Here is a 116,397-nt window from a genome sequence, read left to right as displayed (position 1 = left end):
ATTCCATGGGACATACGATAGTTATTCTGGAGAGCTGAAAAAGATGAGGGAAGAGATTTATGAGGCAGTGACCATTATTACAAAGGACAGGGCAGCAGGGTGGCGCAGTGGGTTAGCACTGCTGCCTCACGGCGCTGAGGTCCCAGGTTCGATCCCGGCTCTGGGTCACCGTCCGTGTGGAGTTTGCGCATTCTCCCCGTGTCTGCGTGGGTTTCGCCCCCACAACCCAACGATGTGCAGGGTAGGTGGATTGGCCACGTTAAATTGCCCCTTAATTGGAAAAAAATGAATCGGGTACTCTAAATCTATATTTTAAAAAAATTATTACAAAGGAGGCCGGTGGAATGTGACTCCAGAGAGCCCGAGCGTGTTGGAAACAGGCTAGTGGGGTGCCCAGGTTCTAGGGTGTCGAAACGGCCCCCAGCAATGCAGTATCCTGTTGGGTAATGAGGAATGTGCTGAAGAATGTGATTTTTCATTAGCAAATGTATTATAACTAGACCAATTAGTTTTACTTGAATGTAGAATGGAATTCATTAATACAGCCTCACACGGGTAGTGATCCTGCCTCATCAACATTACTTGGACATACTCTCGCTTTCTTTAAGGGTATACTGCAGGAATGAGGCAAGGTGATTGGTCAACCCATGGCATTTGGAAGTCGAAAAGGCACAAAAGAGGACCAGTAAAGCTCAAAGCTATGGGTATTCAGGGTATGGGTAACCCAGAAAGAAAATATTTGAGAGGAGATCTGATGGAGGTACATGAAGGTAACTAATGATCTGGCGAGACTAATCCCGAATGATACTGTGGGAGTAGGAAGGGTTCAAACTATTAAATGGTAAAAGAATTGACCAGGAACTCTTCACGCAAGAGAATGATCAACATGTGGAATGAACTTTCCAGTAGAGCGGTGGAGAAGATGCTCTGTATCATGGATGAATTATAATGGGGTGGACTGCTTTTTTCTAATAAGCGTTCTTTCCCTTTCATCAAGCCGCCATGTATTTCCAGCATTTTAAAAAATTCTGACAGTCAAGTCAGTACCAAAGGTAGAGCTGGCTCTTATTTCCCACAAGTGAACATTTGTTTGAGCTCTTCTAAGGATGGCTTGCATGAGTTCCCTGTCGATGGGAATCATTTGTTAGTGAGCTGTTTGTCCAAACTGGTTGTCATCCACATAACAGAGAGGACACGCACACTCCTTTAGCGACTGTTTTGCTTATTCACGACTTGAGTTTATTAAAACTCTCCTGGTATCTTGCCCTGATCAACTTTATTCCTCAGCCCCATATTACCAAAACCGATTTGGTAAGCATTGTTATGTCCTTCCTGATAGTGGGACCTTGAGATGTGCAATTTGGTTGCTATTGACTTAAATAACAACAGTCACATCACTTTAGAAGTCTTTTATTGGTTGTGAAATGCATTGATAAATCCAAAAGTGTGCAAGACGCTTCGTCAATGCAATTATTTTGTGAGGCAAACGCCAATATTCCATTGGCCTTATTGGGTTTGTTTAGTGCTTGTGCATCAGGTTTTGGGCACCGTGGACGTGGGCACACTAATCTCTCTGCTCCTTCACTGTTCCCAGCCCTCTAGCATTAAGAAGGTATTCCAGTTTGTTATTCTCTGAGCCAAAGTGGGTAAACCTCACGCTTCTCTACATTGAATTCCATCTGGCGTAATGTTTTCCACTCCTTTTACAGACCGTCTGTGCCCCATCTGCCCAACCTGCTGTGCCTCCCAACTTACCACCTCCTGCAAATTTGGACGTAGAACTCTTCTTTATCCGAATTAGGAAGATGGATGATAAAACGCTGCAGCTCCCAACACAGATCCCATGGGCAGCACCACCTTTCACCTCCTGTCAATCGGAGAACATTCCTTTTCTCCTCACTGTCCGTCTCCTGCCTCCCAACCAGTTACCAATCTGTTTTGCTTCCAATTCCATGAAGTTTCATATCTTGTGTGTGGAAATTGGTGCATGGAGCACTACTTGGGGAACTGTCCACTCTTCCCGTATGACCTCATGGTCTTTTTTTTCACTCACTGTTTTTTGTCTTTGTCTATCTGTTTTTCTTTTTTCACTCTCCCAACTAGATTAAAATTTTCCCCAGATCCCTATTCATGCTTCCTCCAAGGACACTGATTCCCCTCCATTTAATGAGGGCAATCCTTCCAGCCATGTGTTAACTTCATTCCCTGTGTGTCACAAAGAATTGCAGGAAGTTCTGAGTTTTGTTAAGGTGTATGGTAGAATCGTTTTTAAGTTGACTGGACTAATTATTCAGCGGCCTGAATTAATGATGCATGGAAGTTGAGTACCACCCAGGCAGCTGGGGAAATTGAAGTCCAGTCATAGAATTCATAGAATTTACAGTGCAGAAGGAGGCTATTCAGCCATCAAGTCTGCACCGTCCCTTGGAAAGAGCACCCTACTTAAGCCCCACACCTCCACCGTATCTCCCTTTATCCCTGTAACCCAGTAACCCCACCCAACCTTTTTGGACACTTAATAAGGGCAATTTAGAATAGCCATCCACCTAACCTGCACATCTTTGGACTGTGGGAAGAAACCGGAGCACCTGGAGGAAACCCACGCACACAGGGTGGAGCGTGCAGACTCTGCACCGACAGTGACCCAAGTCGCGTGAAGCACCTAAATTGTAAAAAAACCCATCGGGTTCATTAATATGCCTTGGGGATGGTCCTTACCCGTCTGTATGAGGCTCTGGGTGCTTTGTGACACTTTACTGCCCTCTGAAATGGCCTTGTAAGCATCTTGGTTGTCTAGGGATGAGCAATAAATGCTGGGCAATGTGGGCATTGCTGGCATTTATTGCCCATCCCTCTTTGCCCTTGAGAAGTTGGTGTATTTTTTAAAAGTTGTTTGTTTCAAATTTTGACTTCGCGAGGTGACTATTTTGGCCTTAGTATCACAAGTCCATTGCATAAGTATTTAATTTAGAGTATCCAATTTATTTTTACCAAAGAAGAACCAATTTAGCATGGCCAATCCACCTAGCCTGCACAGCTTTGGGTTGTGGGGGCGAAACCACGCAGTCACGAGGAGAATGTGCAAACTCCACACGGACAGTGACCCAGAGCCGGGATCGAATCTGGGACCTCGGCGCCGTGAGGCTATCCACTGCGCCACCGTGCTACCCCTATTGCATATGTATAGTCCAACCACTTTATAATCTGGGATTTGCCTTTTACTGCCTACTGGCTGGATAGTGATAGCCTGACTCGAGGATCGTGATAAGGCAATAAAAAAATTCTTACATGTTGAAATCTCTCGCCTCTTCCTACCTCTAACCTGCAGCCTTACATTGCTGCAAAATTGCTGCTCTTCTCCAACGCTGGCCTCTTGGGCATCCCTGACCTCCTTCGCTGTACCATTGGTGGCCCTGTCATCAACTGGGAATTCCGTCCCTAATTCCGCTACACCTCTTCGCTCGCTGTCCCCTTCCAACTGCACTTCTCCTTTACCGTCCTGCTTTATTGAGTGTCACGTGTATTTTGTGGATCTCATTGGATGATGATCAGGAAGACTGATGATGTCTTTCAAAATCACCCCCCTCCAACTTCCTCTTACCATTTTGTCGCTCAAGCCATAGAGTCCCAGTATGCCTGAAGTCGCATGACTGAGCCCAGATCTGCGGGGCTTCCGATGTGTGTATATAAGTCTGCCAGCTCCTATTGGATGTACTCCTGAAGTTTTCATCCTGTCCTCCATTGGTCTAGCTACAAAGTCCACCCTTGGAAAGCTCTACCTCTCTGCACCCAAGTGTCAGGTGAAAAAGACTGTCACTCCATTGGCTGATTCATGACTGACGGTCAACGACTAACGAATGAAAGTGATCCAAGCAAATGAGAGCAGCGCACAATTTTATTTTTCATTCCACCTATTATCTTTGTTCTGAGTGTTGTTTGCAGCGGTGTCCCAGGGATGGAATTCCTTATCTTGGAGAGTTGGCAACCCTTTGTGCATAGCTCAGCATCAGCCCCCATTAACGGGTTCATCTGTGGGGATGTCAAGTACGACGGTCACATTCTCTTTAACTGAAGTTTGCTTTAATACATCAGCCTTTGATGTGCTTGTCCTGTTTAGATAACCTTCTGGGTGCGAATGTTGAACAAGTACAGTAAATGTTTAACCAGAGCAGTCTCAACTTGAATGTTGTGGCCAACAACAGAACTTAATTTTGTCACTGACGAGGGGTGAAGGGTTTTACCTCTGCCAAAGTGTAACTCCCCACTGCCAATTCCACACGCTGTGCGGCGCTGCCGTTCCTCCATCTAGCCCCACGCTGTGCCCTCATGTTCAACAGAATTAATTGCAGCACAATTTTGAGGGTTGGCTCATTCGCATAAGCATTGGAGGAGCTGTCGCCACAAAGCAAGAGGGCTGTGGTTGGTTGGGGAGGGTGGAATTTGGAAATTCGCACGGTGACCCAACGTGATTAGCACCACTGCCTCACAGCGCTAGGGACCTGGGTTCGATTCCGGCCTTGGGTGACTGGGTGGAGTTTGTACGTTCTCCCCGTGTTAGGTTTTCTCCTGGTGCTCCAGTTTCTTCCCACAGTCGAAAGATGTGCAGGTTAGGTAGATGGGCCATGATAAAATTTCCCCTTAGTGTCCAAAGGTTAGGTGTGGTTGTGGGGATCGGGTGGGGGAGTGGGCCTGGGGGGGGGGGGGGGGGTGCTCTTTTGGAGGGTCGGTGAAGATTAGATAGGCTGTGGCCTCCTACACTTCAGGGTATTCTACGAAAAGTCACTTCGCTAAATGGAGCAAGCAGGCCAGGGAATTAGGAAAGTGGAGCACTCTACATTGCCAATGAGCCTCATTGGCCACTGTTTTGCCCTGCATTTCAAGAATACTTTGTGTTGTGACATCTGGCACCGTCCACAGTGACCTCAACTTGCATTTCTGTAGCACGATGCAAAATGTCCCAAGTCACTTCACTGAGTGTTATCGGACACCGAACCACATCAAGAGATATTAGCTGAAAGCTTGCTAAAAATGGTAGGTTTTAAGGAACGACATAGTTGGAGAGGTTTAAGGAGGGAAGGCAGAGTTTTAAAGGTTAGGCAAAGGTACTTCCGTCAAAAGTGAATCAACGGTGCACAAGAGACCAAATTTGCAACGGCTGGAAGAGCTTACGGAGATGGGATTTGAGCGCAAGGGTGAGAATTTTGAAATAGAGTTTCAGCCAAGCAGAAATCGGCGAGCGCGAGTTACAAGAGTTTTGGATGAGCTGAAGTTGTGAAAATCCAATGAGTCTTGTGCAGTTCCTCAGCACCTTGCTGCCTCTCTAGACTTAACTCAATGGTGTGTTGGCTTTTATATCCTTGAAGCAGTCACGGTTTCCCCATCAGGGCATACCTGGTCAGCAACGGATTTGTGGGCCATGAGAGGCCCAACCGGTTGGTTGGTTTCTCGTTTGGCTTTTTACATAGGGTTGCCGCAATGCTGGTTGATCACCTTTATATCACCCATTCCATCTTTTGGATTTGACGGATGGTTTTGCAGCCAAAATGCCCTTCCTGTTGCTAACCCACTGTTTATCTGGGCTGGGGATGGGCACCGATGTATTCTGGAAACCTTTGAGGTCAAGACTGAAGTCGAGCAGAGATGTGTCATCGCCCTTTTCTCCATCTTCATCGCCACCATCCTTCACCTTGTCAAGACCAAGCTTCCCAGTAAAAAAGCATTGTCTACAGGGTGGATGGAAAACTTCTCGACCTCAACTGGTTGAAATCCAAGAAGAAAACCACACTGACATCGCTTGTGGAACTTCAGTATGTGGATGACATCACCATCTCCATTCAGAAGAGGATCTCCAGGACATGCTTGACACCTTCACGGAAGCATACCAAAGAATTGGTCTCAAGAAGACTCGAGTCCTTTACCAACCTTTACCAATCGTCTTTGCCCAGTTCAGGGAAAGCTTCCGAGCAAAAGGAAGTGCTTCAAAGACACCCTGAAGGGTTAGCTCAAGAAATGCAACATCGACGTCAATGCTTGAGAAAGGAGACCTTTCTGAGAAGAGACCTACTTCGAGGAACTTCCTGATGGGAGGGACACAATTCTTCGGGGACACCCAACGGCAAGAGGTCTGGAAAAGGAGCACGAGCAAGGGAATACCAAGGACCTAGAATCCAAGAACCGATCCCACCTCCTGGAAACATCCGCCAAGCATGTGGTCGAAGATGCAGCTCTACGATCGGGCTCACCAGCCATGCAAGAACTCGCAGAACCCCTGGCCAATAACACGGAGTTTCTTAGGTGGACATTCAGCCTTGTTAGCAAGTGATCGCTGAAGATGGTGCTGGTTTGCCTGCACCAGTGGTTGGGTTCTTTTGTAGCCAACAGATTCTGGAGTGAGGCTTGAACCTGGGGCATTCTGAATCAGAGGCAGGAGATCTACCCACTGAGCCATTCCAGCTAATTTGAAGTTTAACTATGGGGGAAAAAGAGAAACGGTGCTCCTCTGAGCTTAACAAGGAATCCCTGGTCCTCCCTTTCCCTGGATTCCCTTCGCCATCTCCCGGATCCCCTTGAGTCCCTAGCCCTTGTTGATGGTCAGACTTCCACTGCTGCCCATTGGTCTAGTAGTGAACCGAGTCAGGTTCTGGGGCATTGGAGAAATGTTTCTTTGAAAAAGTTCCAGCTGTTGTATGAACTGATTCTCTAGGTCCCTGGATCTTGTCCTCCGTTGTGTTCCTGCTTCAGGAATCGTGCTTCCCATACCCACTTCCCGATTAAAATTGGGGAAATTTAAAAAGTAATTGCAAGATCTTTCCACTGCTTCAACCTGAAATATTGAATCGTAAAACGCCCCTTCAACTCCCCCGCTATTCAACAAGTACATCACAATCCTCGTCACAATAAAAAGACTGAAACCCAAAAATACTATAATTTGTTTTATACAAAATATACAGCAGCAGGTGCTTCCAAGTATTTGCAAGTATCACTAAATGCAACAGCTTCAGAATAACATCAATATTGTGTAAATCATCGGAAGAGCTTTGAAAGTTTCAATGAGCAAAATAATTCAGTTTTGGCAGTTCCTAAAGTTTGATGGGCCATCTAGAAATGCGCTGGGCATATCTCTTTCAATTTATTCCAGGGAAAGGACTATGCTCAACATCAATGTCAGATGACCCCAGGTTAGATGCAGCACAGTTTAGATTCAGAGGGGAGTTCACTCCCTTTGCTCCCCTTCAACACCGTGCTTGAACTCAAATCTCAAAAGAGCCACTCTTGACCCTAACTGCGCCAACCTTTTCCGCTTGCCCCCAAGGCAGCTTGGTGGTTTAGTGCCAAACAGCACATTGGAACCCAAACCCTCAATCCCAGATAACTGACAACCTGGAAAGAAGAAGCTCGGACCGCACCGTAGCTTTGATGGAAGATGGGTGCATATTCCAGGGAATGCACCAAAAGCTACGGTTGGAAGTTAGGAGAATTTCCACGCGGAAATCTTACTCTCCTGTCACCAACATTTCCTAAAATCTATAATTTCGGAGTGAGGCGACTGTTTCGGCTAGCAACTACAGTCCCTGGCGCAGACTTGATTCCTGTCTATCTACCTGTCAACCCAGGTTCTGGTGGTGCTCATCCACTTCTACCAACCAGACCAGGGGGGAAAATGAGAGATCACGTTATTTCATCTTTCTAGCGTCACGACTGTGGGAACCGGAGAGCATTGTGAAAAGAGCGCTAAACACCGGGTCAGTGGTTCTTTGTGATTTTCTTTTGTATTACACCAAGTAAGTGAACTATGGAATTGGCCCATTGAAATGATGGGCTTAATTTTCAAAAGCTTGACAAAAAAATGAAATGATTAAATAAATTGAATGAACCAACGTTGAATTCAATGTAGGCTCAGCAAGGTTCTTGGTTAGCAGACCTCAACTGAACTATTTCAACAGTTCGTCTCCATATCCCCGAGTTAGAACATAGAACATTACAGCGCAGTACAGACCCTTCGGCCCTCGATGTTGCGCCGACCCATGAAACCATCTGAAGCCTATCTGACCCACACTATTCCATTTTCATCCATATGTCTATCCAGTGACCACTTAAATGCCTGAGTTGGGGGAGGGGAGAAGGCCAACCAAGATTTCCAGACCAGCTCATCCCCCATTGGCCTGTGCTGATGTATTTTTACTCTGGGGAATCGAGGAGAAAAGGCAGGAAAATGGAGTTGAGGATGATCATATCAGATCAGTCATGATCTCACTGAATGGCGTAGCAGACCTGATGGGCTGAATGGCCAACTTCTACGTCTTTTGTTGATTTGTGTGCATTGCAGGTGTAATGCTCCTATAAATACACAGCAAACAATCACTGTGTTGATGGGATTAAGTTGGAGAGTTTACCAAACATTGGGTACATCATTGACGTCCAAAGGCTTCAGGAAACATCAGCAAAACAACCGATTTATTGCCAAAATCAATTTTTTGGAACATAGGAATGGAACCTGATAATACAACTGTGAGTTATCTGCCTCGTAATAATTACCAGAATATATCTCGTAACCACAATCACTTTCCAGGTTCCCTCTGAATTTATTTATTTATTTTTTAAATTTTAGAGTACCCAATTATTATTTTTTTCCAATTAAGGGGCAATTTAGCATGGCCAATCCACCTAACCTGCACATCTTTTTGGATTGTGGGGGTGAAACCCACGCAGACACTGGGAGAATGTGCAAACTCCACAAGGACATTGACCCAGGGCCAGGATTCGAACCCGGGTCTTCAGCGCTGTAGTCCCAGTGCTAACCACTGCGCCGCCCTCCCCTTGAATTTATTAACAAACTTTCCCCTTATGATCTTCTGTACTCTCACCACCTCCGCAAAGTGTAGAAGGTTCACTCTACGTATTCCTGGGATGAAGGGCTTACCTTGTGAAGGAAGAGTCAGCACATCGGCGATGTGTCCATTGACATTTCGAGGTGATTTTAAAAATATATAAATGTAGAGTACCCAATTTCTTTTTCCCAATTAAGGGGAAATTTAGCATAGCCAATTTACCTACCCAGCACATCTTTGGGTTGTGGGGGTGAGACCCACGCAGACCTGGGGAGAATGTGCAAACTCCACACGGACAGTGACCGGGGGCCGGGGTTGAACCTGGGTCTCGGCACCCTGAGGCAGCAGTGCTAACCACTGTGTTCAGAGGTGACCTTATTACAACTTGGGATCCTGAGGGGACTTGACGGATATGGGGAGAATATTTCCTCGTGTGGGGGAGACTAGAGCTCGGGGACACAGATTAAAAATAAAATTTATGAGGAGAATTTATTTTTCCTTTTGAGCAGTGGAGGCTGGGTCATTGGACTTATTCAAAGTTGAGTTGGCTAGATCTTTGATAGACAAGGGAATGAAAGGTTCTGGGGGATGGGGGTTGGGCAGACATCAAAGTGGAGTTGAGACTACTTTGAGATCAGCCATGATCTTAGCAGGCTTGAAGGGGCCGTATGGCTTAATCCTGCTAAATCATTTAACATACATTGGGCATTTAGCTGTTCCAAGCTGGACCTTGGACCTCTGGTTTGACGTTGCGGTAGTGCTAAATAATAATTTCATAAGAATTCCTTGCTAGGCATCAATAGGTTGGAGCGTTATATAATTTAATTTAAGTCCCTCCAATTCAAATTGACACAGGACATGGACTGTTCCAAACATGTTACAAAACACAATCATTTGAGATCCCAAACCAGGGGCTGGTTTAGCACAGTGGGCTAAACAGATGGCTTTTAATGCAAAACTGCCAGCAGCGCTGGTTCAATTCCCGTAGCGGCCTCCCCGATCAGGCGCCGGAATGTGGCGACTAGGGGCTTTTCACAGTAACTTCATTGAAGCCTACTCTCTTTTATTCTTTGATAACAAAAGGCACCTGTGATGAGCAAATGTCAGATGATGTGGCGAGACTGGAGACGCTGGGATTGTTCTCCTTGCCAACCGAGAAAGTTAAGGAGAGGTGCGTTAGAGTTTCAAAATTATGAAAGTTTCTGATGGAATAAATAAGCTATTTCCAGTAGCAGGAAGGTTGGTGACCTGAGGTTACAGATTGAAGGTGATTTTTCAGAGGGGAGCCAAGGAGAATAATTTTTCTGATAAACGTTGACTTGTTCACTACAACGCACGGTTGGGAGCAGATTCAGTCGTAACTTTCAAAAGTGAATTGGATAAATTTGTGAATCGGAATAATTTTCAGGGTATGATCAGAAGGCTAGGGCGTGAGATTAACTGGATAGCTCTTTCAAAGAGCTCAGGGGACAATGGGCTGAATGCACACCTGTGTGGTTACCACAATTCGGGAAATTAACTAGAATTGAAATAAAAGAGGGCCAGTAGCAGAATGTCTTGGAACATCAATGTATGGCACCAGCGGGTTCAATAACCCACATTAACGGAGACAAAATAATTAAAAACAGGAGTGGGAGCTGGCAAAACCTGGGACCTCGATGCCGTGAAGCAGCAGTGCTAACCACTGCACCACCGTGCTGCCCTATGATACAGGTGAGGCATGATGTTATTCCTCTACTACTGACTGCCTTGGAACCTCCTTCCCCAGCCCCCCCCCCCCCCCCCCCCCCCCCACCTTTCGTCAGACCATCACCGCACTTACCCCAGAAAGGTGGGCGGTCTAAATGTTGCTTGAGTTTTCCTATCGGCTTCCAGAATGTTTCAGCCCAGGTTTTGGCTGTTGGGCCAATAACTAGGCCAGGCCTTTATCTTTTGCTGAGTTTTGTGTACCACGCACCCACTTCCCAATTCGGCTATTAAAATCCTCACTTGGCTATCCGATACAGAAATAGTTTCTCAATATTCTTTGCCCCGAATAGGAAAAACATTTCAAAAATACAGCAAAGCATTGCTAAATTCCCCACCCTCAATGCTTTTAAATGCCCACCCAGTCAGCTTGGTTGGCTCATTGGTTGCATAGCTTATTTACAGAGGAGACCGCATTGAGATCTCAATGGTTGACTGCTAGGCTGACATCGTCAAAAGGTGCTGAAGATGCAGGTTACTATTGGTGGTTCTTTGTGAGCAGGGTCACTACCACTGGCAGTCTTTCACATCCAAACCACTTGGCGGATGTGGGGATTCCCTTAGGTTATGAAACATGGGTGTTAATCCAATCGATGAACCTAGTCACCCGTGTGTAGACGCCGTATAATTCTGGCCGAGCACAGCCGTAACCGAAGCTCACGACTCCGGCTAGGAACCACCGCCCATTGGGCTGCTGACAGACGAGCGGCCCTCCCGAGTCACCCTGTAAATAAAGAGGGAAAGTTGGAAATATTATTGCGTTCATATTGTAAACAGAAATATATGTTGATGGGATCAGATGGTGGGAGAAGGCTCAAATGGAACAATGGCACCCATTGGGCAAACTGGCCTGATTTTGTATTGTATGTTCTACAACACATTTTCTTGCCTTTATCCTTTTATTCTTCTAGGCATCTCATCAGAGTCTCTTCAAGGATGAGATATAAGGCCACCCAAATCTGTACCCTGCACCTCATCGCTGTTGAGTCTACATCTGCCATACCTGATCGCCTCGCCTGCATGCTTTCCACTGTGACCCTTCGACAGAGCTGAATTAGTTCCACTCCTCTGTCCTTTCCCCATAGCACTGAAACAAGCACAATTTATCCAATACCCTTTTGGCAGTAATGATGAATCTGCTTCTGTGATTTTTTTTTGCAGACGGTATATTCCAGATTACAACAACCCGCTGCTTCAACAAAATCTCTATTGTTCCTCTGGTTCTTATATCCGTTGTCCTCTAGTTACTGACTGGAAACTGCTTCCCCCTCTACTTGTAGCATAATACACCTTTATTAACTCTCCGTGTAATCTGCTTGAAGGAAAACAATCCTTGCTCCTCTAATCTTTCCACACCAGACCCTGAACTCTGGTACTATTCTAGTGAATCTCCACATCCACTCCAAGGCCTTGACATCCTTCCTATAATCTGGTTAGAATACTCCAACTGAGGCTTAACCAGTGACTTGCACAAAGGTTTACCATTCAGCCTAAACTCTATTGGCTATGCGAGTCCTGCATGTGGAGGGAAATCTCAGACCAGTGGAGGGGAGCCCATACCATAAATCTTCCCTTTGTTCAGGGTAAATCGACAATCTCACTTAGAAGACATAGGACAGCCTGTATGTGGGACAATGTCACATTGCTGGTGTATGTACTGTACTTGTGAGGTCAGGGCACATTGTTGTCATAAAGGAGCTTTTCACTCAATTGGGACGAGCTACCTGAAATGGAAAGGGTTCCACTAACATCCCTCAGCTTGACGAACACAAAGTCCACAAAGGTCAAAATTAACCAGACAAAAGCAAAAAGAGGGAGAGATTTGAAAGAAGTGACAGACCAGGTCACGTACATTATTGATATTTAACAAGTGTCGGTAAGTATTTCTGAGACGCTTTCTCTTCCCTGCCAACCTGACTGATTCTGGGATATTGTATCGCAGTGCTTAATTCACACCAAGTTCCATTCACCTATCCATTTGGTAGCAAAAGTGAGAAGACAGATTATTATCTGGGGGTAGATTGGTTCCTCAAGTACCAGATGGCCTCCAGTCCTTTCTCGAAGTGGTCACCTTTCTTGTATGAGCTTAGGTGGTGAATGTCAGGCAGCCCAATACTAGTCTTGCCTAATGTCCATATTTCCCAGCAGCGATTAGTGCATGGTGGTTAGTAACAAGAAACCTGTCTGGTTATCTTCTCCCTAACCTGTTAGATTGAGACCCAGTGTCATGCTATAATGCTGAGAGTTCACACTGCTGCCTCAGCACCAGGGATCCGATTTCCATTTCAAACTTGGGTGACTGACATGTTCTCCCGTGTCTACGTGGGTCTCCTCCGGGTGCTCCGGTTTCCTCCCACATCCCAAAGATGTGCAGGTTAGATGGATTGGCCATGACCAATGCACAGGGTTGCGGGGATAGCACAGGGGAGTGGGCCTAGTGTAGGGTGACCTTTTGGCGGTTCGGTGCAGACCTGATGGAACAAATGGCCTCTTTCTGCACTGTAGTGATTCTATGGACCAGTGAATTTGGTGCAGTTAGATTCATACAGAACAAAAGGTGGCTATTTTCCCTATTGTGAAAGGGCTATCCATATAGTCCTACCGTCTTACTCTTTGTGCCTAGCCCTGCAAATTGTTCCTATCTACACATTCATCTGATTCAATTTTGGGAGTTACAATTGAATCTGCCTCCACTGCCCAATTCAGGCAGCACATTCCAGATCACAACAACTCACTCTGAACAATCTCCCCATTTAAATCTATGTCCACCCCCCGGTTGTTGATTCTTATTGAATCTGTCCCCCTATGCACGCCCCTCCACAGCCAACAGGCCAAGAAAATTAAACCCAATAACTTCAACAACTCGGTCTTCATTGAAGCCAGAAAGCTGCCATGTCAACATTTTGATTCCGTGGAAAGACAGAAACAAGGCACAGTACCTGACAGGAATCCTTCTTTCCCTCCGGGTAACCGGCACAGATCATCCTAGGAGTAATGCTGTAGGAATATGCTTTATTGCAAGTATCCTGATCAACCAGTTTAACATCTACTTTCTGGAGAACATTTGCAACGGAACCTAAAGGAAATGGAGAAATGGTCATTGATTCCTTCTGCATCTATTGTTCAGTGCAGAATCCTGTCTTTCCCAAGTTTATAATGATCCTGCATTGTGGCCAATACTATAATAATTTAAAAGAAAGTTTGAATAAGGGATCTGGGATCATAAGGATATTTAATCCATTGAGCTTGGTCCACCATTCAATGAGATCATGTCTGGAGCGTATTTGACTTAATCTACCTACCTGTTTTATAAATTATTTCATGGGATGCTGGTGTCACTAGCAAGGCCGGCAGGATGTTTCCCATCCCTAATTACCCTTGAGAAGGTGGCAGGGAGCCGCCTTGAACTGCTGCACTCCATGTGGTGTAGGTACACCCACAGTGCTGTTAGGAAGAGAGTTCCAGGATTTTGACCCAGCGACAGTGGAGGAACAGCGATACCGTTGCATGTCAGGTTGGTGTGTTGCTTGGAAGGGAACCTGCAGGTGGTGGTGTTCCCCTGCATCTTCTACCCTTGTCCTTCAAGGTGGTAGAGGTCACAGGTTTGGAAGGTGTCTCAAAGGAGGCTTGGTGTACTGTTATAGATGGTACACACTGTTGCCACTGTGCGTCGATGTGGACGGAGTGAATGTTTAAGATTGGATTAGATTTTGATTGTCACGCGTACTGAGGTACAGTGAAAAGTATTGTTCTGCGTACAATCTAGACAGATCGTTCCATACATGAAAAAAACCATAGGGCATACATAAATACACAATGTAAATACATAGACACCGGCATCGGGTGAAGTATACAGGAGTGTAGTACTAAGTAGAGAAGATGTGTGAAGAGATCAGTTCAGTCCATAAGAGGGTGGTTTAGGAGTCTGTTAACAGCAGGGAAGAAGCTGTTTTTTGAATCTGTTTGTCCGTGTTCTCAGACTCCTGTATCTCCTGCCCAATGGAAGAAGTTGGAAGAGTGAATAACCAGGGTGGGAAGGGTCTTTGATTATGCTGCCCGCTTTCCCAAGGCAGCGGGAGGTGTAGACAGGGTCAAATCGGGTTTGCGTGATGGACTGGACGGTGCTCACGACTCTGTAATTTCTTACAGTCTTGGGCCGAGCAATTGCCATACCAGGCTGTGATGCAGCCAGATAGGATGCTTTCTGTGGTGCATCTGTAAAAATTGGGAAGAGTCAATGTGGACATGCTGAACTTCCTTAGTTTTCTGAGAAAGTATAGACGATACTTTGCTTCCTGAAGTCAGTGACCAGCTCTTTAGTTTCGCTGACATTGAGGGAGAGATAGTTGTCGTTACACCATCCACTAGGTTCTCTACCTCCTTACTCTGAAAGATGCTGGATGGAATACTAATGAAGTGAGCTGCTATGTCCTGGATGATGTCAAGCTTCTTGGGCACTGTCGGTTCCATAACCTCTTAAAACTCTTGTCAAATTAACATATTCTAATTTAAATTTGCAATTGACTCTCACTTCATCAGCCTTTTGTGGAGAGTGAGTTCCAGATTTACATTAACCTTTGGTGAAGGAATGATTTCTGACATTAACACTCAATGGCCCAACTCTGATATTTAGGTTCTGCTGACAAGCGTGCGCCTCGTGGGTTTTTGATGGAGCAGGGAGAGAAAGTTGCAACAACTGATAGTTTAGTAGTCACCATTCCCAAATTTGCTTTCAATTCCAGATTTAATTAATTGAAATCAATCTCCACCAGCCATCGAGTCCTCAGAGCATTGGCTTGGATCTCCAGATTAGTAGCTCAGTGACGTTACCACTACACCACCGTCTCCCCAAAAGAGTTAAACTATGAGAACATCTGTACAGAGTCTGCACGCTCTGCGTGTGTTTCCTCCGGGTGCTCCTGTTTCCTCCCACAAGTCTCGAAAGACGTGTTTGCTGGGTGAATTGGATATTCTGAATTCTCCTTCAGTGTACCTGAACAGGTGCCGGAATGTGGCAACTAGGGGATTTTCACAGTGACTTCATTGCAGTTGTTAATGTAAGCCTACTTGTGACAATAAATATTATTACAGTATATTATTATTATAGAATGGGTTGCAGAGACTGGGCTTGTATTAATTTGAGTATAATGGACTAACGGGTTACCCAATTAATACAATCAAAGTTCCTATAATTGGGAGATTCCAGAATGAAGAGGCATAATCTTACAACCTGTAATATGGTGTAAATGGTTATACTGACAGAGATGCAACCCGTGCTCTTCCTATGGGGCAGGAAAGCCCACACACATCTGTAAGGCTGTGGAGAAAGTCCAGTCTCCCTAACCAGCCTATTTGGGTCACTTACCATCCTCTTCCGTCGTCCCCCAGCCTGTGACCCAACATGTTGTGTCCGTCTCAAACACTTGCGTCTTGGCGGGCAGGCAGACGGGATACGTGAATGGCACAATGGGCACAGGCTTGTCCAGTAGGAGCAGAGCGATGTCATGGTCAGAGGTGTCATCGTCATAGTACCGGTGAGAGATGATTTTCTGCACCTTGAAGCTGAGCTCGTGGTAGCCGATTAAATTAAGCTTGAACTTGCCGAGGATGACTGTCCATCGGTCTGGCGGGGTATATCTGAAAGGGAAGACAAAGGGATTTTACATTAAGAAATTCTTTGCCCCCAGTGTGTATTCCAGGGCCCTATCAAATAATTTCTGCCTCATGTCTATAAACTGGGGATTAACGCCAGCCATAAAAACAATCTCGAATAATAATTTGATTTTCTACCTGCTAGTGAAGCAATGAGCAGCAGAGAGAATCCAATTCTGATTGATGAGAATTCCCCCGCAAACGTGCTGACCGCTAATTTGTATACTGGTCTGCCATGGCCACTCTCCCTCTGTGGAATTGGTTCCCCCGACAATTCGGCTCATGGAGGTCTGTAGGCCACACTCTGAGGGAGAAAAGGGTAAATTGTTAGTCCGAAGTGTCTTATTTGCAGCGAGTGAGAAACTAGAGTAGGTCAAAACTCACACGTTGGGGGTGTAGATTTTAGCTGTCCCAGATGGTGGAGGTATGCTTCACTCATTTTTGTTCTGATCGACGTAAAGATCTAGTTCAAAATGAGTTCTGGAGCAACCTTGATCCTGGTCCCTGGGCATCAATCAAACTACAGCACCCTGCTCACAATTTGGCACAAACTGGTAATCTCACTCCGAGGTGCCTCATGTAAGAGATAAAACTTCACGCACCTCTGCCCTCTTCCCTCCCTCCCAGAGCCATAACAGAGTCCACACTTGTCCTCAAGTTTGCACCTCACCAGCCTCTACATTCAGAGGATCTTCCTTTGCCATTTCTGCCAACTCCAGCATGATGCTATCATGAAACACACATCTTCCCCCTCAACCCCGGCCCCATCAGCATTCCCTCTGCGACACACTAGTCTACTCCTCCATTACGCCTAACTCCCCAGCCGTTTCTCACGACTCCTTTCCTAACAATCGCAGAAGGTGCAACACCTGCCCCTTTATCCCATCCCCTCTCACTACTCAAGGCCCCAAACACTCCTTTTTGGTTAAGCAGTGTTTTGCTTGCACCTCCTTCAATTTGCCCAATTTTATTCGCTGCTCCCAACGTGGTCCCCACTCCACTGTGGAGACTAAATGCAGAAATTCTATGATCTATGACTGGGCGACTGTTTTGTGGAACACCTTCACTCAGTTTGCGAGCAGACTCCCAACCTCCTGTCGCTTTTAACTCAATTTTAACTCAACACGTTGCTCCCATACTCGCATGTCCATCCATGGCCTGCTGCAAGGCTCCAGTGAAGCCCGGCGCAAGCTGGGGGACCAGAAACTCATCTTCCAATTAGGCGCACAACAGCCCTTTTTAAAAAAAAAATATCCCTGACACATATTTTCTTTAAAAATTCACTCATGGGACGTGGGCGCTGCTGGTTAGGCCAGCATTTATTGCCCATCCCTAGTAGCCCTTCAGAATGTGGTGCGTTGCCTCCATGCAAACACCACCTCTCCCTGTCACACCAGACCATCTATCTTTTGTTCTTAAAGTTGCTACATTTTGTTGCAGTTTCTACAGCTCTGACACCATCTCCCTCCTTTCAGTTCTGATGAAGAGCCAAAGGACTCAAAACCTTTACTCTACTTTCTCTCCTTACAGATGTTGCCAGACCCGCTGAGTTTTTTCCAGCATCCTCTGTTCTTGTTTCAGATCCCAGCGTACGCAGTATTTTGCTTATTTTATTATAAACATCACACTTGGAGAGCTTGAGCTTGTTGGGTTCAGACACCTTTTTGAGCCAGTATAGAGGGAGCAATGTTTGGCTGAGGGTGTTTGACCACAACATGGATAATCGATAATTACCAACAGTGGTGCCAACTTAAGTTGGGAGACTATTCTCCCGCCGGAACTGAATTGTCTCTGGTTTGCTCTCGCCCTGGGAGCAGTGCCCAAATGCAAAATTATGCATTGCGGGATCACGAGGGATTCCATTATGAATTCCGCTATTGTTTCAGCACGGTAGCACAGTGGTTAGCATTGTGGCTTCACAGCGCCAAGGTCCCAGGTTCGATTCCTCGCTGGGTCACTGTCTGTGCGGAGTTTGCACGTTCTTCCCGTGTCTGCATGGGTTTCCTCCGAGTGCTCCGGTTTCCTCCCACACTCCAAAGATGTGCAGGTTAGGTGGATTGGCCGTGCTAAATTACCAATAGTGTCCAAAAAGGTTAGGAGGGGTGATTGGGTTATGGGGATAGGGTGAAAGTGAGGTCGGTGCAGACTCGATGGGCCGTATAACCTCCATCTGCACTGTATATTCTATGGTCTATGGGCCGCCATTTTGAATGGGCGGCCTGATAGCGAGATCTGGCGGCTTCCCGCTCCCCACCCTCCCCACCCCACCCCACCCACCATGAAAATTACTGGCACCATGAGTGACCTGACCCAACCCCATCGGAGACACTCCCATAACAGAAACAACCCTATTAGGGACCGCCCCGTAACAGCGACTCCCCCCAGCCCCCTTACCCTCCTTTTCAGAGACCCCGCTCAGTCGCCCTTTTTTGGAAGCTAATGAACAATCCAGACAGAAACAGTGAAAAAAGAACGGCTTTAAAACTCACCTTTTCCCTTGCTGCCTCAGGCAGAGAAAGCAGCCGCTTTAACTAGATAGAAAGTTAAAACCATATCACCAGGATTTACACCCCCTCAGATCCTTTGATCTGCAAGGCTTCGACTCATAGCATCCCTATAGTGGGGCGCCATTCGGCCCATCCAGACCTTCGAATGAACATTCTACCCATGTCCAGTCACCCACCCACCCAGGCCTACCTCCGTAACCCCATACCCTAATCTGGACAATATAGCACGGCCAATCCATCTAACCCGTACATCTTTGCACTGTGGGAGGAAATCAGAGGAAACCCACACAGACACGGGGAGAATGTACAAACTCCACCCAGACAGTGACCCAAGGCCGGAATCGAACCCGAGACCCCGGTGCTGTGAGGCAGCAGTGCTAGCCACTGTGCCACCCACTTCAAAGAGAAATGGGTTTTACTGGGCTTTAATTAACTGCTTTCAGACAGCTCCATGATGTCCCCATGATCAGTGCCTGCTGCCTTGGTTGAATTTCCCCCCCACCAAATCTTTGGTCGTGACCCAACTGGCATATTGCCAGCAATTGGTTTGCTCTGCAGAGAGGTGTGGTAGTGTGCAGTGGTTACATGAAAATGAAAAATGAAAATCGCTTATTGTCACGAGTAGGCTTCAAATGAAGTTACTGTGAAAAGCCCCTAGTCGCCACATTCCGGCACCTGTTCGGGGAGGCTGTTACGGGAATCAAACCGTGCTGCAGGCTTGCCATGGTCTGCTTTCAAAGCCAGCGATTTAGCCCAGTGAGCTAAACCAGCCCCTAGGACTCCAGGACTCTTGATCCAGAGAATATAAATTCATCACCCTCAACAAGGCAGTCTGAGAATTGGAATTAAGAAGCTGGAATCATAGAACTGGGAATGTCGGAAGATTGACTAGTTCACTAATACCCATTTTAGGGCACTTGGACATTCCTATGCGTGACTCCAGACCCACATTGTCAACTGCCTGTGAAGTAGCCATGTGGCCCCTTAGTCGTATTTAAAATAACTGCAGTGTTCAAGAGAAAGATTGTAAGGGCCCTTCCTGTCAATTCCCTGAGCTCCTATTTTGTGTTTATCAGTTTTGGGCCATGGGTCATTAATAGAGACATACCTTTAAGTCGAGCAGAGGAAGTAAGGAATTCATAAAGTGCCAAAATAGTTCACCGTATTATGAGGATTTGGGTGGATGAACCCAGACTTTATGGCACCCAAGTGATTGGAGGGATTTGTTTTGATTGATTGGCTGGTGGTCAATGGATTCTGTATTCTGCCCGACAACAAAAAATGATTGGTTCCTGTCAGGTGGGGTCTTTTGGAGAACCCAGGAGGAGCCACTGGAGCCTCACGGTGGAAGCAGCTCTCCCTCTCTGCTCTGCCGCCTCCTGTCTGTAGGGAGAAGCTTCTAGACCTTGAAAGAAGAAGCTGTTTCTCTCTCAAATGCTGGCTGCCTGCTTTTCTTGTTGCCTATTTAATTATAGTTCCCGTTAATAATAAAAAGTTAATTGTGCTTAAATTTACAAACCTGGTGACTGTAGTTATGGGGCAGCTGACTACCTCGGGCATTCTAAAATTTCAACTCAGTTGCGATTCCAGGTCGAGTGGGGCTGGAATTGACCACGCACTGGCCCAGAATGTCGTAGCAAGACACCTTCAAAGCAACACGGGGCGGATAATACATCAAGAGAACAAGGCCAAGAATCAAACCTCGGCCCTCCGTATACATCAGGCATTTCCTTCACCCACTAGGCCCGTGCTTGACACTCCGCAGCTAATACATTCAGGCCTTCACTGTTGGATGTCTAACATCTGCAATCTTTTCTGATTCCACAACACCTTAGGAATGCCCCCTCCGTTCCGAACACCTTAACATCTGACCTTTATTCTAGGGCCACTATTGTTTATTTAATCTTTTGGGCTTCGGTTGCCAGCGGAAATTGCTCCATCAGTTCAGCGTCTTACCACAATTTTTCTCATCGGTTCCATCTGCACAGTCTGTCACATAGTCACACAGAGGGTTTGCTTTCTTCACACAAGAACCATCAGCGCACATGTAGGTGAAAAGGTCACAAGGCACAGCTATGGAAGGCAGAATAACACAGAATAATGTTAAACCAGAGCTGACAACGCATCCTTGCACATGCACACTGTTTAGCACACTGGGCTAAATCGCTGGCTTTGAAAGCAGACCAAGGCAGGCCAGCAGCACGGTTCAATTCCCGTAACAGCCTCCCTGAACAGGCGCCGGAATGTAGTGACTAGGGGCTTTTCACAGTAACTTCATTTGAAGCCTACTCGTGACAATAAGCAATTTTCAGGGGCTGTTTAGCACAGGGCTAAATCGCTGGCTTTGAAAGCAGACCACGCAGGCCAGCAGCACGTTTGATTCCCGTAACAGCCTCCCCGGACAGGCGCCGGAATCTGGCGACTAGGGGCTTTTCACAGTAACTTCATTTGAAGCCTACTCGTGACAATAAGCCATTTACATTTACATTACAGTGAACATTGGACACACTGAACACACACAGGGTACTCACGTATGAAATGTACACAGAAACACGGGATACACACAAACACAGGGAGAACAGAAGACCTATCGAACACATGCAAGGTACATACACAGTCTTCCAGTCTCGCCCGGAAATCGTCAGATGTGGGATGGAATTTTCTTTGTCTAAATTTAGAGTACCCAATTATTTTTTTCCCCAATTAAGGGGCAATTTTAGCAGGGCCAATCCACCTACCTTTTGGGTTGTGGGGGTGAGACTCACTCAGACACGGGGAGAGTATGCAAACTCCACACGGCCGGTGACCTGGGGCCAGGTCCTCGGCGCCGTGAGGCAGCAGTGCTAACCATTGCGCCGCCCAAGGCAGGTTGGAAAATTTGACGACCATTTAAAGGTCTGTTGACCTCGGGTGGGAATTTCCGGTCTCGCGGGTTTGTCACAACTGGAATATCCCGCCCATGGAATCTACAGACACAAAGATACATTAAACATGAATATAGGGGGCTGGATTCTCCGGTCGGTGATGCCGAAATTGCATTCAGGAATCGGCTGGAGTTCCCGACCAAATCGGGGGCGACGCCGCTTTCGCGATACTCTGCTTCCTCCAAAGCGGCGTACTCTGAGAGTACAGCGCGCAATGTATTGATGGCCTCAGGACATTGCCTGAGGCCCGTCCCACGATGCTCCGCTGCCTATGACCGGCTGAGTTCCTGACGGCGTCGCTCGTGTGTGGTCTCATCTGTCAGCAACTCAATGTGGCGGCTGTGGACTCTGTCCAGCGCCATCACAGTCAGGGGAGGGCTGATCCGGGGACTTTATCAGGCGCTGGGGGCACCATGGGGGGGAGGGGGGGGGGCGCGTGGTTGGTCCGGGGTGCGCGAGCCAGCCAAAGGAGGGACACTTTCGTGGGTCGGGTCTGCAAGCGGCCTCCGTCCTGTAGCACGGCGAGGCCGCTGCTGGCCGTCGCCGTGCGTAAGCGCGGCCACGGACCCGGCAATTCTCCGGCTGCATCAGCAGCTAGAGCCGGGTGCTCTACCCGTGCCGCTGTGCTAGCCCCCAGCCAAACGGAAGATCGGTTGCCATTTTACGTCATTTTCTGTCATCAAACACCACCGTTCACATGCCGGTGTGGGGCCATAGCCTCAGAAACGGACAATCCAGCCCAGGGTATTCACATATACGGAATCCACACATACACGGGGCACATACACACACACACACAATGAAGGAAAAACACGCCACATTCGCACATGTATAGATCAGATGCAAAAGACACACTGAACACAAACATAACAAAACACAAACTGAGAAAACAGTTTGGATCTAGATTCGTCAATTATCTTAAGTGAATTTTTGAAGCAATGATGCCAAAGAAAACCAGGTTCTTCAGAAAACGGATGGTTCAATCGCGCTAATGTTGGGAGCTGAAGTTTGTTCTTCACATACCTTCATCACAGTTCTGTTCATCGTCCCCGGTTTCGCAGTCTCTGTTCTGATCACAGACGTCGAGCAAGGAAAGGCAGGTGTTCCCCTCAGCGCAGTGAAACTGTACAGGGCAAACTGGGGAAGGAGAGAGAGAGGATGAAAGGAGAAACAAGTACGAGGGAGAAAGACAGATCATGAGGGGTAGAGAGAGGGAGAGAAAAGAAGCTCAGGAACGAGACCCCAACTACGGGTGCAGCAGAAAAAGGGACCAAAGAAAGATGAATAGAAAAAGGTGAAAGCAACCAATGAAGAAGATGTTGAAAAAGGTGGGGGGGGGGGGGGGGGGGGGTGGGGGAGGAAGTGTGAGAAAGAATGGAATCCAGAAGGCAGGGTTGGAGAGTGAGAAGATAACATCACATAAAGGTACAAACCAGCAATACTTGTAAATAATAATTTATCAACACAGGTTGGGGGAAATACACAATAATCTTTTATTTGAAATAGTTGCCTTAGTTCTTTTTGAGAGAACAGATCTGCTAAACACGTTGGTTTGTGGTAATTTATAGAGAATGATACGCCGACCTAATCAAGTGAGACAGGACGACACAAATCTGTGGAATGCTTTTGTGTACCTTCCCCCCCATCAGCACATCAGGCGAGGCCGGGGCCTGGTTATGGTTTCCTTGACAACCTGAAGTGACCCCGGGCCCACCGACCTCGTGAGTACAATTAATCATTCTGAATCACTGTAGTTGAGTTGAACTGAAACGTTCTTTCGCCAAGTTGAGCTCCAGGACTCTGCGATCGGGGTCACCCTGGGAGTTGGATGAGGCCTTGAACTATTTGACGGCGAGGTGCAGCAGTACCGTGGCCCTGAGAGCCAGAGGCAATGGTTCAGAATCAATTCCAACACTGCTCAATACATGATTTGAATTGTGACAAGTGGGAACTGTAATGATATGTAGAATATCATTTGTGTATGATTTGATAACCGAACTGTAAGTTAGGATAGGTGCCATATGCATCCGCTGAGATTCTAGCATCCGACCACAGATGGCGTAGTGGCAGGAGTAGGTTACTAGAAGACAGGCCTCATGGAGATACAAGGTAATCTCCCGGACAGCACAGGGACAAAGAATCTGGACAACAAGCACAGAACACAGCTCCTGAGTCAATAGTTATTAATAAGAGTTAACCATTGTTGTTTGTATTAAGCCATAATATCCAACTGCAATCTTACATCATGTGCTTCATGTTCTCTACTTTCTAAACCACAAGGCCCGAATCCAAGCCCAACTTGATAATATATCAGCCGTTCCTCCAATGTTGTCCACCCAAAATGTTGGAACTCCCTCCCTAACAGCACTGTGGGTGTACCTGCACCACCTACACCTCAAGGCTCAGGGACTGCAGCGGTTCAAGAAGGCGGCTCACCACCACCTTCTCAAGGGGCAATTAGGGATGGGCAACAAATGCTGGTCTAGCCAGCCACACCCACAACACCCACATCCCGTGAAAGAATCAACAAATGTCACTATACTGCGCACAAAAGGCACGGCACAGACAACAGCCACTGGCCTCTGGCTTTTAGTCTCCCCTTACTCTCGTTACATGTCCTTTGTAACGTCCCAATATTTACAGACAACTAAATAAATATAAGATAATCATCAATATCCTGCAGCGTGGAACCAAAGTTCAGAGTACCTCACTGGTTTTGCTGGAATGGTAGCTGAGCTCCAATGCTACATTACAAGGATGATTATACAAATTATCGTTGTATTCCCTGAAATTGGGAAGGTTAAGGGGTGACTTGATCAAAGTGTTCAAGATACTGAAAGACAACCGATTGGCAGAAACAAAATGCTACGGGGCTGGGGTACATATAGAGAAACGATTCTCATTGATTGTAGAGTCTAGAACTCGGGGGGGGGGGGGGCATAGTCTAAAAAATTAGAATCCGTCCTTTCAGGAGCGAAATTTGGAAACAATCCATAGAATCCCTCCAGCGCAGGAGGCCATTCGGCCCATCAAGTCTGCACCGACCCTCCGAAAGAGCACCTTACCTAGGCCCACAGCCCCACTCCATCCCTGTAATCCTATCTAACCTTTTGGACACGAAGGGGCAATTTAGCACGGCCAATCCACCTAACCTGCACATTTTTGGACTGTGGGAGGAAAGCGGAGCACCCGGAGGAAACGCACGCAGACACGGGGGAGGACGTGCAGACTCCGCACAGACAGTGACCCGAGGCCGGAATTGAACCCGGGTCCCTGGCACTCTAAGGCACTGTGCCGCCCTTGCCGCCAATTTACACACTAGGTGACAGAAGTTTGGAAATCTCTTCAGAAAATGCCAATTGAAGCTGGGTCAGTCGTTCACCTTAAACCTGAAATTGATAATTTCTTGTCAACCAATAACCATTCATTCTTCTCTTGCTAACACATCTGATAGCAAAGTTCCCATGACTGTGGCTAAGTCACGAGATAAACACACGTTTGATATTTCTCTATTAAACATTTGCTGTTTTGGAATAGATGAGAGAGCTAATCATCACCTTGAACAAGCAAATGGGGATGAAACCAGTTTGTAAAAGAGCAGTGACCCAGTATTGCTCTGGCTGCCAATGAGACTATAAACCATCCACATTAAAGGGCCATTCATCTCACTGTCTGTGTGACAATCTCAGGACAGGACCCCCCCCCCCACCAATATTATACTAAACAGGAGCCTCCACTAGTCAAGAAAAAATTGATTGTGCAAAGATATTTTGAGGTTAAATGATTTGGAAGAAAATGTAGCTGGTAATAGTAAGTTCTCAGACGACACAATTGGTGGAGTTGCGGATAGTGAAGAGGATTGTCAGAATATACAATAGGATATAAACTGTTTGGAGTCTTAGGCAGAGAAATGGCAGATGGAGTTTAATCCGGACAAGTGTGAGGTAATGCACTTTGGAAGGCCCAATGCATGTAGGAATTACACAGTAAATGGTAGAACTCTTGCGAGTACTGACAGGCAGAGAGATCTGGGCGTGCATGTCCGCCGATCACTGAAAGTGGCAACGCATGTGGCTAAGGTGAGACTATAAACCTGTACCAGCCTTCCCGAACAGGCGACCAGGGCTTTTCACAGTAACTTCACTTGAAGCCGACTTGTGACAATAAGCGATTTTCATTTCATTTTTTTCATTTTCAAGGTGGTCAAGAGGGCATACGGCATGCTGACCTTCATCGGTCGGGGCATTGAATATAAAAATTGGCAAGTCATGTTGCAGCTGTACAGAACCTTAGTTAGGCCTTGTTTGGAATATTGTGTACAATTCTGGTCGCCATACTACCAGAAGGATGTGGAGGCTTTGGAGAGGGTACAGAAGCGGTTTACTGGGATGTTGCCTGGTATGGAGGGCATTAGCTATGAGGAGAGGTGAGATAAACTCGGTCTTTTCTCACTGGAACGATGGAGGTTGAGCGGCGACCTGATAGAGGTCTACAGGATTATGAGTGGCATGGACAGAGTGGATAGACAGATGCTCTTTCCTCAGCTAGGAGAGTCAAGTACTGGGTTTAAAGTGCCTGGGGAAAAGTTTAGAACAGATGTGCGAGGCAGGTTATTTTATACCGAGTGTTAAATATTTGGAATGCACTGCCTGGGGAGGTGACGGGAGCAGGTACGTGTGGTGATATGATTTGCATAGCTGTCTGCCATTGGGGCAGAACACCGGCTTACCATTGGCCCTGGTCGGTCATGTGCCTCTCGACCGATTGGTTGAGGCCAGTCATGTGACAGCTCTCCGATTGGTCGAGAGGCTGAGTTAACCATGCCTCCTTGCCGAGGTATAAATAGTCAAACGCCCGGCGGTCGTCCATTTTATTGTAGGCCACCGCAGGGCTAAGTTCTAGTTTATTAAAGCCTAACTTTTGTAAAGCAACTCGTCTCTCGTGCAATTGATGGCTCATCAGTACGATAGCGGCATTGAAGGGGCATTTAGACAAATATATGAATAGGGTGGGAATGGAAGGATACGGACTCCGTAAGTGCAGACGGTTTTAGTTTAGGCGGCGCAGCCTTGGATGACCGAAGGGCCTGTTCCTGTGCTGTATTGTTCTTTGTTAAAAATAAAAACAGAGCAAAGAAGCATTACTGTAAGCTGTGTTGCCTACATTAATGGAAATCCAAGCTAATCTTTTACTGAACAACTTTATGCCGCATCTTTTCAGTCGTAAAATATTACAAGATGCTTGACAGGAACATTAGCAGACAACATCTGAGACAGTGACACTTTGGGGCAGGTGACGAAAGAGGTAGGTTTTCAAAGAGCCTTCGCAAGGAGGAGCAAGAGAGGGAGAGAGAGAGATTGATGGAGAGGTTTAGGGAGAGAATTTTGGAGTCAAAGGCCAAGTGAGATGACGTTGAGGCACCGATGGTGGGGCATTAAAATCAGGTATGTGCAAGAGGCCAGAATTGGAGGCTGAGGTGATGGGGACAGCCAAAACGATGGAGGGGAGGGGGGAGGGGGCGGCGATACTTTATCTGAGAGTGTTGCCGATTGATTCAATGGTGACTTCGCATACTTAACAACAGAAAGTAAATTGTTTTTTTTTACCGCAATTATTCTCGTCCACTCCATTGCTGCAGTCCTTCAAACCATCACACTCTGTGACGCACAGGCCAGATACAGAACACAAGACCTCCTCGGGGCAGGCTGCAACAGAGGGAATAAAGCAGACAGTGGGATGATACTGTGTATGTATACAATGTCAACTGGCTGATATCTCAGGATTATCACTCCCGCCAAAACTGCACACAATACTCAAGGTGTGGCCTCACCAAGGCCCTGTATAAGTGCAGCGAGACATCCCTACTCCTATACTCCAATCCTCTGGCTATGAAGGCCGGCATGCCATTAGCTTTCCTCACCGCCTGCTGTACCTGCATGTCAACCTTCAGCGACTGTTCCACCGTGACACCCAGGTCTCGTTGCACTACCCCTTTTCCTAAACTGCCATCATTCAGATAATAATCGGCCTTCCTGCTTTTGCCACCAAAGTGGATAACCTCACATTTACCAACATTATATTGCATTTGCCAAGTATTTGCCCACTCAGCCAGCCTGTCCAAATCACCCTGCAGCCTCTTCGCATTCTCCTCACAGCACGCACTGCATCCCAGCTTAATGTCGTCTGCAAATTTGGCGATATTGCGGCAATTCCTTCATCCAAATCATTCATGTACATTGTGAACAACTGGGGTCCCAGCACTGAACCCTGCGGTACCCCACTAGTCACTGCCTGCCACTCTGAAAAGGACTTGTTTATTCCCACTCACTACTTCCTTCCTGCCATCCAGTTCTCTATCCACGTCAATACATTACCCCCAATACCATGAGCTTTAATTTTGCTCACTAACCTCCTGTGTGGGACCTTGTCAAAGGCCTTTTGAAAGTCCAGATACACAACATCCACTGGTTCACCCTTGTCCACTCTATGGGTCACATCCTCAAAAAATTCCAGAAGATTTGTCAAGCATGATTTCCCTTTAGTGAATCCATGCTGACCTGGACTGATCCTGTCCCCGCTTTCCAAATGCTCAGTTATTTCATCCTTAATAATTGACTCCAGCATTTTCCCTCCCACCGATGTCAGGCTAATCGGTCTATAATTCCCTTTGCCAATTGTCGTAATAACCCATCTGGTCTGCTAGTGTCCTTCAAGAACAGAAGGAAATCTGCCATCCTTACCGGGTCTGGCCTAAATGTGACTCCAGACCCACACAGCGATGCGGTTGACTCTGAACTGCCCCCCAAGTGAAATGGCCCAGCGAGCCACTCAGTTCAAGGGCAATTGGGGATGGGCAACAGATGCTAGCCCAGCCAACAATGCCCACATCTCAAGAACGAGTTAAATAAATTGTGTTTTTAAAAATAAATTTAGAGTACCCAATTATTTTTTCCGATGAAGGGGCAATTTAGAGTCTCCAATCTACCTATCCTGCACATCTTTGGGTTGTGGGGGTGAAACCCACGCAGACACGGGGAGAATGTGCAAACTCCACATGGACAGTGACCCAGGGCCGGGATTCGAACCCGGGTCCTCGGCGCCGTAGGCAGCAATGCTAACCACTGAGCCACCATGCTGCCCCGTTAAATAAATTGAGTTTTTTTTTAAAATCGCCCCTACAACCCAACCCAATCCACTTGCCTCATCCAGGATCACCTGGTATTTAGCTGGAAGCGAGTTACCAACTCTGTTTCGAGATACCCCCAGAGTTGTCACCACATGACAATCTTCCTCCCACTGCCCCCATCCCCTTCCCCCATGCTCCCACCATTGGCTGCCTGACATGTCCATCCTCTCGATGCCCCGCCTTCACCACCGGATTGGTTCATGCTTTTTTCTTTCCTCATGTCCAATGTTTTTCTAACGAATAACGAAAAGTGGAGCAAAACACCATTTTTGTACTGGCCTTATGTTTTCACTCGCAGGTTTTGTTCGCAGTGAGCGTCCAGGAGATTTCTTTTCAATTCCTGGTGACTCCCCGGAGAGCTGGGAATTCTTTGGTCGGATCGTCAATCAGCGACACGTTGGTGTGGGCGTCACTGGGCCAGCATTTATTACCCACCCGTCCCTGGGTTCCCTTGGAGTGAGTGGCTAACTAGGCCTAGGACAGTGCACCACATTACGGTGGTCCTGGAGTTACATGTCGGCATCAGTGAAGCAGATGGGTTTTTAATGACAATTGTTTCCCGCTCATCGTTAGACTTTTAATTCCAGATCTTTATTGAATTCAAATCTCACCCTTTGAACCTGGAGCCCCAGAACATTACCCTGGGTCTCCAGTGACAACACAACTATGCCAACATCTCCCTCATCATAGAATCCTTACGGTGCAGAAGGAGGCCATTCAGCCCATCGAGACTGCACCGGCCCTCTGAAAGAGCGCCTGACCAAGGCCCACTCCTCTGCCCCATCCCCGTAACCCCACCCAATCTTTGGACACTAAGGGGCAACTGATCGTGGCCTATCCACCTAACCCGCACATCTTTGGACTGTGGGAGGAAACCGGAGCACCCGGAGGAAACCCACGCAGACACGGGGAGAAAGTGCAGTCTCCTCACAGACAGTGACCTGAAGTCGGAATCGAACCCGGGTCCTTGGTGCTGTGGGACAGCAGTGCTAACCACTGTGCCACCGTGCCACCCTCATGCGACTTAAAATCTGCCAGGACTTCCCTACTCCCACTCCTGGGAGGGATCTGGATACTTGCTGAGCCTTGCCCCCATCCAGGAGTAAGAATCAATCCTATGGTTTCACAAAAAACCTGTTATGGGCTTGTGGGTGGCACGGTGGCACAGTAATTAGCACTACTGCTTCACAGCTCCAGGGTCCCAGGTTCGATTCCCGGCTTGGGTCACTGTGTGGCGTCTGCAAGTTCTCCCTGTGTCTGCGTGAGTTTCCTCCGGGTGCTCCGGTTTCCTCCCACAGTCCAAAAATGTGCAGGTTAGGTGTATTGGCCGTGATAAATTGCCCCTTAGTGTCAAAAAAAAAGGTTAGGTGGGGTTACTGGGTTACGGGGATAGAGTGGAGGTGTGGGCTTGAGTAGGGTGCTCTTTCCAAGGGCTGGTGCGGAATCGATGGGCCAAATGGCCTCCTTCTGCACTGTAAATCCTCTGATTCTATACCCTCCTCAGGTCAGCCCAAGAAACCTGGCTCCTGAGGCTATTCCACCATGAAGGGTACCCATTTTCGCAGTTGGACAACTTATTTTTATTCTTGGGATGATTGAACCAGAAGAGATTGACTGGAACGGAACAGGGATGAGGGAGTTCATGTGGAGAGACTGGGGAAGCTAGATAGTTCTCCTTCGAGCAGAGAATGTGAAGGGGCGATTTAATCGAGGCATTTGAAATCATGAGCAGCTTTCATCAGGAGAAACTATTTAAAATAGCAGAGGATCGGGAACCAGAGGACGCAGATTTCTGGTGATTAGTTGACGGGGGGGAGGGGGAGGATGATGGTCAGAAGATTTGCCAGAAATGTTTTCGGTATTCTTCCCCTATTTATCAGGAATGCTTTCCAAAGGGCAGCACGGTGGCACAGTGGTTAGCATTGCTGCCTACGGTGCTGAGGTCCCAGGTTCGATCCCAGCTCTGGATCACTGTCCGTGTGGAGTTTGCACATTCTCCCCGTGTCTGCGTGGGTTTCACCCCCCACAACCCAAAAGATGTGCAGGGTAGGCGGATTGGCCGTGCTAAATTGCCCCTTAATTGGAAAAAATAATTGGGTACTCTAAATTTATAAAAAAAAAAGAAAAAAGGAATGCTTTCCAAGGTGTATCATAGCGAAATCAGGCACCCGCTCCCCTACCCCCGAAACAGGGAAGGTTCAGACGTACGGTCCGATTGGTTGAAGAGGCTGTAGGAGAACTGGATTCCAGGCCCTGTGAGGGTCACTTCGGAGGTAAAGGTCACCGTTGTGGTCAGCGACACGACAAAGATCCTCTCCGCGTACGGCTGCAGCACTCTCTTCCCACACAGCCTGAGAAGAGAGGAGATGCAGTGAGGAAGGTGGATTTGCAGCACAGCCTGAAGTATAGGCCTCACATAGGCCAGCAATTGTGGGCCTCCCTTGTTTGAAGGCAGTGGCATATGGAACACTCCATGTGCACTGGCATTATCCTCCACCCTAACCAAAAAGTGTCCATCCTACATGCGAATATGAGCAGATGGTTCAACCAAGGGAGTACATGAGCTCGATTCTCTTCCAACATGGCCCAAGGCTGACCAATAGCTGTTGCGAGCTAACTTTCTCCATTTTGTTCAATTCAGGATATCGTGCACCAATAACCAAAGCTGACACTTGTCATGTGGATGTACCTTTAAGAAATGGGTGTTTATCTAATAGCTGCAAATTATGTCAGAGTGTGGGTGGAGCTGGGCTGTCTGTCTGTTTTTACTTTCGTTTTGAGCTGAAAAGCTGCTTTGTGGCTCTGCTTTTGGTTTTGTTTTCAGAGTTGGAGAGCTGTATTCAAAGCAAGCAGATGCGTAAAATGATCGTTCTCTCTACAAGCTAAAGATTGTCTTCAGCTCATTGATGATTACAAAGTAATACCTGTTTCTGTAGAGAATTTAAACCTGCTATCTTTGTTAAAAAAGTGTTTAACTTATGGATGTTGCTAAGGTATTAAGGGTTACCTATAGTATTGTATCTGTGCGGTTATGTGTGTTGTTAGATAAGGTGTTTACTGTGTGTTTATAAAATGTTAACTGGATTCATAGAATAAACATTGTTTTGTTTCAAAAAAAACCTTAACACCTGGAGAGTGTAGCCTTGTGCTCCCCATAACCAAAATCTATTAAAAGTCGTGAGTCAGGTGAACTCCATGATATACTTTGGTGTTCTCTAAACCCTGGTCCGTAACACACTCCGCTGTAATGCTATGGGAATGTTTGCTGCCTTCTGAATGAATAGTTAAACCAACTTCCTGTTTGCCCTCTCAGGTAGATATTAAAGATTCCATGAGAGGGGGCGGTGGAGTTACCCCTAATGTCCCAACCAATATTTGCCCCTCAATCAACATCGCTGAAACAGATTCTCTAGCCACTATTACATTGCTTGCTGCCGGGAGCTGGCTGCGTGTAAATTGGCTCCTGCATTTTCTATCTTCCGACAGTTACTACAATTCAAAAAGTATTTCATTCGCTGTGAAGCACTTCGGGTATCCTGAGGACCAGCAGCTCCAGGCTATCACCTGCCCAAAGGCAAGCACCTGGGGGCCTCTGATCCCTTGGGGGACCCCCAGGAGTGCGGTTTCTTCTGGTCCCTGTTTGTGGAGGCCAGAGCTGAATGGCTCTCACTCGAGGTCTCCGAGACGAAGGGGTCCATGGGAATCTACACATTAAAGTGAGCGCAGCTGTCTTGTTTTAATATGCAGTCTTGCTTAAAAGTTATCCCGCCCACAATGGGTGGAATGTACATTAAAACGTCTCGTGAGACCGCGTTAGATCTCACGAGGCGTCGCGAGCCGGGTAGATCCAGGGAGCAGGTTCTCCTGGCTTCTATCGGTCATGCTACACCACAGCGAGCTGCTTTTCGTGCTCACTGTGGCTGTTCGATCGCGCCCTATGACTTTGGTGTTTTTGATTCCTCCATTACAGCAATTGCATGTCATATAATCGGCTGTAAGGCACCTTTAGACTTCCTGACAAGTGCTGTAAAAACACAGATTTCTCTGATGCCCATAGTTTGAAATTGTAACTTATTCAGAGCTTAGAAGTGATTAAGGAAGGAGGAGGTAGAGGAAGGAGAACTTACAAGGAAAAAGCAAAACAAAAAAGGCAATTGGAAAAGATGCTGAACTTACTTCCTGTTCTGTATCCTCCACTGACCTTGCCAGCAGGGTTTTGTGAAGGTTGGTGTGTCTAGCTCATAACCATCAAACCACAGAGTGATACCATAGTCCAGGGATGGTACCTGTGTGTGAGATCGGAAACATTGCAGACAAGGTAAATCGGAGCACTTTAAAAAAAGAGTGTATGCCACAACTATTCAAAGGCTTGGTTAGACCACACCTGGGAAACTGCTGTCTTGACGATCGAGAAAACCCCAAATAACATACGGACATGCTGAGCTCTTAAATAAGACCTGTGGTTTAAAAAATGGACATACAAGCCAAAGGTGGCTAAGGACGCAAATTCCACCACTGCTTGAATGCTGGTGGGTGATAGGAAGATGGAGGCAATGAAACCGGACTCTGTCTCCAGACACGGATTCCTGAGAAGTGTAAAAGCCATACAGAAAATAACTGCCATCTCCTGTGGAGATAATGGGAGCTGCTGATCATCTCAGCAGGAATAATATCTTGTGAGAAATGTCCCAGATGTGTTTATGGATTTCTGATTTCTATGTACGAAGACTGGTATAAAAGCCAGCTGACAACCTTGGTCATGGCCGAATAGTTCTGGGTTCACCAGTGTGCCGTAGAGGAGGAAGGACACATCAGACCCCTGCAAAGTTTTTGCAGGTGACCCTCGCTCTGATTTCTGAAGCAAACCGAGTCAGCAAAGGCACAGCTGGAAAGGAAACAGGGCAGCTCCTCGGCTAAACTGCAGAACGCAGGAATCTCAAAACTGACTATTCGCCTGCAGAGGTTGGCACGTCTGGAATCAGAAATCATAACGGCAACAGCATTTCACCATCCACTCTTCACGGACAAGCCCAAGATTGTCCTTCGAGCCTACTCCGCCATTCATTAGGATCATGGCTGAACTGTTTGGAACCTCAATCCCACATTCCCGCATCTGGGTCAGATCCTAAACTACAGAGTATAAGAAAGTAGACCAATCTCATGGCTATCAGATTGAGTATTAAACCATTTGGCCCAATAAGTCTATTCTGTTTTGGTATAACCCCACTTTCTCATCTTATCATTCAACCCTTCTTTACAAAAGGTGCCCTTTGAAATCATAGTGATTCCTCCATGGACCTTTTGACTAAAGTACTCCTTATGTCTGTTGACTGTTGTCTGAGCCAGAATTACCTTTGATCCTATCCTTTTTTAAAAGGCGTGTCCTGGTTTATGAAACCTTTGAACTATTCATTCGGATCAGCAAATCCCATCTCCTTCTTAATTCTGAAAACTTCAATTACGCTCCCAGTCCTGGTTAATGAAAAATGAAATTAAAATCGCTTATTGTCACAAGTAGGCTTCAAATGAAGTTACTGTGAAAAGTCCCTAGTCGCCACATTCCGGCGCCTGTTCAGGGAGGCTGGTACGGGAATTGAACCGTGCTACTGGCCTGCCTTGGTCTGCTTTAACAGCCAGCGATTTAGCCCAGTGTGCTACGAGGCAATTGCGGTGGCGAATCTTGAGAGGACGCCTCCGAGAGATGATCTTCTCGGGTTGGGTAAGATTGAGAATGGCACGGAAAATTTGGAACATAACTTTTTCATTTGAGTATACGCCCGGATAGAGCAGGAAAGGGAGTCATTAAAAAAACAACAGTCGGATGCAGTAATGGATGGACTTGAGGCTATTCGATGGCAACCGAGATGGGTCAAAAGATATTCCTCATTAATAGTAATAATAATCTTTATTGTCACAGTAGGCTTACATTAACACTGCAATGAAGTTACTGTGAAAATCCCCGAGTCCCCACACTCTGGTGCCTGTTCGGGTACACAGAGGGAGAATTCAGAATGTCCAATTCACTGAACTGCACGTCTTTCGGGACTTGTGGGAGGAAACTGGAGCACCCGGAGGAAACCCACGCAGACACGGGGAGAACGTGCAGACTCCGCACAGATGGTAACCCAAGCCGGGAATCGAACCCAGGTCCCTGGCGCTGTGGAGCAACAGTGCTAACCACTGTGCCACCATGCCGCCCACGAATGACCTTGTGAATTGGGTCATTTTTGAGTCTTGTTTCATCCAGCAACCACACATCCATAGAATGCCCACCGTGCAGAAGGCCATTTGGTCCATCGAGTCTGCACCGACCCTCTGAAAGAGAACCCTACCTAGGCCCATTCCCCCGTCCTATCACCATAACCCCCACCTAACAGCAAACGGGATTATTATTTAAATGATAAAATATTAAAGCATGCTGCTGTGTAGAAAGATCTGGGTGTGCTAGGGCATGAGTCGCAAAAAGTTGGTTTACAGGTGCAACAGGTGTTTAAGAAGGCAAATGGAATTTTGTCCTTCATTGCTAGAGGGATGGAGTTAAGACTAGGGAGGTTATGTTGCAACTGTATACGGTGTTAGTGAGGCCACACCTGGAGTATTGTGTTCAGTTTTGGTCTCCTTACTTGAGAAAGGACGTACTGGCACTGGAGGGTGTGCAGAGGAGATTCACTGGGTTAATCCCAGAGCTGAAGGGGTTGGATTACGAGGAGAGGTTGAGTAGATTGGGACTGTACTCGTTGGAATTTAGAAGAATGAGGGGGGATCTTATAGAAACATATAAAATTATGAAGGGAATAGATAGGATAGATGCAGGCAGGTTGTTTCCACTGGCGGGTGAAAGCAGAACTAGGGAGCATAGCCTCAAAATAAGGGGAAGTAGATTTAGGACTGACTTTAGGAGGAACTTCTTCACCCAAAGGGTTGTGAATCTATGGAATTCCTTGCCCAGTAAAGCAGTTGAGGCTCCTTCATTAAATGTTTTTAAGATAAAGATGGATAGTTTTATGAAGAATAAAGGGATTAAGGGTTATGGTGTTCAGGCCGGAAAGTGGAGCTGAGTCCACAAAAGATCAGCCATGATCTCATTGAATGGTGGAGCAGGCTCGAGGGGCCAGATGGCCTACTCCTGCTCCTAGTTCTTATGTTCTGACCTGCACATATTTGGACTGTGGGAGGAAACCGGAGCACCCGGAGGAAACCCACGCAGACACGGGGAGAACGTGCAGACTCCGCACAGACAATCACCCGAGGATGGAATCGAACCTGGGTCCGTGGCGCTGTGAGGCAGCAGTGCTAACCACTGTGCCGCCCTGCCGCCCCAGATCAACTCTCCTTCCTCACAGAAGTTGGCCTTTGCTACACTCTCTGAAGCGTAATAGATCCTTGCAATAACATGTTACCAATGCTTCAAGTATCATTCCAGATGGGGTCTAACCAATGTTTCAGATAGCAATAACATCACCTGTTTTGATTTCTATCCTCACTCTTTTGTTACAACAACCTCACGCATTTTTCAATGCTTCCACTGGAAAATCCCTTTCCAGTTTAATACATAATGTAATTGTAGATTTCTAAAATAAGCTGATCTCCTACTGGGACACTGTGGCAGTAACAGCGCTTTGGGAAACCCTGAGATCATGAAAGGTGCACAAATAAAAGTCAAAATCTATGTGTAGAAAATATTACTTATAAAAGATATATTTTTATTCAAAATAATTCTATTTTATACATCACACCAAAACAACACATCTTACCCAGGTGAGGTGAGAGTGACTGCCCTTGATATCAAGGCAGCATTTGACTGAGTGTGGCTTCAAGGAGCCCTAGCTATACTGGAGTCAATGGGAATCAGGGGGAATACTCTCCGCTGGTTGGAGTCATACCTGGCACAAAGGTGGATGGTTGTGGTGGTTGGAAGTCATCTCAGCTCCAGGACATCACTGCAGGAGTTCCTCAGGCTCAGGTCCTAGGCCCAACCGTCTTCAGCTTCTTCATCAATGACCTCCCTTCATCATAAGGTCAGAAGTGGGATTGTTTGTGGATGACTGCACAATGTTCAGCACCATTTGTGACTCCTCAGGTACTGAAGCAGTCCATCTCCAAATGCAGGAAGGCCTGGGCAATATCCAGACTTGGGCTGACAAGTGGCAAGTTATATTCTCGCCACACAAGCGCCAGGCAATGACCATCTCCTACATGACCAATGACCACCTTGGGCAGCACGGTAGCATTGTGGATAACACAATTTTTTCACAGCTCCAGGGTCCCAGGTTTGATTCCCGGCTTGGGTCACTGTCTGTGCACATTCTCCCCGTGTGTGTGTGGGTTTCTTCCGGGTGCTCCGGGTTCCTCCCACAGTCCAAAGATGTGCAGGTTAGGTGGATTGGCCATGCTAAATTGCCCCAGTGTCCAAAACTTCCCTTAGTGTTGGGTGGGGTTACTGGGTTATGGGGATAGGGTGAAGGTGTGGACCTTGGGTAGGGTGCTCTTTCCAAGAGCTGGTGCAGACTCGATGGGCCGAATGGCCTCCTTCTGCACTGTAAATTCTATGAAGAGAGGATCTAACCATTGCCCTTTGATATTAAATAGCTGAAACCCCACAATCAACATCCTGCGGATTACCATTGATCAGAAACTGAACTTGACGAGCCATATTAGTACTGTGGCTTCCAGGATAGGTCAAAGGCAAGGAATCCTACGGCAAATAACCCACCTCCTGACCCCTCAAAGCCTGTCCACCATCCACAAGGCACAAGTCAGGAGTGTGATGGAATATTCCCCACTTGCCTGGATGAGTGCAACTCCAAGAACACTCAAGAAGCTCGACACCATCCAGGACAAAGCAGCCCCGCTTGATTGCTCCCCCTTCCGCAAACATTCAAACCCTCCCCCACTGAAGAACAGTGGCAGCCGTGTGTACCATCTACAGGAGGCGCTGCAGCAACTCACCAAGTTCCTTAGGCAGCACCTTCCACATTCATGACCACTACCATCTAGAAGGACAAGAGCAGCAGATACCTGGGCACCCCACCACCTGGAGGTTCCCCTCCAAGTCACTCACCACCCTGACTTGGAAATATATCGGCCATTCCTTCACTGTCGCTGGGGCAAAATCCTGGAACTTCCTCCTGAACAGCACAGTGGGTGTACCTACACCTCACTGCAGTGGGTCAAGAAGGCAGCTCACCACGACCTTCTGAAGGGCAACTAGGGATGGTCAATAAATGCTGGCCTAACCAGCGATGCCCACATCCTACAAATGAATTAAAAAAACCCCAAACAACACGCGAACCACAACCCTCCGCCTAACTGAATAAACAATCCCCCGAGACCCCCTCTCCACTGCTCCCCTCCCACTCTGCGCATCGGTAACTAACGGTGACCAGCTCCCCTCATGCTGTGCTTGACTTTTCGAGGCATAGGAACTCCATCAGATTTCTCATCCACACTGAGGTGGAGAAGGTGACCTCCGTCGGCACTCGCCTACGAGTAACCAGTGAGGCGAAGGCCTGGACATTTGCCCCCCATTCCCCTCTGCAGCTCTGGCAAGTCTGACACCCCCAACATGCCCACCAAGGGACAGGGCTCCTGTTCAATTTTCAGAATCGCCAAAATGGCGCCAAATAAGGAGACCGGGACCCCCGCGAGCTTAGTAAACACGACCAGAACATGCGCACAGGGCTGGCCGGACCCTTCCACAGCGCCCGCACTTGTACCCCACACCCGCAAAAAGCCGACTCATCCTGGACCTGGTCAGATGAGCCCTATACACAACTTTAAGCTGCATTAAGCCAAGCCTTGCACAGAGCCTCACTCCACACCCCATCCTCCAACACCGGCCCCAACCTCTCCTCTCACTTGGCCTCAACCCCTCCCTGTGTAGAGAACTATTTTTCACTCCATTTCTAATCTTAGTGCCTTCTGCGCAATCAGAAAGATAGAAAGACCTGCAGTGCATTGTGGATAGCACAAATGCTTCACGGCTCCAGGGTCCCAGGTTCGATTCTGGCTTGGGTCACTGTCTGTGCGGAGTCTGCACGTCCTCCCCGTGTGTGCGTGGGTTTCCTCCGGGTGCTCCGGTTTCCTCCCACAGTCCAAAGATGTGCAGGTTAGGTGGATTGGCCATGATAAATTGCCCTTAGTGTCCAAAATTGCCCTTAGTGTTGGGTGGGGTTACTGGGTTATGGGGATAGGGTGGAAGTGTTGACCTTGGGCGGGGTGCTCTTTCCAAGAGCCGGTGTAGACTCGATGGGCCGAATGGCCTCCTTCTGCACTGTGAATTCTATGAAATAACCTAAAGTTTCCCGAAAGCCCTTTAAAGCTAACTGAGGGATAAATGTTGTCCAGGTCACTGGGGAGAAATATTGCCATGAGGCTTTGCATGTCCGACGGAGGGCAGGCAATTAAGGCCTTGGCTTAATATCTTATTGGGAAGAAGGCACCTCTGACCGAGCAGCTCGCCCTCAGTACTGCGCTCGGCTTCTCAGCCTTGATTCTGCGCTCGTGTTTCTGGAGTAACACTTAAACCCAGTAGAATTCAAAGGCGAGACTGCTACTCAGTGACCAAGGTTGATACGTTCTCTTATCTGTAATGGTCTTGTCGGATGGCCTGATTTCTATTACAAGAACACTTGTAGCTAAAGCTATAAACATTAACGTTAACTGTGGGTAAATTATATACAAACAACAGACGAATAACAGTATGATCATGCACAAGCAACCTCTCTCTCCAGCTCCCTTCCAGCCAGTCTGCTGTCACCTGACTCTAACATTCACTTATATACTAGTGAGACTCCTAGTGGTCAGTCAGTTAATTACAACACAACCATGATGTCACGACATCATCATCAAACTTGTCTAGGATGTCATGCAAACCAAAATTAGGTTTTAAAATTAGGAGTTCCTGCCGTTCTTTACCACCTTCTGTACTCACAGTAAAATGCCAGGTGCACTCTGTGTTGGGTGGGTAGTAGCTGGGAAAGAATGGAGTGCTCGCATTTCCTTGGATTTCCAATCCTTCCATCAATGTAATATTAGCGGAACAATCTGGAATGAACGTAACAAGAATTTAAATTGCACATCGCTTTTCCTAATTGGGTAAGGACTAAACGTTTAGGGCACCTCTAGATTCAACCTGGTCTTCAAGTCCTTTCATGCCCTCTGCCCTCTCTATAATCTTCTCCAGCCCAGCAATCCTTTTAAATATCTGAGCTACTCCTATCCTGTCTTCTTATAGTCTCATGATAATATTGCTACTCAATGTCTTGGACCACACTCATTCCTCACTTAGCATCGCTGGAACAGATGATCTACATGTGGGAGCTTTGTGGGATATATAAATGCACATTTTTGTTGACTCTTCACTTCATTCCCTTTCCAATTCTCTTCCTGCATCGTGTGCCACAATAAGGCAGAATTTCATCACTTTCCATAGCTCATTATTTCTGGAACAGGTCGCTAGTCCGTCTCCTGGGACTTACAGCTTGAGGGGCTATACACTCCACATCAAATGTGTTTGATGCACTTTCACCCCAAAATGGCAGGTATGAGGCAAACTGAAAGAGTGACGGCCGCCATGTTCAGAATATAAGACATAAGAGCAGGGGAATTGGCCCATCGAGCCAGCGCCGCCATTCAATACAATCATGGCTGATTTTGGGCTTTAACTCCATTTTCCCGCCCGCTCCCCCCATCCCTTCATTTCCCGAGAGACCAAACATCTGCCTATCTTAACCATAAATGAATTCAACGATGGATCGTCCATTATCCTCTGGGGTAGAGAATTCCAAAACTACACAACACTCCGAGTGAAGAAATTTCTCCTCATATTCATCCTAAATGACCGGCCCCCCCTTACCCCGAGACTGCCCCCCCCCCAACCCCGAGACTGCCCCCCCCAACCCCGAGACTGCCCCCCCCAACCCCGAGACTGCCCCCCCCCTCTCTCCCCCCCCCCCAGTGTTTTAGGTTCCGCGGTCAATTGAAATAATGGGTAGGAATCTCTGACCCCCCCCTACAACGGGTTTCCAGTGGCCTATGCAGCTTCCCATTGGCCGTCAGTGGGATTTTCCGGTCCTGTCGATGGCTACGGTGTTTTGCGTGACTCGCCCGTCCTGTCAATGGGTAAACCCACTGTGGGGGATGAGGTGGGGGGGGGGGTTACCCCTGGTGGGACTGAAAGATCCCACTGGGATGGGAAGGGTTGGAAGATCTCACCCAATCTCTTGGTGTCTGCCCTATCAAACCCCTTCAGAATGTTGGAAGGTTTCAATGAGACAGCCTCTCATTCTTCCAAACTATAACTAATATAAGCCCGATTTACGCAGGACAACTCCCTCATCCCAGGGACCAATGTAGTGAACCTTTGCTGTACTCCAATGCAAGTGTATCCTTCCTTAAATGTAGGGACAAATCTGCACCCACTATTCTAGATGTGGTGTCACCAAAACCCTGCACAACTCCACCAAGACTTCCTGATCCGAGTGCTCCATTCCCCTCGTAATAAAGGCCAACATGTCGCTTTCCTTCCCATTTGCTTGCTGCACCTGCATGCTAACTTTCCAGATTCCTTACATAAAGAACACCCAAGTCTCTCTCAACATCAATATTTACCTTTTAAAGGTATTTAGCTTTTTTATTTTTATGGCCAAAGTAAATAACTTCATACTTCCCTAAATTATACCCCATCCACCATCTTGTTGCCCACTCACCTAACCTGTCTTTATCTTTTGCTGTTCCCCTGTGTCCTCCCCACAGCTTACCTTTCTATCAAGTTTGGTCCGATGATTTTATTGGGTAACGTTACACAAGAAGAATCCCTTTCAAAGGCCTGAATCAGCATTTTTTGCATATTCGAGGCCTGTTTCAGTTATCATCCCTTCCATCGATTAATTAATCCTGAGGCAAGGGAGTGCCATTGAACTCTAGCTGTCCTCAAAGAACTGCCTCTCTCTTTCCACCTCGCAAATTCCCCCCTTCCCGTAACCCTCCTTCCGTCCAGCAGGGCGGAAGGATCAGAATGTGAATGCTTGGCTGAGTGTCAATTGGACACCCACAGACTCTCTTACCGGGCATTGGCACGGCCTGTGCGGAGAGCCTGAATGGATCGTAGTAACTGTACTGGCCCTGCTTCCAAATGACCGCCATCAGGTTGGCCGATGAGAATAATTCCACCACTGGTTCTCGCCAGCTGCATTTGTAGATCCTGATCCGAGAGAGAGAGAGAGAGAATAGAGATAAGGCTGGGCAGACGGAAAACTATTAGGGCAGGAAAAGACATGGCATGACTAGTCTGCTCAATCATATGAATTACATAAGGGGCTGGATTCGCGCCCCCCCCCCCCCCTCACCCCCCCCCCCCACCCCGCTGCGTCACATTTCTGTTTCACCTCGCCAGCGGGATGCTCCGTTACGTCGGCTGGTCAATGGGGTTTCCCATTGTGGGGCAGTCCCATGCCGTCGGGAAACCCCCGGGCTGCTGGCAAAATGGAGCATCCCGCCGGCGGAGAATCCAGCCCAAGATGTATGACACAGAAACAGGCCATTCGGTCCATCCATGCCATGCTGGCATTTATGCTCCACTTGAGCCTCCTCCCACCTCTCCCCTTCTAAATCCAACATCGGAACTCCCTATTCCCTTCCCCCTCATACGGTTCTCTAGCTTTCCTTTAAATACATCTATATTATTCACTTCATCCACTCCCTGTGCTAGCGAGTTCCACATTCACCCCACTCTCGGGGCAAAGAAGTTTTGAATGAATTCCCGATTGGATTTCTTTGGGACTATCTTATATTGATGGCCTCCAGTCGTGCTCTTCCGACCCCGCCACTAAAGGGAACGTTGGGCGGGATTCTCCGGTCCCCCAGCCGCGTGTTTCTCGGCACGCGCCGTCCGCTGGAGGCGGGTCTCTCTCTTCCCAGCATTTGCCAATAGGATTTCCCATTGAAGCCACTCCATGTCTCCGGCAAACCAGCGGGTAGGGGGCTGCGCTGCCGGAGGGAACAGAGAATTCCGAAGGCCGGAGAATTCCGGCCACTCTCTCTGTATCCACTCCAACAAAACCTTTCAGAATTTCAAACACCTCTATTCCCCTTAGCCTTCGTTTACAAGAGAGCAGGGACCCAGCCTGTCAATCATTTCCTGATACATGGGGCAGCACGGTAGCATGGTGGTTAGCATAAATGCTTCACAGCGCCAGGGTCCCAGGTTCGATTCCCGGCTGGGTCACTGTCTGTGGGGAGTCTGCACGTTCTCCCCGTGTGTGCGTGGGTTTCCTCCGGGTGCTCCGGTTTCCTCTCACAATCCAAAGATGTGCGGGTTAGGTGGATTGGCCGTGCTAAATTGCCCGTAGTGTCCTAAAAAGTAAGGTTGGGGGGGGGGGGTTGTTGGGTTACGGGTACAGGGTGGATATGTGGGTTTGAGTAGGGTGATCATTGCTCGGCACAACATCGAGGGCCGAAGGGCCTGTTCTGTGCTGTACTGTTCTATAATAATAATATGCCCATGTATTTCTGGTCTGATTCTTTCATAAGGTGCCACATCAAAGGTCATCACACAAGGGGCGCGATTCTCTCAGCCCGGGGCCGGGCCGGAGAAACCCGTGACCAGCGCGAATCGCGCCACGCCACCCTGACGCCGGCATGCGAATTTCTGCAGAGCGGAGAATCGGCGGCATTGGCGCTGGCGTGGTTGGTGCGGCGCTGGTCGGGGGCCACTTTCTCGGCCCAGGATGGGCTGAGCGGCCTTCGTAAAAATGCCAAGTCCCACCGCCGCCATCTATACCTGCTCTCAGCCGTTGGTAACACGCTGTGGAAGGGTCATGGAGGAGGGGTGGGGGGGTGGGTTGGCTGTGCGAAGGGGGGGGGGGGGGGGCTCCGTTGTGGCCTGGCCCGCGATCGGGGCCCACCGATTGGCGGGCCGGCCTCTCTGGCTGGCGGCCTCCTTTCTTCCGCGCCGGCCCCTGTTGTCCTGCGCCATGTTGCGTAGGGGCAGGTGCGTTGAAGGAAGCCACTGGGCATGCACGCGTTGGCGCCGGTGCCACTCTGCATGTTGATCCCGCAGCGCCCAGTTCTCGCCGGGATCAGCAGCTGGAGCGGCGTTAACCGCTCCAGGGCCGTGCTGGCCCCCTGTAGGGGCCAGAATTGCTGATCCTGAGGCCGTGTTGATGCCATCGAGAAACGCGACGGCATGTCCGACGGCGTCAACACTTAGCCTCAGGATCACAGAAGATTCGAGCATCTGGTGCTGGGTTTGATGTATCGGCATCGATGGATGATTGGCTCACCAGTTGAAAACTGAGAGCTGGGATAGATGGGTCATTTTCACATTGCCAAACATTAACAGGAATAGGGCGGCAACAATTTACGATCCGTATGAATGGCTCGGAGAAGGGACCAACCGTATTGTAGTCAAATTTGGTTCGAATAGGAAGATAGGTTGGAAAGTAAATAATGAGGAGGATATAAAGAATTTGCTAAGGGATACAGATAGGTTAAGTCAGAGGGTAAATATTTGGCAGATGGAGCATAACGTGGGAAAATATAAAGTTATCCACTTGGACCGAAAAAATAAAAAAAGCAGAGTATTATTTAAATGAAGTGAGATTATAGAACGTTGCGGTACAGAGGAATCTAGGTGTCATTGTACATGAATCAGACAAAAAGAGCATGCGGGGCAGCGAATAATTAGGGAGGCAAATATAATGTTAATTTTTATTTTAAAGAGGTGGAGTATAAAGGTAGTGAAGTTTTTTCTACAACTGCACAAGGCGTTGGTGAGATCAGACCTGGATTACAGGCACAGTTTTGGCCACCTTACTTCAGGGGGGATATACTTGCAATGGAAGCAGTTCAGAGAAAGTTCTTTTGCTTGATTCCTGGGATGAAGGAGTTTGTCGGACGAGGAAAGGTTGAGCAAGTTGGGCCTATACTCATTGGAGTTGCGAAGGTTGAGAGGTGATCTTGTTGAAACATTACAAGATTCTAAGGGATACATACTGAGGCAATGTTTCCCCTTGTGGGGGAACCTACAACTAGGGGGCACAATCTGAGGGTGGTCGTTGGTGTTTGCAATCCTCTCCGCCAGTGAGCAGGAGAGGCTAGGTAAATGGAGAGATTCATGGCTGAGTGCTACAGCCATTTTTGGAGCAAAAGATTATGGGGAATGGGCAGGAAAATGGAGTTAAGGACAACCATTATCTTATAAGCCAGAGCAAGCTTGAGGGACCAAATCGCCTACTCCTCCTATTTCTTAAGTTCTTGTAAGTCCTCTCTGCACCCACTAGTGCCTCTATATCCCTTTTATAATGTGGTGACCAGAGCTGCTACACCACTGTGGACAGCACGGTGGCACAGTGGTCAGCACTCCTGCCTCACAGTGCCAGGGCCCCTGGTTCAATTCCGGCCTTGGGTGACTGTCTGCGGAGTCTGCACGCTCTCCCAGTGTCTGCGTGGGGTTCCTCCGGGTGCTCCGGTTTCCTCCCACAGTCCAAAGGTTAGGTTGATTGGGCATGCTAAATTGCCCCTTAGTGTCTAAGGATGCACATGTTAGGTGGGATCGGGTGGGGGGAGTGAGCCTAGGTAGAGTGCTCATTCAGAGGGTCAGTGCAGACTCAATGGGCCGAATAGCCTCCTTCTGCGCTGGAGGGATTCTATGATACCTTTGTGGTCTCACCAAGATTTGATACAGGCACAGCATAAGTCCACTAATTCAATAAGATCCAAACCAATCTCTCAACCTGTCTTGGTTCCTTAACCCTTAATAACTTTAGCTCCCAATAAACAATTTTAGATTTGAAAATTCATTTGACCTCTCCAGCCTTTGAGGAGGAGAATGTTCCAGATTGAATTTCTTCCCTGACTTCAATTTTAATTCTAATTTTACAGATCGCCCCTTAATCTTCTCTAAGCCTAGACTTGTGCAATCCTTGTCCTCATAACTGAATCCTTTTATCCCTGGTATATCAGAAGGGAGTAATTTATAAAGAGCTGGGTTTGCTTTTGCTCCCATGACAACAGGAAGGTAAATGTGTAAACAAAGCTGGACGACTCACAAAGTTAACAGTGTGCTGAAAGCGGTTGCAATGTCATTATAGATTAGAATCCGGTCACTACAGCCAACGAGCAACCATTCCACCCGCAGTTTGATTAACAGGCCGCTGGGTCCCTGGAGGTGCCAGAAGCAACTCTTGGAGTCCGAATCCGGTCCATTCAGTATGATGCTTTGGTCAGACTGGACGGAGTGATAACTGTGGCAGTCTACAGGAAAGAAAGCAGAAAGGAACCATGAGAACCAAAAGAGCAATGATGTCCCAGTGGGTGTAGGAAACTGAGGGAGTAGCTAGGCCTCAGGCTTATTTCGGGCCTGATTTCTCCCGCGATTCCCCAATACTAAGCAGTTAATGCCCATCTCTCTCTGGAATTTATTTGCGCGATGTGAGTCCGCAACCTTCTCACAGGTGATTAGGGACGGGCATTAAATCGTGGCTTAGTCAGCGACACGCACATTCCACGAAGAACAACAAACAAATGTTGAGTAAGCCTTGACACAGCTTGTCAGCTTTTTGATGCCAGCATTGTACATTTGCACTTTAATTGGATTTCAAATGAGCATAGATCGTAGAATCATAGAATTTACAGTGTAGAAGGAGGCCATTCAGCCCATCGAGTCTGCACCGGCTCTTGGAAAGAGCACCCTAGCCAAGTTCAACACCTCCACCCTATCCCAATAACCCAGTAACCCCACCCAACACTAAGGGAAATTTTGGACACTAAGGGCAATTTATCATGTCCAATCCACCTAACCTGCACATCTTTGGACTGTGGGAGGAAACCGGAGCACCCGGAGGAAACCCACGCACACACGGGGGGGGATGTGCAGATTCCGCACACACAGTGACCCAAGCCGGAATCGAACCTGGGACCCTGGAGCTGTGAAGCCATTGTGCTATTCACAATGCTACCGTGCTGCCAACAGAAGTCTTGAGTGTCATAAGGGTTCTTTGATGCTGCACTCCTCAAGTTTTCCCTGGGCTTCTTTACCTGCCCTAGTGCTGGTTGTCAATGAGAAGGGGTATGCGGTGCTGTGCTGCCTGGACTTTCTTTGGGGAACACATCGCGCCCGCAGGCTGTACTTCGACAAAAGGGAAAGATGCCACAACAATAAGGAGAAACAGGGGTTACTCTGCGAGACACTGCTCACGATATTTGTTCCTCTGGGCGTGAGTCAGTGGTAAAACAACAAGACTGGTCCTTCTGCTTTGTGCACCCATAATTTCTTCATGCTCTTTGATGCCAAGATGCCTTTTGTGATAGTTTTCCAAAAAACAAACGTTAACGTGTTTCTAGATTCCTGGGCCTTAGTCCAGTTTGGGTCGCGTCGTGTTAAGCACACTGAGATGACACGGGCTGCAACTGGATGCAGCTATAACTTAAAGATGCCCCAGACCTTGAAGTTAGTTCAATTTGATTTTTTGAACCTGTCACACAGTTAGCACAGTTCTCTGCGAGTCCGACTCTCTGCTAACCTAAGCGTGATTACTCTGTCTGACTGAACCAGACTAGCTCTTAGCCACGTGCTGGAGGTGTTATGTGATATATGCACCCTGACTCACTCTGGAGATGTCCCCAGTGGAAAGAGGCGGAGTGTGAGTGCCTCATGCCTTTTATAGTGGGAAACCACCCCCAAGTGTTCTGCCTGCTGATTGGTTATGTCCTGTTCTCTGTGTTCATTAGCTGCCTGTCTGTATCTCATTATGTGCATGTCTGCATATCACGACAGGCCTATTCTTCTATGTGTCATTTAAGTAGAGAATACTTACGGCTGCAGAAGTACATCCAGAGCGAGACCTGACTGCAGATACATGTTAGGTCAGGTAATCAGATGTAAACTGTCCAGCTCTGCAAAGTAGCAACTGCTGACACAGGGAGCTCAGCAAATATTCAACCTCTCTGCTCAGATCAGAAAATCTACCCTGCCACTCAAAATATTTGCCAAGCCTCTAAATTGGTAGCGATCCGACTACTTTACCCTGTGCATGTTCCCCCAGCCACTGCTTAAAATAAACCCAATGTGAATGTGATGACTGACATAGAACGCACAGAAATAGACCATTCAGCCCAACAGGTTTACGTTGGGATTCTTTACCACACAAACCACCTCTCACCCTCTTTACCTCATCCCATCAACGTTACCTCCTACTCCTTTCCGGCGCATCTATCTTCTATGCATCTATTTTAAATTTTTAAATGCACCATATTTTGAATGCACTTATTCTTTTCACCTCAAATACTCCTCGTGACCTCCCCACCTCAGATATTCCTCGTGAGCTCCACACTTCAAATACTCCTCGTGAGCTCCACGACCCAAATACACGTCGTGAGCTCCACACTTCAAATACTCCTCGTGAGCTCCACGACCCAAATACACGTCGTGAGCTCCACACTTCAAATAATCCTCGTGAGCTCCACACCTCAAATATTCCTCGTGAGCTCCACACCTCAAATATTCCTCGTGAGCTCCACACCACTAATACTCCTCGTGATCTCCACACCTCAAATATTCCTCGTGAGCTTCACACTTCAAATACTCCTCGTGAGCTCCACACCTCAAATATTCCTCGTGAGCTCCACACCACTAATACTCCTTGTGAGCTTCACACTTCAAATGCTCCTCGTGATCTCCACACCTCAAATATTCCTCGTGAGCTCCACACCACTAATACTCCTTGTGAGCTTCACACTTCAAATGCTCCTCGTGATCTCCACACCTCAAATACTCCTCGTGATCTCCATGACCCAAATACATGTCGTGATCTCCACACCTCAAGTACTCCTCGTGATCTCCACACCTCAAATATTCCTCGTGATCTCCGCACCTCAAATACTCCTCGTGATCTCCGCACCTCAAATATTCATTGTGACCTCCACACCTCAAATACTCCTCGTGATCGCCGCACCTCAAATATTCCTCGTGAGCTCCACATTTTCACCACTTGCTGTCCCTTCTTGTCTATTGGATTGTCCATGAATGTCTTATATTTATGACCCCCGAGCGTCACGGTGGCACAGTGGTTAGCATTGCTGCATACGGCGCTGAAGACCTGGGTTCGAATCCCGGCCCTGGGTCACTGTCTGTGAGGAGTTTGCACATTCTCCCCGTGTCTGCGTGGGTTTCAGCCCCACAACCCAAAAGATGTGCAGGGTAGGTGGATTGGCCACGTTAAATTGCCCCTTAATTGGAAAAAATAATTGGGTACTCTAAATTTTTTTTTTAAAATAAAATATTTATATCCCCCTCCTTCCCCACAACCAAGTGGAAATAGCTTCACATCTACGCTGTCAACCCCCTTTCATAATCTTTAATACCGCCAACAGGTCACCCTTCTGGGAAATGAACCAGTTCAATTGCGCCTGGCGGGTACGCTCTCAGTAAGTTAGTCTGGGTTTAGTCAGGGCCCAGTAACAGATCAAGGAAACGGGCCCGTTTTGGAATCCAGCCCAATGTTTCCTCTAAGCTGCGTCGGAGCGCAGTCCTGCAGCATTCCGGAAAGTACGATGCTGGGCCCAGAGTTGGAGAGCAGGGTCTCGGGTTAACATGTCACCTGATAGACAGCACCCCCAACACTGGAGCACTCCCTTCAGTACGGCACCGGAGTTGGGTTTTGTGGGGGGGTTTGCGACCTGAACCCTCAGCCGTCTGACTCAAAGGTGAGGGTACAGCCTGCTGTGCCAAAGCTAACTCAACCCCCAGGTAATAGTATCGCCACCCAGGAAGTTACTACGAAGCAACTCGAACCTTAGCTCAGCCTGACCCACCTTTTGGGGGGGGGGGGGGGGGAAAGAGGACATAACTGTTGCAAAGAACTTTCTAGAAGTTGATTCGCTGCATTGCAGCTCAGCACCAGCTTTCAAACGGACACAAAATGGACTCTTGAATCCATTACCTTTTGCTGCTATCAAGGTTTTCAAATCGTTTAGCGATAGCTCTGTAAAGTAAAATAAAGACATAAGTAATTAAACTCAGTGATATTTAGTTACAGAGGATAATTCGTGAGAGAAGAGCTGTGAGTGATTTTGTTTCAGTTTTAAAAGAGACATCTAAATAGGAACAAATTACACTTATGTAGCGCCTCTAAGGTATTGCTGATAATGTCGCTGAAAGCGCGTTTGGCGATCGGCCGGAGAATCCACGTTTACGCTGGAATCGGGGGCGCGCCGTGTTTGCTCTGCTCCAGCTCCTCAAAAATGGCGTACGCCATCAGGACGGCTCAGGGCATCACCTAATGCCCTCCCCGATGCTCCGCCCCCGATGGGCCGAGTCCCAGACGCCGTCGCTCGCCTGTGCTCGCAACGTTCGGGGACCTCGCCTTGCGGGCTGCAAACTGTGTCCAGCGGCGCCACAGTCAGGGAGGAGCCCTTCTGCTCACACGGGGGGAGCTTTAGCGGGGGCTGGGGGAACTGGTGGGGGAATGATCTGGGGGTGGCGAGGCTGGTTACAGGGGGCCAGTTTTTGGCAGGCCGGGTCCACGCGCAGCTGAAGCCATGTCGTACGCCGTGGCCACCGCCATGCTCGTGCGGGCCACTGACCCGGTCATTCTGCGGCCCTATCCATAGGTAAAGCTGGGGTCTTTACGCGGCGTGGCTGCTCGCCTCCCACCGGGTGGAGGATCGGTGCGGGGGTGGCGTCGACTTTCTGGTCGTAAGACCAGACGATCCTGTGGATACAGCCGCAGAATCGGAGAATCCAGCCCATAATGTCTAACAGCAATGTCTCAGCCAATCAGAATTGACTATGCAACCAATCAGCATCCTTTCCTCTTGTAGGATTAATTTTGTTTTTAAATTTGGTCTTGTTGCATTTGTCCTGATGAATCCAAGACGGAAAGCTTTGACAACATGTCTCTCAAGTCCTTTACTCCCTTTAACATTGTTGTAAACATGTCAAGGAGCCTCATCAAACAAAAATGAGTTGACAGTGAGCCACATGAGGTGATATTGGGAAATGGGACTTGATCGACAACATAGGTTTGTAAAAGTGTCTTAATTACGAGAGGAAATAGAGGGATGGAGAGGTTTAGGGAGGGAATTTCAGAGCTTGGGACTCAGGCAGTTAAACGCTATGGCCGCTAATGATGAAGAAGAAAGATTTAGATACATAACGGTTCAGAGAAAGCAGTACAAACAGTACTTTCTGATACACACAAGAAAGAGGGTCTGTGTTCTCAGAGTTAGGCACTTTGGGGATGAAGTGTATTCATATTTCTACCCCAAGGATGATGAATAGCTGCAGCCGCTATACTGGGGAGGGAAAAAAATGAAAATGGCTTATTGTCACGAGTAGGCTTCAATGAAGTTACTGTGAAAAGCCCCTAGTCGCCACATTCCGGCGCCTGTCCGGGGAGGCTGGTACGGGAATGGTTGAAGGCAGGAGATTGAACTCAATTCGCCAACAACAGAATGCTGTAACAAGTAGGGGCGATGTTTTGGAAGGATAAAGAAAGACTTGCATCTATCCAGCACCTCTCATGGCCTGCAGGATGTCTGGAAGTGCTCTGCAACCAATAATATATATATTTTTTATTTTAATTTTAGAGTTTTTTTTAAACATTTTTTTTTAAGAGTACCCAACAATTTTTTCAAATTAAGGGGCAATTTAGCATGGCCAATCTACCTATCCTGCACATCTTTGGGTTGTGGGGGTGAAACCCACGCAGACACGGGGAGAATGTGCAAACTCCACACGGACAGTGACCCAGGGCCGGGATTTGAACCCAGGTCCTCAGCGCCGTAGGCAGCAATGCTAACCACTGTGCCACCGTGCTGCCCTCTCTGCAACCAATAATAAAAACCAGCAAACCAATTTGAACACAGTGAGCTCCATAACTAGAAATGCAATTATGACCAGATAATCTGTTTTTGACTTATTGATTGAGGCTTAAATGTTGTCTAGAACACTGGGGATTATTCCTCCACTGTTCTTCAAAGTAATGCTATGGGATCTCTTATCCCTTATGCAGTTGCATTTTTAAAATATGGTTGCAGCCTTTTTTTTTTACAAATTCGGGGGGGCCAAAGGGACAAGGGGACGATTGGGGCCAAAGAGACCCAAAACCATTTCCTCCATTTTTGTCAGCAACAAACAAGGAAAGAGAAAATGGTGGGCCGTGAAGGTCGGCCGGCGTGAGTAGCGAAGATGGGTCGGCGTGGGTCGCGAAGGTTGGCCAGCATGGGTCGCGAAGGTTGGCCAGCATGGGTCGTGTGAAGGTCGGCCGGCGTGGGTCGTGTGAAGGTTGGCTGGCGTGGGTCGTGTGAAGGTCGGCCGGCGTGGGTCGTGTGAAGGTCGGCCGGTGTGGGTCGTGTGAAGGTTGGCCGGTGTGGGTCGCGAAGGTCGGCCGGCGTGGGTCGTGTGAAGGTCGGCCGGCGTGGGTCGTGTGAAGGTCGGCCGGTGTGGGTCGCGAAGGTTGGCCAGCATGGGTCGTGTAAAGGTCGGCCGGCGTGGGTCGTGTGAAGGTCGGCCGGCGTGGGTCGCGAAGGTCGGCCGGCGTGGGTCGTGTAAAGGTCGGCCGGCGTGGGTCGTGTGAAGGTCGGCCGGTGTGGGTCGCGAAGGTCGGCCGGCATGGGTCGCGAAGGTCGGCCGGCGTGGGTCGTGTAAAGGTCGGCCGGCGTGGGTCGCGAAGGTCGGCGGGCGTGGGTCGTGAAGGTTGGCCGGTGTGGATCGCGAAGGTCGGCCGGCGTGGGTCGCGAAGGTTGGCCGGCGTGGGTCGCGAAGGTCGGCCGGCGTGGGTCGTGTAAAGGTCGGCCGCCGTGGGTCATGTGAAGGTCGGCCGGCGTGGGTCGTGTGAAGGTCGGCCGGCGTGGGTCGCGAAGGCCGGCCGGCGTGGGTCGCGAACGTCGGCAGGCGTGGGTCGCGAACGTCGGCAGGCGTGGGTCGCGAAGGTCGGCTGGCGTGGGTCGGGAAGGTTGGCCGGCGTGGGTCGCGAAGGTCGGCCGGCGTGGGTCGTGAAGGTCGGCCGGTTGGTAAAAATGGGTCTCGGGAAAAAATGTTTGAAAAACACTGACCTATATGACCCATGGCCTGAAGTTCACAGTGGGCTGTTAGCGGTGTGAGCAGCTGCAAGGCTGCGTTGCAGGCTGCGGCAATGGTGCTCTGCGCCTGTCCCCCTCGGCCTCACAGCCCACCGCCTGGCAACCATCCTGCTACCCCACCCCCATCCCCCAGCCCCACCCCCCCCAGCCCGGGCAGTAGCCCCCCCCCCCCCCCCGGCCAGCGGCACAACTGTCAGCAAACTATGGCGGTTGGATACTTTCCGTACGCCCCTCTCTCTCCCTCAGCAGCCACGATGCCCATTTCACGATTTTTAAACGCGCCGTCGGGAAATCGGCCCATCGGAGGTGGAGAATCGCGGAGGCCCTGGATAATACCATGTAGCGCCCGCTAATGGCATGCAAATGGTGTTTACTGTACATGCATTCCGCACCGCATTGACGCCGCTGTCTAGGTGATGAAGAATTGCGATTTGGCCTCAAACCAACCGCGATTTTGCTGTCGGAACTGATTCTCCGCCCAATTGCGTTTCGCGAGTTTGGTTCAGCCAAGGGAGAATCCCGCCCCATATTTTCAGACAATAATACTGACCTGTTACGGAGGTTGATGCTGGCTGGATCTGGAAGTCAGACGATTCAGCCTGAAAATGTTTGTTGAGAGTTGACTTCACTAAATCCGTGGTCAGGTTTTTCATTTGTTTTTCCGTTACTCGAAAATCCATCCAGAAATATGGCACCAGGCTGCCTTCACTGTTGGAACAGAAGCTCATTTACGAGAGACTTGACTTCCGGGCAACATTTAATAGTAAATATCTAATCCTGTGGATTCCCTGCTCTGGGTGCAATGCCACTGAGGCATGAACATTTGAGGAAGATTTAATACCAACAACAACTTGGTATTCCGCTGTGCCATTCCGCTGACCTTTCCCTGTAACCCTGCACATTGTTTCAATTCAAATAATTATTGTGGTGAATGTAATATATATATATATATATGATAATTCACACTGTCTTTGTAAGCACAGTAGCGCTATCCTGCCACTAGGGGGAGTAGCTCTGGGAGTACTCAGGAACTTGTACTGGGCTCCACCCTTGGCTCCGCCCACGACTCCTCCCCCTAGTGCAGCTGTATAAATACCCTTGTCCAGAGTCAGCCTGAGTTCACTAAGAGTTCATCAACGGGTAACAGGCTGGCTCTGAAGTAAGTCGATTAAAGCCTAGATTCATATCGGAAACACGTGTCTGGTGAATTGATGGTTCCATCAATCATCTAACGCCCTCTTGAACTACTAGATTGAACCTGCCTCCCTCACACTTCCAGGCCGCACATTCCAGATCCCAACCAGTTGCTGTGTGTGTGGAAAGGTTTTTTCTCACATCACATTTGCTCCTCTTGGAAATCTCTTTAAATCTGTGTTCTCTCAGTTCTCGATCCTTTTGCGAGCGGGAACAGTTTCTCCCCCATCTCTTTCAAACCTCCTCTTAGCCTTCTTCTCTCCAAGGGGAAAAGTCTCAAACTCTCCAATCTATCCTCACAACTGAAGTTTCTCGTGCCTGGAACCATTCTTCAACTGAAGATATCCTCCCTCATTCTTGTGAACCTCTTCCGCCCCCTCTCTCCAATGCGTTCACGTCCTTCCTATAGTGCGGCGCTCAGAACTGTGCGCAATACTCCAGCTGAAGTCTAACTCGTGTCTCGTATATTTAACGGTTGGAAGATTAAAAAAATGTAAGAAACAAACATTTTCTTACCCAAAAGTGAAGACCTTCGATTTATTGTACTCCGAACTGATGTCTGAAGAGGTGAAAGCTTCTTTGACCTAAAAGAGAAACATTTCCGCCCAATTTAGCCAACTTCGTGTTGCAAGCCATCCCGATGTCAGCACTGACAGACCGGTCGGCAGTCACTCTCGACTAACTGACATGTGCCGGATAGATTGATAGCTAAGAGATTAAAATTGAAGCCTGTGATGAATGGTATCAGTAGCTGCTGTAACTGTACCTTACCTTTAATACATTGGCCCTTTAAGACCATTGGAACCCTGGGGGACCCCGCCTCTGGCTCCGCCCCCAGGAAACGGTATATAAGATGAGGCTCACTCGGCAGCATGTGGTGAGCACACTTCTCGGCTGCCGTTCAGTTCTCTGATGATTAAAGCCTTTGAATTACCAATCTTCTCTTCTGTGTCGTAATTGAGGGTATCTCAATTTAATCATCAGACGCATCAAGATGGACAGCGCTCTAAAGCCGGAGAAACTCAACCTGGACGCTCGGTCGCCGGAAGCCCCAGAAATTTTAAAATATTGCCTCCGGTGCTTTGAGGACTATCTTGACTCCTCAGTGACTGATGTCGATGGCGCTCGCAAGCTGAGATTACTACATGCCCGGGTGGGCCACCGACTCTTCTCTGTGATCGAGAACGCTACGACCTACGAAACTGCGGTCGAGATACTGAAGAAACGCTTCGTAAAGCCGATTAACGAGGTACACGCCAGACATTTGCTCTCAAACTGCAGCCAGCATTCCGGGGAAACTCTGGACGAATACGTGGAGAGACTCACTGCGCTCGCGAGGAACTGCAACCATAAAGCAGTGACGGCAGAAGCACACATGAACTTGCATATTCGCGATGCCTTTGTGTCCGGTATCAGGTCCTCGTACATCCGGCAGCGGCTCCTAGAAGACGGGGCAAAGGATCTCCAGGGCACGGTAACGCTCGCCTCTTCTCTAGAAACGGCCCACCGTAACCTCCGTACGTACTCCGCGGACCTTGCAAACCCCTCTTGATCCCCTCCAGACTCGGCCATGCTACAGGCCTGTGCCGCGCGGCGATCCGTTCACTCCGGGGGTTCCCCATGCTATTTCTGTGGGCAAGGCCAGCACCCACGTCAACGTTGCCCGGCCCGCTCCGCGATCTGCAACGACTGCGGGAAGAAAGGGCACTTCGCTAAAGTCTGCCTGGCTGGGCCCAAAGGCCACAAACAAAATCCTCACCGGGCCTAGAAATCAAGCTCCCGGCCTCACAGGCCCCACAACGCAGCCGCGCGGTAGCCAGACACGCCCACTTCTGACGCGTCATCGACCTCGTGCGAGTCATGGGAGCGGCCATCTTGGCGGCGGCCATCTACGAACCCCGACACGTGCGACCGACGGCGGCGGCCATTTTGTGACTCCAGGCGGCCATTTTGTGAGTTCGACTTAACCGAGGACTCTGACTACCTGCAACTAGGAGCGATCACGCTCGATCAATTGCGGCCAAAGCACCTGCGGAACTCAATGATGCGGGTTCAAGTCAACGGCCACGACACTCCCTGCCTATTCGACTCCGGGAGCACGGAGAGCTTTATCAATCCAGACACGGTAAGGCGCTGCTCTCTGCGCACCCACCCAGCCTCCCAAACTATCGCCCTTGCCTCTGGGTCCCATTTGGTACAAATCACGGGGTATTGTGTCGCTGACCTCGCAATTCAAGGCGCTGAATACACCCGTTTTAAACTCTACATCCTCCCTCACCTCTGCGCCCCCCCCTGCTGCTCGGTCTGGACTTTCAGTGCAGCCACCGGAGCCTGACACTGAAGTTCGGCGGACCCCTGCCCCCACTCACGGTATGCAGCCTGGCGACACTCGAAGTTGAGCAACCCCCCCTCTTCGCGAACCTCACTCCCGTAAGCCTGTCGCCACCAGGGGTCGCCGTACAGTACCCAAGACATGACTTTTATCAAGTCAGAGGTTCAGCGGCTACTAAAAGAGGGGGTCATAGAGGCCAGCAACAGCCCTTGGAGGGCTCAAGTATTGGTGGTCCGCTCCGGGGAAAAGCAACGAATGGTAGTGGATTATAGCCAGACCATAAACCGCTTTACGCAACTCGATGCTTATCCACTTCCCCGCATAGCGGAAATGGTGATTCAAATCGCCCAGTATCGGGTATTCTCCACGGTCGACCTAAAATCGGCCTATCATCAACTCCCTATCCGCTCAGAGGACCGCCCCTACACGGCTTTCGAAGCAGCCGGTCGGCTGTTTCACTTCCTCAGGGTCCCTTTTGGTGTCACAAACGGAGTCTCCGTTTTCCAGAGGGCGATGGATCAAATGGTGGACCAGTACGGCTTACGGGCTACCTTCCCGTACTTGGACAACGTCACCATCTGCAGCCATGACCAGCAGGACCACGACGCAAACCTGAGGAAGTTCCTCCAGACTGCCCGGGCCCTCAACCTCACTACAACAAAGAGAAATGCGTGTTCCACAGAACCCGGCTAGCCATCCTCGGCTACGTCGTGGAAAACGGGGTCTTAGGCCCAGACCCCGACCACATGCGTCCCCTTAAGGAACTCCCCCTCCCCCGTAGCCTCAAGACACTCAAACGGTGCTTGGGGCTTTTCTCCTATTACGCCCAGTGGGTCCCCAGATATGCGGACAAAGCCCGGCCACTCATTAAGACTACGGTTTTTCCCCTGATGGCTGAGGCCCAGTCGGCTTTCAACCGTATCAAGGCCGACATCATCAAGCAGTGGACGAAGCCATTCCCTTCCAAGTAGAAAGCGACGCGTCAGACGTCGCCCTGGCTGCTACCCTCAACCAGGCGGGCAGGCCAGTAGCGTTCTTCTCCCGAACCCTCACCGCCTCGGAAATTCGGCACTCTGCAGTCGAGAAGGAGGCACAAGCCATAGTGGAGGCCTTGCGGCACTGGAGGCACTACCTAGCCGGTAGGAGGTTCACCCTCATCACCGACCAACGGTCGGTCGCCTTTATGTTCGATAACGCACAACGGGGCAAAATAAAGAATGACAAAATTCTGAGGTGGAGGATAGAGCTCTCCACCTATACGTACGATATTAAACATCGCCCGGGGAAGCTGAACGAGCCCCCGGATGCCCTGTCCCGCGGCACGTGCGCCAACGCGCAAAAAGACCGCCTGAGAGCCATCCACGATGACCTCTGCCACCCGGGGGTCACCCGGCCTGCCCACTTCACCAAGTCCCGCAACCTACCCTACTCCACAGGGGAGGTCAAGGCCATGACTAAGGCATGCCAGATTTGTGCGGAATGCAAACCGCAATTCTATCGACCAGACAGGGCCCGCCTGATAAAGGCCTCTGGGCCCTTTGAGCGACTAAGTGTGGACTTCAAAGGGCCCCTCCCATCCACCAACCACAACATCTATTTCCTCACTGTGATCGATGAGTTCTCCCGCTTCCCTTTTGCTGTCCCCTGCCCCGATATGACCTCGGCCTCCGTGATCAAGGCACTGCACAGCATCTTCACACTATTTGGTTTCCCCGCTTATATCCACAGCGACCGGGGTACATCGTTCATGAGCGATGAGCTGCGTCGGTATCTGCTCAGCAAGGGCATCGCCTCGAGCAGAACGATGAGCTATAACCCGCGGGGAAACGGGCAAGTGGAGAGGGAGAACGCGACAGTTTGGAAGGCTGTCCTTCTAGCCCTACGGTCAAGGAGTCTCCCAATCGCCCGCTGGCAGGAGGTCCTACCCGATGCCCTGAACTCCATTAGGTCGCTCCTCTGTACGGCCACGAACGAGACCCCTCACAATCGTTTGTTTGCCTTCCCCAGGAAGTCCACCTCTGGGGTCTTGCTTCCACGTTGGCTGACGACTCCGGGACCAGTCCTGCTCCGGAGACAGATGAGGAGCCATAAAACAGATCCAATAGTCGAGAGGGTCCAACTGCTACATGCGAACCCTCAATACGCCAACGTCGAGCACCCCGACGGCAGGCAGGATACCGCCTCCCTGCGAGATCTGGCACCCGCTGGCTCTCCCACCAACCCCGCCAGCTTCCCCACTGACCCCGACAGCGCCCCCCTCCCATAGCGCCCCCTGCCCCCCAGCCGGCGCCGGCACCGATCACCCTAGTCACCCCGGATAACCCCCCCCCCGCTCCAAGGTGGGCAAAGGCTCAGTCAACCGTGCTCCCGGATATACCACCATCGAAACCGACCGTATCCACGGCACCACCACCGGAGCGGAGAAGGTCAGCACGGACGGTCAGACCACCCACAAGACTGAACTTATAACTCCACTTCACCCCCGACGGACAACGTGTTTTTTTTTAAACAGGGGGTGAATGTGATGAATGGTATCAGTAGCTGAACTGTACCTTACCTTTAATACATTGGCCCTTTAAGACCGGGCTTGGAACCCTGGGGGACTCCGCCTCTGCCTCCGCCCACAGGAAACGGTATATAAGATGAGGCTCACTCGGCAGCATGCGGTGAGCACACTTCTCGGCTGCTGTTCAGTTCTCTGATGATTAAAGCCTTTGAATTACCAATCTTCTCTCCTGTGTCGTAATTGAGGGTATCTCAAGACCAATGAGCTCCTGATAAATAATGGGATGTTTGGCAGGCCCTTGAGGGCCCAGGCATCATTTTATGTGGGCAGGAGGAGTGTTACACTGTCCGAAGATCCCAGGAAATTACGCAGACGATGTGCGTGAGTTCTTATTTTAATATCATTAACTGACTTGTACTCCTGGGAGACCAACTAGCCTAAACTCTGATTTATCAGATCAACGGACATTTTCCTTTTTAAAAAAAACTTAGAGCACCCAATTATTTTTTTCCCCTTTTAATGGGTGATTAGGTGTGGCCAATTCACCTACCCTGCACACATATGTTGGTTGTGGGGGTGAAACCCACGTAGAATGTGCATACTTCACCCGGAGAGTGAACCGGGGCCGGGATCGAACCCCGGTCCCCGGTCCCGTGAGGCAGCAGTGCTAACCACTGTGCCTGATACGGAACTCTTTGCATGTTCTTGCGATCTCATAATCTACCCCACCCCAACCCCATTCAGCCGACTTTGGCAGAAACAACAAAGTAACATTTCCCTTCAGCAGGTGGGTTTCGTCCAAGGCATAGAAAATAAAATGAAATGAAAATCGCTTATGGTCATGAGCAGGCTTCAATGAAGTTACTGTGAAAAGCCCCTAGTCGCCACATTCCGGCGCCTGTTCGGGGGAGGCTGGTACGGGAATAACCAAAGCAACAAATTTAAAAAATAATCTCACCTGTGCTCCGATATCCGTCATCCCAGATTCAAACGCATCAGATGCTTTGTCGCCGTAATCGCTGTTAAAATCTTTGTTCAATATGTGCAGGTTACCTACGAAACTCATCGGATATTTAGGCGCGTCGATTTTAGGCTTTTCAACTGAGAGGGAGATTAAAGAGAAAGCTTTTGTTAGGATTGCGTCGTTCGTGGCCAGATGTCCTAGTGAATCAACATGCCCACCATGTTGATGACTTCAATGTTTTGCCAAGTGTGATGCCACACCCGGTCAAATGGTGCCTCGATGTCACCTCACCTCTTTTGTCCAAATTTCTGTTGACGCCAGGAGCCCAGTGACTCTGGTGAAAACCAGACTGCGAACTGGTGAGCAGGTTATTGCTAAGTGCCAGCTGATGGTGCTCACAATGACACCTTCCATCACTTTGCTGATGGTCGTGAGTAGACTGATAGGGTCGGGCAGTTATTGGCCAGTTAGAATTTTGTGGGCAGGACATACTTAGTCAATTGTCCACATTGCCAGGGAGATAGACTCATAGAATCCCTACAGTGCAGAAGGAGGCCATTTGGCCCATTGAGTCTGTACCGCCCCTCCGAAAGAACACCCTATCCAGGACCAAAGCCCCACCCTATCTCCGTAACCCCACCTAACCTTTTGGACACTGAGGGGCAATTTAGCATGGCCGATCCTCCTAACCTGCACATCTTTGGACTGTGGGAGGAAACCGGAGCACCCGGAGGAATCTATAATCTTTTATTATTGTGACAAGTAGGCTTACATTAACAGTGCAATGAAGTCACTGTGAAAAAGCCCTGGTCGCCACACTTCAGCGCCTGTTCGGGTACACTGAGGGAGAATTCAGAATGTCCAATTCACCTCACAAGCCCGTATTTCGGGACTTGTGGGAGGAAACCGGAGCACCCGGAGGAAACCCACGCAGACACGGGGAGAACGTGCAGACTCCACACAGACAGTGACCCCAGCCGGGAATTGAACCTGGAACGCTGGCACTGTGAGGAAACAGTGCTAACCACTGTGCAATCATACCGCCTGATGCCAGTTGTTATGAGAGCAGCGTTTTCAGAACCCCAAAATGTATCATGGAATTCAACCAACCTCTCCCTTTAATGTATTGTTGCTTTTGAAGCACATGGCATGTTCTCCAGGTGTGGTATTACAATTATGGACACGTGTGTTTTTAAACACAAAACAATGTTTATTCCATGAATTCAACTTAACCTTCTTAAATAAACATTGGATCCCTTAACACCCCTTACTTAAAATAATACAACACTAAATAATTCCTCAAAATGTTCCTTCAAACCTCCAAAAGACTTAACACCTTTAAACAGAAATACATCAGGTTAAAGACATTACTATTATGAGTTTAAATCACCCAAATGATTCAGAGATAGTCTTTCCTGGCAGAGATCACAGCAGATCCAGCTCACTGCAAACACAGACACACCCCAGCTCTTTTCTCAAAACTGGCTTTCTCCTTTCAAAACAGCTCACAGCAAACCAGCCAGGCACTTTTCAGCTGCTCTCTCTCAAACTGAAACTAAAAACAGAAAAGGCAGAAGTGATCTCAGCTCAGCTCCCCCCTCTGACATCACTTCAGTCAAATGAGCTGCCTCATTTCTTAAAGGTACTCTCACATGACACAGTGTTGCAGCTATACTGGAACAGTTTGGCTAGGGACAGGCCAGCTCTCGAGCCTTGCCACAGGCCAATGTCCCCACATGCATTCTCTTGCGATATAAATTCTCAACGGGCTTAGGGTGGAATTTTCTCAAAAATAGGCTGTGGGTGGGAAAAACGGCGAGAATGCCGGCAGTCACAGATACAGTTTTCTCTGCCATATTACTTGGTTCACAGGGGAAAAAATATGAAGGGGCTGGTACCACGATCGGCAACATATTTTAATCGTAACGGAAAACTCCGCCAGCAACAATCGCATTTTAGGACTCTGGTGGGATTTCCCGCTCATGCCGCAGATCCTGATCCTGAAAACGGAAGCACAAAATCCCCCCTTTAAAATGATGACATATTTGAGGGGAAATTTGATGGAAGACTTTAACAATTTGACGGGGGTGGGTGGGGGTGGGGTTTGATGGAGTAGATGGGGAGGAAATGTTTCTAGTCGCAGGAGCACTCAGAACTGGAGGACACAAATCTACTTCCAATCACTTATTTCTTTTTATCCTTCTCCAATATTCTCTAACTAATGTTAGGGGCTATGTATAATTTTTAAGTTCAATATATATTTGCGTGTCAAGTATGGTTAAAAAGGGTTTCAGTTTCATGTAGCCCTTGGTGCCTGGAAGTCTGGGTGGACCAATGGCTGAAAGGTCATTCCTTTGGGTTTGTTTATTGTCATGTGAGTGTTCCTTTAAGAAAGGTTTTGTTTTACCACATGGCTTGTAGCAGGGTTTCAGTGATGTCATTTATGGGTGGAGCTGGGCTGTGGCTGCCAGGTGAGACGGGGCTTAGTTCTTTTGGTTTCAGCTTCAGTTGGTTGGTTTGGACTGCAGGAGAAGAAGCAGTGTTGGAAAGCACCGTGTTAAGCTGCAGGAAGTTTCCCCTGTTTTATTTTAAAGCTGTTCCAGTGAACTGAAAGCACATTGGACGTGGCAAACTGCCTTGGTAACCTTAAAGCTAGAGTGGCTTTCCTGAGGGACTTTTGAATCTGCTGGTTGGAACCTGGATCAGAATCACAGGGGAAGGACCAGTCCCATTCAAGTGAGAATACAGTGTGCTGGGCCACGCCCTTGAAAAGGGTTTTTGGTTTAATTGGATTTTGTTATTGAATTGGAACAGCTAAGGGGAATTCATTAAGAGTTATATTCATAGAGTACTGTAGCTGTTGTACTTTTTTCATGTTTGTAATTGATAACAAGTTCTTGCTAAGTGGTTTATATATGTTAACTACATTCTCATTATAAACTTTGTTTTGATAAAAGTGCCCAGGAAGTTTGATGAATCACAGCAGAAGTGAAGGCTCTTGTGCCCATCCTAGCCAAATTCCACATAAAGGTTATAGGTCAGGTGAGCTACATAATACATTTTGAAGTTTCTAAGCCCTGGCCCATAAGATTATGCATATATAAATATACATTTTAATGAGGTTTTGCAACCCCTGAAGTTAAAGAGTTAAAGGGTGGATAGAAGTTTAGTGATTTTGGGAAAGAAAAACACAAAGGAGAAGAAACTGGGCAGTTAATAATAATCGCTTATTGTCACAAGTAGGCTTCAGTGAAGTTACTGTGAAAAGCCCCTAGTCGCCACATTCCAGCGCCTGTTCGGGGAGGCCGGTACGGTAATTGAACCCGCGCTGCTGGCCTTGTTCTGCATTACAAGTCAGCTGTTTAGCCCACTGTCGCTCTCTGACATAAATAATACTACATGGCTGCTGGGAGAATGAGTTTAGGGTACTCATATTAGCTCTGTAGTTGAAGCAATGGCGAGTTTAATGTGCCGTTTTAGGTGCATTTGGGAGAGAAACAAGTTGGGTGAGTAGCACCAAAAATCCACCAGCAGAAAATCATTTGCACATGTTCCAGTCCCAAGCAAGGAGCAATTGTGTCAAGCTAGTGGTAACTCTTCACTGCTTTATGCATCTGCAAAGGAATTGCTGGGTAAAGGAAACTTGGGAGATTCAATCATCCTCTTGTGTTTCTTTTGAGATCTTTCCAACCTTCTGCCCTGTATAATATAATTTATTATTCTTGTTTAATAAATATTTTATTATTTATGCTAAAAGTTCATCAGCAGACTCCTGTGAATTTGTTCAGTAACTTTCCTCCACGGTTCCTAAAAACAATATAGGATCTATCAAGCCAGTTTTCTCTCTGGGATCTGACTTGTCCAATGGTAACATCAGGTGGAATCATGGTACTAATAACTAAAATGGAGAATACTTACAATTGTTTAAATGCTCCCATGATTTTTGAAGGAATAATCAAGCAATAGTCTATTGGTGTACTGCACATTAATCTTCAATTCCTGGAGACTCAAGAGCAATCCTGGAGTGATTCAGGAGTCACCAGTTTCAGGATAGGAGAGGGAGGAAGGGTTGAAACAAAAGGGGGGATAAATGGGAATAAAGGCTCAGAATATCCTAATGGTCAAGGATCTTCAGTGTTGAGTAGTTTATCCACATGAACTCTACTAGACCATTCAGTATATATTCCCATTCAGCTCAACTTGTCTATGTTGGTGTTTACACTTGATATGAACATCCTCCTCCACTTATTCAGCAAGCCCCATCACTATATCGTTCCATTCATAGAATATATGAGTGCCGAAGGAGGCCATTCAACCCATCTGGTCTGCACCGGCTCTTGGAACGAGCACCCCACCTAAGCCCACACCTCCACCCCATCCCCATAACCCAGTAACCCCACCCAACCTTTTTGGACACTAAGGGAAATTTAGCACGGCCAATCCACCTAACCTGCACGTCTTTGGACTGTGGGAGGAAACCGGAGCATCCGGAGGAAACCCATGCAGACACGGGGAGAACGTGCAGGCTCCGCACAGACAGTGACCCAAGCCGGGAACCGAACCGGGGACCCAAGAGCTGTGAAGCAACTGTGCTAGCCACTGTGTGACTGTGCCTCCTTTCTCCTCATCTATTTATCTGGTATCTCCTTAAATACATCAATACTATTTGCCTCAACTCAATTCAAAACAGATTCCTGAACGATAAGGAATGGGAAATGGACAGGAACATGGCGTTGAGGCCAAGATCAGATCATGATCCTACTGAATGGCGCAGCAGACTTGAGGGGCAGAATGGCCCATTGATACTTCTAGTTCATATTAACTAGGCCCTGTGGTAGGCGACACGGAGGCACAGCGGTTAGCACTGCTGCCACATGGCGGTGAGGACCCAGTTTCAATCCCGGCTCTGACTCACTGTCCGTGTGGAGTTTGCACATTCTCCCCGTGTCTGCGTGGGTTTCACCCCCACAACACAAAGATGTGCAGGGTAGGTGGATTGGCCAGGCTAAACTGCTCCTTAATTGGATAAAAATAATTGGGTATTTTAAATTTATTAAAAAAACTAGGTCCTGTGGTAACTAGTTCCGGAAGTTTCTCCTGAAATACCCAGTGGATTTATTAGTGATCATCATATTTATGTCTTTTAACTCTGGACTCGGCCACAAATGGAAGCGTTCCCATATCTACCCTATTAAAATCTTTCATGACCCTGAAGATCTCTAAGAGGTCACTCCCCAATCTTCTCTTCTCCAGACAATTTAGTCCCAGTCTGTTCAATCTTTCCTGATAGATATAACCTCTGCTTTCCGCTGTCACTACATTATTTTTATAAATAATAAGCTTGTATACCTTTATATTATGGAGACCAGAACTGTTTGAAGAACCTGGGGTGGGATTCTCCAATAATGGGGCTATGTCCCCTCTGCAGCGTCAAAATGCGGGCGTTTCACTCTGCACTTCCAGTCGGGGGTCCGCACAAGCGCATGGTGGCGGCCTTTGGCGGCCGCCCTGTGCGACATGGCGGACTCGCACCGCGGGCCCCCGATCGCTAGCCTGGCTGTCCGCTGAGGATTCTCCCCCCCCCCCCCCCCCCCGCCCCCCACCAGGGCAACCGCAGACTGGCTCCGCAGCCGCCACTGGCCGTTCCCGACAGGCAAAACGTGGTCAGAACCACACAGTCGGGAACTCGGCTAGTTTTTGGCGGAGAATTGCCACGGGGGCCTGTGTCAATGGCCTCCTACTCGCGGCGCGTAGTCCGCGCGGGCGTGATTCACGGCGATTCTCCAGGGACTGGTGCCACCTGGTGGACCAATTCAGCGACTTTGGAGGGGCTCGCACCGAGGCCACGTGGAACACAATCGATTCCAATGACAAACGGTGCGGGATTCGCAGGGTCCGTGATTGACACTCGGGAGGCTGACAAGCTGCAGCCGCACATACACAATACACTCCCCACACATACTCATCCCAGCCAACAAGATGGAGCTCTGATGGGTCGGCCAGAGGGCACCTAGGGGGGTGGCCTTTGGTGAGACCCATACGACCTGTGGCACCAAGTTCACAGCGGGCTGTCAGCGGTGTGCGCAGCTGAATGGCTGCCTTTCCGGCCGTGGCAATAGTATTCCGTGCCCATCCACCCCAACCCCACAGCCCACCTCCTGGCCACCCCCTGCTACCTCCCCCCGGCCCTGGCAGAAGCCCCCCGGCCAGCGGCACAACTGTCATCAAACGATGGTGATGTTGGGCACTTTCCGTACCCCCTCTCTCTCCCTCAGGAGCCACGGCACCAGTTTCACGATTTTCAAAAGCACAAGTGAACCTCGCTGTCGGGAGTTCGCCCCTGGTGGAGGCGGAGAATCACGGAGGTCCCGGAAAATACCGGGTCAGGCCCGCTAATGATATGCGGAGTGGATTGCATTGACGCTGTTGTCGAGGCACCGGAGAATCACAATTCAGCGTGAAACACGCCCGCCATGATTTCAACGTCAAAACCGATTCTCTGCCCAATCGCGTTTCCCGATTCTGGGGTCAGCCGACGGGGAATCCCAACCCTGGAGATTCTACCATACGGCCCTTTCGAAGGGTCGGTGCAGACTCAATGGGCCGAATGGCCTCCTTCTGCACACAGAACATACAGTGCAGAAGGAGGCCATTCGGTCCATCGAGTCTGCACCGACCCACTTGAGCCCTCACCTCCACCCTATCCCCGTAACCCAATAACCCCTCCTAACCTTTTTGGACACTAAGGGGCAGTTTAGCCTGGCCAATCCACCTAACCTGCACGTCTTTAGACTGTGGGAGGAAACCGGAGCAGCCGGAGGAAACCCACGCAGATGGGTTTCACAAACCCTATGCACTGTAGAGATTCTCTGGCTTCCCCCCCCTTGTCTAATGGACAACGATCGAGCAGCTGGGAGTAATTACGACAAGCCACTTTGTTATCTTGCTGCCGATTGGTTGCATAGTCTCTTTTGCTTGTTGGTTACCAGAGCGATGCAAGTCCGAATGGGCTCTTTTGATTTACTTAAGGTGAGTGTAATCTGTGCTCAGTCACTCACACCTGCTCTCTACACCCAAAGGGATAACAGTGGCTGTTTACTGCACCGCTGTCTACCCTAACAGCATTACAAACAAAGCGCATTGACATCAAAAACAAGTAACACAACATCAGCATCTCTAGCATTTATCGAGAGTCAGAGTGAAAATATTTATTGACCGTAACTGAAATAAACTTATCTAGTATCTTAGGGGAACTAAGCATGTTATAATTTCATCTCTCTAATGTTGCCTCTACCCCAGTTCACTGCAGATTCGACGATCCAAACGCACTCCTGGTCGACTTCCTGCATTGTGCCCTTGGCTGGAATCATAGAATCCCTACAGTGCCGAAAGAGGCCATTCAGCCCATCGAGTCGGCACCGTCCCTTCGAAAGATCACACCCCCTACGGCCAATCAATCCCCCACCCTATCCCTGTAAACCCCCCCCCCCCCCCCCCCCCCCCCCACCTTTTGGACACTAAGGGGCACTTTTAGCGTGGTCAATCCACTTAGACTCACATCTTTGGACATGAGGAGGGGCAGCACGGTGGCACAGTGGTTAGCATTGCTGCCTACGGCGCTGAGGACCCAGGTTCGAATCCCGGCCCTGGGTCACTGTCCGTGTGGAGTTTGCACATTCTCCCCGTGTCTGCGTGGGTTTCGCCCCCACAACCCAGAAGATGTGCAGGGTAGGTGGATTGGCCACGCTAAATTGCCCCTTAATTGGAAAAAATAATTGGGTACTCTAAATTTATAAAAAAATGAATAAAAATCTTTGGACATGAGGGAGGAAACCGGAGCACCCGGAGGAAACCCACACAGACACGGGGAGAATGTGCAAACTCCCCACTGACAGGAACCCGAGGTCGAAGTGAACCGTAAATGGTCTGTATGATCGAAGTTTGATGAGGCAGCAGTGCTAACCACTGTGCCACCGTGCTGGCTAACTTGAGATCATCCGACCTCTGCTGCCCACGTCCGAACCTGTGCATCAAGCCACGTGCAGGCATCTCCCCAGTCTTCGCAGGCTGACATTGGCTCAAGGTCCGGCATATGCCTTGATTTTAAAGCTCTCATCCTTGTGATCACATCCCTCCCCTCCCTATCTCTGTCATCTCCTCCAGCACCACAACCTGCTGAGATATGGGTGCCCCTTCAATTCTGGCCTCCTCAGCATCCCCCATTTTAATCGCCTGACTATTGTAGGCTCTGCCTTTGGCCCAAGACCCAGAGCACTGGAATTCCCTTCCTAAACCTCTCAGCCTCTCTTCCACACTTTTCTCCTGTAAAATAATCCATCAAATGAGGATTTCGGCCGGCTCTTGAGGGGTGTTTGTGGGGGGAGGTGGGGGGAGAACAGGTGGGAGGGAACATTGATGCACGTGGTTAGCACTGTGGTTCACACTGCCAGGGTCCCCTTGGCGGAGTCTGCACGTTCTCCCCGTGTCTGCGTGGGTTTCCTCCGGGTGCTCGGTTTCCTCCCACAAATCCCGAAATCCTGTTAGGTAATTTAGCCATCCTGAATTCTCCCTCTGTGTACCCGAACAGGCCCCGGAGTGTGGCGACTCGGGGATTTTCACAGTAACTTCATTGCAGTTTTCATGTAAGCCTACTTGTAACAATAAAGATTATTATGTGACTTTTGTCCTGGTTTAAACTTAACTCTGGCTGCTCTGAAGAAGTCATACTGACTCAAAACATTAACTCTGTTTCTCTCTCCTCAGATGCTGCCAGACCAGGTGAGTTTATCCAGCATTTTCTGTTTTTAGAAAGAGAGAGAGAGAGAGGGTGTGCGTCCGTGTGCGTCTGAGTACAAGGTATGTATCTGTCACACTATCTCAAATGATAATGATGCCCTTCCTAATCCCTGTTTGTTTACACGAGCGGTGAAACCTCGGCAGCTGCACCACAAGGAGGAGGAGGAAACCTCAAGGGAAAATAGAAAGCACCTCCCAGTGGAAGGAGTCACACGTTCTGGGGAGTGGGTGATTGCATCACCACAGCACCTAGTTCCAGTGTGGGTATCCACGGAGGCTGGGAGAGATCCACTCGCTGGTCGGAGCACATCACGCTCGCCAGGGCAGCTGTCAGAGACGGAAGACCTCCAACGCTCGGAGGTCTCCTGGAGGCGACCTAGAAACTGAGCCCCAGGCTGGAGATGGGCCTGTGGAGCTGTCCGTCAGGTGGCTGGAGGTAGAGTGTGAGGCACATAGAGATGTGGCAGAGCTTCTGGGGACTGGAGGGGGGTGGGGGTGGGGGTGGGAAGGGGGGGGGGGTGGTGTAGGGGGTTATGTGCATTGACACAGACAGCAGGGCAGTCCAACCAGGTCATGACCGCTGCAATTACCCACTCCTCGGAACATGTGACTCCTTCCATTGGGCGGCTACGGAGCTCACAGCTGGATTATGGGATACGCGCTCGGACTTATACCCCGTCACCTTGTTTCGGGCCTCATGACCAGTGCCCAGGTGAGAGGGGACGAGGCGCGACATTCACCCAAGATCATGTAACATCCAGGTCAAGGGTCCCCTGAGGAAAGCAGGGATTACTTTACGCCTGTCATCCCATTCTTGTAGTCAATGTGATAGTTTTCAGAGGTCCGGCTCACAATACAAAGGTCTCGGCCCAGGAATATCGGGAACTGGCGATCTGGGTGTGGGAGCTTTATTTTAAGGTCCCGCTAATGAGCCGTGGCTCACTGCAGGAACTCGCATTCCCCGAAGACCAAGCGGAGATCAATCAGTGGGTCCTCGTGAGGGTTATCACAACCACAATCGGATCAGCCATTGACAGACAGAGTAGGCCCGAGGCCTACTCCTGCAGTCATACCCGCGCCCAGGAGAGCGGCACAGATATGTACGATACTCCGCCACTGGTCACAGACAAGTTGGACTTTAGTTGAATGGAATCCTTTACGACTGAGAAAGGCCCCAGGCTATCCCAATGGTGTATTGATGGCGACATGGGTGCAGATACCGATCCCTTCCCCATCTGGAAATGCCTGAAAATATATAAGATTCTTCGGTGGTTCGAAAAGGTCAATGTTGGGAAGACGCTTCCACTCATGGGACCAGAGGGGAAAGTGGCAGAATAAGGGGGTGTGGTAGTCGGTATTAGGGTTATTACGGTAACTAGGTTGACGCTGAAAGACCATTGGTGTGGGAGGTACCTTGAGACAGCAAGTTCATTGGTGAAGCCTGCCTGCTGGTTCCGCCCAGTAAGGAGGAGTATCAGAGCCTTCCCAGAGATCTACACCTTCATCGAGGATGCTGACCATTTCGAGGCCGCAATGGCCCTGTTGAGAGGACACTACATTCGCCCAGTAAACCAGGTCTACGCCCGACATCTGCCCAGCGATGAGGCGACAAATCCCCGGGAATCGCTGGATGAATTCTACCATGCGCTCCTGGTGTTGGGTAGGGACTGTGACTGCCCGCAAGATTCAGCCAGCGACCACACAGACCTTTTGCATTCGTTGCAGGTATGCCGTCCTCCCAAATCCTCCAGCGGCTGCTAGAGAAAGAGACACTAGGCCTCAAGGAGATACGGGCCCTTGCTAGCTCCCTGGATGTGGCCTCCCGAAACGCCCGCGTGTACGCCCCCGACCGCGCGGCAGCCCCTTGGGCAGTGTGGAATCCTCCGCCGTGGCTGACCCCGATGCATCCCCCATCCCCCCACAAGCTTGTGCTGTGCGACTACCAGGCAACCCCGGGGGGCCCCGCTGCTATTTTTGCGGGCAAGCCAAGCACCCCCGGCAGCGCTGCCCAGCCCGGCCCGCTCCTCCACCTGCAAAGGGTGCGGCAAAAAGGGCCATTTCGTGGCGGTATGCCAGGCCCGGGCGGTCGCCGCGGTCGCCGCGGTCTGCGGGGGCGAACCGGGACCGCCACCCCGACTCTCTCCACGAGCCACGTGCGGCCAGCGGGCGCCGCCATCTTCCTTTTCCAGAGCCACGTGCGGGCCCCGGGAGCCGCCATCTTGTTCCCCAGGGACCACGTGCGACGGATGGGCGCCGCCATCTTGCACACCCCCAGCCATGTGCGACAAGTGGGCGCTGCCATCTTGGCTGGAGTCTCAGGACCCCGATTCGGATGACCACACACCGCCCGAGGAAAATCTCCAACTTTTACCACGACTTGCCTCGGTGACCCTGGACCAGTCTCGGCCCCGAATGCTCTCGACCGCGACGACGACCGTGCTCATCAACGGGCGCAAAACATCCTGCCTCATCGACTCCGAGAGCACAGAGAGCGTCAAACACCCCAACACGGTAAGGCGCCGTTCTCTTTCCATCCACCCAGTTAACCAAAGAATCTCCCTGGCATCCGGGTCTCACTCTGTAGAGATCAAAGGGTTCTGCGTAGCGAACCTCACTGTCCAGAGAAAGGAATTAAAAAATTTCCGGCTCTACATCCTCCCTCACCTCTGCGATGCCACGTTCCTAGGGTTAGATTTCCAATGTAACCTCCAGAGTTTAACTTTTAAATTCGGCGGCCCTATACCCCCCTCACTGTCTGCAGCCTCACGACTCTCAAGGTCGATCTGCCTTCCCTTTTTGCGAACCTCATCCCGGATTGCAAGCCCGTCGCCACCAGGAGCAGATGGTACAGTGCCCAGGACCGGACCTTCATTAGGTCGGAGGTCCAGCGGTTACTGAAGAAAGGTGTTATCGAGGCTAGCAATAGCCCCTGGGGAACTCAAGTAGTGGTTGTAAAGACCGGGGAGAAGCACAGGATGGTCATCGATTATAGTCAGACCATCAACAGGTATACGCAGCTCAACGTGTATCCTCTCCCCCGCATATCTGATTTGGTCAATCAGATTGCACAATATAAGGTCTTTTCCACGGTGGATCTATAGTCCGCCTACCACCAGCTCCCCATCCGCCTTAGCGACCTCAAAATCACTGCATTCGAAGCAGAAGGGCGGATCTACCACTTCCTAAGGGTTCCCTTCGGTGTCACAAATGGGGTCTCGGTCTTCCAACGGGGGATGGACCAAATGGCTGACCGGTACGGTTTGCGGGCCACGTTTCTGTACCTCGATGATGTCACCACCTGCGGCCACGACCAGCAGGACCACGACACCAACCTCCGTAAATTCCTCCATACCGCAAAAATCCTTAATCTAACCTACAACAAGGACAAATGCGTGTTCAGCACCGACCATCTAGCCATCCTCGGCTAAGTAGTGCATGATGGAGTTATAGGCCCAGATCCCGAATGCATGCGCCCCCTCATGGAATTTCCCCTCCCCACTGCTCCAAGGCCCTGAAACGCTGCCTGATTTTTTTCATATTATGCCCAGTGGGTCCCCAATTATGCGGACAAGGCCCGCCCACTAATTCAATCCAGGAATTATCCCCTGTCGGCAGAGGCCCGACAGGCCTTCGGCCGCATCAAAGCGGACATTGCAAAGGCTACGATGCACGCAATCAATGAATCCCTTCCCTTCCAAGTTGAGAGCGACACGTCCGACGTAGCTCTGGTGGCCACCCTCAACCAAGCGGGCAGACCCGTGGCCTTCTTCTCCCGTACCCTCCACGCTTCAGAAATCCGCCATTCCTCCGTTGAAAAGGAGGCCCAGGCCATAGTAGAAGCTGTGCGGCACTGGAGGCATTACCTGGCCGGCAGGAGATTCACTCTCCTCACTGACCAATGGTCAGTAGCTTTCATGTTCGATAATGCACAGCGGGGCAAGATAACGAACGATAAGATCTTATGGTGGAGGATCGAGCTCTCCACCTACAACTATGAGATCTTGTTTCGTCCCGGGAAGCTAAACAAGCCTCCTGATGCCCTATCCCGCGGCACATGTGCCAACGCAAAAGTGGACCGACTCCGCACCCTCCACGAGGACCTCTGCCACCCGAGGGTCACTCGATTCTTCCATTTCATCAAGACCCGCAACTTGCCCTACTCCATCGAGGAGGTCAGGACCGCCACCAGGAACTGCCAAATCTGCGCAGAGTGCTTGCCGCACTTCTACAGGCCAGAGAAAGCGCACCTGATAAAGGCTTCCCGTCCCTTTGAACGCCTCAGTATGGACTTCAAAGGGCCCCTCCCGTCCACCGACTGCAACACGTATTTCCTGAACGTGATTATGAGTACTCCCGGTTCCCATTCGCCATCCCCTGCCCCGACATGACCGCAGCCACCGTCATAAAAGCCCTCCACAGTATCTTTACACTGTTCGGTTTCCCCGCCTACATACACAGCGATAGAGGGTCCTCCTTTATGAGTAACGAACTGCGTCAATCCTGCTCAGCAAGGGCATTGCCTCGAGCAGGACGACCAGTTACAACCCCCGGGGAAACGGACAGGTAGAGAGGGAGAACGGAATGGTCTGGAAGACCGTCCTACTGGCCCTACGGTCCAGGAATCTCCCAGTCTCCCGCTGGCAGGAGGTCCTTCCGGATGCTCTCCACTCCATCCAATCACTGCTGTGTATCACGACCAACCAAACACCTCACGAACGTCTCCTTGTCTTCCCTAGGAAGTCCTCCTCCGGGACCTCACTCCCAACCTGGCTGGCAGCTCCTGGGCCCATCCTGCTCCGCAAACATGTGCGGGCGCACAAGTCGGACCCATTGGTCGAGAGCGTCCACCTCCTTCACGCTAACCCTCAGTACGCCTACATGGCATACTCCGACGGCCGGCAGGATACAGTCTCCCTACGGGACCTGGCGCCCGCTGGATCCCCACCCACACCCCCACCACCAACCCCACCCTCCCTCCCACCGGCGCACCCCACAGCCGCCCCCTTCCCAGGTGGATTGGTCCTCCCACCGGTCCCATCTAGGGGTGATGAAGCTGCCGAAGAATCTGAAGCCATGCTCCCGGAGCCACGGATGCCCGAGCCGGCGCCTGCATCACCGCCGAAGCTGCGACGATCGCAGAGGACGACCAGGGCCCCCGATCGACTAATTGCTTCATTTTGAATGTAAATAAATACTGTAAATAGTTGCAACATGTAACGAGGCAAAATACTGTGCTAATGTATACCGGATACCACCATAACCTCAACTCTACCACTGTATAACGCGTGACCACCACCTCCACTGGACTTTTTTAACAGGGGGTGAATGTGGTAGTCGGTATTAGGGGTATCACGGTACTCAGGTTGATGTTGTAAGACCATTGGTGTGGGAGGTACCTTGAGACAGCAAGATCATTGGTGAAGCCTGCCTGCTGGTTCCCCCCAGTAAGGCGGAGTATAAGAGCCTGTGTCTCCCTAGCAGCTGCATTCTGTACCTGCGCTGCTGGGGGAAACATCTAGTCCAATAAAGCCTTCAATTGTCATCCAATCTCGCTTCTGAAGTCATTGATTGAGCATCAGGGGGAGCTCATTTCAGATGGATTTGAGGAAGAATTTCCTCCCTCAAAGAGAGGTGAATCTTTGGAATTCTATACCCCAGGAAACTGGAGAGGTTGGGTCCTCGGACATTTTCAAAGCTGAGATCGATGGGTTTTTAATCAGTGGGAGAATTAAGGGTTATGGAGAGAAGGCAATGAAGTGGACTTAATAATAATAATAATCCTTATCATTGTCACAAGTGGGCTTACATTAACACTACAATTAAGTTATTGCGAAAATCCCCTCGTCGCCACATTCTGGCACCTATTCAAGTACACTGAGGGAGAATTCAGAACGTCCAATTCACCTAACGAGCACGTCTTTTGGCACTTGTAGTTGGAAACCGGAGCGCCCGGAGGAAACCCACGCAGACACGGGGAGAACGTGCAGACTCCGCACAGACAGTGACCCAAGCCAGGGATCGAACTCGGGACCCTGGCGCTGTGAAGCGACAGTGCTGCCCTCTGTGCTAGTGTGCCGCCCCTTGTGTGTTCGATCAGCCACGATCTTATTAAATGGCGGAGCAGGCTCGAGGGGCTGAATGGCCTCCTCCTGTTCTTATTCCTTACGGTCCGTCCCTTTTGGATCGACATGCTAGATCAATGCTGAATGGGATGAAATCGGTGGCCCAATCTGAAGATTGCATCTGTGCCAATCTTGATGGGTTGCTGTTGTGAGATACCACAAATGTCACCAGCTGATGCTTGGAAGGATTTAGGCGTAAAATATAGCAAGGGGCACCGTTACCTTCCAAACGACAATGGCCACCAACACCATAGGAAGCTATCTGTCCAGTCAACACCTCACACAGTAATGTCACTGTCTCCCTGGAGAGACACAGCCTACCCAGGCACTTGCACTCTGATCTGCATCTTTGTCACACTTGCCCTGAATGTGCTGTGGGCAGGATAGTTCCTTTGGGTGCCTGATCCTCTTGCCTCTCTTGTGCAGGTCTCTGTGCAGTGGGAAGTCCTCCCACTGCCTGTGCCGCACCGCCCGCCTTTCTCTGCACAGCTGCCTCCCTCGGGCTCCCTCTACTTCTCTCCTCCTTGGAGGAGGAGCCTCCTCCAGTGCACACTAAGCCCACAGGAAGGCAGTCAGCTCCAGGTGCCGCACTGAAGTCCTCAAAGTTCCCTGTCGCTGTGAAATCAAAATCGCTTATTGTCACGAGTAGGCTTCAATGAAGTTACTGTGAAAAGCCCCTAGTCGCCACATTCCGGCGCCTGTTCGGGGAGGCTGGTACGGGAATCGAACCGCGCTGCTGGCCTGCCTGGGTCTGCTTTAAAAGCCAGCGATTTAGCCCAGTGTGCTAAACCAGCCTGAAGGCTGAGTAAGAAACAAACGCGTGAAGGAGGAACATGTCCCACTCACCTGAATTTACTCCTCCTACACTCAGCCACAGAGTCTATTTTATTCGCCCTTGCGATGCCTTCTCCGATTTGGCATGGTGGACACTGTGTGAGTTCATTTTCCTTCAGCCCTTAGCTAGGAAAATCTATCAATCTCATATTAAAAGTTTAAAACTGAGCTCACACCCAGTGCTTTTTCTTCACCGTTGCATGAACAAGTGTTTCTGAGTGTGTGTGTCCCAGTGTGTGACCTCCACCAGTGTATATGTCCAAGTATGTGTACTCCACCAGTGTGTGTATGTCGCAGTGTGTGTCCTTCATTATTGTGAACATGACTCGGTGTGTGTACCCTACCAGTGTGAGTATGTCCCAGCGTGTGTACCCTACCAGTGTGAGTATATCCCAATGTCTGTACTCCACCAGTGCGAGTATATCCCAGTGTGTGTACTCCACCAGTGCGAGTATATCCCAGTGTGTGTACTCCACCAGTGAGAGTATACCCCAGTGTGTGTACCCTACCAGTGCGAGTATATCCCAATGTGTGTACTCCACCAGTGCGAGTATATTCCAGTGTGTGTACTCCACCAGTGTGAGTATATCCCAGTGTGTGTACTCCACCAGTGCGAGTATATCCCAGTGTGTGTACTCCACCAGTGCAGGTATATCGCAGTGTGTGTACTCCACCAGCGCGAGTATATCCTAGTGTGTGTACTCCACCAGTGTGAGTATATCCCAGTGTGTGTACTCCACCAGTGCGAGTATATCGCAGTGTGTGTACTCCGCCAGTGTGAGTATATCCCAATGTGTGTACTCCACCAGTGCGAGTATGTCCCAGTGTGTGTACTCCACCAGTGCGCGTATATCCCAGTGTGTTTACTCTATCAGTATGTGCATGTCCCAGTGTGCGAACTCCGCCAGTGTGAGTATATCCCAGTGTGCGAACTCCGCTAGTGTGAGTATATCCCAGTGTGTGTACTCCACCACTGTGAATATGCTCCAATGTGTGTACTCTACCATTGTGTGTATGTCCCAGTGTGTTTACTCCACCAGTGCAGGTATATCCCAGTGTGTATACTCCACGAGTGTGAGTTTGTCCCAGTGTGTGTACTCTACCAGTGTGAGTATATCCCAGTGTGTGTACTCCACCAGTGTGAGTATATCCCAGTGTGTGTACTCCACCAGTATGTATATCCCAGTGTGTGTATTCCACCAGTATGTATATCCCAGTGTGTGTACTCCACCAGTATGTGTATATCCCAGTGTGTGTACTCCACCAGTGCAGGTATATCGCAGTGTGTGTACTCCACCAGTGTGAGTATATCCCAGTGTGTGTACTCCACCAGCGCGAGTATATCCTAGTGTGTGTACTCCACCAGTGTGAGTATATCCCAGTGTGTGTACTCCACCAGTGCGAGTATATCGCAGTGTGTGTACTCCGCCAGTGTGAGTATATCCCAATGTGTGTACTCCACCAGTGCGAGTATGTCCCAGTGTGTGTACTCCACCAGTGCGAGTATATCCCAGTGTGTTTACTCTATCAGTATGTGCATGTCCCAGTGTGCGAACTCCGCCAGTGTGAGTATATCCCAGTGTGCGAACTCCGCTAGTGTGAGTATATCCCAGTGTGTGTACTCCACCACTGTGAATATGCCCCAATGTGTGTACTCTACCATTGTGTGTATGTCCCAGTGTGTTTACTCCACCAGTGCAGGTATATCCCAGTGTGTGTACTCCACGAGTGTGAGTTTGTCCCAGTGTGTGTACTCTACCAGTGTGAGTATATCCCAGTGTGTGTACTCCACCAGTGTGAGTATATCCCAGTGTGTGTACTCCACCAGTATGTATATCCCAGTGTGTGTATTCCACCAGTATGTATATCCCAGTGTGTGTACTCCACCAGTATGTGTATATCCCAGTGTGTGTACTCCACCAGTGTGAGTATATCCCAGTGTGTGTACTCCACCAGTATGTGTATATCCCAGTGTGTGTACTCCACCAGTGTGAGTATATCCCAGTATGTGTACTCCACCAGTATGTGTATATCCCAGTGTGTGTACTCCACCAGTGCGAGTATATCCCAGTGTGTGTACTCCACCAGTGCAGGTATATCCCAGTGTGTGTACTCCACCAGTATATGTATATCCCAGTGTGTGTGCTCCACCAGTGCGAGTATATCCCAGTGTGTGTACTCCACCAGTAGGAGTATATCCCAGTGTGTGTACTCCACCAGTGCGAGTATGTCCCAGTGTGTGTACTCCTCCAGTGCGAGTGTATCCCAGTGTGTGTACTCCACTAGTACGAGTATATCCCAGTGTGTGTACTCCACCAGTGCGAGTATATCCCAGTGTGTGTACTCCACCAGTATGTGTATATCCCAGTGTGTGTACTCCACCAGTACGAGTATATCCCAGTGTGTGTACTCCACCAGTGCGAGTATATCCCAGTGTGTGTACTCCACCAGTGTGAGTATATCCCAGTGTGTGTACTCCACCAGTGTGAGTATATCCCAATGTGTGCTCTTCACCAATGTGAGTTTGTCCCCGTGTGTGTACTCCACCAGTGCAGGTATATCCCAGTGTGTGTACTCCACCAGTGCGAGTATATCCCAGTGTGTGTACTCCAACAGTGTGAGTATATCCCAGTGTGTGTACTCCACCAGTGCGAGTATGTCCCAGTGTGTGTACTCCAACAGTGTGAGTATATCCCAGTGTGTGTACTCCACCAGTGTGAGTATATCCCAATGTGTGCTCTTCACCAATGTGAGTTTGTCCCCGTGTGTGTACTCCACCAGTGCAGGTATATCCCAGTGTGTGTACTCCACCAGTGCGAGTATATCCCAGTGTGTGTACTCCACCAGTATGTGTATATCCCAGTGTGTGTACTCCACCAGTACGAGTATATCCCAGTGTGTGTACTCCACCAGTGCGAGTATATCCCAGTGTGTGTACTCCACCAGTGCGAGTATATCCCAGTGTGTGTGCTCCACCAGTGCGAGTATATCCCAGTGTGTGTACTCCACCAGTATGTGCATATCCCAGTGTGTGAACTCCATCAGTGCGAGTATATCCCAGTGTGTGTGCTCCACCAGTGCGAGTATGTCTCAGTGTGGGGTACGCTTCCTAGTGTGTGCCATTACCTTTGGGGAGGGAGAGGCAAAGAATTGAGGGGTGAGTGTTCCAAATTGTGCATAAGTTGTGAATATTTCACACATGACAGCTTTGAAGAGGTTAATTGGAAGTTAACTCTTTTCTGCAGACAGACACACTCAGGAGGATCACTTACTCAGAAAGTACCAGAGGGCAACCCCAACAATGACCAGCAGAACAGCGGCGAGTATAATGGAGACAATTGTCATTGCCCTCTTCTTCTTTGCAGGTTGAAAGGGCAGAGCCACCTGGAGGAAAAGAAAAGAGCCATCACCATCGGAGCAACGTTTACATTTCTTCACTTCCTTTGGGTTTGCCCTACGGTCGGTTGCCGAGCAACCATGAAGTCTCCAGTACCTGAACATTAACACGAGGACACTCGCGTCACCAACACCCAGGAGAAAACTCGAGGAAGGAAGATCAAACGACATTTTGTTTGCCGATTTATTTTCTCCCGCTCCCCTTGGGTTGTTGGAACATTTTGGAGACCGGGGGGGGGAGGGGGGGGGGGGGGGGGGGGGGGGGTGATGAGGCTAACTGGTAGTCAAGAAACGTCCAACTTCCTAACAGCACTGTGGTGTACCTACACCACACGGGCTACAGCGGTTGAAGAAGGCGGCTCAAAACCACCTTGAGGGCAATTAGGGATGGGCAATAAAAGGCGGCCTAGCCAGTGATGCCCACATCCTGGGAACGGTGAAATCATTAAAAATCTGAGTGATGAAGAGGGTGTTTATTTTACATTCAAGCACCTTGGAGTGATTTACCATGGCAAAGATGCCACACAAATGCACGCTGTTGTTGTTACCTGTTGGTCTGGGAACTCATGACCCCTCCCCCCCACCCGAACATACGCCCTCTGGATTGTCGGTCCCGCCGGGGCACCTTGAGGATGGACCATGTCAGACGGTCAATGGCGAGAGTGGTGTGCTGGGTAGCAAGATGACACGTCATGGATCCTCCAGGAATACATCCAGCCAGGCATTGGCAGATGTCAACTGACCACCTACCACATGGCAAGGGGTCAACGCACACTATCCAGCTGGGGTGGGGGGAACAGGGTGGGGTGGGGTGTGTGCGCTAATTCAGCTGGCCCAAATGATGGACAAATACCCAACGGCCTTAGACAAATTCAAGGAGTCGTTCTAGTCATAAGTTTTGTTCCTGATGCATTTCTCCTGTGAGTTGCTGCAGTGCGTCCCGTAGATGTCACCCACGTCTGCCACTGCGCGCCGGTGGCAGAGGGAGTGAATGTTTGAGGTGGTGGGCATGGTGCCAATCAAGCGGGGCTGCTTTGTCCTGGATGGGCGTCGAGCTTCTTGAGAGTCGGAGCCGCGTTCACCCAGGCAAGTGGAGGGTATCCCATCACACTCCTGACTTGTGCCTTGTAGATAGCGAGCAGACCATGGACTCTCCAATGTTTCATGGCATCAAGTGAAACTTGGGCAAGGAAACGTCTTGCTGATTTCCACCTTCCACCCTCCCTCAGCTGGTGAATCAGTACTCCTCCATGTTGAACACCACTGGGGAGAAGCATTGATGGTGGCAAAGGCATGGAATGTACATCAATGGTCAATAAGAATGGTTTGGTAGCAGCACTACTGAACTGGCCAAGTCCTGAGGGGCATATCCATGTGACCAGGCCTGCAGCATGTGATGAGGAAGTCAACAAGGGGGTATAATAATAATCTTTATTATTGTCACAAGTAGGCTTACATTTAACACTGCAATGAAGTTACTGTGAAAATCCCCTAGTCCCCACACTCCGGCGCCTGTTCGGGTACACTGAGGGAGAATTCAGAATGTCCAATTCACCAAACAAGCAAGTCTTTCAGGACTTGTGGGAGGAAACCGGAGCACCCGGAGGAAATGCAGACACGGGGAGAACGTGCAGACTCCGCACAGACAGTGACCCAAGCCGAGAATCGAACCCCGGTCCCTGGCGCTGTGAAGCAACGGTGCTAACCACTGTGCTGCTAAGCCGCCCCTGACCTACGCAACCCGACCTCGCCCTCACCAATCAACCAGCCGCTGCTGTATCCGATACTGACGGTATTGGTAGGAGTGAGGATTGTACGGTCTTTGTGGAGACAAAGTCCCGCTTTCACATTGAGGATATCCTCCATCACATGGTGCAGCTAATTCAGCTGCTAAACGGGATAGATTCATAACCAATCTAGCAACTGCGAACCATCAGCAGTAGCAGAATTGTGTTCCACCGTAATCTGTAACTTCACAGTCTGGCATGTCCCCCCCCATTGCCACCAAGCCAGGGAATCAGCCCTTTTCAATGATGGGTGCAGGCGGGCATAGAACATAGAACATAGAACAGTACAGCACAGAACAGGCCCTTCGGCCCTCAATGTTGTGCCGAGCCATGATCACCCTACTCAAACCCACGTATCCACCCTATACCCGTAACCCAACAACATGCCAGGAGCAATACCAGGCATACCTAATAAAAAGAGGAGTCAACTTGGTGAGGGTACAACACGAACATGTCAAACAGCAAACGCAGCCCGAGTTAGACAGAGCTAAGCAATTCCGCAACCAATGGATCAAATCTAAGTTCTGCAGTCCTGTCGCACCCAGTGGTGAATGGTGGATAATTAAACAACCCACTGGAGGAGGAGGCCCCACAGTGACGGTGGAGCACAGCACATCTGGGCAAAAGACGATGCTGAGGCATTTTCAACCATCTTCAGAGAGAGGCGCCGAGTGGATGATCCATCTCGGCCTCATATATAGAAACATATATAGGAAATAGAAGCAGGAAGAGGCCATTCGGCCCTTCAATCCTGCTCCGCCATTCGGCGATCCCCAGCATCACAGGTGCCAGTCGTCAGCCAATTCCATTCGCACCTCATGATACAAAGAAATGGCTAAAGGTACTGGATATTGCAAAGGCCCTAACAATATTCCATCAATAGTAATGAAGACTTCAATCAGAACTTAGAACATAGAACAGTACAGCACAGAACAGGCCCTTCTGCCTTCAATGTTGTGCCGAGCCATGATCACCCTACTCAAACCCACGTATCCACCCTATACCCGTAACCCAACAACCCCCCCCTTAACCTTACTTTTATTAGGACACTACGGGCAATTTAGCATGGCCAATCCACCTAACCCGCACATCTTTGGACTGTGGGAGGAAACCGGAGCACCCGGAGGAAACCCACGCACACACGGGGAGGACGTGCAGACTCCACACAGACAGTGACCCAGCCGGAAATCGAACCTGGGACCCTGGAGCTGTGAAGCATTTATGCTAACCACCATGCTACCCTGCTGCCCCTTGCTGTGCCCCTCACAGCACTTGCTGTGCTCCTAGCCAAGACAACAATGGCATTTATCTGACAATGTAGAAAATTTCCCAGCTATGTCCTTTGCACAAAAAGCAGGACAAATCCAGCCCGGCCAATCACCGTCCTATCAGTCGACTCTCAGTCATCCATAAAGTGAGGAAAGAGGTCAAAACAATGCTATCAAGCGGCACTTACTCAGCAATAAGCTGCTGACGGACACTCAGTTTGGGTTCCGCTGGGGTCACTCAGCTCCTGACCTCATTACAGCCTTGGTTCAAACATGGATGAAAGAGCTGACGGAGGTGAGGTGAGAGTGGCTGCCCCTGACATCAAGGCAGCATTTGATCGAGTGCGGCATCAAGGGGCCCTCGCAAAATTGGAGTCAATGGCAATCAGCTGGGGGAGAGCTCTCCGCTGGTTGGAGTCATTCCTGGCACAAAGGAAGATGGGGCAGCACGGTAGCATGGTGGTTAGCATAAATGCTTCACAGCTCCAGGGTCCCAGGTTCGATTCCCGGCTGGGTCACTGTCTGTGTGGAGTCTGCACGTCCTCCCCGTGTGTGCGTGGGTTTCCTCCGGGTGCTCCGGTTTCCTCCCACAGTCCAAAGATGTGCAGGTTAGGTGGATTGGCCATGCTAAATTGCCCGTAGTGTCCTAAAAAGTAAGGTTAAGGGGGGGTTGTTGGGTTACGGGTATAGGGTGGATACGTGGGTTTGAGTAGGGTGATCATTGCTCGGCACAACATGAAGGGCCTGTTCTGTGCTGTACTGTTCTATGTTCTATGTTCTATGGCACATGCCAAGGATCTGAAGGGATATTCTCCACTCAGTCCGGATGAGTGCAACTCCAGCGACGCTCAATAATCTCAACATCATCCAGGACAAGCAACCATTTAAAATTTTTTTAGAGTACCCAATTATATATTTTTATCCAATTAAGGGTCAATTTAGTGTGGTTGTGGGGGTGAAACCCACGCAGACACGGGGAGAATGTGCAAACTTCACACGGACAGTGACCCAGGGCTGGGATTCGAACCCTGGTCCACAACAACCTGGTCTTAGTGTTAACCACTAAGCCGCATGCCACCCTGTCAAAACAACCTTCTTGATCAACATCCCATTTGCCACCTTAAATTCCCTGCACCATCTACACAAAGCAGCAGACGAGCTTCACTTCTGTAGCTGGCCGAGGCTCCTTGGTCATTAGCTGTCATTAGCTCAGTGCAGCCGAAGAGGTATCTGCTCCATGCAGCCAGGACAAAGAAAAGCCGATGGGCAGTGGTGTTGTACACAGAGGAGCCCAAGAGCTTGGATCATGCCAGTGATTAGACACTGGGGCACAGCCTCGTGAATCCCATGGGGCACAATCTCAGGAGAAGAGATTGAACAGCCGGGCGATGGGGCAATCTGAGTTCCAGCAGCCGCTGGAGGGGAATCAGAGGCTAAACCTTCAAAGGAGAGGAGCTGGAATCCCTCAGAAGGAACATAGAACATAGAACAGTACAGCACAGAACAGGCCCTTCGTCCCTCAATGTTGTGCCGAGCCATGATCACCCCACTCAAACCCACGTATCCACCCTATACCCGTAACCCAACCTTACTTTTATTAGGACACTACGGGCAATTTAGCATAGCCAATCCACCTAACCCGCACATCCTTGGACTGTGGGAGGAAACCGGAGCACCCGGAGGAAACCCACGCACACGGGGAGGACGTGCAGACTCCACACAGACAGTGACCCAGCCGGGAATCGAACCTGGGACCCTGGAGCTGTGAAGCATTTATGCTAACCACCATGCTACCCTGCTGCCCCCTACTACCCTGCTGCCCCCAAGGAAGGCAGAGTTTGAAGGATTTTTTTGTGTGCGACTCATAGTGATCACTGATGTCTGGGTGGGTTGCTGAGGAAATGTGGCTCTGTCTCGGTTGTGTCTGCTGTTTAATGTGCAGTACGTGGTGTGTCTGACCATAGTTTGCCTGTTAATTGATGTTTACCTCATGTTAATTTTGGATGTTGGAATAAAAGCGTTGCTAGTTTGCTTTATTCACTCTTGTGCAGGCAACATTCATCTGCTGGTTTAAAACTGGCGTCTTGTGGCTTTAGTCTTTAGTCACTGAGATTTCAAATTTTGTACACTTTATGAAAAATGTTACAGGTCCAAAGCAGATTGTAAACAAATAAATGCAAATCTTTCTGGAGTCGTGTGCGATATTAGAGTGCAGAATCAGTTCACTCAGCGGACAGAGTCTGAACTGGCGTTTATCTTCACATGACCGTTATAATCTAATTACACATTCCTGCTCTGAATGGACTGACCTTTAAAGTGAGCACTGTTGTTTTAGCGTTATCAGTAAACTGCTTGAGTAATGATTTACGGCAGGGCTGAGGAATGGGGGTGGGGTGGATGAAATCCCTCACGTTGATCGATTTGTCGGACGACTCCTCTTTTGATTCACGGATATACCTGCTGGTGGTCAGGGCGACGTGACCACAGGATTTGCTTAGCTGTACGTGCAGATAGCAGGCAACATTCCTCCCCCCTCTTCCCCACCCCTGCTTGATCCCTCGAGTCAGTTCTGCTATTCAGTTCGATCATGGGTGAACTGTATTGGGCGGTAGAGGGAACAGGGGTTAGCACCGCTGCCTCACGGCACCGAGGTCCCGGGTTCCATCCCGGCTCTGGCTCACTGTCCGTGGGGAGTTTGCACATTCTCCCCGTGTCTGCGCGGGTCTCACCTCCCACAACCCAATAGATGTGCAGGGTGGGTGGATTGGCCACGCTAAATTGCCCCTTCATTGGAAAAAAAAGAATTGGATACTCTAAATTAAAAAATAAAATGGCCGATCTTAACTTCGTCTATGTGCCTTGGTTCCTTGACCCTCAATACCCCTGCCGAATGACAAGCTATCAATCTCAGTTTTGCCATTTTCAATTGACCGCCCTGCCCTGACAGCTTTTTTGGCGGGAGAAAGTACTAAAATTCCACTATCCTCTGTGTGAAGAAATGTTTCCTGCCATCAACCATAAACAGTCTAGTTCGAAGTTGAAGGCAACTTCCCCTTGTTTAGAGTATCCCATCGAATGGCACAGTTTCTCCCAATGCCTCCCCATCAACCCCTTTGATCATCCTCAGCACTTTAATTAGTTTACCCCGTAATTTTTTTCTTCTTAATTCTGGGGGTGGGGAGGGGCAGCATTTACTGCCCCTCCCCCCCCAAAATTGCCCTTGAACTGAATGGTTTGCCAGGCCATTTCCGAGGGGCGGTTAAGAAACAATAACATTGCTGTGGGCCTGGAGTCACATGTAGGGCCAGACCAGGTAAGGATGGCCGATTTCCTTCCCTAAAGGACATTAGTGACCCAGATGGGTTCCCCCCCCCACCCTATAATCGATGATAGTTGCCATGATTTGATTTGATTTATTATTGTCACATGTATTAGTATACAGTGAAAAGTATTGTTTATTGCATGCTGTACAAACAATGCATACCGTACATAGGGAAGGAAGGAGAGACTGCAGAATATAATGTTACAGTTATAGCAAGGTGTAGAGAAAAGATCAACTTAATACGAGGTAGGTGCATTCAAAAGTCTGATGGCAGTAGGGAAGAAGCTGTTCTTGAGTCGGTTGCTACGTGACCTCAAACTTTGGTATCTTATTCCTGATGGAAGATGGTGGAAATGAGTATGTCTGGGGTGCGTGTGGTCCTTAATTATGCTGGCTGCCTTTCTGAGGCAGCGGGAATTATAGATAGAGTCAATGGATGGGAGGCTGGTTTGCGTGATGGACTGGGCTACATTCACGACCTTTTGTAGTTTCCTGTGGTCTTGGGCAGAACAGGCTCCATACCAAGCTGTGATACAACCAGAAAGAATGCTTTCTATGGTTCATCTGTAGAAGTTGGTGAGGGTCGTAGCTGACATGCCAAATTTCCTTAGTCTTCTGAGAAAGTAGAGTCGTTGATGGACTTTCTTAACTATAGTGTCAGCATGGGGGGACCAGGACAGGCTGTTGGTGATCTGTACACCTAAAAACACGAAGCTCTCGACCCTTTCTACTTCATTCCCATTGATGTAGACAGGGGCATGTTCTCCACTACGCTTCCTGAAGTCATGACAATCTCCTTAGTTTTGTTGACATTGAGGGAGAGATTATTGTCGTCGCCCCAGTTCACCAGATTCTCTATCTCATTCTTATACTCTGTCTCGTCATTGTTTGAAATCCAACCCACTACGGTGGTGTCATCAGCAAATTTGAAAATTGAGTAGATGGGGAATTTGGCCACACAGTCATAGGCGTATAAGGAGTATAGTAGGGAGCTGGGGACACAGCCTTATGGGGCACCAGTGTTGAGGATGATCATGGAGGAGGTGTTGTTGCCTATCCTTACTGATTGTGGCCTGTGGGTTAGAAAGTTCAGGATCCAGTCGCAGAGGGAGGAGCCGAGGCCAAGGCCACGGAGTTTGGAGATGAGTTTTATAGGAATGATGGTGTTGAAGGCTGAGTTGTTGTCGATAAATAGGAGTCTGACATGTATTTGTTATTTAGGTGTTCCAGGGTAGAGTACAGGGCCATGGAGATGGCGTCTGCTGTGGACCTGTTGCAGCGGTAGGTGAACTGTAGTGGATCAAGGCAATCCGGGAGGCTGGAGTTGATTCATGCCATGGCTAACCTTTTGAAGCACTTCATAATGATGGATGGTAACCATGGGAACCTTTACTGAGACCGTGGGCTGGATTCTCCACTCCGCCATGTCATTTCTGTTTGACCCCGCCGGCGGAACGCTCCGTTTCGCCGGCTGGTCAATGGGGTTTCCCATTGTGGGGCAGCCCCACCCCATCGGGAAACCCCCGGGCTGCCGGCAAAATGGAGCATCCCGCCGGCGGAGAATCCAGCCTCAGGTTTATTGAGCGAGCTCAATTCCACCAGCTGCCGTGGTAGGATTTGAACCCTGCTTACCATTGGCTGGGGTCTAATGGCAATCCCACAATCCTTTGGGAGTATGAGCTTCCCCAATGAGAGGGGGGGGGGGAGAAATCATTAGCAGACTCCCTGCATAAATAGAGCTGGTCAGTTTGGAACCGGCTAGAGGAGAGTGAGCAGCAAGGGAGTTGCTGCTGCTGTTGTATACGTTATTGTAAATAAATATTATTTCTTTCTATCCTTCAATTCGTGCTGGATTCTTCGTAGCCCTCACAAAACTCTGGTTTACAGGTGTATTGACAATACCAGCACATCACCGTCACCCCATCTTAATCGTCCATGCTCGAGGGGATAAAGGTTGCATCTATGCAACCTGTCCTGGTAACTGAACTCTTTTACCCTCAGTACATCCAGGTGAATCTTAACTGCTTCCTATTCCAAGGCCAGTATATCCTTCCTGAGGTGCGGGGCCCAGAACTGACTCCTGATACAGACTAACCCAGAGATTTACCCAACTCCAGTATCTCTTCATCCTTTTGTGTTTCAGACCTCTGGAGATTAAGGCCAATACTCTAAACTTTCGAAACATTGATATTGTCCAGATGAAAGACTACGGGCTGGATTCTCCGATTTCGAGTCTATGTCCGGAGAAAGTGTCTAGTTTTATGATGGAAAAGTCGGCGGTGCCCCAGCACCGGTTCTGGCCCCGGGTCACTGTCCGTGTGGAGTTTCTCCCCGTGTCTGCGTGGGCCTCATCCCCCACAACCCAAAAATATGTGCAGGGTAGGTGGATTGGCCACGCTAAATTGCCCCTTAATTGGGAAACAAAAGAATTGGATACTCTTTAAAAAAAAAGCATTGCGAACTGCGAAGAGGACAGTGTAGAACTTCAAAGTGACATAGACAAGTTGGCAGAGTGGGCGGACGAAGTTTAATGCGGAGAACATAGAATTTACAGTGCAGAGGAGGCCATTCGGCCCATCGCATCTGCACCGGCCCTTGGAAAGAGCACCCCACCTAAGCCCACACCTCCACCCCATCCCCGCAACCCAGCAACCTCACCCAACCCCTTTGAACACTAAGGGGCAATTTAGCACGTAACAATTTAGGTAAATACACCTAACCTGCACGTCTCTGGACTGTGGGAGGAAACCGGAGCACCCGGAGGAAACCCACGCAGACACGGGGGGGGGGGGTGGGGGGGGGAACGTGCAGACTCCGCACAGAGAGCGACCCAAGCCGGGAATCGAACCTGGGACCCTGGAGCTGTGAAGCGACAGTGTTGACCACTGTGCTACCGTACTGTCCGAAATGTGAGGTTTGCTTGGAGGAACATGGAAAGACAATATAAAATAGAGAATACATCTCTTAAAGGGGCGCAGGAGCAGAGGGACCTGGGTGTATATATGCATAAATCAGTGAAGGTGACTGGACAGGTTGAGAGAGTGCTTAATAAAGCAGATAGTATCCTGGGCTTTAGTAATAGGGATGCGGAGAGCAAAGACGTTATGCTGAATCTGTGTAAGTGACGACTTCGCCCTCAGCTGGAATATTGCATTCTGCTCTGCCGGTCGCACTTTAGGGAGGATGTGAAGGAATTTGAGAGGGTGCGGGAAAGATTCCCGGGAACGGTTCCAGGCATGAGGAGCTTCAGGTATTGGAGAGGTTGTGACTGTTCTCCTTGGAGAGAAGGAGGCTGAGAGGAGATTTAATAGAGAAGATCAAAATCAAGAGGGGGCTGGACAGAGTGGACAGAGAGAAACAGTTCCCGCTGATAAAAGAGTGGAGAATGAGAGGGCGCAGATTTAAAGTGGTTCACAAAAGAAGCAAATGTGATGTGAGTGGCTCAGGAATGAACTGCCTGGAAGTGTTGGGGGGGGGGGGGGGGGGGGGGGGGGGGGGGGGGGGGGGGGGGCGGGGGGGGCAGGTTAAATCGAGGTGTTTGATGGGGAGTTGGATGATTATTTGAATGGAAGCAATGAGCAGGAGTTACGGGGCAAAGGCAGGGGAAACGGCACTAAGTCACGATGCCCGTTTGGAGAGCCGGGGCCAGCACGATGGGCCGAATGGCCTCGTCCTGCGCCACAGCAACACTGTAATTTGTGAAAGGGTTGAGAACGAGAGGGCACAAATTTAAAGTAATTAGTAACAGAAGCAAAAGCGATATGAGGAAAAGGTCTTTCACGCAGTGAGTGGTTCGGGTCTGGAGCACACTGTCCGAGCGTGTGGTGGGGGCCGGTTCAATCCCGACTTTCAGACGGGCGGTAGATCGTTATCCGAAGAGGAAGAATGCGCAGGATTGCGGGAGCGGGGGAATAGCAATTGATGAATTGCTCATTCGGAGAGTTGGTGCAGACACGATGGGCCGAATGGCCTGCTTGCGCACCGCAACAATTCCGTGATTCTTCAAAACTCTCCCAGCCTCACGGTAGCATGGTGGTTAGCATCAATGCTTCACAGCTCCAGGGTCCCAGGTTCGATTCCCGGCTGGGTCACTGTCTGTGTGGAGTCTGCACGTCCTCCCCGTGTGTGCGTGGGTTTCCTCCGGGTGCTCCGCTTTCCTCCCACAGTCCAAAGATGTGCGGGTTAGGTGGATTGGCCATGCTAAATTGCCCGTAGTGTAAGGTTAATGGGGGGATTGTTGGGTTACGGGTATACGGGTTACGTGGGTTTAAGTAGGGTGATCATTGCTCGGCACAACATCGAGGGCCGAAGGGCCTGTTCTGTGCTGTACTGTTCTATGTTCTATGTACATTTGCCAACTCTGGTTGGATGCGTTCCTGGAGTTTTTGATTGCAAGAATGCCTGCCTCACCCAGTCAAACAGACTTTTTTGACTCCCCAAGCTAATAAATAGAAGTGTTCAAAAATATGAACATGAAAATCGCTTATTGTCACAAGTAGGCTTCAATGAAGTTACCATGAAAAGCCCCTGTGCACAGGAAACAAAAGGAAAAAAATATTGGGTGTTCAGTTTAATTTTCTTGATCTCCCGGAGACACCAGTGCAGTCCTGGAGGGTTGGCAACCCAATGCCCCACGGAAATCCATTTTGCATGTTGATCGCTCTTTATGTTCAAAAGAAAAATTTCAGTCCCGAAATTGGCGGTTATTGAATCTGAAGTTCCTCCTGCAAAGCCACAATTCAACTGGAAGGGACATTTTGGGTATGTTCTGCTCAGACCGAAAGGGGTTTAGTAAAGGCGGGAATTAGTGCCTAATTAATCCCGAAGGTTGAAGGGGGGGGTGGGCCACGACAATTAAGGTTGAGAGCTCCGAGGGGAGCAGCAGAGGTAGGGCTGCACCTGCCGCGTTGGGAGACGGGAGGAACACCTTCCGGGCTTCAGACTTGTACGGGTACCCCGCGCCCAAGGCCGGGATTCGGGGGAGGCGGACGTTTATGCCCACTCCTTTCCCCGCAGTCTTCAGGACAACAACCCCGCAATCTGTCGTTTCTGAGACATTAGCTCAGCAACACAGCAAATTCACCAGAGCTTTGAACCCCCCGGGAGGGGGATAGAGCCGCACAGGCCCAGTATTGTGTTTAAACTGAAATATGTTGGAATAAATCGCATTTCTCAAAGCAGAATCGATGGCGCCTCACTTCTAGGGATTGAGATACCCACACTCAGTGGGTGAGCAGGCGGCAGCAAAAGAAAGCGTTGCATTTACGTAGCACCCTCCCTGACCCGAAAGGACTTTACAGTCGATAGAAACAAAAACCTTTTTTAAAGAATTGTAGCCACTGCTGTCGGAGCAAGCAGTAGTTAATCTGCCCACAGTAAACTACCACGGCTGGAATGCGATAATGATCAGACAATCTGTTTTTAGTGATTGATGTTGGGCGAGGGATAAATACTGTCGCGGAATGCCAGGGAGCACTCGCATGCTGTTCTTTCTACAGAGCCGTGAGATCTTGTACGGCCAAAAGACAATGGCCAGGATGTTCGACCCCCCCCCCCCCCCCACCCCATTTCCCGCCAACCCCACGGCAGATTTTCTAGCGGTGGACGTGGCACTCATTGGCTGCGGGTGGTATTTTCCAGTCCCACCCAAGTTATTTGCATCGCTTGTCGGCCGCATTGTCGGGGAACCTGCCCCATGGGGAGTGGGGCGGGGGGGGGGGGGTGCTTTAGGGGTGACGTGGAAGGTGGGTGTGTGTCGCTTTTGGCGGGTAGTGTCGGAAATTCCCAGCCCTGCACCTCCGACAGTGCAGCACCCGTCCAGTACTGGCGCCAGAACGCCAGCCCCGAATCTGTGCGCGAACCTCTGCGGAGGGGGTCCTGGGACCACCGCTTTCTGACACAGAGGTGGGACCGAGGTACAGACACCTGACTGGGTGGCACGGTGGCAAGCATTGTAGCTTCACAGCACCAGGGACTCGGGTTCGATTCCGGCCTCGGGCTGTCTGTGTGGAGTTTGCACGTTCTCCCCTTATCTGCGTGGGTTTCCTCCGGGTGCTCCGGATTCCTCCCACAGTCCAATAATGTTAGGCAGATTGTCCGTGCTAAGCTGACCTTGTGGTATCCAGGGATTAGGTTACAGGGTTACGGGGATAGGGTGGTGGAGTTGACCCGGGTAGAGGGCTCTTTCGGAGGGTTGGCACAGTCTCAATGGGCCGAATGGCCTCCTTCTGCACGGCAGGGAATTCAAAGAACCATTCAAGCAACACCCAGGAACTTCAATAAATCTGAATCACACCAACCCTGGATTCAAGCCGCTCAGTTGAAACCGGTCGGGATGGTTAAGTGAACGAACGAGCAATAAAAAAGGCAGTAATAAAGCCACCCTCAGGAAAGCCGTTAAGTAAACTTACGAACTGTAGGTTGGGGTTCCATGTCACATCAGTCTTCACAATTGTCGCTGCTGGGGTAAAATTGCAAGCTTCTTGTTCGTTCATGATTGAATCTCAGGAAAACCACTTAATGATCCTCCAGCTGTTTTCTCCTAGGCATCTGCAGTGCGGTCCGTGTTGAGAGACTGTTTTGGGGTGGAAACTGACAGAAGACTTTTTGGGAGTTAAAAAACACACACACACAAATCTATTTGTGCTATCAGGCAGCAGGTGGGATCAATGCACTGAGGTTAGGTCCCTTGGCGTTTCGGCCAAAGTCCAGATTCCGTTGGCAGGATTTCGAGGGAGGGAAATCTTTCGCTGCCGTCCGAGGGACTGAAGGTTTCCTCACAGGTAAGGATCTGCGAACACACCTGTGCCCAAATCCCAGCAAGACATAAAGAGCTGCACTGGTTGGATGCCACTGGGTCCTACTGCCCCACCTCTCATCCACCGTTGAAAGCAGAGACCAGCGACTTACGGGTGGGGTCTGCTGCTGTGCAGCACATGAAATGAAATGAAAATCGCTTATTGTCACGAGTCGGCTTCAATGAAGTTACTGTGAAAAGCCCCTAGTCGCCACATTCCGGCGCCTGTTCGGGGAGGCCGGTACGGGAATTGAACCGTGCTGCTGGCCTGCCTTGGTCTGCTTTAAAAGCCAACGATTTAGCCCAGTGTGCTAAACCAGCACATCCACGTACTATTCACCTTCAATCGCGATCTTTCATCTTCTCTTTTCTGAGTGCAGGAAGAATTATTTATCCCCCCCCCCAACCCTCCCCCCAACCCCGCATCTGCCACATTCTTCACCAATGATAATAATCTTTATTATTGTCACCAGTAGGCTTACACTAACACTGCAATGAAGAGGGAAGCATGTGGCACAGTGGCTAGCACTGCGACTGCAGCGCCGAGGACCCGGGTTCGAATCCCGGCCCTGGGTCACTGTCCGTGTGAAGTTTGCACATTCTCCCCGTGTCTGCGTGGGTTTCACCCCCACAACCCAAAGATGTGCAGGTGGATTGGCCACGCTAAATTGCCCCTTAATTGGAAAAGAAAAATAATTGGTGACTCTAAATTTATAATTAAACAAAAACACTGCAATGAAGTTACTGTGAAAACCCCCTAGTCGCCATATTCCGGCGCCTGTTCGGGTATGAGGAGGGGGAATTCAGAATGTCCAATTCACCTAACAGCACGTCTTTCGGGACTCGTGGGAGGAAACCGGAGCACCCGGAGGAAACCCACGCAGACACAGGAAGAACGTGCAGACGCTGCACAGACAGTGACCCAAGCCGAGAATCGAACCTGGGACCCTGACGCTGTGAAGCCACAGTGCTAACCACTGTGCTACCGTGCTGCCCCAGATCAATACGCTTCTCAGTAGTATCCTGGAATCACTGGGGTACTGTTCATGTCTGAGGATTAACTGGCAAGTTATTTGAAGGCGAGACGGGGATTGGAAACCGGCCCTATTGGATTTTCACCCAGCATGCAGAAATAAATTCTATTTGAGTGTCAACCGTGCTTCCTTCTCACCTCTGAGTCAGGGCTCTAAGTTCAAGTCCCACCGTACAGAGGCTATAAAAATTCAGGCTGATACTCCAGTGCAGGCTTGAGGAAGGGCCTCACCCTTACTTGGGGCCCCCTATCGGGTGAGATATTAAACCAAGGCCCAACGTTGGCAACCCTCCAGGGCTGGACTGCAGTCTCCAGGAACAGAGGATCAAACTCCAGGACCCTGCTGTGTGTGCGTGGGGTCCTGGAGAAAAAGCATTGGGGTATTAAAAATAATGTTGCCTTTGGGGGAAAAAGAAAAGCTGTTTGGTTGACAGTGGAGCATCATCCAATTTGGTAATAAATCTTCCTGCTTTCTGATTGGCGGAGGAAGGCAGTGCTCCCAATGTGTTGGCCGACTAATGATTGGAGAGTAGGGGCGAGTCATGTGACGAAACCTCCAGGAATACGTTTGATCACAATTCCCGACCTTGCCAAAGGCCCCGTTTACCTCCTCCGGCAGCCACAAATGGTACCATTTTGAAGAAGAGCAAGGGAGTTCTCTCTGGAGGTCTTGCCGAGTATTTATCCTTCAATCAACATCGCGAGAAAGATTATCTGGGTCATTATCACATTGTTTTTTGTGCACACATTGGCTGCTGCCGTTTCCTACATTCCAATGGCGACTACACTTCAAGAGAGCTTCATTGGGTGCAAAGTGCTTTGAAATGTTTGCTTTGGTCAAGACGCTGTGGCATGAAGGATTCTCGGGGGGGGGGGGGGGGGGAGGGGCGGGTTTGACAGGGTTGATGCTGAGAGGTTGTTTCCCCTTGTGGGAGAACCTAGGACCAGAGGGTACAATCTCAGAGTAAGGGGGTGCCCATTGAAGACAGGGATGAGGAGGAATTTCTTCACTCAAAGGGTAGTGAATCTGTGGAACTTTATTGCAGTGGGCTGGGTCGTTAAGTATGTTAATGGCTGAGATAAACAGATTTTTAATCAGTGAGGGAATCAAGGGTTATGTGTGGATAAGGCGGGAAAATGGATCAGTCTTGATCTGATTGAATGGCGGAGCAGACTCGATGGGCCGAATGGCCAACTCCTGCTCCTACGTCTTATGAATGTAAATCGTTTTGTTGCCCATCCCTAATTACTCTCGGACTGAGCGGCTTGCTGAGCCATGTCAGAGGGGCAATTAAGAGTCAACCACATTGCTGTGGGTCTGGAGTCACATGTAGGCCGGACCAGGTAAGGACGGCAGATTTCCTTCCCTGAAGAGGCATTAGTGACCCAGATGGGTTTTTACAACAGGCACTCTGAGTTACTAGTCAACTGTCAAAATCATTATGTCACTACCTCCCACATTCCCAAGCACTGTGATCATATTAATGATGGGGCTTTGCATTAACATAGCACCTTAGGATATTTTGCAAGGCTAAAGATGCTCTATAAAAAAAATGCAAGTTGTTGCAGAGTTTTCAATTCCGGTTGGGCACATTCCTGGAGGTGGCATCACATGACTTCCCACCCCCAATCACCAACACCCCCCACTCGACTCTCTCATTGGCCCAACATGTTGATTAGATTCTCATCACTGATTGGATGATTCGTGACTCCCAGCCAGTCAAATTGCCTTTTCTTTCTTACGTCCAATATTTTTGATAACTAACACACAAAGATTTTTTTTAAGAGCACCTTTTATTTTAATGGTCACTATGACCTTCCGCCTCCGTCCTGTTGGCAGCAGCGCCATCTTTGATTTCTGGAGACTCCAGGCTTGGCCAGTCAAACCCACTTGCTGCCTCTGGCCGGAATTCTCTGACCGCTGGGATTTTCCATTCCCGTCCGTGGGTTTCCCGGCGGCGTGGGGAGGATTGAATGGGAAACCCCATGGACAAGCGGCGGGAAGGGAGAATCGCGTCGCCAGCGAATGGCGCCCCCCCCCCAGTAAACACGCGGCTGGGGGCACGGAAAATCCCGCCTTCTATCTCTGATGTGGTGGGTGCACGTTTCTCCAGCTTAACACCTCGTAGCCCCACTACGAGAACCACTACAAGAACCAACCTGTCGTCGACACTTTAAGGTTAAGGTGCAGGTTCGGTCAACAGTTAGGAAGGCAAATGCAATGTTAGCATTCATGTCGAGAGGGCAAGAATACAAGAGCAGCGATGTACCTCTGAGGCTGTATAAGACTGTGGTCGGACCCCATTTTGAATATTGTGAGTGGCTAGGAGGGGAACTCCCAGGTGGTGGTGTTCCCTTGTGTCTGCTAGCCTTGTCCTTACATGACCTACACGTGCTGCCTAAGGGCACATTGGCACAGTGGTTAGCACATTTGCTTCACAGCTCCGGGGTCCCAGGTTTGATTCCCAGCTTGGGTGACTGTGCGGAGTCTGCACGTTCTCCCCGTGTCTACGTGGGTTTCCTCCGGGTGCTCCGGTTGCCTCCCACAGTCCAAAGATGTGCAGGTTAGATGGATTGGCCATGATAAATTACCCTTAGGTTAGGTGGGGTTACTGGGTTAAGGGGATGGGATGGAGGTGTGGGCCGAAGTAGCGTGTTCTTTCCAAGAGCCAGTGCAGACTCAATGAGCTGAATGGCCTCCTTTTGCACTGTAAATTCTATGATTTTCTATGATTAACCGTCAGTGTGGAGTTTACACGCTCTCCCAGTGTCTGCGTGCGTTTCCTCCGGGTGCTCTGGTTTCCTCCCACAGTCCAAAGGTGTACAGTGTGCAGGGTAGGTGTTGCCCATGCTAAATTGCCCTTAGTGTCCAAAGATATGCAGGTTAGGCAATGTTATGGGGATAGGGTCGGGGAGTGGGCTTAGGTAGGGTGGTGGAGTGGGCAGATAGGTGGCAGATGAAGTTAGATGCGGAGCAGTGTGAGATAATGCATTTTGGTAGGAAGCCCATGGAGAGACAATATAAAATAAGGGGTACAATTCAGAAGGGGGTGCAGGAACAGAGGAAACTGGGTGTATCTATGATAGAGAAATACAGCACAGAACAGGCCCTTCGGCCCACGATGTTGCGCCAAACTTTTGTCCTAGATTAATCAAAGAATTTTGGACAATTTTTCATGGCCAATCCACCCAACCTGCACATCCCTGGACTGTGGGAGGAAACCGGAGCACCCGGAGGAAACCCACGCAGTCACGGGGAGCCCACGGAGAGATCATTGAATGTAGCAGGACAGGTGGAGAGAGCAGTTAATAAAGCAAATAGTATCCTGGGCTTTATTTTTGTAAAAATATTTTATTCTCCTTTTTCACATTTTCATCAAATTTACATCAATAAATAATCAGCAATAATAAATACAAAGGCAATCCCCTGGCCAACAATCCCCTTAGCCTACCCACCATCAAACATCTCCCAACGTTCTGAATGCAGAACACCAATAAAAAAGAATCAGGAATCCACCATCAACCCACACATCATCATCAATAACTTCGACATTCCAAGCTCCTCCCCAACCCCTCCCCCCCAATGTTCGATGTCATCCAATTCTTGAAAATGTATCATAAACGAGACCCATGAGTTGCAGAACCCTTCCATCCACCCCCACTCAACTCAAACTTTACTTTCTTGAGTGTTAAGAACTCTAGCAGGACACCCCCCCCCCCCCCCCCCCCCCCACCACGCTGAGGCACAGAGCAAAGAAGCTGACCTCCACCTCAACAGAATCCGCCTTTGGGTATTCAGCGAGGCGAAGGCTAAGACATCTGCCTCCGCACCCGCCTCCAACCCCAGCCGATCCGACACCCCGAATATGGCTTCTAGGAGACCTGGTTCGAGTCCCATATGCACCACCTTTGCCCTCCCTCCTCCCCCCCAAGACCGTTCACAAACATCCTGGCCCTTGTGAGGTGGGCCCTGTACACCACCTTCAGCTGTATCAGCCCCAACCTTGCGCACAAAGTTGACGCATTCACCCTTCCGAGCCCCTCACACGACAACCCCTCCTCCATCCCCTCCCCCAACTCTTCCTCCCACTTATTCCTTAATCCCCTCCAGTGATACCTTATCTTCTCCCAGAATCACCAAATAAATCGCCGGCATCACCCCCTTCTCCTGTCGGCAGTATCTCTTCCAACAGTGTGGGGGCCGGCGCCACCAGAAAGCACGGTAGCACAAGTGGATAGCACTGTGGCTTCACAGGGCCAGGGTCCCAGGTTCGATTCCCCGCTGGGTCAATGTCTGTGCGGAGTCTGCACGTTCTCCCCCGTGTCTGCGTGGGTTTCCTCCGGATGCCCCAGTCCAAAGATGTGCAGGTTAGGTGGATTGGCCATGATAAATTGCCCTTAGTGTCCAAAAAGTTAGGAGGTGTTATTGGGTTACGGGAATAGGGTGGAAGTGAGGGCTTAAGTGGGTCGGTGCAGACGCGATGGGCCGAATGGCCTCCTTCCGCACTGTATGTTCTATGTTCTAAAGCTCTGTACCTCCTTGCTAGCAAAATCTCAGACCTGCATACACCTAAACATCACCCCCTGCCCCAACCTATATTCCCCCAGCTCCTCCAACTTCGCAAACCGGCACCCCGATGAAAAAAATCCTTTAATACCCGAACTCCCCTCTCCTCCCATCTCCGAAAACTCCCATCCCACTTCCCTGGCACAAATCTATGCTTCCCTCGAATCGGCATTTCCCGTGATCCCGCCCACAACCTAAAGTGCTGGCGCAATTGGCTCCATATTTTCAGCATCGCCCCCCCCCCCCCCCCCCCAGCACCGTACTCCCCGAATATTTCCCCAGGGCCATCGGGAGCGGCGTTGTTGCCAAAGCCCTCAACCCCAACCCCCTGCGCAGACTCCTCCATTCTAACTGACTGGGAGTCTCCCCCCCCCCCCCACTCTAAACAAGCCCCTCACCTTCTCAGCGTTCACCGCCCAGTAAAAACATAATAATACAACCCCCCCCCCCCCCGACTGCTCTCCTCTCCGCAACAGCACCTTCCTAATCCTAGCCACCTCCCCCTCCCCCGAATACCCAAGGGAATCACCTTTTCAACTTCCTTAAAAACACCTTTGGCAAAAAGATCGACAGGCAACGAAAAATGAACAAAAACCTCGGCAATATATTCATCTTCGTTGTCTGTATCCAACCTGCCTCAAATCCCACCTTTCCAAATCCGCTTTCACCCTCCCCACCAAACGAGTAATATTATGCCTCCGGAGTTCCCCCCAATCCTGTGCCACCTACACCCCGAAAGTGGGTTACGGCCCGACGGAGTGGCAGCCCCCCCCCCCCCCCCCCCCCCCCCCCCCCACCCACCCCTGCCCCCACCCCCGGTCGGGACACCACAGAAATATTTGCTTTTGTCCAAATGTGGCTCATGCCCTGAAAAAGACCCAAACACTCGAAGCAGCTCCAATATACCAACCATTGACACATATAAGAGCAAGTCGTCTGTGTTTAATAATAATAATCTTTACTGTCACAAGTAGGCTTACATTAACACTGCAATGAAGTTACAGTGAAAATCCCTCCAGTCACCACATTCCGGCGCCTGTTCGGATACACAGAGGGGGAATTCAGAATGTCCAAATTATCTAACAGCACGTCTTTCCGGACGCGTGGGAGGAAACTGGAGCCCCCAGAGGAAACCCACGCAGACACGGGGAGATCATGCAGCAGACTCCGCACAGAAAGTGACCCAAACCGGGAATCGAACCTGGGACCCTGGCGCTATAAAGCCATAGTGCTAACCACTATGCTACCATGCTGCTCTCTGCTTCACCCAAAGATACTATGCTCCCCCCCTGCACTATCCCCCTCCACACCCCCGAACATCTCAACGCAATGGTCAAAGGCTCAATCGAAAGCGTAAACAACAGGGGGGACATAGGACAGCCCTGCCTGGTCACTCGATGTAGAGCAAAATACTCAGAATTCATATTATTTGTGATGTGGAGATGCCGGCGTTGGCCTGGGCTGGGCACAGTAAGAAGTCTTACAAACCAGCTTAAAGTCCAACAGATTTGTTTTGAATCACTCGCTTTCGGAGCACACCTGATGAAGGAGCTGCGCTCCGAATATTATTCATGTGGACTCTTGCCCTCGGCTCCCCGTGAAGTAATCTTACCCACTCCACAAATCGCGGTCCAATCCCAAACCGCTCTAAAACCGCCATCAAATACCCCCACTCTATCTGGTCAAACGCCTTCTCGGCGTCCAACGCCACCACTACCTCTGTCTCCCTCCCCTCTGCCGGTGCCACAACTACAATCAGTACCCTCTTAATGTTTGAAAAAAGCTGCCTCCCCTTCCCAAACCCCGTCTGATCTTCACCTATCACTTTAGGGAGGCACGTCTCCAACCTACCCACTAACATCTTCGCCAGTACCTTTGCATCCACATTCAAGGGCGATATGGGCCTATACGACCCATACTCCGGATCCTTATTCTTCCTGAGCAGCAAGGAGATCAATACTTGCCTCAAACTCTGTGGCAATATCCCCTCCCCCAACGCCTCCTCAAACATCCCTACCATCAGCACGCCAATGTATCCCTAAATTTCTTATAGTACATCACCGGAAACCCATCCGGCCCTGCTACCTTCCCTGATTGCACCTTCCCAATCGCGTCCTTTATCTCCTGGTCCCCTATCACCCCCTCCAATGTGGCCCTTTCCTCCTGCTCCAACCTCGGATATTCCAAAGCATCCAGGAATTCCTGCATACCCTAATCGTCCGACCTATACAACCTCTCATAGAACTCCTCAAACACCCTATTAATCTAGTCCGGAGCCACCACCAACTTCCCTGCCTTATCCATCATCTGAACAATTTCCCTCGCCGCTGCCTACCTCCAAAGCCAGCTTTCCAGCATGCGTCCTGCCTTCTCCCCATACTCATAGGCTGCTCCCCTCACCCGCCTCAATTAGCACACCGCCTCCCTCGTGGCCAGCCGGTCAAAACTCGTCTGTAATTCCTTCCTCTTTTCCAACCGTGCTAGATCCACATCCTCTGCATACCTCCTGTCTACCTCCAACACCTCGTCTATTAACCTTTGCCGCTCCACCCTCTCCTTCTTATCCACCTTTGCGTTAAATTATATCACCTCCCCCTCACCACCGCCTTCAAAGCTTCCCATACCACCGCCTGCAAAACCTCCCCCGTACAATTAAACCCCACATATTCCTCAATCACTTTTCCAATATTATCACAAAGCCCTCGGTCCCCCCAACAGCCCCACATCTAATCTCCATCCCGACCTCGGCACTGTTCCCTTCTCCAACACCATGTCCATCCAGTGTGGCGCATGATCCGATATCGCAATTGCCGAATATTCCGACCCCTCGACCCCGGCCAACAGCACCTTCCCCACCACAAAAAAATCTATCCGCGAATAGGCCTTATGAACCGAAGAGAAAAAAGAATACTCCCGCTCCCCTGGGTGCAAAAACCTCCAAGGGTCCACTCCTCCCATTTCCACCAGTTTCCCAGCCAATGCCTTCGCTCCCCCTGACTGGGTGAGCGATCGCGGCTGCGACCAATTTTGGCTCCTGCACCAAGTTCCAGTCTCCACCCGCTATCAATTCATCTGAATCCAAGTCGGGGGTGGCCCCACACACCTTTACAAACCCTGCATCATCCCAGTTGGGACCATACACGCTTACCAACGCCACCAACCTCCCCTGCACGGCCTCTGTGACTATTACCTATTGCCACTAGGGAGGTGGGCAGCACGGTAGCAGGGCAGCACGGTAGCATGGTGGTTAGCATAAATGCTTCACAGCTCCAGGGTCCCAGGTTCGGTTCCCGGCTGGGTCACTGTCTGTGCGGAGTCTGCACGTCCTCCCCCTGTGTGCGTGGGTTTCCTCCGGGTGCTCCGGTTTCCTCCCACAGTCCAAAGATGTGCGGGTTAGGTGGATTGGCCATGCTAAATTGCCCGTAGTGTCCTAAAAAAGTAAGGTGGGGGGGGGGTTGTTGGGTTACGGGTATAGGGTGGATACGTGGGTTTGAGTAGGGTGATCATTGCTTGGCACAACATCGAGGGCCGAAGGGCCTGTTCTGTGCTGTACTGTTCTATGTTCTATGTTCTATTACGTACCTACCTCCCTGATCTGCCACCACGTTCTCCATTTTGAACCTCACTCTTTTATTCACCAGGACAGCAAACCCCCCCCCCCCCCCCCGTGGCCTACTATCAAAACCCGAGGGAAACATCTGACTAACCCAGCCCTTTCTAAGCCTCTCCTGATCCTTCACCCACAAGTGGGCCTCCTGCAGCACCGCCACATCAGCTTTCAAACTTTTCAAGTGCGCAAACACCCCCGCCCTCTTCACTGGGCCTCCCAACCCCCTCACGTTCCGCATAACTATCCGAACAGGGGGTCTCCCTGCCCCCCCCCCCCTCCCTCCCCTCCCTTCTTATTCAACCATCATCATCATTTCGGGCCCTACCTACTGAGCCTGACCCGCCCCTATTCATTGTTGACATCGAGCCCCATCCCTCCCCTCCCAGAATCCCTCCCGACACCCCCTCTCAAAGAAACCTCACCCAGCATTCATCCCCGCCCCACTCTTTTCTCACCTCCTCGGCCCATTGAAACCTGCCCGTCAGGCTCCAATGTCCGCAGCCCCTCCCCCCCCACACTCCTCCATTCACTAGCCGACTTAAGTTAGCCGGTGCAGGGGCCCCTCCCAGGCCTTCCCTTCCCTCCTGCCCAGTCCCAGGCAAAACAATCAAACGTACACAATTCAGAAAAAAACCCATCGCTACAAAGAACAGCAGCAAAAAACTTTAACCACTATAACAGCATGAATTTAGAACATAATTCAAAGTACATATATACATTCTCCCAACTCCCCTTCCACAGTCTACAACACCTCCTCCGCCCCATTCTTCACTTCCGCCCTGATGAGCCATCAATTGAACGCGAGACGAGTTGCTGTACAAAAGTTAGGCTTTAATAAGCTAGAAGTTAGCCCTGCGGTCGACTACAATAAATGGACGACCGCCGGGCGTTCTGACTATTTATACCTCGGTATGGAGGCGTGGTTAACTCAGCCTCTCGACCAATCGGAGAGCCGTCTCATGACTGGTCTCAACCAATCGGTTGAGAGGCACATGACCGACCAGGGCCAATGGTAAGCCGGTGTTCTGCACCAATGGCAGACAGCTATGCAAATCATATCACCACACGCCCCAAGCCTTCTGCCTTCAGAAACACCTCCGCCGCCTCAAAATAAATGCCTCTAGAGTTGTAGGTCGCCCTCAGCTTCGCCGCTTTGCCAGTTCCACCGTCAATTCCTGATAAATGCCAATCCTAGCACCAGCCCACTGCACCTCCCCTCTTCTGCTTTGCCCAGTTCACGACCTTCTCCTTCATGTGACATCTGTGAAAATAGATAATCACTGCCCTAGGCGGCCCGTTCAACTTTGGCTTAGGCCTCAGTGACCGATGAGCTCGGTCCAACTCCCTCCCCTATCAGTTCCGCCAACACCTTGGCAAAGTACTCCACCGGCCTCGGGCCCTCCCCCACCTCGGCAAGGCCCGCAATTCTCAAAGTTTGCCGTCTCGGGCGGTCCTCCAGCTTTGCTCGCAGCCCATTTTTGGCCTCGATCACCCTCTGCAGCTCCTCCCCCATCGAGGTGAGCTGATCGCTGTGTCGCGACATGGCCTCCTCCACGCCCTTCGCCTTTTCTCGCTCTGCTCCCTCATCTCAGCCGACGTCTTCGCAATAAAAAAGACACCCTGACCGGGGCAATTGCCTCCTCCACCAACGCCTTCGGGGGGCTGGTTTAGCACAGGGCTAAATAGCTGGCTTTTAAAGCAGACCGAGGCAGGCCAGCAGCGCAGGTTCAATTGCCGTACCAGCCTCCCCGAACAGGTGCCTGAATGTGGCGACTAGGGGCTTTTCACTTCATTTGTAGCCTACTTGTGACAATAAGCGATTTTCAATGCCACCTCCATATGTTTCGCGAACTGCTTCTCCAGCTCCAAGGACATCACCTCCGCCATCTTCTCTGCTGTAAGCGGTGCGGCCCCACCCAGCGGCCCGGCCTCCGCCATCTTGTCAGCCCCCGGGCTGGTCCTCACACTCGACGGCGAGCCCCCACTCTCTCCTGGGGTTTACTAATCGGGGAATAATGCACAAGGGCAAAGAAGTTACGCTGAGCTCATACAAGACACTACTTAGACCTCAGCTGGAATCCTGTGTACAGTTCTGGGCGCCACACTATAGGAAGGATGTGAACACATTGGAGAGAGAGAGCGCGGAAGCGGTTTACAAGAATGGCTACAGTGATGAGAAACCTCTATTCCGAGGATATTGGAGAGCTTGGGACTGTTCTCCTTGGAGAGAAGAAGGTTGAGAGGGGATTTCATAGCATCAAAGAATCCCTACAATGCAAGAAGGAGGCCATTCGGCCCACTGGCCGGAATCAAATCCGGATCCCTGAGGCAGGAGGGCTAACCACTGGTGAAATGAAAGATCTCAGGGGACCCTTCTGAAGAACAAACATCTCCCCAGTGTCCCGGACGATATTTATCCTTCGCTCAACATCACATAAACAGATTATCTGAATGTTAGCTCATTCCTGTGCGTGTTGGAGTTGGTTGTGTGTGAACCAATCGCTGCATTAGAACAGGGACTGCACTTGAACAAAACACCTCATTGCCCACGAAATGCTTTGGAACATCCTGAAGTCATGAAAATAAACGTTTCCATTGTTGACGGCTTTGAGCAATTCTTCTTCTTCGTTCACCTCAGGCGCGGAGCGAAAGATCTCAGCCTCCTGTCCGAAACTCCATCTTGCGGCCTGGATATAAGAATTGTTGAGAGTCAGTGATGTGCACCGTTTCGGGGCAGTACTTCATCGCCCCCCACCCTCCCCCCATTCAAAAATGGATGGGGGGCGGGGTCATGGCGATGTGTGATTAACCCGCACTGTTCTTTCCGATGCAGTCAGCATGAACACTTTGTTAACGTTGTGATGCACTATCAATTGACCACCGAAGCGAGGTTGTAGTCCGAAACGGAAGGCTTTAATAGACATGATGTTTCCCCAGCAGCTCAGGTACAGAAAGGCAGCTGTGGGGGACACACGGGCTCTTCTACCCCGCCTCACAGGGCGGAGCTACCTTACAGCTCTAGCCAATGGGTGACTAGTGTTACATTCCATTGGGCCAATGAGGAGCGAGCCTTATCCACCAATGGTGTCTCGGCATTGCTAGGTACCGTAATACCGCTAGTCATCCCACCACATGTTGCTAACGCTGCGACAGCTGAGTCCAGGCCAAAGTGGCGAGGTCGAGCAGCTGGTAAGAATTGGGGAAAGGTGAGGGCACAGATCTATGGAGCAGAGAAAGTTGGACAAAATGGTGGCATGGTGGGAATCTCTCTGGGCTCGTACTCCAGAAGGCCAGACTGATGTTGTCAGTGGGCGGTTGGGTTAGTTGGCCACCCGACCGTCTGACCCTGTTCCGGGACTACACCAGCACCCGGGTATCCGGGTGTCTCTCAAGAGGGAGCATGCAGTGCCCACTGGTACCCTGGAGACCTTCCGTGACCAGTGGGCATTGCAGGGGTTCAGCCCCTCAAACAACATGAGAATTTGTTTTGGGTGTGATTTAATGGAAACGTTTCTGTGTGTGGTAGCGAACGGGAACCGATCCCGCGAGGCCGTCACCGGTAACAAACATTAATTGGACCCCCTTAGCGAAGCCCCATGGGCTTTGCCACGCAAATGATGGTTCCCGCCGGCTGATTTGCCAACATGGGGGAGCAGCGCTTAAACCGATCCCCCAAGGCAAACCCCCACACAGCACGCAGCCACGCCCCATGATTCAGCGATGCCGACCTGTTGGGTGTGGTCGAACCCAGACGGGATGCCCGCTTCCTCCCAGGGGCTCAGATGGTCAGCTTCAGGGCAGCCGGTGGGAGGAGGTAGCAGCGGCCGTCCGTTCGGAGAGCGTCACCAGAACACCGGTGCACCCAGTGCCGTAAGAAGATCAATGACCTCCACAGGGCCGTGAGGGTGGGTTGGCACCGGCCCTGCCCCCCCCGACAACCATGCGCCTGGTACCACCCCCTGCCCTGCACCATACTGTGTCCCGGCCCACTCATGTCCAGCAGAGCCGCCTCCACCGGCCCCCACCCCCCACCCCCCCATCCCTGATCATTCCCCCATCCCCCATCACCCCAACCCCTATTCCCCCCAAACTCCACCCCATTCCCCCAATCCCTCCATCCCTCCCATCGCCCCAGCCCCCTCAGCCCCCCAATCCCCTAACCCCATCCCCCCAACCCTCATACCTCCATCGCCTCCAACACCCCCCCCACCCGCGATGAACCACACATGCGATTCACGATGCCCCCCCTCTGTGTCCCCGCAAAATAAATTAGCCACAACAGGCGGGAGAGGGCGAAACGGATGCGGGGTGCCGGACATCAGAATTATCACTCCCCGCCCCACGAGGAACGGGCCCTGGAGGTCACGGCGCTGGCTGTGGAGGTTAGCGTTCGGCTCAGAGGTGAGGATCCACCAGCCCCCACTCAGGTGACCTGCCACACGTGTGTTTTTAATGTCATACGGCTTGACCCATCCCTCCCACTGACCACATGTCCATTATCCCAAGGATTTCATAGAATTTACAGTGCAGAAGGAGGCCATTTGGCCCATCGAGTCTGCACCGGCTCTTGGAAAGAGCACCCTACACAAGCCCACACCTCCACCCTATTCCCGTAACCCAGTAACCCCACCCAACACTAAGGGCAATTTTGGTCACTAAGGGCAGTTTATCACGGCCAATCCACCTAACCTGCACATCGTTGGACTGTGGGAGGAGCCCGGAGCACCCGGAGGAAACCCACGCACACACGGGGAGGATGTGCAGACTCCGCACAGACAGTGACCCAAGCCGGGAATCGAACCTGGGACCCTGGAGCTGTGAAGCAATTGTGCTAACCACAATGCTACCGTGCTGCCCACCTGGTACCTGATGGTGCCAGCCCATCCGGGGTGCTTCTCCCCCCCCCTCCCCCATCCTCCCATGGCTCCAAGGATGCCACCATATTCGTGGCACAGCTGCCGTCCGCGGCCTCCGCCAGTGCAGAGGCACGCACCTCGCTGGGCGGCAGCAGTGGTCAGGTTTCTGGGGCACCTTGTGGTGAGCACCTCCCAGTTGCTGATGCACATCAGGTGGAGGGAGGAACGCCCCGGCGAGACCGTGGTCTGCTGGATTCCAGGACCAGCTGAGTCTAGGGGGTGGCATGGCAGACCAACCCCCCACCACTGTGCCACCCTGCTCCCCTATGCCAGTAAAGCTCTTTCTGCTTCTCTTTGATTGCTGTCTTTCAGGTGAGCCATTAAATCAAGGCCCCATCTGACCTGGATGTAAATGACCCCATGACAGTATTTTGAAGAGTAGGAGAGTTGTCCCCGGATCCTCGGGCAAGATATATTCATCAATCAACATCATCTAAACCGACTATCCGGTCATTACCGCATTGCTGTGTGGAAAGTAGCTGCTGCGCTCCCCACAATACAAGAGTGCCGACACTTCAATAGTATTTTATTGGCTGTGAAGGGCTTTGGAACTCACCAAGGCACCTTCCAAACCTGCACCCTCGACAATTAGAAGGACAAGGGCAGCAGATACACGGGAGGAGCACAACCTGGACGCCCCCCTCCAGAGCGCATATCATCCATATCACCGTTCCTTCATAGTCACATGATCAGAACCAGGTGTCATGTCAGAGTACCTTTAAGAAATGGGTGTTTATAAATGGGTGTGTATATGAATATCTGTAGTGAGACTACCTTTAAGAAATGGGTGTTTATTACAGCAGTGATGTCAGAGAGGGGGTGGAGCTGGGCTGTCTGTCAGCTTTTTACTTTCATTTTAGGCTATTTGCTGCAGGGTGTGTTTTAGTTTTGTTTTCAGTGTGTTGGAGCTGAAGCCAGACAAAGCAGGTGTACTGCTGTTCTCTCTGCCATAAAAGACTATGGGCGAGATTCTCTGCAAATGCGGAGAATCGCAAAGGCTGCCTTGGGACAGGCCGTGACCCACGGCAGCCTTCACGCCCACTTCCGGGGCCGATTTCCCCCCCCCCCGGGTGGCGTGGCCTTGACGACCGTCGTCAAGGCCGCACGTCAAGCGTCACGCCGGCTGACGCGGCCGATGACGTCGGCCGCGCATGCGCAGGTTGGACAACGCCAACCCGCGCATGCGCAGTTGGTGTCTTTTCCCAGCCGCCCCGCAAGACGTGGTACTGCCGTGCCAATCGGGCCTCCAGATGCCCCAAACGGGCATCTGGCGCCCGTTTCACGACGGCAGCGAGCAGGTGTGTTTGCTGTCGTGTTGAAACAGGCGTGAAGACCCGGCCGCTCAGCCCATCGGCCTCGGAGATTCGTGGTGTGGGTCGTGCGTGGGGGGGGGGGGGGGGGAGAATAGCAGGAGGGCGTGAAAAATGTCGGGAGGCCCTCCCGCTATTCTCCCACCCGGCGTGGGGGGCGGAGAATCGCGCCCTATCATTTGGTGAATTCAGAATGATAAATGTTCACAGTAGTGAATGTAAACCTGATGTGCTTCTGTTAAAAGGTGTTTCTTCTGTCTTCTTGATGTTGTTTGGGAAGTTATTAAGGATTACTTAGTGTTGTATTCTTTGGGGGTTGTATTAATGGTTGCTAAGATGTTCACTGTATGTTTTAAAAAGGTTAACTTGAGTTCATAGAATAAACATTGTTTTGCTTTAAATAATAGTTTTCCATTTGTGCTGTACCACACCTGTAGAGTGGGCCGTGTGCTCCCCATACCACAATCTATTAAACGTTGTGGGTCAGGTGAACTTCATGATACACTTTGGGGCTCTCTAAACCTTGGCCCATGCACAGGCAAGTGGAAGGGTCAATAACCAGGGGACAAAGATTTAAGGTAAGGGGCAGGAGGTTTAGAGGGGATTTGAGGAGAACCTGTTTCGCCCAGAGGGTGGTGGGAATCTGGAACTCATTGCGTGAAAAGGCTGGTAGAGGCGGGAGCATTGCAACATTTAAGAAGCATTTAGATGAGCGCTTGAAGCGCCAAAGTGCTGGAGAAGGGGATTAGAATAGATAGGTGCTTGATGGCCGACAGAGACACGATGGGCAGAAGGGTCTTTTTCTGTACTGTAAAACTCTATGACACCCGCCCTAACCGCACTGTGGGTGTACCTACATCACATAGACTGCAGCGGTTCAAGAAGGCAGCTCACGACTTTTAACGGGCAAATAGGGATGGGAAATAAATGCGGGCCTAGCCAGCGAGGCCCACATCCCGTGAAATAATGAAAAAAAAAGTCCCATCTCCGTCACTAGATGGCACTTCAACTGTGAGAGAAGTTGCAGATCCTCAGACAGAGCAAAAATCTGTTTTGAACTGATTTTCTACGGACCAGTTAAGAATTGAAACGTAAACAGGCTCATTGTTACACCAACTGCAAACGTAAAATACCACTTGCCAAAGCAACTGGAGTCAGACTGAGAAAATCACCTCCTTGCCCGGAAAAGCTGAGCGGCATTTTACATTCTTGATTCAGGAAGCTGTGTTCTCTTTCCTCTTTGATCCTTCCTCATGTCTGTCTCTTCTCTTTGTGCCTCCGTGTCTGGTTTTCTCCTCCTGCTCCTCCTCGCTTTTTAATTTCCTTAAATCCAACAGTATTATGGGCAGCAGGGTAGCATGGTGGTTAGCATAAATGCTTCACAGCTCCAGGGTCCCAGGTTCGATTCCCAGCTGGGTCGCTGTCTGTGTGGAGTCTGCACGTCCTCCCCCTGTGTGCGTGGGTTTCCTCCAGGTGCTCCAGTTTCCTCCCACAGTCCAAAGATGTGCGGGTTAGGTGGATTGGCCATGCTAAATTGCCCGTAGTGTCCTAATAAAAGTAAGGTTAAGGGGGGGGGGTTGTTAGGTTACAGGTATAGGGTGGATACGTGGTTTGAGTAGGGTGATCATGGCTCGGCACAACATTAAGGGCCTGTTCTGTACTGTACTGTTCTATGTTCTATTTCCAAGGGTAGGTTTTTCCAATATTTTGCATATAACAATAGCGCCTCCTCATGGAATATTTTTTCATTACTTGCTTGATGTCACAGCAGGCCGGTGTCTCATAGAATCGCTACAGTGGAGAAGGAGGCCATTTGGCCCGTTGGGTCTGAACCGACCCTCCGAAAGAGCACCCATACACAGGCCCACGTCCTGTCCCTGTAACCCCACCTGTCCTTTTGGACACTAAGGGGCAATTTTCACACCGACAATCCACCTAACCTGCCCATCTTTGGACACTAAGGGGCCATTTAGCACGGCCAATCCACCGAACCTGCACATCTTTGGACTGTGGGAGGAAACCAGAGCACCTGGAGGAAACCCACGCAGACAGGGGAAGAACGTGTAGACTCCACACAGACAGTCACCCGAGGCTGGAATTGAACCCGGGTCCCTGGTGTTGTGCAGCTAACCACTGTGTCTGAGGTACAGCTATCCTCGGCTGCTTCAAGCTAAGCTGCCAAGTTAAGAGAGAGGAGATTACATGTTTAACTCAAGCAGCACGGTAGCATTGTGGATAGCACAATTGCTTCACAGCTCCAGGGCCCCAGGTTCGATTCCGGCTTGGGTCACTGTCTGTGCGGAGTCTGTGCATCCTCCCCGTGTGTGCGTGGGTTTCCTCCGGGCGCTCCGGTTTCCTCCCACAGTCCAAAGATGTGCAGGTTAGGTGGACTGGCCATGATAAATTGCCCTTAGTGTCCAAAATTGTCCTTAGTGTTGGGTGGGGTTACTGGGTTATGGGGCTAGGGTGGAGGTGTTGAGCTTGGGTAGGGTGCTCTTTCCAAGAGCCGGTGCAGACTCGATGGGCTGAATGGCCTCCTTCTGCACTGTAAATTCTATCTATGAAACGCCAGGGTCCCAGGTTCGATTCCCGGCTTGGATCACTGTCTGTGCGGAGTCTGCATGTTCTCCCCGTGTCTGCGTGGGTTTCCTCCGGGTGCTCCGGTTTCCACCCACAGTCCAAAGATGTGCAGGTTAGGTGGATTGGCCTTGATAGATTGCCCTTAGTGTCCAAATAGCACACTGGGCTAAATCGCTGGTTTTTAAAGCAGATTAAGGCAGGCCAGCAGCATAGTTCAATTCCCGTACCACCCTCCCCAAACAGGCGCCGGAATGTGGCGACTAGGGGCTTTTCACAGTAACCTCATTGAAGCCTACTCGTGACAATAAGCGATTTTCATTTTCATTTCAAAAAGGTTAGGTTGGATTACCTGGGGATAGGGTGGAGGTGTGGGGCTCATGTAGGGCGCTCTTTCCAAGGGCCGGTGCAGACTCGATGGGCCGCATGGCCTCCTTCTGCACTGTAAATTCTATATATTCTATCATAAAGCCAAAAGTTCTCTGATGATTGTCCGATGCACCACTGCCAGTTACCAGCACCATTTGAGACTCTTCAGGTGCAGAAGCTGTCTGTGCTTGGATACAGTAATAACTGGACAATATTCAGGTTCGGGCTGGTAAGTGGAAATTAATATGTGCATCGCACACATATCCCAGTCAATGACCATCTTTATCAACAGCGATTCTAAGCAGCTCCTCATGGCAGTCAATATCATTGCCAGCGACGAGTCCCCTCACTATCAGCATGGTGGAGTTACTATTGACCCGCAACTTAACTGGACCAGCCCTACAAATACTTTCGCTACAAGATCAGTAATTCACCTCTGGTGTCCCCGCAACGTGCCCATCATCTGTGAGGGGTGTGTCGGAATACGTCCCATCTTCTTGGAAGAGTGCAGCTCCAGCAACGCCCAACAGACACTCAATCCAGCCTAAGGCAGCGCACTTGAGGGGCCACCCATTGAAGACAGACGAGGAGGAATTGCTTCTCTCCGAGGGTAGTGATTTCTTCACCGCAGTGATCTGTCGAGGCTGGGTCGTTACGTATTTTCAAAGTTGAGATAGATCGACGTTTACTCGGTCAGGGAATCGAGGGTTACGGGGGTAAGGTGGGGAAGTGGAGTTGAGATTATCACATCAGGTCAGTCACGATCTCATTGACAATCTGAGCATATTTGATGGGCCGAATGGCCTGTTTCTGCTCTTATGTCTTATGGTCTTATTTACATGCAGTCCACCACCATTAACATTCACTCCCTTCACCACCAGCACACAGTGACAGCGGTTTGAACCATCTATAAGATGTACTGCAGCAATTGGCCAAACCTTCCTTTTTTAAAATAAATTTAGAGTACCCAATTCATTTTTTTCCAATTAAGGGGCCGTTTAGCGTGGCCAATCCACCTACTCTGCACATTTTTGGGTTGTGGGGGTGAAACCCACGCAAACACGGGGGGGAATGTTCAAACTCCGCACGGACAGTGACCCAGAGCCGGGATCGAACTCGTTGCGGGGACACCAGAGGTGAATTACTGATCTTGTAGCGAAAGTATTCAGAGTGCCCTTGCAGAGTTGATTGGCTGAATGGCCTCCTTCTGCACTGTAGGGATTCTATGATAAGTGCTGTCAGGGAAGGACTGGCCGTGCAGTAGGTTATCCCTGTTGCCTCACAGCGACCCTCTGAAAGGGCACCCTATCCAAATGCATGCCCCCATCTAATCCCCGTAACCCAGTGACCCCACTTCACCTTTTGGACATTAAGGGGCAATTCAGCGTGGCCAATCCTCCTAACCTGCACATCTTTGGGCTGTGGGCGGAAACAGGAGCACCCGGAGGAAACCCACGCAGACACGGGGAGAGCGTGCAAACTCCGCACAGACAGTGACCCAAGGTTGGAATTGAACCCGGGTCCCGGGCTGTGATGCAGCAGTGCTAACCACTGTGCCACCGTGCCGCCCAAACTCACAGTCTCACCCACCTCCAAGAAGACGAGACATGGGTCTGGATTGTCCGGCCTGCCAGCCGTGTTTTCCTGGGTGGTGTGCCCTTGCCAGAGCGAAATGCCAGCCAGGCCCCTTCCAGCCCGCAATCGAACCCGGGTCCCTGGCGCTGTGGGGTAGCAGGTGCAAACCACTGTGCTATTGTGCCGCCCCAGTTACATTTAATACACGGCGAATATTTCATAACAAGTTATGGGAAATGCTTAATCATTTGTATATTAATAGAACTGTCATCAACTTCCAAATGGTAAAAACAAAAACAAAAATCAGGCTTTGATTGGATGGCGAGGGAGTGCATTGTCACATTGCGTACAATTAGCACGCACCTCACTATATGTGCCTTGCTTTACTTCAGTAATAGAGCTAGGAAGGAATTATGTAGACCGGAATCCAGTTGAATCTGGTGACGATGTGTGTAGTAAGTGGGCAACAGAAAGTCTCGCTCCCAGAGCCCTGACGGGTTGCACTTGTCCGCCACTGCTGTTCGAGGAGAGGCAAACTCAAATGTGACTCTATAGTCACCCTGACGCTATTATTTTTAAGGAAAAATTAGTTGCCAGGCATGGAATTTTCACTTGACCACAAGGCATGTAAACTTTATTTTTTATTCTTTCTTTCTTTCTTTCTTTCTTTCTTTCTTTCTTTCTTTCTTTCTTTCTTTCTTTCTTTCTTTCTTTCTTTCTTTCTTTCTTTCTTTCTTTCTTTCTTTCTTTCTTTCTTTCTCAATCTCTATAGCTCTTTCTCTCTATCTCTCTCTCTCTGTCTATCTCTGTCTCTATCTCAATAGCTCTTTCTCTCTATCTCTCTCTCTCTGTCTATCTCTGTCTCTTTCTCTATCTCTCTCTATATCTGTCTCTACCTCTCTCTCTATCTCCAGTTGTGAATGTGAGCTTTCAACACATAAATCTCCTCAAAGAGTTTTTACCACATGGAATGAGGGCTCTGGGCCCATCGTGTCTGGGCAGAGCCATTACGAGGATGAGAGTCAATGCTTCCCAAGGTTTGCCCAGTCGAGTTTTACTATCGGGTGAGAAATATAGGGCGTAATCTAACCGAATCGCAACAGAGTTCTGCGTCGAGCGCGTTTAGCTGGATGTTTTCCAGCACTCGCGGTGCCGAGAAAGACCACATTGTCGAACGGGACCCTGTTGTAATGCGGGGCCTCAGCCGGGAGCGCCCCGCCGAGGTCACACTTAGTCCCGTTTCCTGCACTGAGGAGCCCAACTTGTCAGATTCAGGAGGAGATTGGGACACCATTTTTAAATGGCGTCCTGATCTCTCGCCCCCAAATTGCGATGTATCGCGAGGTCCTGTTAGATCTCCCGAGGCATGGCTTGCCAGGTAAATCCCGGAAGAGGCACCTCCTGGCATCTACCGGCCACATCGCGCCCCTGTTTGGGCGCAACAGGACTGGCAGATCGCGTCCATAATGTATTGTTACCTTCTATCATTTCCGTGTCATTCACCAAATAAAACCACCAAAAGCCGAGTTATTTTAACGTCAGGATTTTGAATCCGTGGGCCTCTTAAAACCACAACCTCAATATTAGGACCAAAAGAAGCATCAACCCCTTTCTTCTGAGTAGAACATTCATAGGATAGAATCATCGAAAAATTATAGCATGGAAGAGGCGATTTGGCCCATCTTGTCCATGCCTGCCCAAGGGCACCCAAGTGCCCTTTCTAATCCCACTTTCCTGCACCCGGTCCTTAGCCCTGTATCTTACAGCACTTAATGTGCAGATCCAGATACTTTTTAAAAAAGACTTTCAGTTCTCTGCCTCCTCCACCAACTCGAACAGTGAATTCCAGACTCCCACTACCCTATGTGTAAAAAAGTTCTTCCTCATGACCCCTCTGCACATTCTGCCTCTTATCTTGAATCTATGTCCCCTGGTTCAAGAATTCTCCACCAAGGGAAAGCAATTTTATCCTGACCACTATATCTCTTCCCCTCATAATTTTGTACACCTCAATGAAGTCGCCCCCTCAGCCTTCTTTGTTCCAAGAAAAATAACCCCAACCTCTGCAATCTCTCCTCATGGCCACACTTTTCCAACATTCTAGCACTCTCTCTGGAACAATTACGTCCTTCCTGTAATGTGATGACCAGAATGGCCCACAATACTCCAGTTGTGGCCTCACCAGTGTTTTATACAATTCCAACATTATATCCTAACTTTTATATTCTGTACCTCTTGGATGATGTCATAGATTGACCAGAAAGGCTGAGATTCGACGAGTGAGATCATCATCGGAATGAACTATTGGACACAGAGTGGCGGGGGGGGCAACAAACTTTCAGCAATAAATTTCTGCTGATATCTGCAGGTAACAGTTACCGGTGAATTTCCAAGCTAAATCTTACTGTAGTATGAATCTACGATTCATTGTGCTTTCTTGTGGAAACATAGAGGTCCGAAACATTAGCGTAGCAGTTGGTCATTCAGCCCTTGGAGCCTTCTCCGCCAATCAACATGATCATGGTTCGTCCTCTATATCAACCCCATCCTCCAGTGCTCGCCCCACACCCCTTGACACCTTTAGAGTCTAGAAGTCCATCTATTTTCTTCTTAAATATATTCAGGGTCTTGGCCTCCACAATCTTCTGGGTAGGGAATGCCACAGGCTCCCCATCCCCTGAGTGACGAGATTTCTCCTCACCCCGGTTCTAAATGGCTCGCCCCGTATCATAAGATGATAAGGCCATAAGACATAGGAGCAGAAGTAGGCCACTCGGCCCATCGAGTCTGCTCTGCCACTCAATCACGGCTGACATTTTTCTCGTCCCCTTTCTCCTGCCTTCTCCCCATAACCTCTGATCCCCTTATTAATCAAGAACTTATCTATCTCTGTCTTAAAGACACTCAGTGATTTGGCCTCCACAGTCTTCTGTGGCAAAGAGTTCCGCAGATTCACCACCCTCTGGCTGAAGAAATTCCTCCTCATCTCAGTTTTAAAGGATCGTCCCTTCAGTCTGAGGCTGTGGCCTCAGGTTCTAGATTTTCCTACTAGTGGAAACATCCTCTCTATGCCCAATCCCTAGGCCACGGTATCCTGTAAGTTTCAGTAAGATTCCCCCTCACCATTCTAAACTCCAACGAGTATATACCCAGAGTCCTCATCCATTCCTCATATGACAAACTCTTTATTCCAGGGCTCATTCTTGCGAACCTCCTCTGCACCCTTTCCAAGGCCGGCGCATCATTCCTCGGATACGGGGCCCAACACTGCTCACAATAATCCAAATGGGTCTGACCAGAGCCTTATAATATCCTCAGAAGTACATCCCTGCTCTTGTATTCTAGCCATCTTGTCATTAATGCTAACATTGCATTTGCCGTCCTAACTGCCGACTGAACCTGCACGTTAACCTTAAGTGTTTTGCAGCTTTTGTTAATCATTGGCGGTACAGGGGGGGGGCGGAGTCCATGTGGGGGATGATGGAGGGAGGTGCCTGTGGAGGCTCCAGTTCGAGAGCCTTGGTTACGGCTCCTCTTCCATTCTCCCCGGCTGAATGGACTTCAGTCCATTGGTGGCGGCCATCTTGAGAATATGGAGAAAGTTTAGGCAGCGCCTTAAGCTGGGTTCTATGTCATTGTTAAACCGGTGGCCTTGGAGTCGGTGTTTGGGACTTGGAGAGAGGAGGGGTTTGGAGATTTGTTTATAGATGGAAAGTTTGCTGATTTTGAGGAGAAGGTGGGTACGTACTGGCTCTCGAGAGCTAACCTGTTTCGGTTTTATTGGGAACGAGCCTTTGTGCACAAGGAGATCTCTTCCTTCCCCTTGGCATCTCTGCCCTTGTTGATGGACAGGGTTCTTTCAGTGGTGGATGCAGCGGAAGGGAAGATGTGGGACATTTATAGTCATCTCATGTTGCTAGAGCAGTTTCCACTGGATGAGATTAAGAGGAAGTGGGAGGGGGAGCTAGGCCAGGTAATTGAAGGGGGGTGGGGAGTGAAGCGAGTCTCAACACAGTGTCAACCCCACCTCCTCGTGCACTAGGCTCAGCCTGATACAGTTTAAAGTGGTTCATTGGGCACATCTGACCAGAGCATGGATGAGTGGGTTCTTCTTGGACGTAGGTGATTGGTGCTCTAGGGGTCCGACGCACACGATCTGCTCTTGTCCTTGAGCTTTTGGGCCTCCTTCTTCAGCG

The 116,397-nt window shown here is 49.9% G+C and overlaps 1 protein-coding gene across 1 annotated transcript; it reads right to left on the bottom strand.

Moving 5' to 3' along the window:
* Positions 1-10,816: 10,816 nt before the first annotated feature.
* Positions 10,817-92,189, bottom strand: LOC119956568 (transmembrane protease serine 6). The gene is made up of 18 exons (XM_038783872.1): positions 91,859-92,189; positions 78,948-79,059; positions 59,918-60,060; positions 54,638-54,705; positions 53,478-53,635; positions 49,786-49,827; positions 45,895-46,099; positions 41,911-42,047; positions 39,777-39,889; positions 33,020-33,129; positions 31,052-31,194; positions 27,264-27,362; positions 22,681-22,794; positions 20,690-20,806; positions 16,365-16,530; positions 15,940-16,211; positions 13,514-13,650; positions 10,817-11,298 (listed from the first exon to the last, which is right to left on the bottom strand). Exons 1-18 carry the CDS (start codon positions 91,940-91,942, stop codon positions 11,140-11,142), a joined length of 2,379 nt encoding a protein of 792 aa, XP_038639800.1. The 5' UTR covers positions 91,943-92,189; the 3' UTR covers positions 10,817-11,139.
* Positions 92,190-116,397: the final 24,208 nt, after the last annotated feature.

This window comes from Scyliorhinus canicula, chromosome 23, assembly GCF_902713615.1.
Source record: "Scyliorhinus canicula chromosome 23, sScyCan1.1, whole genome shotgun sequence".
In the NCBI taxonomy this organism is placed as follows: Eukaryota; Metazoa; Chordata; class Chondrichthyes; order Carcharhiniformes; family Scyliorhinidae; genus Scyliorhinus; species Scyliorhinus canicula.
This window is presented reverse-complemented; position numbering and strand designations above follow the sequence as displayed.

Bases quoted from the DNA above. Each gene is read 5' to 3' on its own strand.
- LOC119956568 (XM_038783872.1), bottom strand. From the start codon at position 91,942: ATGAACGAACAAGAAGCTTGCAATTTTACCCCAGCAGCGACAATTGTG. The intron at 22,795-27,263 runs GTAAAAAAAAAC...CTCCTTCCCCAG, and splicing joins AGTGGACGAGAATAATTGCG to TTTGCCCTGTACAGTTTCAC. The intron at 16,531-20,689 runs GTAAGACGCTGA...TTTCTCCCTCAG, and splicing joins AACCGATGAGAAAAATTGTG to AGTGTGGCCTACAGACCTCC.